Genomic DNA, 144,179 nt, shown 5'->3' with positions numbered 1-144,179 from the left:
TATACTCATGACAGATTATCATGACTCAGACAACTCAATTATATAACAACAGTTAACCACACATCCAAAATATGCTTTCTGCTATATGGACTTAATTAAAAAGTAAGGGTTGGATATCTTACCTACCACACACAAGCAGGGCGTATCTAGTGATTACTTGCATGTTAATATGAACTCATTAACTTTGTTCAGAATATGTATATGTAGCGGCGGGCCTATGTATAGAGAAGAGAGGTTATCCGTCCATGTTAATACTTTTTAATACTTTTTACTATATTCTTTTGTTGAAAAGAAAGAAAATATTTTTTCTATATCATAAAAAAAAATTGTTAAAATAAAAAAACTATTATTTTTTTTATATCATGAAAAGAAAATACCTATTTGTTTAAATGAAAAAAAAAGTACTCTATCTATAATATGAAAAGAAAATACTATTATTAATATTTCTATTTAGGGTGGGGGTGGGAGTCGGGGACGGGCTTGGGGTGGGTGGGTAGGTAGGGTAGGGTGGGGGTGGATTTGTGGGGGTGGGTGGGGATGGAAAAGTTAAAAAAGAGTTATGGAAAATATTTTCCCTTCTCTTGATAGGGAAAACATATTCCTCAAATTGGAGGAAAATGAGTTCATAAGGAAAATATTTTTCAAAACACTTAACCCAACTAAACATGGAAAAATTGGAAAATATTTTCTTTTCCTTCATACCAAACATACCCTATGAATCCAACTATTTTGCTACCAAAGTAAAAACTAGGGAAACTTATAGAAATGTCCCAAATAAGTCTCAACTTACCAACCTCTAGTCATTAGTCATAGACTTACCAAAACTAGTCAAACACATATAAAAATTGAAAAACCAAATAAATAAGGTTCTTTCTCTCAAAGAATCACACACAAAAATCTCCTTTCATATTTTTAAGCGTGATTAGCAACATTAGATGCAAGACGAAAAGGAAATTTTATGGATGAGGTAGCAAATAAGGTGATGAAATATAAAAAAAAAAATATACAATATTCCAAAATCTAAGCAAAAAGGGACATTTTTCAATGGGTATAGTTGAAATTCATTGAAAACATATAGATAAGTCAATATATAAAATTTGAGGAAGATTGAAGGTGATTTGGACTGGTTTAGTATCAAAATTCGTAATTAAATCGAGTTCAAAAAATCCTTATGCGAAGCATGTATCAATATCACGCATGTATCTCACACACATGTATACATGGATATACATATGATACGCAATTGATACAAATATGATACATATGTGATACACAATATGATACACATATTATTTTTTTCATGTTAATTTGTTACTTCGAATTTTCAATTCAAACTACCCCAAAACTCTACCAAATCATCTCAAAACTGAGATTCAAGCTTCTTAAGATGTACCCAATCTATTCTAATAATATCCAAAAAAGAGAGCAAAATTTGACCCTTTTTTGCTATAAATAGCTAATTGTCTAATATTAGTAATATTTTGCTAATATTAGTAATATTTTATAAATTGACCAATTTTGTAATGAGTTACTTATAAATAGACATAGCTGATAGTTTCCCTGAAAACTATAACGTGCAAGTAAAAACTTTCACAGTATATTATAAATTTCAAATACTTCATGAACCTTGATCTTTTCAGTGTGAATTTCATTGAAGTCACATGCAGAATGGTAGTTAAGTCAAGGTCAAGAAATGTTGGTATAAATCCTTTCATCTTAATACTACTATCTTGGTTGTGTGATTGGCATTAGTAGTTATAGAAATAGTGCTACTTTATTCCAAATATGGTTTGTATTATCCTGTATTTGGTTGGGAAAGGTCAAAAGTTGCATGTGAAGAGGTCTCTAAGATACATCCAAATCTCATCAATGTGAATAGAAAAGGCAATAATGAGACTTGTTGACTAAATATAACAGCCCACTTACCAAAAACATTCATGTGCCAGAGTAGGACAGAGCCAGAGAAAGTAAAATCCACAATAGAATATGTTGCTATATCTTTTCTCGTGACCATTTATTTCCACCCAAAACAACTACGCTCAAACTTCTCTTATTCCTGCATCAAAGTACTATTATAAAAAATATTTAAAAAAATATATATAATATGAGAAATTGGTTCCAAAAATAACTTAATCATTCTAGTATAGTATAGTTACAGAGAAATTTGACTATGCTATAACAGACTTATTAAAGCTTTCATTAAGGAGTCATTTGGTTCAAGAGATTAGGTGCGTTATTCCGGTATAAATTTTAAGATTAAAGTTATCTCGTATTTAATTGGAGATGTTTAACTAAATTAATATTATTTTTATACTAAAATCTTGATATAATGAATCCTATATAGAAGGCGTGATTTTTTTGTTCACATGATAAACCAACAGCATGATACTATGCCACTGTAGAAAACCCAGCTGTCTGAATTGGAGAACTTATCCTAAAAGATGAAAACTTGTCCAGAATTTGCAAGGTAATGGTTAGTAAATGGTACTATATATCAATTAACTATGCTTCATTTCTAAATTTGTTAGGATTGATTGTGTGAAATTTCTGTTATGATTTTGCTTTATTCAGGTCATTTCATTTCAATAATGAATCATCTGTTCTTTAATACAATTTAGGGGTTCTTAATATTAATCTTACGTTTGTCCTTACTTGTAAGTCTCTAGCTAGAGTAAGAAGAGTACTGTCAAATGATGGACATAATATAAATGTAATGAGAATAACAAAACCTTATTGTAATTAGTTAATGAAAGGTATTTGTCTCTGTTTCCTATTTTCTCTTCGGTATTTATTTGGACCGACGAGTGACATTTGTTCTGCTTACCCAAAAGTCACTTTTTTTTTTTTTTTTTTTTTTTACATAAAAGTCATTCAACTTTGTGTTCATTAACCAAAAGTCATTTTTTTTTTTTTTTGTTACACAAAAGTCATTTTACTTTGCTCTATCTATCACAAAAGTCATCTTGGTCAGATTTTATAATACTTTTATTTGAAAAATCTATTATGCCCTTAACATTATAAATTCTCCTATTTATGTAATACCTTTTATATTATATATTATATAATATATTTTTACCTAGATATTTTACTTATAATTAAAATAACTTTGTATTATTTTATTTATTATTTTTATGATATATCCGTATACTTGATTTTTTCATGGAACTCAAATTGTTTAATCATATTCAAACATATACATATTTTAAAATATAAAAATGATAAAAATATTAATTTGAAATAATAAATTATAGTTTTTATGGCCAGTAAAACTTCTACAAATTTTTTTAAAGATATTTGTGTTTAATATTAAGTTTTTTAAAGCCTTTTCTGTCAATATTATTTATTTGTAAGTGTTCATTTGACGTATCAGTGTGCTAAATATGGGTATTTTATTTATTGGAATAACATATATGGTTTGGATGATAAATCAATAAGCTTTGATTTTATAATTTTTATTAAAAATATTTTATTAGGCATGGTTAAGATCGTTGACTTGAGATTTGTTCACAGTAATGTTACTATAAATTTAATAATGCTACTGATATACCTTAAAAATTAATGTTAAAAAAATTAAATGTACGAATATATTATAAAAATAATAAATAAAATAATATTAAGTTATTTTAATATAAGTAAAATAATTGGGTAAAAGTATATTAAATAGCATATAATATAAAAGGTATTACATAAATGGGAGGATTTATAATTTTAAGGGCATAATAGACTTTTCAAAAGAAAGTTTTATAAAATCTGGTCAAAGTGATAATTGTGATAACTAGAGCATAGTAAAATAGTTTTTTTGTATAACAAAAGAGAGAAAAATGACTTTTGAGTAATGAACACAAAATTTAATGACTTTTACGTAACAAAAGAAAGAAAAGTGATTTTTGGATAATGAACACAAAGTTAAATGACCACATGTGAAAGTTACTCAGATTATCATAATCTATCTAACAAACATTGGAAGCATAGTTAGATAGGTTTTAGGACAAATCTCCAACTTTGGTAAGAAAATGATTGACATTCTTCCAAAGTAAAGTTCTAAATGAACTGGCAAAAATAAATTGAAATCTTGTTTTTGTATACGGTCAAAATCGAGTTTGCCCTTCGTGTGATTAATCGAGATTGGGGTATGATAGACTGAGGTTCGTCATTGTAATATCGAGCTATGATGTGAAGTCGGGCTACTAATTTCGATCCCTAAAAACTGACCAAGGTCAGGATCAGCCAAGATCGATATCGAGCCCAGATAGAGGTCGAGCAAATAGAAACCGACCAAGGTCGGGATCAACCAAGATCGATATCGAGCCCAAATAGAGGTCGAGTGAATAGAGACCGATCGAGACCGAAATCAGCCGAGACCGAGATCGAGCCCAGATAGAGGTCGAGCAAATAGAGAGCGATCGAGGCCGAAATCAGCCGAGACCGAGATTGAATCCAGATAGAGGTCGAGCGAATAGAGGCCGATCACAATCGAGAGCGGCCGAGTTCGGGCTCGAGCCAACGGACAAAAGAGCTGTTATAATCGCATTTGGGGAGAGAATCTCGGCGAAAATCAAGAAAAAGTCAATTAATTAATCTATCATGGGATCTCCACTATGTATTTTTAATTATATCAAAAGTAGAATTCCTCCACTATATTAAGAGTAGGTTATCATTGATTCAGGACTCAATTGATTCATTCACAGATCCATTCAGACATTCATACACTCTAACATTGAGGGATTATTGAGATTTACATACAAATAAGCATATATTATCCTTTTTTGGGCTATGGATATTGATTCATCTTGTTCATAAATCACATATTATTTACTTAAATTGGGTTTGTATTCATTCATTTTTTACAAGTCAATATTCGATATATTTCTATCTATTTTTTTAATTTGCGCCAAGCTATACCACGCATCCTTAGAACTATGTATAAATTCAACTCTATCCGTTTTTCGGCTAAACAGTTTGGCATCCACCATGGGGCTAAGGATAACCGTGGTTATTTGGTACGAATCTCTGCAAAACATACTATTTTATACTTGCTCTTGGAAATGTCTTTGATTTCAGGTTAAAAATGACAAACTCTCAATTAATGGCCCTACCTACCGGCAACGAAGCTGGCCTTCAAGATGAGAACAACAACCTGATGACCGGGGATGAAAGGCCACTCGTCGATCCTGTTGGAACTCATGCCGCAGATCCAATCAACATTAATTCACATGTGGCCATCGAGGCGAACCAACGTTCCGACCCCGAAAACAACATTCATCGTGGAACTCGACCTTCAACTCAAAATACCCAAAATATTGGAGAAGACGAGATCAGCCTGCGTATGATTTTCGAAATGTTGCAAGCTCAACAGGTAGCAATAGCTCAGTTGCAGAGCCAAACCCAAGCACCGAGCAGGGTCGAGCCCGATCTACCCCAAGAAATCACCCACAAAATGGGGCCAGCTGTAGTAAGATTAAATGAACAAGAATCGGGGACTCATCCCGAAATCATTAGGATGCTCTAGGAACTAACAAAACGAATTGAGTCATGAGAAAAGAGGATTGAAGCAAACGACAAAAAAGTAGAAACTTATAACTCCAGAGTTGTTCAGATCCCGGGGGAACCACTGGTATTGAAGGTCTTGGATTCCAAAAAATTTGTACAAAATCATTTCCCCCCGAGCGCGACTCCCAAACCGATCCCCAAGAAGTTTTGCATGCCCGAAATTCCTAAATATAATGGGACGACCGACCCCAAAGGGAACGATCTAGAAGACGATGAGATCTAATCCGTATTATTGAAGAAGTTCGGGGAAACCCTGTCAAAAAAGGCAATGGTATGGTATCATAATTTACCGCCTAACTCTATCGATTCTTTTGCTATGCTTGCAGATTCTTTCGTAAAAGCACATGCCGGAGCCATAAAGGCCGAGACCAGGAAGTCGGACCTTTTCAAGGTAAAGCAAAAAGATAACGAGATGCTAAGAGAGTTCGTATCTAGTTTCCAAATGGAGCGAATGGATCTACCACTGGTCACAGACGATTGGGTTGTTCAAGCTTTCACTCAAGGACTAAACGAACGAAGCTCGATGGCTTCACGGAAGTTGAAGCAGAACTTGATCGAGTACCCAGCTGTTACCTGGCCTGATGTACACAATCGATACTAATTGAAGATTAGAGTCGAAGACGACCAGTTGGGTTCTAGGTCCGTTATTAAAAGGGACATCGACCAAGAACCAAGGTCGAACAAGGACCGATATCGGCCGTATAACGGAGATCGTAGGGGTAGCGAATCTGCACGTAACTCCGTACGAGGCGAAATGAGAAGTATCGAGACCAGGGGTCTCGAGGGAGGATGAACAAGAATGGGTTCTACAGGCATACCGGACCTAAGGAAGCACCATAGTTATCATAATATAACTTCAACATCGATGCATCCGCCATCGTGTCGGTTATCAGACGCATTAAAGATACTAAGTGGCCTCGACCTCTGCAGTCCGATCCAGCCCAGAGAAATCCCAATCAAATGTGCAAGTATCATGGCAGCCATGGCCACAGAACTGAAGACTGCAGGCAGTTGAGAGAAGAGGTATCCCGATTATTCAATGAAGGGCACCTTCGAGAATTTTTAAGTGACCGGGCCAAAAATCATTTCAAAAATAGAGATTTCAATAGAAAAAACGAACAAGAAGAGCTACAACACATCATCCACATGATCATCGTAGGGATCGATGTCCCCCAGGGGCCGGTGCTTAAACGCACTAAGATGTCGATTGTAAGTGAGAAGCGATCTTGGACTCAGGATTACACACCTAAATGAACCCTGTCCTTTAGTGACGAAGACGCGAAAGAAATTATACAACCCCATAACGATGCACTGGTAATATCTGTACTTATGAATAAAACTCAAGTTAAGCGTGTGTTAATTGATCCAGGTAGTTTGGCCAACATTATTCGATCAAGGGTCGTAGAGCAACTCGTTCTGCAGGACCAGGTCGTGCCCGCAACCCTGGTATTGAATGGATTTAATATGGCATGTGAAACTACTAAGGGCGAGATAATCTTGCCAGTAAACGTGGTCCGGATCATCCAAGAAATGAAGTTTCACGTGATCGAGGGCGATATGAGATATAACGCCCTGTTCTGGAGGCCATGGATCCACAACATGAGAGCAATGCCCTCGACCCTTCACCAGGTTCTGAAATTCCCAAAATTGAAGGGAATCAAAACGGTCTACAAGGAGCAACCGGCCGCAAAAGAAATGTTTGCCGTCAATGATGTGATTTCGATATCTTCACTATTATCGACAAAGGGATTGGATTCGAAGGGGGAACGTGATACCAAATAGCAATCACAAACGTCAGCCTCGACCCAACTAGAGAATCAGAAGACTGACGAAGATAATGACTATGGGGTCCCTCGATCCTTCGTGGTCCCCGATAATTCCGACGCTACCCAATCAATGGTCGAAGAACTGGAGCAAATCATGCTAATCGATCATCTGGCCGAGCGAAAGTTATACCTGGGCACGAGGTTAGATCCCGAGCTCAGGAGAAAGATTATTCAATTTCTTATAGCTAACATAAATATTTCGCTTGTTCCCATCTTGGCATGACAGGATCCCACCGGAAATAACCACTCATAGACTAAGCTTGGATCCAAAATTCCATCCGGTAAAGCAAAAAAAAGGCCCCACTCCAAGGTCAAACATGCCTTCATCAAGGACGAGGTATCCAAACTTCTTAAAATAGGATCCATTCGAAAAGTAAAATACCCTGAATGGCTAGCAAATATAGTGGTAGTCCCTAAGAAGGGAAACAAACTTAGAATGTGTATAGATTATAAAGACCTGAATAAAGCATGCCCTAAGGATTCTTTTCCTTTGCCTAATATCGATCGTATGATCGATGCCATGGTTGGCCATGAGATTCTCAATTTTCTCGATGCCTACTCCGGGTACAACTAGATACATATGAACCTGGAGGATCAGGAAAAGACCTCATTTATCACTAAGTACGGTACCTACTGTTATAACGTAATGTCATTCGGTCTAAAAAATGCTGGTGCAACTTATCAACGCCTAGTAAACCGAATATTCGACAAATAAATAGGAAAATCAATGAAAGTTTATATTGATGACATGTTAGTTAAGTCCCTGTGAGCAGAGGACCATTTAAAGCATTTGCAGGAAACTTTCGACATACTGACGGAGTACAATATGAAGCTTAACCCCGAAAAATATGCATTCGGGGTTCGCTTGGGCAAGTTTCTTAGTTTTATGGTATCCAATTGGGGAATCGAGATCAACCCCGATAAAATCAAAGCTATCGAGGACATCACTGTAGTAGATAATGTAAAGGTCGTGCAAAGACTAACGGGACGGATAGCCGCCCTAGGACGAGTCATTTTGAGATCCTCAGATAGGAGCCACTGATATTTCTCACTACTTAAGAAGAAAAGCAACTTTGCATGGACTTCGGAATACCAGCAGGATTTGGAGGAACTGAAGTGGTATTTATCGAGCCCGCCTCTGCTTCATACCCCAAAAGTAGACGAACAACTTTACCTGTACTTAGCTGTCTCGGAGATAGCGGTAAGTGGAGTCCTGTTCGAGAAGAACGAGGTACACAATTCCCTATTTATTATGTCAGTCGGACTTTAGGCGAGGCCGAAACTAGGTATCCACACTTAGAAAAATTAGCATTTGCTTTAATAAGCGCCTCTAGGAAACTAAAACCATATTTCCAATGTCATCTGATACATGTTGTAACAACTTATCCTCTTCAAAGTATTTTGCACAAACCCGAGCTTTCGGGTTGATTGGCCAAATGGGCCATAGAAATCGGCAGGTATGATATTGAGTATCGACCTTGAACCGCTATCAAATCTCAAATCTTAGCAGACTTCGTGGCTAACTTTACGCCGGCCTTTATACCCGAGATTGAAAAAGAACTACTGATAAAATCGGGTACCTATCCGGGAGTCTGGACCCTCTTTACGCACGGAGCCTCGAACACAAAGGGGTCCGGACTAGGCATCGTACTAAAATCGCCCACAGGTAATATAGTTAGATAGTCTATCAGAATTACAAAATGGACTAACAATGAGGCCGAGTATGAGGCCATGATTGCAGGTCTTGAACTAGCTAGAAGATTGGGAGTGGAGGTCGTAAAGGCTAAGTGTGATTCACTCCTCGTGGTAAACCAAGTTAACGGGATTTTTGAAGTCCGAGAAGATCAAATGCAGAGGTACTTGGATAAATTACAGGTGACTCTACATCAATTTAAGGAATGGACTTTGCAACATGTCCCCCGAGAACAAAACAACTAGGCCGACGCCCTTGCAAACTTAGGTTCATCGGTCGAAGATGACAAACTCAACTCGGGGACTGTCGTACAACTCATAAGATAGGTGATCGAAGAAGGTCACCCCGAGATAAACTCCATGAGTCTAACCTGGGATTGGAGAAACATATATATATATATATATATATATATATATATATATATATATATATATATATATATATATATATATATATATATATATATATATATATATATATATATGAAGAACGGGAAGCTTCCATCAGGTCCAAAGGAATCGAGAGCTCTGTGCATAAAGTCAGCACGGTTCACCCTGTCCGAAGACGGAACACTGTTTAGAAGGACATTCGATGGACCATTGGTAATATGTTTGGGACTAGGAGATACCGATTACATCTTACGGGAAATTCATGAAGGCACTTGTGGAAACCATTCCGGTGCCGATTCGCTGGTCCACCAAGTAATCAGAGCAGGGTATTATTGGACCGATATGGGCAAGGATGCAAGGGAGTTCTTCTAAAATGCGACAAATGCCAAAGACATGCGCCCATGATTCATCAACCCGGGGAGCTACTTCACTTGGTCCTATCTCCATGGCCTTTTATGAAATGGGGAATGGACATAGTCACCCCCTGCCCATCGGCCCCAGGTAAAGCTCAGTTTACTTTGTTTATGACTGATTATTTCTCCAAATGGGTTAAAGCACATGCTTTCGAGAAAGTCAGAGAAAAAGAAGTGATAGACTTCATTTTGGACCACATCATATGTCGATTTGGGATGCCATCCGAGATTGTATGTGATAATGGAAAATAATTCATCGGCAGCAAAGTAACTAAATTTCTCGAGGATCACAAGATCAAAAGGATCCTATCAACACCGTATCATCCCAGCGAGAACGAAAAAGACGAATCGACCAACAAAACCATCATCCAAAACCTTAAGAATAGATTGACCGACGCCAAAGGAAAATGGAGAGAAATACTACCCGAGGTCCTATGGGCATACCACACAACATCGAAATCCAGTACCGGAGCAACGCCGTTCTCGTTGGTTTATGGAGACGAAGCTCTAATCCCGGTTGAGGTCGGAGAACCTAGCATCATGTTTCGATATGCAACAAATGAGTCAAATAACGAGACCAAGAATACGAGGCTAGAATTGTTGGATGAAAGATGAGAAGCCGCTCTCGTCTGATTGTCCGCCTAAAAATAGCGGATCGAAAGGTACTATTCGAAGAACCAATCTTCGATATTTTAAAATCGGGGACTTGGTGCTAAATAAAGTTACCCTCAACACCCGAAATCTGAATGAAGGGAAATTGGGTTCGAACTGGGAAGGACCGTATCATGTTCTCGAAATCGTCGGAAAAGGATCTTACAAGCTCGGTATGATAAATGGCAAACAATTACCGAGCAATTGGAATGTATCGCACCTAAAATGATACTACTGCTAAGGTACGACCCTCCTGTTTTCATTTGTATTTCGAAATTAACCCTTGCAGGTGTTCGACCAGAAACAAGGATGGATTCTTCAACTCGAAGCCTTTAGGTATGAAAGCATGCGTTGCACTCTTTTTCCCTTAGACCGGTTTTGTCCCAAATGGGTTTTTCGGTGAGGTTTTTAATGAGGCAACCATTGATCGTGCTAACTTAGAACAATTCAACAGTATTCGAGGCCTCTTTACAATCAACCTCGAACACTGGGGGGCATTTCCCTCAAATATTTCAAGTTCGATGCAAGTTACTTCATGGCAACAAGGACTCGATAGGAAATATTTGTAAGGGCCAAATGGTCAAACGAACCATGCCTGCGTAGTTTGCTCAAGCCCTGGCACAAAACATGAACACATGTATAATGACTTATAAAGAGAAATTTCTTCTTTACCGATATCTCATATCTCAGAAAGATTCTTCTACTTCATGTTCTCGATCTATTATGTAAACAGGCTTAAGGCCGACCCTGCCATCCGAAAAATCAACTAGATCAAGCTCTATAAAGCTTAAGAGCTACCTTAGATCGAGTTCGAGAAATCATCCTCACTCGACTACAAAGCCTAAGGGCTACCTGAACTCGAGTTCGAGCAAATCTTCACTCGACTACAAAGCCTAAGGGCTACCTTAATTCGAGTTCGAGAAATCATCCTCACTCGACTACAAAGCCTAAGGGCTACCTTAACTCGAGTTCGAGCAAACTCTCACTCGACTACAAAGCCTAAGGGCTACCTTAATTCGAGTTCGAGCAAACACTCACTCGACCACAAAGCCTAAGGGCTACTTCGATTTGAGTTCGAGAAATCATTCTCACTCAACCATAAAGCCTAAGGGCTATTTTTTACTTCAAGTTCGAGCAAACACTCACTCGACCATAAAGCCTAAGGGCTACTTTGCTTCGAGTTCGAGAAGTCATTCTCACTCGACCATAAAGCTCAAGGGCAATGTTTTTACTTTGAGTTCGAGCGAACACTCAGTCGACCATAAAGCCTAAGGGCTACGTTTCCTCGAGTTCGAGCAAACCCTCACTCACCTACAAATCCTAAGGGCTACCTTAATTCGAGTTCAAGAAATCATCCTCACTCGACTACAAAGTCTAAGGGCTACCTTAACTCGAGTTCGAGCAAACCCTCACTCGACTACAAAGCTTAAGGGCTACCTTAAATCGAGTTCAAGCAAACCCACACTCGACTACAAAGACTAAAGGCTACCTTCATTCGAGTTCGAGCAAATCCTCGCTCGACTACAAAGCCTAAGGGCTACCTTAATTCGAGTTCGAGCAAACCCTCAATCGACCTTAAAGCCTAAGGGCTATTTTTTACTTCGAGTTCGAGCAAACTCTCACTCGACCATAAAGCCTAAGGGCTATTTTTTACTTCGAGTTCGAGCAAACCCTCACTCGACCATAAAACCTAAGGGCTATTTTTTACTTCGAGTTCGAGCAAACACTCACTCGACCATAAAGCCTAAGGGCTTCACTTCGAGTTTGAGCAAACGCTCATTCGACCATAAAGACTAAGGGTTGTTTTTTACTTCGAGTTCGAGAAAACACTCACTCGACCATAAAGCCTAAGGGTTGTTTTTTACTTCGAGTTCGAGCAAACTCTCATTCGACCATAAAGCCTACGGGTTGTTTTTTACTCGAGTTTGAGCAAATACTCACTCGACAATAAAGCCTAAGGTCTGTCTTTTACTTCGAGTCCGAGCAAGCACTCACTCGACCATAAGAACTAAGGGATACACTAGTTCGGTTTTGATCAAATTATCTGAACCGGGGCCTTAGGATACAAACTTCACAATTCTATAAGGCAGAAAGGAAGAAAGTTTTTATATACATGTCAAAATCATTTACAAGGGCAACATACCCTGATCAAATTTCTTTACAAAAAACCAAAATGGTCTTATAAGAAACACAAAAATACTAAAAGACTTAGTCCTCTCCGGGAGCAGCGTCTTCGCCATCGAGGCCCCCTTCACTTTCAGATCCGCTCGCACTCCCAGTATCATCATCATCAGGAAAGGCCAACACTATGGCTTCGGCTTCGGCTTCAAGCTCCTTAGCTTTCTTGATCTCGGCTGTTAGATCGAAGCCACGAGCATGAATCTCTTCGAGAGTTTCCCTTTGAGACTGGCATTTAGCATGCTCGGCAACCCAGTTTTTCCGAGCTTGAGCAGCCTCAGCAACCTCCTTTGCTTGAACTTGAGAAGCTTCGTCATCATATCGATAAACGGCCACCATTACATCAACATTGGCCATGGTTTTCTAGACCTCCGATTTGGCCGCTGCAAGTTCCGTGGCCAATCTCTCTCGATCAGAATTTGCTGAGCTCAACTGAGACTGGAACTCCTCAATTTTCTTGGTTTGCACCAAGGCTTTCTCTTTCAAGCTTCGTAGTTGAGCCTCAGCCGAAGCCAGTTGAGTTCGGGCAGTTTCCTTTTCTGAGGTGAGGCGGTCCAAGTTCTTCTTCCATTCATCGGCCTCCGATTTCACTACGTCCACTTCAGCACGAAGCTGCCTAATCACATCACACTTTTTCTCAACCTGCGGGGTCGAATTATTAGCCATCACTCCCGAGTCAATATCATTTAATTCAAAGATTCTTTGTACCTGCTTGGCCAGTTTAGCCTGTTCTTTCCGAGATGCTTCCAACTCCGCTCGAAGTCCTTTTACTTCTCCTTCTCTCTGCTCACTGAGAAGCTTTAAGGCGTCTCTCTATTCAGTAAGCCTTCGAACTTTGGCCTCGTACCAGCTTAGCTCCCCTCGGGATTGGAAAAATGCCTCGTAATGAAGCACAGAAGCCTACAAAAATAAGAAGGGATTATACAAGGAAAGAAAACACAAGTATGAAAATTGCAAAGAAAGTATGAACTTACCCTATTCGAGGTATGTTGGGTTTCGTTAAATAGGCAAGGCGCTCCCACCTCGCTCGAGCTCTTCTTCGGAGCCTCCAAGTCACTCGGACCAGTGACATCTTCTGCCCCGATAAAATAACCACGGAAAAGATCCTCCCCTCCAGAGACTCCTTCCCCGTGACAAGTCTCCATAGCTTGAGAGTCACGTATCATCGATTGGGAAAAAAAGGGAAATAGGGGGAATCCCCGATCTCTATCGCCCCGAGTAGGTCTTTTTGAGCGCCGCCTCCGTCTTGGGGAGCCTCAAGCTCGGTTTGTGCTTCGGAATCCACCACTTTTTTGACGGTCTCTTTACCCCGAGGTAAAACGTCCTCGGTCTCCCTTGGCTCGGGAACTTGGGTCGAAGTCTCCTTCTCGACCTCATCAAGCATGGACGAAGCAGTATCATCTCCCACTGATACCAAAGTATTTTGAGTATCGGTGCTAGCTCATGCATGGGCCAACAGCCCGAAATCACTTTCTTCTTCTTCTCCTTCTTCTTCATCCCTTAAACTCAGGACCGACTCCATAGTCAAAGGGATTGTGTTCACCTTGGGTTTACGAGCCGCTCTCTTTTTGGGTTTTTGACCCTCGAAGTTCGAGGCCCTTTTTTCTCTTAATCACCTTCTCCGATTTTGAGATAGGCGGTAGAACTTCTTACCGCATCTTTTCCGAGATACAAAGAAAGAAAAGTAAGTAAAACTTATGCCTGAAAAAATACTTGAAAAATAAGCAACTCGATGAGCCAAGAAGAAGGTTTACCATGAGTATGAGCCTCCCACCGGCCCTTTGACAAATTGCGCCATGTGCGCTCGGCATTTGTCGACGTCGAAACCAGGCTCTTGACCTAGTTCTCGAGATGGGGAATGCACCCGGCATCCAAGCAACGACTCTGTCAAGAAAAACACTGATAAGAAAATATGAAGAAGTAAAAATAACAAAAACTGAAAACAGAATCACACTTACAGTTCATATTCCATTTCTCGAGAAATGGCATACTCTCAGCCGGGATTAGGTCCGAGGTCTTCACTCGAACAAACTGGCTTATCGAACCCTGATCTTTGTCTTCATCTATGCTCGAGGTGAATGCCTTGGTGGCCCGACGTTGAAGATTTATCATCCCACATAGGTAAATATGAGGGCTATATAATATTTTGAGGTGGTCGAGGGTGAAGGGAAGCCCGTCGATTTTGCTCACAAAAAAACGGAGTAGTATTACAATCCTCCAGAAAGAAGGATGTATTTGGCCAAGGGTCACTTGGTATTTCTTGTAGAAGCCGATGATAACCGGATCGAAGGGACCCAACGTGAATGGATAAGTGTAAACACTCAAGTACCCTTCCACATGGGTAGTGATCTCTTCCTCCTGTGCCGGTATCACAACCTCTTTATTTTTCCAACCATAATCTTTCCTCACCAAATCAAGAAGGCTTTGGGCATCGAGCATATATATCTCGATACCGGCTCACATCGACCAACAACCGATGAGGGTTTCTCGACCTTAAAGTCGGAATCGATAACACATCCCCTGGGAACAAGTTCATCAAGGCGTGGCTCCACCACCATTTTCTCACCGGCCTGCCGAGATGAGGAAGCAGCCTCTTTCTGAGGAACGGTTTAGATATCTTGGCTATCTAAATTTTCAAGAACAAAGAAGATGAGAAATTGAAATATTTTGGTGTTTGGTGAAGAACAAGCAAAAAAAATTTTAAACGTGGAAATAGAGAACTTTGGAGAATGCGAAGAACTGTGAAGGTTGGAATGAGAAGAGTTCAAGGTAAAGGTTTAAAATAATGAAGAAGGGAGGCTATTTATAGATTTCACAATGACGGTTCAAAATTGGCAGTGGCCGACCATCGACTGACGCGCATTTAATGCCTTGGTAACTGAACCGACGGGACATTTGTCACATACGTCACAATCAGGCTTGACGCAGACGTCAGTGTGTATCTAGTCAGAGGTTGAAAATTATATTGTTTCTCACCACATTCTTTCCGAAAAATGAGGGGACTATCTATATACGGTCAAAATCGAGTTTGCCCTTCTTGTGATTAATCGAGATTGGGGCATAATGGACCAAATTTCATCATTGTAATATTGAGCTATGATGTAAAGTCGGATTGCTGAGCTCGAGCCCTAGAAACCGACCATTGTCGGGATCAGCCAAGATCGTTATCGAGCCCAGATAGAGGTCGAGCAAATAGAAACTGACTAAGGTCGCGATCAGCCAAGATCAATATTGAGCCCAGATAGAGGTCAAGCGAATAGAGACCGATCGAGACCGAAATCAGCCGAGACCGAGATCGAGCCCTATCGCGCCGCATTTTTCTCGCGAGAGAGCAGGCCTCGACGTGTGATAACTCTTTTAAAAGAAGGTAATTAAAAGAGGAGAGTCGCCACCTAACGATTTTAAGGTGCGTTAGGGCACCTATTATGTAGATAACTCTATTTTAATTAGTCCGCGTCACCAAATATCGGGTAAGGGCTCAATATACCTCAAAGAGAAGGTGTTAGGCACTCCTCGAGGTCCACAACTGTGGGTCCCGGCCGAACTTAAGATTATGTGGATTACGATTAAGCTAGGTGATCAAATAAACAAAGGGAATTCAGAAGTCAAAGAACGTTATTACAACATCAGATCTTAGTGCGAGTATATGGATACAACTATTTAGATCTAATAACATAATAAAGAGGAGGAGGTCCTAAGTTTTTTAGCCTAAAGGATCACCCCGTGTAACATAAATAATACTTCATAACTCCCTCAAGATGGGGTGTTACTCATATTATTCAGCGAGCACAGACTATCATCTCCTGCTACCCGATTACGATGTTAAAGTTGTTACCTAAAGCGCACTAATTCAATTATAAGTCGTACCTTGCGTGCACTACTTATCCCATACCTATGGTCCAGGAGAGAATTGGACCTCTATTTAGGGTGGTTCTATACTTAAACTTAGGCTGCTCAAAATGATAAAACTAGGCGACATACAAAACATATTGGACTTCAAATATAGCAATAAAGGGGGCTCAAGTTTGCCACCGCACTTAAGCAGTAAATGCACGCAAACACATATGCCAATCGGGAATCTGCAGAATCCTCTAGACATGCTTTCTAGGCGATCAAAGTATGCAAGTTTTTGCGGATGCAGGATATAGCTTATAGACAAAATCATGCGGGTATCATAAGTTAATTGTTAAGAGTTTTAAGTTACCAATCCTATATGTGCGATGCCTAAGTGATCTACGCAATTGGGTACAACAGAATCTGCTAGGGAAAGAGTCCCAGAATTATTCGTACGACGTGCATGAAGCAGTCTTTGAATGGTCTAGCATTAACCAATTATAACGAGCAGTTATTTCCTATAGGCAGGATATCTAATGCATAGTGCTTCAGAGCTTGTTTTATTTATACTTAGTCCTATAAACAAGATTTCTAATGATCAATGCGGTACAATAACAAATGAAGTGCTCAAAATCCTATAGGCATGATTTCTAGTGAATAACTGAAGGGAATTGCAGGAAAATTCATTTGTTCCTATAGGCAGGTTTCTAATGCGGTTGAAGGCAGTCATGCAAATTGAAAGAGTGCTCACTTTCTATATGTGCTCCCCCTAATGTCATGATCTCTACAATGCTCATGTAATCGAACAACACATATAGCAAACATATTACCAAGTCATATAGGCATGTTATCTACCCATTTTGCATGTTAGTATTAGAATATACCTCATTTCCTTTTACTAACACCCCAATCGTTTATACAAAGATTATTATTACAGGCCCAAATTAATAATAAAGTAGTAATATTACATGGCAATAGACATGCCTATAGGAGGCCCAAATAGAATAACTAAATGCCCAGCCTTATTGGGCCTTCAAAACTTCTACCATAGCAGACTTAGGCCTTCAACAAAGAATCACACGATCACAATTCCATAGGGGATTTCAAACCCCTTTCAATGAGCCATAGCACCAAGTGTTGCACCAATTGGAAGAACCAATATAGATATACAGTACATGACAGGGAAATAGAGTATTAGGGATAGTTTTGGAAGTTGAGAGAATGACTAGGACCAAGCCCTAGTGTGTCAGAGTTCACAAGGGCCTCAATTAGACCCCGAGCAGTGCTCACACTAGAGAGGCCGACAATAGAACCTAGATAGCCTTGGCTTTCAGCCGGCTAAGAATGAGAATTCAGAATAGCATGAGTAGCAAATGAGGAGAGTGGATAGTGATAGAGGGACATAAATTAAGTACTATACCAAGTTAAGCATATAGAACAACTAAGCAGGCCAGTAGGTTCAGCAAGACAGCAAAGCACCATATAGATAGTCTCATATTGAAAGAAATTGGGGAAGCAACAAGTTTGCAAGATATACATAGATTATCATTCAACCAATTGAGACCTAAGAGGTTCGGATTAAGCTAAGCATACATCTTAGGGTCATACTAATCAGTATTTAGATAATGTGATAAACACCGGAAAAGACAAGATATCAAATGAAATAAATAGACTGAAAAACATATTAGCATGGAAGCAAGATCATAGTTAAGGCAAAATGGAATGTTTATCTTTAAATCCTAAGTGATGCTAGGGATCACGATAGAAAGGAAAACATGTTTAGAGTAAACCTCAAAGAAGTGTTACATATAGTTGTGGCTAGTACACAAAGAACAGTCAATCAGACACAAGACTCAACACTAAATGATTCATTCAAAGTAAATGGGGGTTTCTATAGAGTTGTAGTAGTATCCAAAGCAAGGTATGAAGAAATTCTATAACTAACAACATATAGTCACAACAGTCAGATTCAGATCAAAATAGGCATGCATTGAAACTCAAAACTGAAACATATTCAGATGCTAGAGTTACAAAATTGATTTGACTGATTCTAGAAGAAAATAAAGAACCAACATAGAAGTGCAGACCAGCCTAACACAAACTAAGGACAAAGCAGTAAACTATCTCATGCATTCAACTATCATAGGATGACAAAAGAGTATCGAGCATTATCATAACAGTACAATATCAGGGATTCACAACTAAATCATACTCATATAGTGCAAACATATAGGCACACAGAAGGAAAGAAAGAAAATTTGCATTGGAAGGATTAAAAGCACTATCCAGTAGCACAATTTTACGAGCAAAAGAATAGTAAAGAGCTTAGTAGCAAGAACCCCAGATCTCCGATGCTTCAGAGTTCACAAGAGCCTCGAGAAGGGCTCCGAGCAGTGCTTGCACCGGAGGAGGTCGTTTAATGGCCTTGGCTTTCAGCCGGCACAAAATTCAACAGTTTCACAAAATATTCGAATGTAACAGAGTGAATGAGTAAGTGAAAAAGGAGAATAATGAGAATAATAGCAGTGATTAGGTGATTTCCCCCGGTCTCCCCAAGGGGTTTTAGGGGAGGGTTTTATATAGTAGCATATTTAACACATAAAGTAGGGAAACACAGTAAATTAAACATAAAATAAGGAAAATATGGCATGCCAGAATCAATTAGAGTCAATTTAGGGCAAATAATACATAGAATAGGAAGTTAAGTAAATTAAACGGAGAATAAGGAAAAATAACATGCAAATAACACTTAAAATAAGGGAATACAATAGATTGAACAGAGAATAAGGAAAAAATCGGTCAAACACGAGAAAGGGAAGAGTATCAATCGAAAATCAGTAAAGAAAAAAAAAAGAAAGTTTCAAACCCTAGTTGGGACTGACGACTTGAATCGAACCAATAATGCAAGAATCGTTCAATATAACGTGCATATAGACGAAAGATTGTCGAGATCTTCACAGAATCAAAGTAAATCGATTTGTTCTTTAGAAGTAGTTCTTGCCAAAAATAGGGCAAGAACTAAGTAACACCATAAACATGCGTATAATGATAGAGTATCATAAAATAGGTAAGTAGATCATGGATTGATTCCATGTTTGAGTCGGAATCGGAGAAGATTAAGCGTTACAGCGACTAGGGTTTAATCAGAGAAGAAGAGAGATGAGAGAGACAGAGAGAATAGGGGTGGCGTCTCAAGGGAAAATGGGGTTAGGGTTTCTGGGTTGGGGTTAATTAAAAGTGGTTGGTTTATTAAGGGCCGTTGATCATGTGAGATCAACGGTCAAGATGAGAGAATGGGGTTGGGCAGGTTTTTTAAACAGGTATGGGTAGTGGGTTGCTGGGTATTTTAAAAGGGGTATCTTGGTTTTGGGCTTAGGGTAATTGGGCTAAGGTTTGCGTAGATTGGGCTAAGGTCTGGGTAGTATTGGGTCCGAAAAATAGGTAAGAAATTGGGCTATTAATTAAGTACCCCAAAATTTATCAAAATAATTTATGGAAAATGCTTAATAAATGAATACAAATATTATTTATGCACTGAAATGCTTAAAATAATAATTTTGTATTATAAAAATATAAATTTGCTCTTTTGACATAAATAATATAGAATAAAGAGCCTTTATGTATGAATATAGGCCATTATTGCAAAATTAGATAAATAGATTAAAAATACTAATGTAATTATATGAAATGAAATAAAATATTTGAAACATATATTATATGTGCAAAAATAATAATTTTAGGTAACCAAGTCATCACAAAATAATTTAAAGGGATAATTACTAAATATTTATATAATTTAAATGCAAGAAAATTAATTTAAAGCTCTAACAAATTATGAAAAATTATAAAAAATACTTGTATAGGTTTGTAAACAAAATATTGATGCAAATATGCTATTTTGAAAGTTTATTTGTATTTTAGAAAATACGAGGGAAAAATTGGGTATCAATAGCTGCACCTCTTTACCCGGGAATGATGAAAGAGTTGGGTAAAACAAATGATGACCGATTTTGACCGAATGAGGTGATTTAAAAAATGGAGGCTGAACCCTGGTTCCTGAGTTGCCTACATATCCCTGGTGTTACGGGAATCAGGCCGTGTGTAGTTCTGGATCCAATAGTGAACTGAACCGTGGGGGTCGTTGTAGGAATGGTCATATGTTTTGAAAGGTTCCTTTGGGTAGGATAGTATCAGATGAATTTATGCGAAGTCATGAATGCGAATTTGAAACATTATGGATGTATCACTGAGCAAATATCTGAACGGTCGTAGAGTAAAAGGCGGGTAATTTGATGGCGGTTGGTTACATTTGAAATAATTGCAGGATGTGAACGTTGAACGGAAATCGGAGTGAAGATTGCTCCCGTCAGGAGAACGGTTACTTACTGGATTACCTGCAAAACTTAAAACACGATGCGTGCAAGTATATATGGATTATTGCGAGAATTTAAACATGATGCAAATTCCCTTTGGACCATAAAAGTTGTCTTTGGACGGTGAGGATGATGTCCTTACACCATGACGTCCAAGGCCATGAATCATGTGATAAGGGATTCACAGGCCATGAAATGATGTCCTCGGGCCATGAAAATGGTGCCTCTGAACCATGACACCTTTGAATAATGATGTGCAATACTGAGAGATACTCAGGCCATGGAATGGTGTCTTCCGGCTATGAGGATGATGCCTTCGGACTATGACGCCTTTGGATAAAACGGCAATGTTTCAGCCCATGGAATGCAAAGACATGATGTTTGTTCATATGCGAAGATACGACAAGACAAAGCTTAATCTTGGGTAAGGTGAGGGCAGTGCTTAGCCCTGGGTGAGTAGAGGACAGTGCCAGGTTTTAGATGGCGTAATAAAGATAGCATGTTAGTCTTGAGGAAATGGCAGTGCTTAGCCTTATGCAAAAAGGGGAGGCAGGGCTTAGCCTCATGCAAATAGGAGACAATGCTTAGTTTTTTGCAAAGGAAGGCAGTGCTTAGCCTCATGCAAGGAAAGGCAGTGCTTAGCCTTATGCAATTAGGGAGGCAGGGCTTAGCCTCGTGCAAAATAGGAGACAATGCTTAGTCTCATACAGATAGGAGACAGTGCTTAGTCTTGATGCAAAGGAAGTCAATGATTAGCCTTATGCAATTAGGGAGGCGGGGCTTATCCTCATGCAAAATAGGAGACAATACTTAGTCTCATGCAAATAGGAGACAATGCTTAGTCTCGATGCAAAGAAAAGAGACAATGCTTAGTCTTTTGCAAAGGAAGGCAGTGCTTAGCCTCATGCAAGGAAAGGCAGTGCTTAGCCTTATGCAATTAGGGAGGCAGGGCTTAGCCTCATGCAAAATAGGAGACAATGCTTAGTCTTGATGTAAGGAAAGGCAGCGCTTAGCCTTGTGTAATTAGGAAGGCATGGCTTAGCCTCATGCAAAGAAAATGATGAGTGACAGTAGAGTGTTTCTTAGATGGAGATGTTTGGGATAGATAATCTGCTATCTTGAAGGTAGTGACTTGATGTGTCTGCATATATTATTGTCTTACTATGTCTGCATCTAAAGAAAAATTGTGAGTTTTGTAGGGGGAAGGTTGGTTCGCGCTTTTGTCTTCTGCTTTGCATGTGCTCCTGTCTTGAGATCCTGTTTGAGTCACCCTAGGTAACATCTAGTTGTTTACATGCGTGCATTTGATTAATGTAGTTATTTAAAATATAGTAGTATGCAATATCAACTAAGTTAGATGAACCAATGACCGTGACATATTTTAGAGACATTGCGACCTCCTTGCTTTAGAATTTTGAGGGTGCTCCTCAAAATTCTGCCCCAGTTTAAAAGCAATTCTTTGATTGTTTTGCGTATGACGGAATTGGATAGATTTGCTTTAGAATTTTGAGGGTTCTCCTCAAAATTCTGCCCCAGTTTCTAACCATGGAAAAAATGAAGATTTTATTGAGATATGATCAAACCCACAGGGTTGCCTATGTATCTCCTCTTAAACGGGAATCAAGTCAAGCGTAGTTTAGTTACATCAGATGAAGAAATGTAAACAATCTAAACATAGTATCTCTAGACTGCGTCTGAGTTGATAGGTTTTGGCCAAACTTCTCCGTCCATCTCTGCAAGTATGAGTGTTCCTCCTGTTAGTACTCTGTGATCCATGTAGGGCCCTTGCCAATTGGGTGAAAATTTCTCTTTGGCTTTATCTTGATGCATGAAGATCCGCTTCAGCACCAGCTGCCCTGGCGTGAATTGTCTAGGCCTGATCCTTTTGTTGAAAGCTTTGGACATTATGTTCTGGTAAAGTTGACCGTGACATATCGTATTCATTCTTTTTCCGTCAATGAGAGCCAGTTATTCATAGCGACTATGTATCCATTCTACATCACTGAGTTCAGCCTCTTGTATGATTCTCAAAGAAGGAATTTCTACTTTGGCGGGAATGACGGCTTCAGTGCCATAGACCAGCAAATAAGGAGTTGCCCCAGTTGATGTGCGAACCGTGGTACGATATCCAAGTATCGAAAATGGTAACTTCTCATGCCATTGTTTGTGATTATCTACCATCTTCCTTAATATCTTCTTGATGTTCTTATTGGCGGATTCCACAGCTTCATTTATTTGTGGCATGTATGCTGTGGAATTCTTATGCTTGATCTTGAAGGTTTCACACATGGATTTCATCAAATCACTGTTAAGTTTGGCGGCATTGTCGGTGATGATTGACTCTGGTACCCTGAATCGACAGACAATACAATCCCTAACGAAGTCCGCTACGACCTTCTTAGTTACAGCCATGTAAGATGTGGCTTCAACCCATTTTGTGAAATAATCTATGGCCACTAGAATGAACCGGTGCCCATTTGAAGCGGCGGGTTCGATTAGACCGATGACATCCATCCCCCAAGCGGAGAAAGGCCAAGGTGCACTTGTTGCATTGAGTTCATTGGGTGGAACTCGTATCATATCAGCATGTACTTAGCATTGATGACACTTTTGGACATACCTGATGCAGTCTGTTTCCATAGTCATCCAAAAATATCCTTCTCTTAATATCTTCTTAGCTAAGACGAAGTCATTCATGTGTGGTCCGCAAGTTCCGGCATGTATCTCTTCAAGCAATTTGGATGCTTCCTTGGCGTCGACACACCGTAATAACCCTAGATCTGGAGTCCTTCTGTAAAGAATTCCTCCGCTTTGGAAAAAGTGGTTAGATAATCTTCAGAGTGTGCATTTCTGAGTATGATTTGTGTGCTCCGGGTATTCTCCTTTTGCCAAGTATTCTTTGATGTCATGAAACCACGGATTCCTATCAGTTTCTTCTTCAACATGAGCACAATAAGCTGGCTGATTATGGATCCCTACTGGAATAGGATTGATGAAATTCTTGTCTGGGTGTTGTATCATGGAAGATAGAGTGGCCAACGCATCTGCGAACTCATTCTGGATTCTCGGAACATGTTTGAACTCTATCTTTGTGAATCTCTTCCTCAATTCTTATACATAGTGCAGATATGGCAACATTTTGGTATTGTTTGTAGCCCATTCTCCTAGAACCTGGTGTACCAAAAGGTCTGAGTCACCAATTACTAGTAATTCCTGAATGTTCATGTCAATGGCCAACTTGAGCCCCAAGATGCAAGCCTCGTATTCTGCCATATTATTGGTAAACGAAAATCTAAGTTTTGCGGATACCAGATAGTGTTGACCCATCTCTGATACCAAAACTGCTCCAATACCTACTCCCTTGAAGTTTGCAGCTCCATGAAGAACATTCTCCAACCGTCATAGGTTTCGGTGAAATCTTCTCCTACGAATGATACCTCTTCATCGGGAAAATACGTTTTCAGTGGTTCGTATTCTCCATCCACATGATTTTCTGCCAAATAATCCGCCAACGCTTGTCCCTTGACCTCTTTCTGAGTTACATAGATGATGTCGAACTCACTCAATAGTATCTGCCATTTTGCCAACTTTCCCGTAGGCATGGGTTTCTGGAAGATATATTTCAACGGGTCCATTCTTGATATGAGATATATGGTGTAGGCACAGAAGTAGTGCCTCAACCTTTGAGCTATCCATGTCAAAGCACAGCAGGTGCATTCCAACAAAGAATATCGTGCTTCGTAGGGTGTGAACTTCTTACTTAGATAGTATATGGCATGTTCTTTTCTTCACGTCTCATCGTGTTGTCCCAAGATACAGCCGAAAGCCCCATCCAGTACAGATAAATAGAGAAGCAGAGGTCTCCCAGGTTCTGGTGGGACCAGAACAGGTGGTTTGGATAAATATTCCTTGATCTTGTCAAAGGCTTTCTGGCATTCTTCAGTCCAACTTGTTGCAGCATCTTTCTTCAACATTTTGAAAATCGGTTCACAGATCACAGTTGATTGTGCTATGAAACGGCTGATGTAATTGAGACGCCCCAAGAAACTCATCACATCTTTCTTGTTCTTCGTAGGTGGCAAATCTTGGATAGCCTTGACCTTTGACGGGTCTAACTCAATTCCTCGGTGGTTGACGATGAACCCTAACAACTTTCCAGTAGGGACTCCGAAGGTACATTTTACGGGATTCAGTTTCAGGTTGTACCTTCGAAGTCGATCAAAGAATTTCCTCAAATCTGCTATATGATATGTGCTTCTCTTGGATTTGATGATGACATCATCCACGTACACCTCTATCTCCGTGTGTATCATGTCATGAAAAATGATTGTCATGGCCCTCATATAGGTGGCTCCAGCATTCTTTAGGCCGAATGACATCATCTTGTAACAATATACTCCCCATGGTGTAATAAAGGCTGTCTTTTTGGCATCCTCTTCATCCATCCAGATCTGATGATATCCTGCGAAGCAATCCATAAAGGATTGAAGTTCATGCTTGGCACATTTGTCAATCAGTATGTGTATATTTGACAGAGGAAAATTATCTTTAGGACTTGCTCTGTTTAAATCCTGATAGTCGACACGCACTCTGATCTTCCCATCATTCTTTGGAACCGGCACAATGTTAGCCAACCAGGTCGGATATTCAACTACTCTGAGAAACTTGGCTTTGATTTGCTGGTGACTTCCTCCTTTATTTTCAGAATCATATCTGGTTTGAACTTTCTGAGCTTATGCTTTACAGGCGGACACATAGGGTTGATAGGTAGTTTATGAGCCACTATGGACGTGCTCAATCCGGTCATATCATCATAGGACCATGCAAAAATATCCTTATACTCCTTCAAGAACTGGATCTACTCTTCCTTCTCTGACGGCGATAGGTGAATGCTTACACGAGTTTCCTCGACTGTTTTGGAGTCTCCCAAATTAACGGTTTCAGTCTCATCCAAATTGGACTTAGGCTTGTTTTCAAAGTTTTCCACTTCTCTGACAATTTCCTCGGGTATTATATCCTCTTCCAGATCCTCTGAATCATTATCCTTATGTTATGTTGTCTCATTACATGTCACAGTCGTAGGTTCATCGGGATAGGTAATAATAATGCCAGGAACTCGACGGGACCTTCTCCTTTGTCTGAATAATAAGGCCTTCCTCCTCCTCCCCCCCTCCTCAACTATCGCACTGCAATCCATGTCTTCATCATCCAGAAACAAATTCCTTATGCCAACCAAAACTTCATCTTCTTCGGACCCCCACATCATGATAGCTTGATGAAATGACTGGTGTAAATGTGGTATCGGTTGTTCTAAAGGGTAATAAGGACCACGTCGTAGTGGCGACCAATTATGATACTCGTGCCAGGTGTATTCATAACCAAGCCCAAAAGTTGTGCCGTGACACTTTAGCTGTATTGGTTTAGTGATCCCCTGGAAATTCTTACCGAGACCCTTGCCAGGTTCATATCATATTCATGCCAATATGCCTTCTATCTTATTCCTCCACCATTTGTCCTTTTCAATTGCATTGACACGCTCGATGCGATGGTATGTTTCTCCACCAACTTCCTTCTATTCTCGACGACTGGAACAATTTGATTGGTGTAAATAGGATTACTTCCGTCCCCATGGATGATCACTTCCTGATGGTTCCACTCAAACTTCACGGCCTGATGTAGTGTAGAAGCCACGCCCCCAGCGGCATGTATCCACGGTCATCCCAACAACAGATTGTATGTAGCAGATATATCCAATACTTGAAATTCAACATCGAACTAGGTCGGGCCCATCTGTAAGCTGAGGTTGGTCTCCCTAGTTGTGGCCCTTTGAGACCCATCAAATGCTTTCACATTCATACTCCCTGCTCGTATCTCGTGCAGACCTTTACCCAACCTTTTTAAATTAGTTAGTGGGCAGATGTTGACACTCGAACCCCCATCTATCAGGAACCTGGCAATGAATTTATCCTCAAACTGCACAGTGATATGTAGTTCCATGTTGTGACTTAGTCCTTCCGGTGGAAGCTCTTCTTCATGAAAAGTGATCTTGTGGCTTTCTAACACGTGCCCTACCATGTTGGCCATCTCTCCACTGGTGATGTTATTTGGTACATAAGCTTCATTCAACACCTTCATCAAGGCACTCCTATGTACCTCGAAGTTTTGCAGCAGTGATAAAATGGATATTTGAGCAGGGGTTTTGTTCAGATGATCGACCACAGAATATTCTCTTGCCTGCACCTTTCTCCAAAGGTCGTCTGGGCCAGTATCAATGATAGGTGATTTAGATACCGCTTCTTTGCTCGTTCCTCCCAAATGCTCAGGTGTATAAATCCTACCAGTTCTGGCCATGCCTTGCGCTGCGCCTGTTTCTTCCATTTTTGCCTTTCTTTTCCTTCTTGCTTCCGCAACATAATCCCATGGTATAGAAGTAGACTTATAAGATGGTGTGGGTTCTACCATCATAGTGAAGGGCATTGTTACTTCAACCTTAAACGAAGTTGGTGCAACTATCTAAACTTTAATTGGTGCCTGGGTTTGTACCATGATAGGTGTGAGTGTGACTGGAGATGTTTCAGGATTATCCCATTCTCAAATGAGTCCAATTGACCCTCTGAGTCCCATTATTCATCGGTCTCTATCACGTTTATCCCTCCACCCTTGTGATTTGGGAGAGGATTGTTACGGATATTGGGTGTAACCTCCTTTGTTTGTATGGCTCTGGTGTCAATTAATGTCTGAATCTTATCCTTCAAAGTATGACACTCATCAATAGTATGATGTTTCATGCCTGAGTGATAGGCACATGTCTTATTTGGGTTAATCCACTGGGAGGAGTTTTCCATAGCAACAACGGGAACGAGAGTGATATAAACGGTGGCTTTCAGTCTCTCGTACAGTTGGTCTATGGGTTCAGCAATTGGGGTGTATTGTCTGGGTGGTCTGCGGTCGAAATTTAGTCTAGGTTTTTGATTGTTTTGGCGGGCTGGTGGTGAGTGGTAGTATGCTGGTTGGGTGTTATAAGTATGGTAAGTGGCGGCATGTTATTGGTATCTGGGAGGTGAAGGCTCATATGTGTGTGAGGGTGTTTGGTATGTAAGAGGAGACTTTGGACCTTAGGCTACCATCACAGCACCACTTCTTTCTTCTTGGAGATACTTCCCGACTGTAAGGCTTTATTTGTGGCTGGAGTGCTCCCTTCTCCATTGTCTGAATAATAAGGCCTTCCTCCTCCTCCTCCTCCCCCTCCTCAACTATCGCACTGCAATCCATGTCTTCATCATCCAGAAATAAATTCCTTATGCCAACCAAAACTTTATCTTCTTCGGACCCCCACATCATGACAGCTTGATGAAATGACTGGTGTAAATGTGGTATCGGTTGTTCTAAAGGGTAATAAGGACCACGCCGTGGTGGCGACCAATACTGATACTTATGCCAGGTGTATTCATACCCAAGCCCAAAAGTTATGCCGTGATGCTTTAGCTGTATTGGTTTAGTGATCCCCTGGAGATTCTTACAGAGACCCTTGTCAGGTTCATACCTTGTCCATGCCAATATACCTTCTATCTTATTCCTCCACCATTTGTCCTTTTCAATTGCATTGACACGCTCGATGCGATGGTATGTTTCTCCACCAATTTCCTTCTATTCTTGACGACCGGAACAATTTGATTGGTGTAAATAGGATTACTTTTGTCCCCATGGATGATCACTTCCTGATGGTTCCACTCAAACTTCACAGCCCGATGTAGTGTAGAAGCCACGGCCCCAGCGGCATGTATCCACGATCATCCCAACAACAGATTGTATGTAGCAGATATATCCAATACATGAAACTCAAAATCAAACCAGGTCAGGTCCATCTGTAAGCTGAGGTTGGTCTCCCCAGTTGTGTCCCTTTGAGACCCATCAAATGCTTTCACATTCATACTCCCTGCTCGTATCTCGTGCAGAACTTTACCCAACCTTTTCAAATTAGTTAGTGGGCAGATGTTGAGACTCCAACCCCCATCTATCAGGAACCTGGCAATGAATTTGTCCTCAAGCTGCACAGAGATATGTAGTGCCATGTTATGACTTAGTCCTTACGGTGGCATCTCTTCTTCATGAAAAATGATCTTGTGGCTTTCTAACACTTGCCCTACCATATTGGTCATCTCTCCGTTGGTGACGTTATTTGGTACATAGGCTTTATTCAACACCTTCATCAAGGCACTCCTATGTGCCTCAGAGTTTTGCAGCAGTGATAAAATGGATATTTGAGCAGGGGTTTTGTTCAGATGATCGACCACAGAATATTCTCTTGCCTGCACCTTTCTCCAAAGGTCGTCTGGGCCAGTCTCAATGATAGGTTATTTAGATACCTCTTCTTTTCTCGTTCCTCCCAAATGCTCAGGTGTATAAATCCTACCAGTTCTGGCCATGCCTTGCGCTACTCCTGTTTCTTCCATTTTTGCCTTTCCTTTCCTTCTTGCTTCCGCAACATAATCCCATGGTATAGCATTAGACTTATAAGATGGTGTGGGTGCTACCATCACGGTGAAGGTCGTTGTTACTTCAACCTTAAACGAAGTTGGTGCAGCTATCTCAACTTCAATTGGTGCCTGAGTTTGTACCATGATAGGTGTGAGAGTGACTGGAGATGTTTCAGGATTATTCATCGGTCTCTATCACTTTTACCCCTCCACCCTTGTGATTTGGGAGAGGATTATTACAGACATTGGGTGCAGCCTCCTTTGCCTGTATGAGTTTGGTGTCAATTAATGTCTGAATCCTATCCTTCAAAGTACGACACTCACCAATAGTATGATGTTTCATGCCTGAGTGATAGGCACATGTCTTATTTGGGTTAATCCACTGGGAGGAGTTTTCCATAGCAACAGCGGGAATGAGAGTGATATAACCGGCAGCTTTCAGTCTCTCGTACAGTTGGTCTATGGGTTCAGCAATTGGGGTGTATTGTCTGGGTGGTCTGCGGTCGAAATTTGGTATATGTTTTCAATGGTTTTGGCGGGCTGGTGGTGTGTGGTAGTATGCTAGTTGGGTGTTATAAGTATGGTAAGTGGCGACAGGTTATTGTTATCTGGGAGGTGAAGGCTGATATGTGGGTGGGTGTGTTTGGTATGTAAGAGAAGACTTTGGACCTTGGGCTACCATCACCGCACCTACTTCTTTCTTCTTGGAGATACTTTCCGATAGTAAGGCTTTATTTGTGGCTTGGAGTGCTTCAAAATTTGTCACCATTCCGCTTTTGATCCCTTCTTCTATTCTTTCTCCCAATTTGATGATGTCAGAAAATTTATGGCTTTCAATAACCATCAGTATTTCGTAGTATTGCGGATCCTGAGCTCTGACGAAGAACTTATTCATCTGTTCTTCTTCCAGTGCTGGCCTTACTTTTGCATCTTCAGACCTCCACCGAGTAGCATACTCGCGAAAAGTTTCCGTTGGCTTCTTCTTGAGATTCTGAATGTAGAAAACGTCTGGTGCATTTTTTGTGTTAAACCTGAACCGATCCATGAAATCTGAAGCCATTCTCACCCAATTAACCCATTTCTTTTGGTTCTGACTGATGTACCAAGACAGAGCGTCTCCAGTGAGGCTCTTCATGAACAACTTCATGCAGATTCTTTCATCCTTGCCAACTCCTACAAGCTTGTCACAATACGTTCTCAAGTGTGCCTTTCGAACTTAGGAGATTTGTAACCTTCTGGCAGTTCTACATCTGGTTGAGTAAACAAATCTTCATAATTCAAACCCTCAATGCATTTTTCCCCTTCGACACTTTGAACTCTGCCAGTAAGTTTCTTGAGTTCTTCCGCCATATTCTTGATGAGCAGGTCTTTTTCGGCGAATTCGGGTATGTATAGCGTCTGTTTTGGGGTGTGGGGTAAAGTTTTCACATGTATGGAATTTCTTTGGTGGACTCCAGGAATCTAGGTGTAATGGTGGTCATTAGTTGAGTTTTGCGGGTCAGGAGTAAGCTGTTGTGCATTCTGAGGGATGTGGTATATGGTTGTTTATGAGTATTGAGTTAGGTGGTGATGGTGTTGTTTAGGAGTAGGTACCGGTATAGGGTTGTGGTTCTGAGGAGGTATGGCATATTGATGTGGTGCGGGAGGATTCGGTTGTGGGTTTTGATTCTGCGTATTTTGGGGAAATATCGGGTTTTGGGCGTTTGTGTTTTGTTGGTTGATGTCAGGGACGTTTAGGGTGAGGGAAAGGTTTGCCAAGTTCCGGACCTGCTCAAGTTCCCCTTGTAGCTCCAGCATTTTCTGTTCTAGGCGTAGGACCAATTCATTCTGTGCTGGAGTACTCCAACCTTCCGAAGTTTCAACGTTCACTGCGTTGTCCTTTCTGATACCGCTTAAATCGTCCATTTTTTCTTTCCCTTTACCTTTGCCTTTAGGATCACTTGGTGGGGGAGGAGGGGGAGGACCTATGGATCTAGTATGATATGCGGATGATGCTAGTATGCACGAACCAACCTTGGGGAAGGGGAATAATCAAAAGAAAGAAAAACAAAAGGTAACCAAGTCAGTAAGGGATATTGAAAGAATGCTTGCAATATTGAACATGCTCTGCAAAATCGTGTAACAGAATCACGTCCTAATTTGGGGGACCTCATTGTGCCCGAGGTAGGCCTAAGCGACACATAGACTTGGAGAAAATTGATGCCAATAATTGTGTCATTTCATTAATGCGAAAATAAATCAAATCCTTACAAAAACGACAATAATAAGGAGGTTACTAATAGCATTTGCCTTATTACATTCAAAATCTAAAACTAAGCTAAAAAGCAGTAAAGAACATCATTTCCTAATCTACTTGGTCCCAGAAGGACCTTCCCCCAGCTTGGCTCTCTTGACTCCATCAATTAGATTCCCCAGGTTGCGCATATCCAACAAGAGGTAAGCCTTTTCTAGATGCCCCCCTTCGTTGCCATCCGTGTTCTTACAATCTGAAAGCCTCTTTCTCATCTTTCCCTCAAGCTCCATCAACCCTTGCTCCAAATATTCTAATCTTTCTGTTGATTTAGTGGCGGTTTCCCTACATTCGTTGATTGCTTCCATATCCACTTTGTGTTGTTCCAAATGCCTAGCTTCAGACTCGAAAACCCTCTGGCACAGCATCCTATACTTGACTTGTGCTTCAGCAGCATCATCTATAACCCTATTTTTTAGATTAATTCCTGGCTTGACATCCCCCGCTATATCATCTACCAACCATGATGGGTAGAAATACACATGGCCGGCATGATACCTGTCTGGCTCGATGGTATCTTTCTCCACAATGACCTTTTGATTCCACATATGCTATGCCTCGAACTTGAACGGAATGATGTTCCCTTTAAAATCTGCTTTGTATTGGGCCATGTTGGAAACCCGAGGTATAACCTATTTTCTTCCCGCTTGCCTCATTACCTTTATAGGAGCATAATGATAGATCCCTCTTAACCCGATCAACACTAGATGAGTAGTTTCTCTTGATCTTATGATGAACTCACTTCTAGGGAACCATTCAAACATCCAATATACCTTTTCGTCAGTCAGATTGCTGAAGAAACACACCCAGCTCACAGCACTTCCAGGTTGCGCAAACCTATCTAGGATAAATGTCATTCTTGTTGGATGATGGTAGGCTATGTAGTCATTCAATGGTCATCGCAGAAGTTCCTGACGATATTCACTTCTCTGGAAATATTCTAATAACCAAACCTGTAGTAACAGATTATAACCCTCGAAATGTCTGTACCCCTACTTGCATCGATCTAGAGCTCGGTACATTTCGGCCAAGATCATGGGAATGATAGTGTAAGTTTGCCCTTCAATTCCTTCCATTAGAGTCCTAGTGACCATGGCTAAGCGAGTGTGTATCCTCCCCCCTTTCATTGGAAATATCAGCAACCCCAAGAAACAGACAATGAACACAAAGACTCAGCGTTGTGTCCAACCCAAAAAAGTAATGGCAAGTTCATCATGGTGAAGGCGATATGATTTGCTATGCCCATAACGTTCATAAAGGAATTCAAATGGTATGTAGGACTCCTTCAGACAGAGTAATTCATCATTTTTCTTGAAACCCATCATTTTCAGAAAACCGCGGGGTGTGCGATTTTCTGGTACTAATAAACCTGGACTATCCCATGGCAGCCTAGCGAAGCCTCCTATTTCCTCTAAGAGGGGGGTAATTTCTATATCACCAAAGCGGAAGACATCTCTTTTCTCATCCCAAAACATAGTGGCGTCCTCAATCAATGCGTTATTTAGCCGAATATCCAATAAGGAAGGTAAATTTTCGAGGACCCTTTACACATGATTCTTCTCACTAGGTGAGAGGTTGTTCCACCAATCAAGCAGCAAAGGTGGGATGTTTTGAACCATGCCGAACCTGGGAACTTCGTGCCTCATTTTATGCAAAACAAATAGAGTTGGCCCTTTCCCCCTCCGGGTCTAATTATTTACACACATTAATGATCAACATATCGGCGTGTTTTCTCCAAGTAATGCACATAACGTGATGGTGTCCATTGAGATTATGGAAATCCCGTAGGACTTTGGACAAGGCTTATCTTAGTGGATTATCACGTGGACAATGTTCTAACCCATACTAGGTTTGACATGATGCATGCACAGTTGATATTGGAGTGAGGTTTCTAGAAGGATCTAGACCGGTACCCTCAAGTGGACAACTTGAGAGGGAAAGGCACTGAATCGTCGACTGCACCGCTGATCGACTAGTTTTACCGCAAATAAGCCTTTCTAAATTAAAAGGGTAATTTTTGGAAGAGCGCGGACACTCATCAAGTGTTGCTATGGTATTAGTTGGGCACGAGTGAAATATGATATGGAGCATGCCTTATGCAAAGATAATAACACATTGCCAAGTATTTGCATGATAAATATGTAAAAAGCAGTAAATACAATATTAAGGTAAAACATAAAAGAGAGACAAAGGAAGAAGTTAGTCTGTGGAATATATGTGAGAATTTAATAAATCAAACAATATAGTAGTCTTTAAACAAATGAAGAGCAGTTAGAGCACATAAGGGCGAATAGGGAAAAGGATATGCATGTTGTAACAAATTTTAAAAAATAAAGGTGGAGAAGGGAAGGGACGTACATGTTATAACGGTTTGAAACAAGTAAAGGTGAACGGGAAAGGGATGTACGTGTTATAGCAAATCTAAGAAATAAAGATGGAAAAGGAATGTGCATTTTATAATAAAGAAAACTAATCCACATAAGCCAAGTTCATTATGGTAAGAGCCTAAGAGTAAATCCCCAGCAGAGTCGCCATGTTGTCGCAACTTGTTTTTCTCACGAGAGAGCGGGCCTCGACGTGTGACAACTTTTTAAAAGAAAGGTAATTAAAAGAGGAGAGTCGACACCTAACGATTTTTAAGGTGCGTAGGGCACCTATTATGCAGATAACTCTGTTTTAACTAGTCTGCATCACCAAAGATCGGGTAAAGGCTCAAGTTACCTTAAAGAGAAGGTGTTAGGCACTCCTCGAGGTCCATAATTGCGGGTCCCGATCGAACTTAAGATTATGTGGATTACGATTAAGCTAGGTGATCAAATAAACAAAGGGAATTCAGAAGTCAAAGAACTTTATTACAACATCAGATCTTAGTGCGAGTATAGGGATACAACTATTTAGATCTAATAGCAACATATAAAGAGGAGGGGGGTCCTAAGTTTTTTAGCCTAAAGGATCACCCCGTGCAACATAAATAATACTTCGTAACTCCCTCAAGATGGGGTGTTACTCATATTATTCAGCGGGCACAGACTATCATCTCCTACTACCCGATTACTATGTTGAAGTTGTTACCTAAAGCGCACTAATTCAATTATACGTTGTACCTTATGCGTGCACTACCTGTCACATACCTATGGTCCAGGAGGGAATTGGACCTCTATTTAGGGTGGTTCTAGACTTAAACTTAGGCTGCTCAAAATGATAAAACTAGGCGACATACAAAATACATTGGACTTCAAATATGGCAATAAAGGGGGCTCAAGTTTGCCTCCGCACTTAAGCAGTAAATGCACGCAAACACATATGCCAATCAGGAATCTGCAGAATCCTATAGACATGCTTTCTAGGCGATCAAAGTATGCAAGTAATTGTGGATGTAGGATATAGCTTATAGAAAGAATCATGCGGGTATCATAAGTTAATTGTTGAGAGATTTAAGTTACCAATCCTATATGTGCGATGCCTAAGTGATCTACGCAATTGGATACAACAGAATCTGCTAGGGAACGAGTCCCAGGATTATTCATATGACGTGCATGAAGCAACGTTTGAATGGTCTAGCATTAACTAATTATAACGAGCAGTTATTTCCTATAGGCAGAATCTCTAATGCATAGTACTTCAGATCTTGTTTTATTTATACTTAGTCCTATAAATAAGATTTCTAATGATCAATGTGGTACAATAGCAAATGAAGTGGTCAAAATCCTATAGGCAAGATTTCTAGTGAATAACTGAAGGGAATTGCAGGAAAATTCATTTGTTCCTATAGGCAGGTTTTTAATGCGGTTGAAGGCAGTCATGCAAATTGAAAGAGTGCTCACTTCCTATAGGCATGTTGTCTATAAACACGTAGCAGTATACATAGCATTTGAACTCATGTTTAATAGTAAACAAGTAATATGTGTGTGTGCTCCCCCTAATGTCATGATCTCTACAGTGCTCATGTAATCGAATAACACATATATCAAACATTTTACCAAGTTTTATAGGCATGTTAACTACCCATTTTGCATGTTAGTATTAGAATCTACCACATTCCCTTTTACTAACACCCCAATCGTTTATACAAAGATTATTATTACATGCCCAAATTAATAATAAAGTAGTAATATTACATGGCAATAGACATGCCTATAGCATGCCCAAATAGATTAACTAAATGCCCAGCCTTACTGGGCCTTCAAAACTTCTGACATAGCAGACTTAGGCCTTCAACAAAGAACCACACGATCACAGGTCCATAGGGGAGTTCAGACCCATTTCAATGAGCCATAGCACCAAGTGTTGCACCACTTGGAACAACCAATATAGATATACAGTACATGACATGAAAATAGAGTATTAGGGAAAGTTTTGGAAGTTAAGAGAATGACTAGGACCAAGCCCTAGTGTGTCAGAGTTCACAAGGGCCTCAATTGGACCCCGAACAGTGCTCACACTAGGGAGGTCGACAATAGAACCTCTATAGCCTTGGCTTTCAGCCGGCTAAGAATGAGAATTCAGAATAGCATGAGTAGCAAATAAGGAGAATGGATAGTAATAGAGGGACAGAAATTAAGTACTACACCAAGTTAAGCATACAGAGCAACTAAGCACGCCAGTAGGTTCAGCAAGACAACAAAGCACCACATAGATAGTCTCATATTGAAAGAAATTGGGGAAGCAACAGGTTTGCAAGATATACATAGATTATCATTCAACCAATTGAGACCTAAGAGGTTCGGATTAAGCTAAGCATGCATCTTAGGGACATGTTAATCAGTATTTAGATATTGTGATAAGCACTGGAAGAGGAAAGATATGAAATGAAATAAACAGACTGGAAAACATATTAGCATGGAAGCAAGATCATAGTTGAGGCAAAATGGAATGTTTATCTTTAAATCCTAAGTGATGCTAGGGATCAGGATAGAAAGGAAAACATATTTAGAGCAAACCTCAAAGCAGTGTTCCATATAGTTGTGGCTAGTACACAAAGAACAGTCAATCAGACACAAGACTCAGCACTAAATAATTCATTCAAAGTAAAGGGGGGTTTCCATAGAGTTGTAGTAGTATCCAAAGCAAGGTATGAAGAAATTCTATAACTAACAACATATAGTCACAACAGTCAGATTCAGATCAAAATAAACATGCATTGAAACTCAAAACTGAAACATATTCAGATGCTAGAGGTACAGAACTGATTTCACAAGAAAACAAAGAACCAATATAGAAGTGCAGACCATAGTGAAGAACATGTACCAGCCTAACACAAACTAAGGACAAAGCAGTGAACTATCTCATGTATTCAACTATCATAGGATGACAAAAGAGTATGGAGCATTATTATAACAGTGCAATATCAGGGATTTACAACTAAATCATACTGATATAGTGCAAACACATATAGGCACGCAGAAGGAAAGAAAGAAAATTAACATTGCAAGGGTTAAAAGCACTAACCAGTAGCAAAATTATACGAGCAAAAGAATAGTAAAGAGCTTAATAGCAAGAACCCCAAATCTCTGATGCTTCAGAGTTCACAAGAGCCTCGAGAAGGGCTCCGAGCAGTGCTTGCACCGGAGGAGGTCGTTTAATGGCCTTGGCATTCAGCCGGCCCAGAATTCAACATGTTCACAAAATATTTGAGTGTAACAGAGTGAGTAAGTAAGTGAAAGAGGAGAATAATGAGAATAATAGCAGTGATTAAGTGATTCCCCCTGGTCTCCCCAAGGGGTTTTAGGGGAGGGGTTTATATAGTAGCATATTTAACACATAAAATAGGAAAACACGGTAAATTAAACACAGAATAAGGAAAATATGGCATGCGAGAATCAATTAGAGTCAATTTAGGGCAAATAATACATAGAATAGGAAGTTAAGTAAATTAAACGGAGATAAAGTAAAAATAACATGCAAATAACACTTAAAATAAGGGAATACAATAGATTGAATAGAGAATAAGAAAAATATCGGTCAAACACGAGAAAGGGAAGAGTATCAATCGAAAATCAATAAAGGAAAAAAAAAAGAAAGTTTCAAACCCTAGTTGGGACTGACTACTTGAATCGAACCAATAATGCAATAATCGTTAAATATAACATGTATATAAACGAAAGATCGTCCAGATCTTCACAGAATCAAAGTAAATCGGTCCGTTCTTGATAATTAGTTCTTGCTAAAAAAAGGGCAAGAACTAAGTAACACAATAAACACACGTATAGTGATAGAGTATCATAAAATAGGTAATTAGATCATGGAATGATTCCATGTTTGAGTCAGAATCGGAGAGGATTAAGGATTACGACGGCTAGGGTTTAATCAGAGAAGAAGAGAGATGAGAGAGGCAGAGAGAATATGGGCGACGTCTCAGGGGAAAATGGGGTTAGGGTTTCTGGGTTGGGGTTAATTAAAAGGGGTTGGTTTATTAGGGGTTGTTTATCATGTGAGATCAACGGCCAAGATAAGAGAATGGGGTTGGGCGGGTTGTTTAAATGGGTATGGGTAGTGGGTTGCTGGGTATTTTAAAAGGGGTATTTTAATTTTGGACTTAGGGTAATTGGGCTAAGGTTTGGGTAGATTGGGCTAAGATTTGGGTAGTATTGGGTCCGAAAAATAGGTAAGAAATTGGGCTATTAATTAAATACCCCAAAATTTATCAAAATAATTGATGGAAAATGCTTAATAAATGAATGCAAATATTATTTATGCACTGAAATACTTAAAATAATAACTTTGTATTATAAAAATATAAATTTGCTATTTTGACATAAATAATATAGAATAAAGAGCCTTTATGTATGAATATAAGTCAGTATTGCAAAATTAGATAAATAGCTTAAAATGCTAATGTAATTATATGAAATAAAATAAAATATTTGAAACATATATTATATGTGCAAAAATAATAATTTTAGGTAACTAAGTCATCACAAAATAATTTAAAGGGATAATTACTAAATATTTATATAATTTAAATGCAAGAAAATTAATTTAAAGCTCTAAAAAATTATAAAAAATTATAGAAAATGCGTGTATAGGTTTGTAAACTAAATATTGATGCAAATATGCTATTTTAAAAGTGTATATGTATTTTGAAAAATATAAGGGCAAAATTGGATATCAACAAGCCCAGATAGAGATCGAGCAAATAGAGACTGATCGAGACAGAAATCAGCCGAGATCGAAATCAGCCGAGACCGAGATCGAGCCCAGATAGAGGTCGAGCGAATAGAGACCGATCACGATCGAGAGCGGCCGAGTTCGGGCTCGAGCCAAGGGACAAAAGAGCCGTTATAATCGCATTTGGGGAGAGAATCTCGGCGGAAATCAAGGAAAAGCCAATTAATTAATCTATCATGAGATCCCCACTATGTATTTTTAATTATATCCAAAGTAGGATTCATCCACTATATTAAGAGTAGGTTATCATTGATTTAGGACTCAATTGATTCATTCACATATCCATTCAGAAATTCATACACTCTGACATTAAGGGATTATTGAGATTTACATACAAATAATCATATATTATCCTTTTGGGTGTTTTGGATATTGATTTATCTTGTTCATTTATCACATATTCTTTATTTAAATTGGGTTTGTATTCATTCCTTTTTTACAAGTCAATATTCGATATATTTCTATCTATTTTTTCAATTTATGTCAAGTTATAACACGTATCCTTAGAACTACGTATAAATTCAACTCTATCCGTTTTTCGGGTAAACAGTTTTGCAATTCTCTGGAATTTTGAAGCACTAGATATAGTGATGATCATCAAAATTTTCAGTCACAATGCTAAAAAATTCTGGTGATATGTGAGGATTTGTGGCAAAAACAACATGCTTTAAAAAGTTGTTCAATATGCTTTAAAATTCTGGCAGTGGACTATTTCTTTAAAATCTTAGTTACCGGGTCAAAAAATCAATAATGTCACATAAATATTTTATATGTGCAAATCGGCTCTGTTCACCAACTGTGACGACAACTTTCACTTAAAGAAGTCTGTTTCCTCTAGAAATGTAACTACTGCGTGTACTAGTATTAGCTAAGCCCAAAATCTGCAAAAGTCCATATAGCAGCAGCAACACTTTTGATTGTATAACGGACTCGAACAATTTTTGCTTATAGTGTATGTCTGCATCTCCATTCGTATGAGAAATGGCTGTCGCAGATTGTAGGAGCGCATCTTTAAATTTCAATAACGTTTTGTTGTGATTAGTCATTTAAATCTCCAGAAATTTGATTCTTGCAAAAACTCTAACAAGTACACAATTGTGATAAGCAAATAATACTCTTGTAAGAATCACAGGGAACATAATGCTAATTATGATATTGAATTTGAGATTTTGTTTAAGTAATTGCGATTTGCGACAAACCATAAGTCCATAACATAGGGAATTTCAATAGCATTCGAGTTTTACCATTTAAAAACAATGCTAAGATGGATAAGGTTTGTTCTCTAATTACAATACGCAGATAGAATCACAAACCCCAAAATTGGAGCTGAGAGTTTCTTTAAGTAATGGGAGCGAAAATAGCATTAAGATCCAATTCACCAAAACTCGGAATCTTATTGTTTATCTCTTTTTTTTAAGTAAAATACAAGGTTTATCGTCTAATTAGAGACAGATAAAAGGAATTACATTTTCAAAGAATAAAAAGAGCAAAAGAAAGAGAGTTATATAATTTGATTTTGTTAGAAAAAAAACGCAAGGAATTCACTGCAGAAAGTGGTGGAGCAAGCTGGTTCATTTAGCCCATAAGAAGGAATTTGGGATTTGGTTAAGGCCCGTGTCATTAAAAGGCTTTCGAATGTTCTTTTACGAGGAAATTTCGGAAACAACTATTGTTTAGTGGCTATTAACTTCATATAGCTATCATATGCATAATTACTTCCTATAGCTACTATTCAGTTGTTAAGGCAGTGTATTCACTGTATTCACGCTGCTGTATTCATGAATACAGCAGCAAAAAACGTCTAAAAATTAGAGTAGTCCAACTGTACGTGCATGTATTCACATGTATTCGCGTCATGTATTCATGAATACAACAGCAAAAAGGCCCTAAAATCAGGGTTGTCCAGTTGTACGCGCATGAATTCACATGTATTCGCGCCATGTATTCATGAATACAACAACAAAATTCCCTTAAAATCAGGGCAGTCCAGCTGTACGCGCATGTATTCACATGTAGCGCAGTAAAAAGCACCTAAAATCAGGGCAGTCCAGCTATACGCACATGTATTCACATATATTCGCGTCATGTATTCATGAATACAGTAACGACAATCACCTTAAAAATAGATATGTCCAGCTGTCTAAGAGAGGAAAAACATAAATAGCCTATTTCATGTCTCAATGGTAGTATATACCATAAATACTTATTTTGCTATAAAATATAAAAGGTAGCTATGAAAAATAATATTTTAAAATAATTTTGATTTATAATAAATAAGGTGTATACCTTTACTATATGAGGTAAAATTTCCTTCTTTTATTCATGAAATGTTTGTCATGCAACATATCTATACATATTATAACTTTGTATATGGTCAAATTCGAGTTTGCGCTACATGTAATTAGTCGAGATTGGAACATGATGAACCGAGGGTCGCCATTATAACATCGAGATAAGAAGCAAAGTCAGGTTATCGAGCTCAAGATTCAGGGACCAATCAATATCGAGCTCGAGTCAATATTGAGCTGTGATATAAAGTAGTGTTATAGAGTTCAAGAGCCAGAGACCGATCAATACCGAGCCCGAGTCAGTATCGGTCTCGAGTCAATATCGAACTCAAGATCCGGAGATCGACCAATACTAAGTGTGAGCACCTAATTTTTTACCGTGTTTGAATTTTTTTTCCACTCATCTTACCAATAACTCACTTCTCACTCTATTTTTCTCATTCCCATCTTCCCACGCATGTCCCCACTCCACTTTTCCTTGCCCCCAACTCTTTGTCCCCCTACACTTTGTCCCCACTCTATTTTTCTTATCCCCCATGCTTGTCTAAACTTAGGACCCCTCTCCCCCTCCCCCCTCCACACACACACACATGTCCCTCCCCTAAAAAAAGGGAGAAAAAGGAAAAAACTGAGGGGCCTCCTTCTTCTTCACCATTTTTATCATACAAAAATACTTCATCTTTCTCACTTAGCTTCACCATAAAATCACTGTTCGCTCTTAAACTCAGCCATGAAAAGCAGCTGAATCACCAGCAAAATACAACCCAACATACCACACAAAACAATTCAATTTTCACCATCAAAAACAACCATCCATTCCAGCAAAAACCAGTCGAGCAACCAAATTCCGTGGAAGATCCGGCGAGGCTTCTATGTCGAGGTTTCGGTTCGCAACTTCAGTGTTCTAGTCCGACAGTCGTTGCTCTGTTTGTTCTGATTAAGTTGTAAATTTTTAGCTTTGTTTATCAATATAAAGGTCAATCTCTAACCTTTCTTTTAATTAATATTGGTTATTATCCTTTTTGAGCTTGAATAAAGGTTAGGCACGCATGGATGTTATTTAATCTTTGAGTTAGCTTTGTATTGATATTGGCGGTGTCTGCTTGTGGATAATTTTTTTTTTTGGAATCTTGCAAATAATTATATCTTTTCCTTCAAATTTTTCGTTATTTGGCAGGAGAACTTTTCCGATTTGTTAGATTTCGTTGTGGAATATGATTCTGTCTTTTATATTAATGTTATAATAATTGTGAATGTTGCAACCGTAGATTGCATTTGCTTTCCATATTTGTTGGATATTTAACCTTTTGTGGAAAAAGAAATCTCGTGAATAGTAAAAAATAAAAATATTAATTTTAAATTTGGGAAAGTATACAAGGTCTTTATGAAAGGTGTTTTAATTTAGTTTGAAGTAGATTATATTGCTCATTCTTGGCCTCACAATAATTTCAAACTTAGGAAAAAGAAAAAAATCATGAATGCGTTAGAATACTTTAGGCGCGCTCCTAATTAATCAAATCATCGTGATTATGTATATGTTCGCGTGGCATAATGTGTACACGTACGCGTGACATGATTTTGGCACAATAAAAAATGAATTCATACACGTGATTCGTTTCAAAGATAATTTTATATTTTAATAATTAAAAGCGGATAGATAAAATATGTAAACCAATAAATCACAGTTTATCCAAAATTAATAAGCCAAATGTAGTCAATAAAGCGACTATGCTAGAACCACGGGACTCGGAGAATGCCTTACACCTTCTCCCCGTTCAATAGAATTTCTTATCCAGACTTCATTTTTGCAGACCAATAATAATAGAGTCACACCTTCCTTTGACTATGGATTCAAATAAAAGGTGACTTGGAACACCCAAAACTCAATTCCAAGTGGCGACTATGTAAATAAAATAATCCCTACTCAAGTTTGTCACTTTAATTGGAAAAACTATTTAACCCCCACATTTCATAACACATAATCTTTTGTGGGGGGATAAAAAGGGGTGTGACAGCTCTGGCGACTCCGCTGAAAAATTCAAGAATTCGAGCTTGTTCATTGACTTTATTTGGCTTTATTAATTTTTGTATATATTGTGATTTTTTTGGGCCTAATGTGCTACTTGTCCAGTTTTTACCGCTTTGATATTGTTAAATTGTATATATAAATTGTCTTCTCATGCACCCCCTCTGAGTCTTCTCAATATAACCCTGGGAATCGCGGATACGCGCCCCATTCTTCTTTGAGATAAAGCTGGTGGGACTAGGCTCCCGGTGAAGGATTATTAGTCACCCATGTTTAAGAACGGGGAGGTTCCAGTAGTTAAGCTTGAGAAGTATTGCTCCCGGTACGCTACCCCTTCCCAACTCGAGTTGTCTGCTCGTTTAATGGCCAGTCTAGATACACCTCAACCCTTAGGATTTCTAAAACCTAGAAGAACAAGCCACATGCTTGGTTATTCCTAGTAGGATCGCTTTGTTGCATCATATGCATTTGACTTGGCGAAACTCGGCATAGGGACCGGGTCCGTATAAGACAGGTATTCTTTTTGCGACAATCATGTTCACTTATGTGCTACTTGCTGCATTATTTGGAAGATTTGCTTGCATTGTTGACTAGCTTTAGAAAATTAGTTGAGCGGAGTTGAAAAAAAATAATTTGTCCCCCAGTTTTGTACAAATAAACTATTTTTTACAATAAAAAAAATGAAAAAAAAAAGGAAAAATAAAAAATGGTCAAAATCTATCAAGTCTTGAATCGAACTACGCGGGTCTGATTCTCACCGGATGTGAGATACGTAGGCAAATCTCATCGGTTCCGACCCCAATTTTCAAAAACAAACATTCAAAAATATTTTCCCTTTCCTTGATTCCCTCTTTAGAACTCTTTCTTTAGAAAATTCAAAAAAAAAATTAAATCCAAAAATATTTTCCTTCTTTTCCGAAGTCTTTCATTCGTAAAAAAAAAAGAACAAAAACAAAATTTCAAATCGAAATCCAAAATATTTTCTTCCTTCTTTAGAATTCCTTCTTTTTAAAAATAAAATAATAATAAAAATTGAAATTACATAAAAAGAAAAAAAAACTCAAAAATATATATTTAAAAGTCTTTATATAAAAAAAAGAAAAAAATGGTCATTTTATTCCCGATCTCCCTGAACTACGTAATGATCTAATTCATGTGGCGACATGATACGTAGGCAACCCACAAAAGGTTCGATCAAAATATTTTTCAACGATTCTAATATGAGGGATCAAAATGAGGCGTGAGTGAAAAGAAAAAAAATGGTAATAATGTTAGGAGCGTGACATATTACGTGTAATTCATATCTATAAAATGCCTAACCCTAACACGTTTGATGTCTCTTATATAGTAAGCTTAAGGTGGTTGGTTTGTGGTGAAACTGGCAACACATTATTACTTCTCCAGATCAAAGGGGGAACGGTAGTAATGGATAACAACGATGAAATCGAGTTAGTCAGTGACAATCCCCAAGGTCCGTCAGTTGAGCAAGAGTCGGAGGAAATAAGAAAATTGAGATAACAACTGTCTAATGTATATCAAGCTTGGGTTTCCGGAGCCTCCACCCCAGAGTCCCTCAGAGGGAACTTCCACCGTACCCCGGGCTACTCAACCACCGCTCCATATAGTGAGCGATAACATACTGCCACCAGGGTATGTGCCAAACTACAGCCTTCATGCTTCCCCTGGTACCTCTAATATGCGACATCCAGTCGCACCGATCAGGAACACCCCTCTCGTCGTGTCTGGCGCGTTGGTATATACAATCCCGCCACCACCTCCTCTGACGAGGCCAAACAACAAGCCACCATCGCATGCTTATGATGGCCAATACTATTCTCCAAATATGGCTTTTAGGGTCTCGGCTCCATACAATCAGACTCCTCAGTACGAGTCACCAGTGGAAAATGAAAAACCTGCCAAGACGGTTGAGCCGGATGAGATGGCCAGGAAAATGAAAAGTCTTAAACAGAACATAAAGAACATACATGGACTAGGTGGCCACAAAAGTGTTTCACTCAGTGATCTATGTATGTTCCCTCATTTCCATTTTCCATCAGGGTTCAAGACCCCAAAATTTGAGAAATATGATAGACACGGCGACCCTATCGCCCACTTGAAAAGGTACTGCAACCAGCTGAGGGGTGTAGGTGGAAAAGAAGAATTATTGATGGCTTATTTTGGAGAAAGTCTTGTGGGGGTAGACTCTGAATGGTTCATTGACCAAGATATCTCTCACTGGTATGTCTGGGACGACATGGCCAAACCTTCGTCAAATAATTTTAATACAACATTGATATTGCGCCGGATCGCAATTCCCTGTCCAATATGAAGAAAAAGCCGACGGAAAGCTTTGGGGAGTATGCCATCAAGTAGAAGGAGCAAGCGGCTAGTTTTAAGCCACCCATGGATAATCATGAGTTGATCACTGTTTTTCTAGAGGCTCAAGAGCCTGATTATTTCCAGAACATGATGTCTGCTATGGGTAGACCATTCGCTGAGGCTATCATAATTGGGGAGATGGTCGAAAATAGTTTGAAAACGGGCCGAATCTTGAGTCGAGCTACTTTTAAGGCTGCATCACAGGCCGTTCAGAATAGTTTGGGGGGTTTGATGAATAGAAACATGAGAGAAGAGAGAGCCATGATGGCTTCCAGACTGAGGGGGGCCCGCAGGGCATTCAACCAATCATATATGCTTCTTGAGGTCCCATAACACTATTATTCCCATCAAGATGCTCTTTCTGTAGTGGCATCGCCTCCCTATACGGTGATGAACGCGCAATCTTACACGCGGCCACAACATCATACACAAAATCGAGTTCCATCTCTTATAAATGCCCGTCCCTACCAAGCTCCATATAATCGCCAACCAAATGTTTCCCAATATAATCCTCGCCCAAGAGAGGCCCTCAGAAGGTTCACCACCTATTGGTGAATCATACTCTAGCTTGTTCCAAAAGCTAGTCATGCTAGGTCTACTGCAACCATTGGCCCCGAACCAGTCAAACCCCAAGTCCCCCTCGCACCGAACTGATGCTAGATGTGAATACCACTCCGGAGTAGTGGGACATGATACTGCAGATTGTTGGACTCTCAAAAGAGCAGTGGAAAACCTCATCGAAGTCAAGGCAATAGTTCTTCAGGACGAGGAGGCTCATGATGTGACAAACAATCCCTTGCTTGCTCACAACAATGGGCCAGTAGTTGGAATGATTTGTGAAGATGAGGAATTTGATCCAGCACTGAAGGCTATTGTAGCCATTGTCGAGACAGAAGAAAAGCCAAATAAACGGTCGCCAAACCTGAAAGTTCCCTATCAGACGAGAGTCTCGGTAGCCGGTCTTGCTATCCTTTTAGCTTTCGGATTATTTCACGGTGTGATCCGGATGTTTAACTTTGTTGTTTTCTTTCCGATGTAAACCCTTCTATCTTTAATTTTTTTAAAAAAATCAAATGAAATTAATATTTCATTATCTAGGAATATCTCTTTTCTTAATCTTGTCACTTTTCTTATTCTCTTTTGAGTTCTGTTAAATGCATATTTTGATGATATAACATGCCTGCGGACTTTAGACCCAGATCCTAAAACGCTGTCAGACTTTGAAATAATGAATCAAAAATCAGAATGCAATGAAGATAATTTTAAATAAAATAAAGAATCAAAAATGTCAAAAGGTCCATACATTGTGACGAAAGTACTGCCAAAAGAGAGTATTGTACTTGGGAAACATCAAAGGAAATATCCCTGAAACAACTGTCAAAGCAGATGTAGTCAAAAGGTATTATGTTTGATCATCTATATAACATTAATGTTCTCCAGTTGGGATGAAAAAGGCTTTCTTTCTCACTATCCAAGTACTATCAATCTTTTGCAAACCCTTTGAGCTGGTTCCCTTTTCTTTGATTGCCCTCTTTGGAACTTGGAAGTTACTATTGAAAAACTAAAATGAATGAAAATCTAAAAAAAAAAAAAAGGAAAAACAAAGAGAAAACAAAATAAAACAAAAACAAAAACAAAAACAAAAACAAAACAAAAGTAGTTATATTGAACTACGTTTGACTTGATTCCGAAAGGATACGTAGGCAGCCTCTCTCTGGGGTTCAGTCACACTAAAATAAAAATTCAAATTCCCCCAAAAGTAAAACTGGGGCAGGTGCTATAATGGTTCGGCGATGGTTTCGCCTGAAAGGTTCCAAAGTTGTAATTCAATCCAAATTCTTTTTACCCCAAATCTTGTTCAAGTCCTTCTGATCAATCGGCAAAGAGGTTCAAAATGGGAGATATAGTTACTTGGATCTGATGCAATCAAATGAGAGAAATAAAATGAGAGAGTCTTATTGGTGAAAACCCTCACGGGCACCGTAAAGCGATGGTAAGCAGAGAAATTAAAATGAAAGAGTCTAGTTAGTGAAAATTCGCAAAGAGCACTATAAGACGATTGTGAGAAGAGAAACAAGAGAGGTCAGTTGGTGAAAACCCGCAAAAGGCGCCACTAATCGAAAAAGAGGATTCCCACAGTTACTGGCATCGACACAGCTTGGGAAATTTTTTCCAATTTCGAGGCAAAGATTTGATGAATGTTTGAGAGTCGGACGGTTTACACAGATCGGGAATCTAGTCCAAAAGGCATGTCATGTTTATTGTAGTCCGCATGTACCCCAGATAAGTCCTTCTTTCCTTTCCCCAAAAAGGATACTTTTTTTCTAAATTCATTTGTTCATTCCATTGCTTGTTTTTCTTTAATCCATTTTAGTTTAACTATGTTTCGAAACTAAGACAAAGAAGGGACGGTAAGACTGATTTACAAGGTTCTCATTTGATACAAGCTAATATACAAAAGGCACCCAGCCTCGACAGGGTCATCAAGTTGACTCCGACTTGCAATGATGGTCGATGCCTCGAAGTCAAAGACTCTTGAAATAAGAAAAGCAAAGTTAAATGCCCACAAAGACAAAATAAAGTTGAAAAGGTTAAGTCCCATGTAGCTAACCATTTTGGCAAAGTTTGAAAAGCCAAAGGTTCCCCAACGCTCTGAAGTTTAATTTAGAGGAAAGAAGTGAAAAGCCTACAAAGGCAAAATGAAGCTGAAAAAGGTTAAGTCCCACGCGACCAACCGTCATAGTAAAGTTTTAGAAAATCCAAGGTTTCTCCGGGGCCAGAAATGAAGTCTGTGTTCAGGGAACAACCAGTTGCAGTTGAAAGTACCATCAAAGAAGACGGGCCGAGATCAAGTGACTAAAGCACTCAAGGTCGCAAACCAACCATTGTTTCAAACTGACAAATTGTTCTTTGTTTGAACCACAAGAAATAGGTGTAATCCAAAGCAACCTTGCAAGAAGCAGGTGCGGCTAAAAAGAAAATCATGCGGAGACTGAAATAGCTCTGCAACAACAACCACTCCAAAAAAAGGTAAGTCTTCTCCAAATTCTTTCCCCGCATTTTACTCATTCTCTTTTAAATAAAAACAATATGATGAAAAGAGAGAAAAGAAAGAAGATTCAAAATCATGGTAGTATAGGGTCTCTACTCCCTAAGATATTTTTCCAACATAGGGTCTCCACTCCCTAGTTGATATTTTTAGACATAGGGTCTTCACTCTCTAGTCTGCTTTTCCAACATAGGGTCTCCACTCCCTGGTTGGTGATTATTTTAGACATTGGGTTTCCACTCCCTAGTCTGCTTTTCCAACATAGGGTCTTCACTCCCTAGTTGATGATTATTTTAGATATAGGGTCTCCACTCCCTAGTCTACTTTTCCAACATAGGGTCTCCACTCCCTAGTTGATATTTTTAGACATAAGGTCTCCACTCCCTAGTCTGTTTTTCCAACATAGGGTCTCCGCTCCCTAGTTGATGTTTTTAGACATAGGGTCTCCACTCCCTAATCTGCTTTTCCAACATATGGTCTCCATTTCCTAGTTGATGTTTTTAGACATAGGGTCTTCACTCCTTAGTCTGCTTTTCCAATATTGGATCTCCACTCCCTAGTTGATGATTATTTTAGACATTGGGTCTCCACTCTCTAGTCTGCTTTTCCAACATAGGGTCTCCACTCCCTAGTTGATGTTTTAGACATAGGGTCTCCACTCCCTAGTTGATATTTTTAGACATGGGGTCTCCACTCCCTAGTCTGCTTTTCCAACATAGGGTCTCCACTCCCTAGTTTATCTTTTTAGACATGGGGTCTCCACTCCCTAGTCTGCTTTTCCAACATAGGGTCTCCACTCCCTAGTTTATGTTTTTAGACATGGGGTCTCCACTCCCTAGTCTGCTTTTCCAACATAGGGTCTCCACTCCCTAGTTGATATTTTTAGACATAGGGTCTCCACTCCTTAGTCTGTTTTTCCAACATAGGGTCTCCACTCCCTAGTTGATGTTTTTAGACATAGGGTCTCCACTTCCTAGTCTGCTTTTCCAACATAAGGTCTCCACTCCCTAGTTGATGTTGTTAGACATAGGGTCTCCAGTCCCTAGTCTGCTTTTCCAACATAGGTTCTCCACTCCCTAGTTGATGTTATTAGACATAGGGTCCCCACTCCCTAGTTGATGTTTTTAGACATAGGGTCTCCACTCCCTAGTCTGTTTTTCCAACATAGGGTCTCCACTCCCTAATTGATATTTTTAGACATAAGGTTTCCACTCCGTAGTTTGCTTTTCCAATATATGGTCTTCACTCCCTAGTTGATGATTATTTTAGACATAGAGTCTCCACTCACTAGTCTGCTTTTCCAACATAGGGTCTCCACTCCCTAATTTATTTTTATTTTTAAAATATAGGGTCTTCACTCCCTAGTTTCCTTTTCAGTAATATAGGGGGCCAACCCCTGGTTACATTTCCTTTTTAGTAATACAGGGCGCCAACCCCTGGTTACATTTCCTTTTCGATAATACAGGGCGCCAACCCCTGGTTACATCTCCTTTTCACTAATACACAGCGCCAACCCCTAGTTATATTTCCTTTTCAGTAATACAGGGTGCCAACCCTAGTTACATTTCCTTTACAGTAATACATATTGCCAACCCCTAGTTACATTTCCCTTTTCAGTAATACAAGGCACCAACCCCTGGTTACATTCCCTTTTCAGTAATATAGGGCACCAACCCCTGGTTACATTTTCATTTTAAGTAATACAGGGCGCCAACCCCTGGTTACATTTCCTTTTTCAGTAATATAGTTACATTTTCTTTTTCAGTAATAAAGGGTGCCAACTCCTGGTTACATTTTCTTTTCAGTAATACAGGGCGCCAACCCCTGGTTACATTTCCTTTTTCAATAATACAGGGCGCCAACCCCTAGTTACATTTCCTTTTCAGTAATATAGGGCGCCAACCCCTGGTTACATTTCCTTTTTCAATAATACAGGGCGCCAACCCCTGGTTACATTTCCTTTTTCAGTAATACAAGGCGTCAACCCCTAGTTACATTTCCTTTTCAGTAATACATGGCGCCAACCCCTAGTTACATTTTCTTTTCAGTAATACAGGGCGCCAACCCCTGATTATATTTTCTTTCAGTAATACAGGGTGCCAATCCCTGGTTATATTTCTTTTTAGTAACATAGGGTACACCACTCCCTAGTTGATTTGAGCTTAAATGCATGATACACTACTCCGTGATATCTTTATTAATATAGGGTACACCATTCCCAAAAAAAAATCATCTTCATATTTTCCCAGGGTACACCATTCCCGACACTTTAGTTGCTTTCAATAAAGAAGTACTTTAGAATTTTATTACAATAACGCGCGTGATTTTCCTAGTGAAAACTGGGGAAGAAAAATTTCGTTTGTTTGTTTGTTTTGATGTCTGAGCAGGTTTTTGTTTTATCTCGAGGTAGAGGGTTCGAAATGAGCAAAAGAAAAATCTCAATTTAGAATAAAGAAAAGAAAAGAAAAATAAGTGAATTCAAATGCAGAAGCAAATGGAAAGGATATGGAAAAGCTCAAGACATGACTAAAGTAACGAGCTTTACATTTCCCGTTTTGATCAGAAGAAGTCGTAGAAGAATGAACTAGCACCTGCACCTAGCAAGCATTAAGGTTTAGATCAGAGTCTGCGTGAAGACTCAAGATCAAGTTTTAGAAGATTTATAAATAGGAATCTTATAACTCATAGTTGATAGGCTTGTTTAGTTTCTTTTGATTTTGATGTAATAACTGGACTACAGATCGGAGCCTCGACGGAACCTAACTCGACTCTCCAACTCAGCATTCCATCCTTTTCCTTGAACTACACGCGGCATAATTTTTTTATAACCTGGGATATGTGGGTTATCCATAATCAAGACTCGGTCGCACTATTTTCTCTTATCTCTTCCTTTTTTAATAACGGTATGGCCAAAAATTAGTCATATCGCTCATCTTTTCTTTGCCTGAAAACTCTTCATGTTTTCAAGTAAAGAGGGGCATGTTGTGAGCACCTAATTTTTTTACTGTGCTTGAACTTTTCCCACTCATCTCACCAATACCTCACTTCTCACTCCATCTTTCCCGATCCCATCTTCCCACGCATGTCCCCGCTCCACTTTTCCTTGCCCCCACTCTTTGTCCCCCCGCACTTTGTCCCCACTTCACTTTTCCTTATCCCCCATGCTTGTCCCCACCCACAACCTCCCACATATCCCTCCTTCAAAAGAATACACGGATCCCTCCCTAAGAAAAGGGAGAAAAAGGAAAAAACCGAGGGACCTCTTTCTTCTTCACCATTTTTTATCATTCAAAAATACTTCATCTTCCTCACTTAGCTTCACCATAAAACCACTATTTGCTCTTAAAATTCAGTCATGAAAAGCAGCTGAATCACCAGCAAAATATAGCCCAACATACCACACAAAACTGTTCTATTTTCACCATAAAAAACAACCATCCATTCCGGCGAAAATCAGTCGAGCAACCAAACTCCGTCGAAGATCCGTCGAGGCTTCTATGTTAAGGTTCCGGTTCGCAACTTCAGCGTTCTAGTCCGACGGTCGTTGCTCTGTTTGTTCTGATTAAGTTGTAAATTTTCAACTTTATTTATCAATATAAAGGTCAATCTCTAACCTTTCTTTTAATTAATATTGGTTATTATCCTTTTTGAGCTTGAATAAAGGTTAGGCACGTATGGATGCTATTTAATCTTTGAGTTAGCTTTGTATTGATATTGGTGGCGTCCTCTTGTGGATAATTATTTTTTTTTGAAATCTTGCAAATAATTGTATCTTTTCCTTCAAATTTTTCGTTATTTGGCAGGAGAACTTTTCCGATTCGTTTGATTTTGTTGTGGAAGATGCTTCTGTCTTTTATATTAATGTTATAATAATTGTGAATGTTGCAATAGTAGATTGCATTTGCTTTCCATGTTTGCTCGATATTTAACCTTTTGTGAAAAAAGGAATCTCGTGAATAGTAAAAAATAAAAATGTTAATTTTAAATTTGGGAAAGCATACAAGGTCTTTATTAAAGGTGTTTTAATTTAGTTTGAAGTAGATTATATTGTTCATTCTTGGCCTCACAATAATTTCAAACTTAGAAAAAAGAAACAAATTATGAATGCGTTAGAATACTTTAGGTGCGCTCCTAATTAATCAAATCATCGTGATTATGTATACGTTTGCGTGGTATAATGGTGATTTCTAAAATTAAAACTGAAGTATGTGTTCGCGAAACTCTGGTCAAAACAATCTTAATATGATAAAATGCTATTTAACGTGTACACCTACGCGTGACATGATTTTGGCATAATAAAAAACGGATTCATACACGTGATTCGTTTCAAAGATAATTCCTTATTTTAATAATTAAAAGTGGATAGATAAAACATAAAAACCAATAAATCATAGTTTATCCAAAATTAATAAGCCAAATGTAGTCAATAAAGCGACTGTGCTAGAACCATGGGACTCGGGGAATGCCTTATACCTTCTCCCCGTTTAACATAATTCCTTACCCGGACTTTTTTTCGCAGACCAATAATAATAGAGTCAAACCTTCCTTTGACTAGGGATTAAAATAAAAGGTGACTTGGAACGCCCAAAACTCAATTCCAAGTGGCAATTCTGTAAATAAAATAATCCCTACTCAAATTTGTCACTTTAATTGGAAAAACTCTTTAACCCCCACATTTCATAACACATATATTTTGTGGGGTAAAAAGGGGTGTGACACCAAGACTGACCAAGATCGATCTAAAAGACAGAGAGCTGTTGTAGCCGCAATTAGGGAGAGAATCTCGGCAAAAATTAAGGAAAAGCTAATTAACTAATCTATCATGGGATCTCCACTATATATTTTTTATTATATCTAAAGTAGGATTTTTTCACTATATTAAGAAAGGGTATCATTTCTGTAAGGGGCACATTGAACATCCAAAGAAGCAAACATTGATACACTCATATTTCAAAGATTATTACACTGATATATAGCAGAGATTATCCTTTTTGAGCTTTAACATTGATTCATCTTGCTTGTTTATAAATCATTCTCTACTCAATTTGATTTGTATTTTATTCATTTTTTTACAGTCAATATTCGATATATATTTCTACTTACTTTTTCGATTTGTACCAAGTTATACCACGTATCCTTAGAACTACGTATAAATTTAACTCTATCCATTTTTCGGGTAAATAAATTTATAAAAGATGATCTAAGGTGAGAAACTTTATCATATGTCAAACATGAAACTTTCATTATAGTTTTTTATTCATAAAGTATCATACCAAATTACCAAGGCATATTTCTGCTCTAAACAAAGGTTGTTTGTGATGTGCACAAGTCCAACAAAAAAGCGGACAAAAAGCTGACAATTATACATCGATTAGCTTACGTAACTCAAACTATAAATCGAAACTCCACTTGGCTAGAGTTAGATGTCACAACCAAGTTCAAGAACAAACCAATAGAAAGCAATTATCACATTTTAAAGTTTTTTTCAATTCAAAAACCCTAGCGGCATCTGCTTTATATCTATTCTCTTATTCATTTGAAATATCCCTAGCAAATTTTCAATATTCAACACTTCGTGATATCTCTTTGGTTAAAGAATTAGTTTTCCATGAAACAACTAGGTCATTACACATTTGTCATTGCCTAGCTAAATGAGAGCCATCAGGGGCAACTAAGATAGTTTTTCACCGTTATCATAACATGTCCCATCAAACAGTTCAGAGATCAAAGAAGCTCCTAACATGTGATAACAAGGATGGGTGTAATTATCCTCATGAAGGGTAGTACTAGAAGGTGCAGGAGAATTTGTAAAGGAGGAAAGATTATCATTTGTATCAGACGTCGACAACATGAACACATGCAATACAGAAGTAACTTAAGTTACCATATTTCTTCACTACCGGAAGAACAACGACCTTGCAATAAAAGAGAAAATCGCGGAGTTTGAACAGAAATCTTTGCAGTAGTAAAAAGTAAAAATCCCAGATTAATAAAACTCTACTTTTCGATTAAATCGTAAAAAAAATAAAATCGTGCCTCAAATGCATTGATAGGAGATGAAATAATACTCCAAACAAAGCAATGCGATAAAAAAAGCCCAAAGAAAATATTGAAAACCTCAAATATGCTGGAAAGTCAAGGAACGATTGAACAAAACAACAGACTAAGAAAAAGTTGATAAAAGTCGACAAGAGTAAGACTGGAAGGGAGAGAATCACTAGATCAAGTAAGATCTGAGCTCTGATATCGTGATAATAATAAAAATTGAGAGGTAAAATCAATACGAAATAAAAAATAAAATAAGGGTTTCTTCAAGTCAGTGAGAGAGTATTGGGAAATTGTTATTGACTGAAAAGATATAAAAAATGAACCCTTATTTATACAAATTCAAAACTATACAAACTAAAACCCGCTAAATTAAGTTGAACCGGAAACTCACAATTAAATATGTATGGGCTAAGCCCAATACAAAAAATGAAAAATATAGTGTAAAGCAAAATAAGCCCAACGACATAAATTTGCAATCAACTACTGTGAAAAAAATATCGCTTTATACAGAGGTGGGTTAAGTGGTTATAATACGATTGATCCATAAATCACAATGCAAGTTATATTATTTTCCATCTTTTTAAATTAAGAAATCTTCGAGCGCAAGTAGCGCAAAGTTTAAAACTCGATATATAATGGACACACTCCTCTATCCTTTTTTCACTTAAATACCATACTTTTTCCTTTGGAAAAAATTTAAAACTGTGACTAGCACCTAATCCGTGCAGGATGCGATTGCGACCTTACACTAGACCAAATTCATATGCAATTTTTTTTTTGGTGTCATTTGACTGTTTCGAAGTGGAATAACTACCCCCTTCCCACTAGATTACTAGATATTTCTTGCGTATTTCACCACTTATTTGTTTCCACTATTTTCCCTTCTTCTTTTTCCTTATTTCCTCCACCATTCACCACCCCAACCACCACTCTCTCGTTGCCTGAGAAGCGGTCACGGCCTTTACTTATCACTTATCAGTAACACCCACAGCTTATAAGCCCAGATGACCTGCACATTCATTTGCAATGAATTTGAAAACTTTTAGGTGTAAGTAGCCAGTTTAAACATTTAAATTAAGTGTAAGTAGTCAAATAATTTTAACAACAATAAAAAGAGTATAACTTTCACATATAGACGTGTTAAAAACATCATTAAGTACATTTTAACAACATTATCACACAATTCAAACTATATCATTGGTGGTTTGCCTTCAAGAAGACAAGAGTAAATGCAAAAATATTCTCTTCTAATAATTCATCACATGGCTTTCCCTTAGTTTTTTAGTTTTCTTTTGGTATCCAAAATATGCATGTGCTAACACAGCTCACACTCCACATCCAGTAGGGTCTCTCTGCTGAATCAAATGTCTAAAATTAAAGCTAAAAGGATTGCTATGATTGACTTAGCATGAAGGGAAGGGAATCTACACAACCCTTTCAATTGTAGTCTGGCTTTTATGATGACTTTTTTAGAGTTTTGAGGGTACAGAAAGTCCATTACAATTTATGGGGTTCTCATGTTTCTTTATTTCTTAGATAAGCCAAAACAGTCATGAACTGCACACTGATCACATCCACCAATGTTATAAAAGTGTGTCAACAAGTTTTTGTTCTTTCTTGCACAAAAATAATTGGTGCTAAAATGTAGTAGTTCTTTAAAGTTTATAACCTTTCTCTAACATCAACTAGTGTTATACGATGATGGATTCCTCTAAACTTAACCAGGGCACTTGATTTCGAGTTCTTAGAATGAAAAAACTTTTAGCGCGAAGAATGCTTTGTCAGTTTATCCCCATTGGTAAGTTAGTGTTTGGACATAAATTTGGCTTAAATTTGAAAAAAAAGAATTTTAAAAGTTGTGATTAAAAATAGTTCTTGGAAGTAAATACTGTGTTACATGCATTTTAGTTGAAAAAAGTTTAGAAGTTTTGGACATTACTGCCGATTCATATTAGTTGGGCCTAATGAACTTCAGAAAATCACAAAAAGCAAAAAGGAAGTCTTTTCTCTTATTTTGTAGTAACTGTCTGAACATACTCAAGTTCAGCACAAAAATTCACAAACGATGTCAAAAATTTAAAAGATTACATAGCTGAGATGGTAAACAGGTTTATACAAAACTCCTGCACAACAAGTTGAAGTTGTTCCTTTTTCTTTCTTTTCAGAATTGCTTAAGAAAAAAATAACAATTTCTCCTTCAAGACATTTATTTTTTAAAGTTGGTCAATTCAATTATCCATGAATAATTATCTATTACTTAATAAGTAGGGAATCTCAATATTTTGGAGTAAGCAAAGTAGTAATATGATTATTAATATGATCAGAGTAATTATGTATCACATAGCCTCGGACCTTGATGGGTTCATGATTGTGATTTGACAATAAAAGTGTTATTATATGGTCCAGCAATCTGAAATTGAAATGAGTAGGAGGCCACATCACTGTTTTAGGTTATTGTGTTTGTGGGGTTATAATTTAGTATTAGATAGTTTTAAATTGACACGCATGTGGGTCCTCTCTTGTTTATGCTTAGAAGCAACCTTGTCCATCATATTCAATAGTGATTGGATACTTACTTATTTTTAGAAACTATATAAGGAAGTGATGGAAAAAGAAATACTATAATAAATGGAGGAAAAAGATTTGATGGGTCTTAAAAGAAACTTTATTTCTCTCTTTTTCTTTTAAGGAGAGAAATCGGATATTATTCTAACTTTTTTTCTCTTAACTAATAGCATGTTTCGCCAATTTTTTTTTTTTTGGCTAAAAGTATTTTTTTTAGTCAAAAGTATTTTTTTTGCCAAAATTAAGGTGTTTGGCCAAGCTTTTAGAAAGTAAAAAGTGTTTTTGATTAAAAACAGAAGAAGTTTTGGAGAATCTTCCCCCCAAAAGCATTTTTTTGAAAAACACTTTTGAGAAAAAATACACTTAGAAACACTTTTTAAAAGTTTGTCAAAACACTAATTGTTGCTTAAAAGTACTTTTCAAATTAATTAGCCAAACACAAATTACTTCATCAAAAGTACTTTTAAAAAAAAAAATTCTCAAAATAAACTGATTTTTTCAGCTTGGTCAAACATGCTATAAGTGTAGTAAGATTGAATGGATCCAACTCCACCTCTAATCAGATATTTTAAATTCGAGTTCTGAATTAAATTTTTTTTGATAGAGCGCAGCCTCCCCTTTTAATGAGCTACACGATATATTAAAGGATGAAAGGTTCTTTTTCATTTTTTTTCTTTCTTTTTTAAGTTATATGAGCCCCATATATTTTTCGAGTTTATTTCCTCTACCATTGGATAAGTACTTGAGAGATTGTCTTAGCTCTTAGATTGCTATTGGATTAGTTGACTATTGACGTGCGCGCACTACATTTGATTTTATGTTGCACTATGCTATTGAATTTATTTAACTAACCTACCTAATTTTTCTAAACTTTTTTCTTATATTGCTCAGCTCTTAAAATTAATTAATAGCAATAACAATTTTGATCCTTAAACCAGAAGAAGACGTGTCTGGTCAGGGGCTAAAAACAAATTATACTTTATCTAGACTAATATAACAACCCATTAAATAAATAATACTCCATCCGTTTCAATTTATGTGAACATATTTCCTTTTTAGTCCATGCCAAAATGAATGACTTCTTTTCTTATTTGGAAACAATTTACTTTTATGCAATGATTTATAGCGACACAAAATATATGTGTCTCATTTTATACCATAAGTTCAAAAGTCTTTTCTCTTTTCTTAAACTCCGTGCTCAGTCAAATAGGTTCACGTAAATTGAAATATGGGAGTAAAAAGTTGTGGAACAAATATATAATATTATACTTTAGAAGGTTCCTTAACTTCTTAGCGAATGCATGAAAGAGACTTCCACTACGATCTCTACTATTCTCAATATTACTTAGCTAAATAACTACCTGGTTTGTTTAAATACGTAACGTATTCAGATAAATGTCGATCCATTACCTAATCCAGTTGTTAATCGTATATTTGTTTGGCCCCATATATAATTAGTTGTGGTTGATCGATAATCCAATACCCGAATAATGACGACGTCTAATTTCAGCTCATTGGCCTTCGAATTGAGTCTATTAGACGTAATTTTAAAGGATAATGCATATCCAAAATAGTTCAATGACTTCTTCCAATAATTCATCCTTATATTTTCCACTTGAATCATTCAATTTTGGAATTATAAGGTAGCAGGATGGAAGATTGGCTTAGACTTTTTCTTTGTTTCCCTTTTATATACTCCATCCGTTCATATTTACGTGTGCACTATACTAAAAATATATTTTTAATTTTACTCATTAACTATACTAAATTAAGAGAAAAACAGTTTTTCCTTGTTTTACCCTTATCATTAACTACTCATTCCCCAAATTATTTTCCATTACTTTTGGAAATGCTATCATTATTATGGATAAAATTATAAAATATATACTTCATTAATTTTTTTTTAAAGAGAATGTAAAATTAAAAGTGGACAACTAAAAATGAACGAACGGAGTATATGGAGATATGGATTGCGTTTTTGTTCGACACAACAGTTAAGGAAAATGTACGTTGAGAACACGTTTCTCAGTTTTCATGTGTTTTAACTTTCAAGCACAAAAGATTTGTTATAATTTGATTGAACGATAGATAAGGAAGTAGCTTTTCATCTTTAATGTTCTGCTTCTATGGCTTTAGGTCATGTATTTATTCTTGATACCACTAACACTTTCCACTTTAATCAGGCTGAATTACTCTTTATTAATTGCCGAAAGTTGTTATATGGTGTGAAACACAGGGGCGGCTCTAAGGCTTTGGCAGTGAGGCAGGCCCCCAATTTTTTTATTTTAAATTTTTATTATTATTGTTACTATTATATATTATATAATTTATATAAATAATTAAAATAAAAAAAATATTACAGTATATTTTTTGTTACTTGATTGAGGTTATTTTATACAATAAATTTATAAATTATGATAATTTTTTTTCCTCATTAATTAGTATATTTGACAAGAGTGAGTTGCTCTAGTGGTGAGCACCCTCCACTTCCAACTAAGAGGTTGTGAGTTCGAGTCACCCCAAGAGCAAGGTGGGGAGTTCTTGGAGGGAGGGAGCCGAGGGTCTATCGGAAACATCCTCTCTACTCCATGGTAGGGGTACGTTCTGCGTACAAACTACTCTCCCAAGACCACTAGTAGAATTATACTGGGATTAAGGGCCTCCAAATATGATTTCGCCTTAGGCCCCGAAATATGTTGAGCCGCCCGATGAAACTGTGAATTAATTGATGTTGCGTAGAACATTCTCGTTCTCGTGCTAAGGAGATAAAAGGAAGCAAAAAAGAAAGGGGATGAAAAGGAAAAAAAAGAAAAGAAAAGATACGAACATTTTCTTTAGCATCACCACTAAGTCGTTAACTTATTGGCACTCAAAAGTTTTAAGAATATTTATCTTTCCTAATGACTAATTTAATAGAGTGGTAACGCTCTAACAATAATAATACGAGCTTTCTTAAGGGAAAGTTTATTTGGATGGGAAACACTAATAATTTGAAAGGTGACCGCCGGTAAAAATATTAGGTAATTTTTTTTTATTTATTTAAATGTTGCTGGACAAAATTGTTTAATTTAGTAGAAAGTATCATATACTCTTAAAATTAATCGGGACACATGCAAGTTGGGTTGGACACTGTAATTATAAAAAAATGATGTGAAAGGCATTAAAATGCTGAGACTGTTTTTAAAAAAAAAACAAATTATATAAAAGGAATACGAATAAGAATAATCCTTCTTTATTCTCCTCTTAGGAAAGAAGGTTAACTTAAGTCCATTTTAAAGAAAAGTTTTTTTTCAACATAAAATTTTCAATTTTCTGTTGAGATGGAGTAAATTAGACTTTCTGGTGACGAACTTTTTGTCTTCAATTGATGAAGTTTAAAAGGTGAGTACAAAAGTATTTTAGAATGTTGTTATCCTAAACTAAAAGCAAAAAGCTTCAGGGGCCGATTAGTTAAATATTAGGTGATAAATATACTGTTTAATATGATAGAGATATATGTGATAGCGATGTTACAAACAAAATAACAATAAACTCATGTCTTGTCTAATATATTTATTTACTTATCTAGCGAACATGAATAAAATAACCAATACAAAAAATGAAAAAGGTACATATTATATTAGTGAGAGTTACCGATGTCTCACTAGGTGTCAGCTACTCGCTTCGGCACGACTAATTTAAAATTAGTCCGCATGATATCCATTAAAGCGGAAGCGCTCTTTATAATAAATGATTGAAAATTTTTATCTGATTAATGATTAAAATCTTTTATCTATTCCACCACAATCTTAAGTAATGGATATATTCATAATTATATAGTCATTTTTGATTGGTACATTAAAAGGACTTGTGATGGTTTATTATCGAGAATTTATGGATTAATGGTCTTGGATTCATTGATTCTACAAGATTACGAATTTGTAGCAATTCTCATTTGTTGGCCTAATTTGTATCAGTTTGTCAGATCAGGAAAGCATGAAAAATGAGATAAATTTGATATGTACAACTTGTAATTCAGTAAGAAATCTTTAATTTTAAATGCATATTAATTTATGTATAATTTTAATTTCAAAAATATCGTTTAAAGTTATCTTTTTAACAACTAATAACAGGGCATGCGGACAAGTAAAGGAATTTTTTCTCCTATGTTTGGACAACCTAAAAGACAACAACAAATACTAAAATCAAATACAGTGACGATGTTTATTCGCCAATCATCATGTGCCCTGTCTCTGGGTATGGAATTATATCAACTTTTTAAGTACAACACTTGAAAAAAAAAAAAAAAACAAACAAAATTGAACTGGCTGGTCTCTCAAAGTCACTTTTCAGATACACTCTTTCTCAAACTTTTTTGTTAGATTTTATCGTTTTCTAGTTTCCTACTTTACCCTCACTCCCTCTCCGTTTTTCTTTTTAAATAGTAAAAAATATTCTCAAGTCAACCTAATTCAAATTGGAAGAAAAGCAAGTTCCTCATTAAAGCTATAAACACCAACAATACTTGATCAAATTGGAGGTGGATTCTAGATTTGAATTTTATCTTAACGATATTAAGTTAATGTTCAATGATAACGAGACAAATAGGCTAGATTCATAGCTAAATATTATTACACATTTAGCGATTTTACTAATACAAACACAAATTTTGAACAAAATTTGTAAACTCACGTGAACTAATACCCAATAACTGCAAGTAAGTGTCTCAAACCTAACCACATAAATATGTCAATATGAGGTGAAGTGAATAGTATTAATATTTAACCTTCAAAAATAACAAAGATATCAAATGTACTCGTTTGTTTCCACGTTGAGATTGAGAAAATATTTCAAAACCTCATATGCTTATTTTATTTTATTTTTGTAAAAAGTAAACAAAAAAAGGGCAGCCGTTACACAAAGTCGCGTTCACGCAGTCTAGAACTAATGTCTTGAATCCGCTGAAGAAAATACAATAAATATAGAGTTAAGAATTTTCCAAGGCCCTCAAATTCAAACTTTGAATAAAAATTACACGTTTACATAATATTTCACACTTTATGTGAAATCTGTAGAAACAAGTTGATAATTTTGACTAAACTAGAGAGTTTCAAGGACTAAATCAATTTTCAAAATATCACACTTTGTATAGATCTGGATCTCACTGTCCAAGATTTTAATACTAGGATCTTACTATATCTGTCAAGAATTTAGTAGTATTAATTCCAACTATGTGAAGTGGCTAATAAATGAGATCATAAATAACTCTTTTATCAAATACACTTATCAACTAAACATGAGTGTTTTGACCTTCCAACTTGTAAATTACACTTCCACACGACATTATAGTTGAAATTATTCAAAGGTTGATTCATTCAATATTTTCTTAACATCGAGAGTTGTGACTTAAATAAATATAATTATTTTATTTTTATTTAAAGATTTCGAATTCGAGCTTTAAATATGAAATTGATCCCCGACAAGAAACTAACTCTTTATCCTTTAATAAGTTTTAATTTAAATGTCGACTATTTCATAGGCGGGGACTCGAGGAATCCTTCGTCAGTGATTATGTGTGATATATAACACGACTTCAGATTAGTCGGAGGTATGATACGAAAACTAATAGAAAAAAAAATATTTCAAGGTTATTTTGGTATTTAAACTTATAACATATTAAAAGCCAACTTCGAAACCGAGAGCCATGCCGCTATTCATTCTGCTCCATCACAATGTGACCCTTTCTCTCTCTTCTCACTTTCTCTCTCTGCCATCTCTGCAACTTCATGACCTCCATTATTATTATTTTCCTTGGGAAACAGAAACTGAACCAAACCCCAATACTAAATTATTTTTATGTGTCAATTCTTTTTCTGTGGCATATTCGTTCATTTCTTTATTCTTCAAGTTAAAACGAACTTTTAACAAACCATCCCCTGTTTCTTCATCTCTACTTCAATACCAAAAACGACAGCCCCATTTCACCAGCTACACACCATAGCCCTTTTCTCTTTTCCAGGGGTTTAAGAAGGGAGAAAAAAATTACAAATGTTGGAACCAAAAAGAACAAACAATAGAAACAGAGGTTTCTATGTAAGAATGAGGCTATTACATAATAATAGCAGAAACGTTAGAACATCAGAGAAGAGTTTTTGTTACAGATATTTCAAATGGGTGCTTTGGTTTTCACTTTCTTTTTACTTCTTTGCTTCTTTCCTCTTTAATCACAAACCTAATACTACTTCCTTCATTTCTAAAACTACCGTTTCTCAATCTAAAGCTTCACGTGCCCTCATTGAATCAATCAACTCTTCAGCTGTTCTTCAATACCCTAAACATCCTCAAGGTAATTAATTACTTCACATTATTAATCTTCTACTTTTTGCTAACATTAATGTTAATCTTTACTCATTGTCTTTTTTTTTTTTTGGTTTCAGATTCGTTGAATGGTTTAAAGATTTACGTTTACGAGTTACCAACAAAATACAACAGTGATTGGTTATCGAATGAAAGATGTCGCAACCATTTGTTTGCATCTGAGGTGGCAATACATAGAGCTTTGTTAAATAGCGATGTCCGAACATTTGACCCGTGGGAAGCTGATTTTTTCTTCGTACCCGTTTATGTTTCTTGCAATTTTAGCACAGTTAATGGATTCCCAGCTATTGGTCACGCTCGTTCTCTTATTGGTTCAGCTGTTGAGCTTATTTCTTCACAATTTCCATTTTGGAATCGTAGTTTAGGTTCTGACCATGTCTTTGTTGCTTCTCATGATTTTGGAGCTTGTTTTCACACGTTGGTAAGTCCAAAAACTGAAACTTTCATTGACTGTTCTGTTATTCTTTCAATAAAGAAGAAATCTTTTTGTTTTTCCTAGAAAAATAAGATAAAGTTTTGATCTTTGTGGTCTTTTAGGGTGAAAGTTTTGATATTTATGTGTTTTTATTAACAGGAGGATGTGGCTATGGCAGATGGGATACCTGAAATTTTGAGAAATTCGATCATATTACAAACGTTTGGTGTAAAATATGATCACCCATGTCAAAGAGCAGAACATGTTGTTATTCCGCCGTATGTGTCGCCGGAAAGTGTACGGAAAACGCTGGCCACGTCGGACGTTACTGGTAAACGTGATATTTTCGCGTTCTTTAGGGGTAAAATGGAAGTCCACCCTAAAAATGTCAGCGGGCGTTATTACAGCAAGTAATTTTTTATGCCCGTGAACGATTATTTTGTTAGTGTTTTAATGTTAAATGTCGAAAATGACCCCTGACCTTTCTTGTCTTGTCCTTTCGTTTTCAGGAAAGTTCGTACAGTTATATTACAAAAATATGGGAATGATCGGAGATTTTACCTGAAAAGGCATAGGTTTGCCGGTTACCAATTGGAGATATTACGGTCAACGTTTTGTTTATGTCCATTAGGGTGGGCCCCCTGGAGTCCAAGACTGGTGGAATCGGTCGTTTTAGGCTGTGTTCCGGTGATCATCGCCGACGGCATAGAGCTGCCATTTTCCTCCGCCGTACCGTGGGCGGATATCTCCTTAACGGTGGCGGAGAAAGACGTCGGAAAGCTGGGTACAATTCTCGAACACGTGACTGCCACCAACTTAAGCATCATACAACAGAAGTTGTGGGACCCTAGAATTACACGGTCCCTCTTGTTCCATGATCGGACGGTGGAGGGAGACGCCACGTGGCAGGTTCTACATGCTTTGACAGAGAATTTGAATAGGTCTCATCGCAGGTCAAGAGTTGTAAACGAATAGAATTTTGACACGTGTGAAGCTCATTATGGGGATAGAATCTATTGCCAGCTAAGAAAGGCTCTTTAATCGACGTGGAAATGTGTAAATGTGGGAGACAGCTATGGATGTATTGGACTGTTCTTTATTTTTAGCAGAAGAAGAAGAAGAGAGAGAGAGAGAGAGAGACAGGACAACTATGTATATGTTTCGCTTTTAATGTATATAGAGTTAGGAGGAATTCAGAAAATTGGTAAGTGGGGTCCAAGATTAGAGAGATTGTACTGTAAGCTGAGTTGGCAAGATGTGGTTGGTTGTAGATGCGGCTTGGGTGGACATTAGCTTATGTTGTGTACATGTGAGGAGAGGGAATATTATTTTTTTGGTATGGTATGGGGGAAATAAGAAGAGACAGAAGATGGTTGAGAAAATAAGCATGGTCTGCAGTGTGGATGCTTCTGCTTTGCTGTACAATTCCTTTGTTTTTCTTGTGTATCATTGTAGAAATTTTACTCAATTATACGAAAGGAAGAAAGTTAGAAAGAAATTGATAATACTATATTCATGTCACTATTGTCAAAGGCTGCGCTTAAGTTTTGAAAGAAATTGATAATACTATATTCATGTCACTATTGTCAAAGGCTGCGCTTAAGTTTTGAAGCTCTGAAAAGCGCAAGAACGCTTCGTCCCTCTTAAGCTACGATTCAATGCCAGCCAAGGCTTTAAGACGTGTGCCTCAATGTCCATGAGTTGAGTTCTATCTTGAACACGACAGTACTAAACAACAAGTATTATCAACAAAACATTAGGAGTGGATTATTTTTTTTTTTTTTGAATTTCATATATATTTTAATTTGCTTTTTTTAGTTGCATTTTCTTTGCGCTTAAAGTTTCAAGCTTTTCGCTTTTGGCAACGCTGGTTCATGTTCAATCTCAATGATGTTGAATTTTTGTATGTTCTTACTGACATTTGTGGGAAAAATAATTGTAGAGTCTGATTCAATGAATGAGGAGATCTAGTAATTAAAGAACATGGGAGAGGAGAGGGGATACAGTAATTACCCTTAATCGTAAAGTGGGAGAGAGAATATGGAAAGGACCAGCTTGGAGACAGCGAGGATATGTCAGAAACTTTAATGTTGTATTTTAATGGGGTGAAACGTTACTACGTTATTAGATAGATAGAGAAGAGAGTAGTAGTAATTCAATAATTCAGTGGTCACGGGTTGCAGAGTAAAATAAGACCAAAAATTGGCCAAATGACATATTTTGTGCCCCCTAGGTTCTCTGTTTTTAAGGCGATGTTTTGGACTTTTGGGTCTGTATATTTGTCTTCTACGCCACATTTCTTTTTCTTTCCCACAAGATTTTTACCGTTAGCTGTTTATGATAATGTATGTGATCCTTACCCTTGTGTATAACATTTTGGTCAGTCATTGTTATGTTGTATATCATTTAGCTCTTAGGACAATGATTTGATTAGATTGCGAGCTCTTGTGCAGCTCAAAGTGAAATTGGATATGCTGAATATGGCTGCTCGCCCAAAGTCTTATATGATCTGATTACAGTTATAGTCTGTTTGGCCAAGCTTTTCCAAACCTGGAAGCACTTTTTTTTTTCCAACGTTGATGTGTTTGGCCAAGTTTTTGGAAGAAAAAAAAAATGAAGCAAAAGCAGTTTTGGAGAAGTAAAAAGAAAGTAGCTTCTCTCCAAAAATAATTTTGAGAAAAAAACACTTAGAAGCAGTTTTTAAAAGCTTGATCAAACACTAATTGCTGTTCAAAAATGCTTTTCAAATTAACAGTCAAACACAAACTGTTTCTCACCAAAAGTACTTTTGAGAAAAAACATACTTTTTAAATTAAGCCGATTTTTGCATCTCGACAAAACAGGCTATTAAAGTTAGAAGCCAGCTAGGTTTATCAATTATCCGCAGTAAACTATTTAGCAACTCAAAACATGAATAAATATTAAGCAAAATGTGGTCAAAGAAGAAACTATTTCTCTCCAAATAGTAAAAATATCAAGTAATGGTATTATTGCAATGGTGAGATTCACAGTATGTTCCGACCTTAGCTCAGTTGGTAGAGCGGAGGACTGTAGTTGGTTAATTACCAAGCAGTATAATCCTTAGGTCACTGGTTCGAATCCGGTAGGTCGGAAATATTTTCGTTTTTAAATTTCAATTTTTTAATTAATGCTCTCATTTTTTCCTCCTATGCTTTTCCAACTTACTTTTTTTTAATAGGTTTGTACAGATTCAAAGATCACGCTCTCATAGAAGAGTAAGGGCAGAATAGTTCGTGACCCCTAAGAACTTAGGCAATTTCATAGCCTTGACTCTTCTGGACGCTGATAATCCATGAGATTGTGACACACGTGCTGTCACGTAAAAAATTTTCATCCATGTGGTATTTTTTACAATATTTTTTTTTTTTAAATCTTTCTAAGTCATCCAACTATTTAAATTATTTTTTTGTGCCAAAATCTGTTTTTAAAAAAACTTGAAAAAACGTTATTTTTATTATAATTTTTTATTTGGCTTAAGATAATGATATTTTAATCAAGTTATTTCTACATATTTGGTCAGAAAAAGAAGGAATGTACAGTTAGAACATATTATCATTGCATTTAAAAAATAAAAATAAAAATAAAAAATATGTTGGAACTCCATATATTGGCTAAGTAAATATTTAGGCAAAAAATAGTAAAATTTCGGTCAAATATTTGCGATTTTGACTTGAAAAAAATGCATAGTTTAAATAAATAGTTGCATGAATATAAAAAAATACACAGTAGTTATTTCTTTTTGTAAAAAATACACAATTTGAACTTCATTACTTTGGCTAAATCTTCTTTTTATTTGGCTAAAATAAATAGAGTTTCAACTAACTTTATAGATTTGGACCGGAAAAAAAGATAACAAATACATAGTTGAAATATATATTCATTATATTTAAAAAATACAATATGGAAAAAATATGCACTGTGTATCAAGAAGAAACAACGAGAAATACAATTGGAATAAATAAATTATTATTATATTTGATTATGTGGCAATTAATATTTGAAAAATACCTCACTTGGAAGCTGATTTTTTCTTCACTCCCACGCACCTAAAAAAAGTGTATTCATGTTCTTTTTCCACATCAACATCTAGGAGACTATCGAATTTCAAAGTTCAAGGGGGTATTAAAGACCACGTAAAATTTAAGAAAAAATTAAATAAAAGTTGTCAAGTTAAGGCGGGTGCTCGACATTTCTATCTAGAGTAGGAATCATATCCACCCAGGGGCGGAGCTATATTTGTGGGTGCGGGCGAATCCAGTTACTTTTTCCGAGACCCTATATTTGTATTGAAAGATTTATTACATTATATATATATATATATATATATATATATATATATATATATAGAGAGAGAGAGAGAGAGAGAGAGAGAGAGAGAGAGAGAGAGAGAGAGAGAGATGGTCTTGGTTCAATGGTAAGGGGGAGAGCAATAAAAATGGTCTTGGTTCAATGGTAAGGGGGTCTGGGTTCATTGTGAGACACCAGAGTTCGAATCCCTCTATGAGCAGTGTGTTATCATTATTTTTATAATATTTTTTAAAAGCACAAACTAAATGAGTAAACGACGACGTTTTCCCAAACAACTCCAACAATTCCTCTGACTTTCCTTTAAACTAACATTTTTAATAGCTTTTTTCTTTCTAATAAACAAAAGACAAAACTCTAAATCCCAAATCAAAAAAAAAAACTAGGGTTCCTTCGCCTCTGTCTGTGACCGTGTGACTCTGTTTCTATTGACCGATTTTTGCTGCTAGTTGCCACCACTTTCTCCCTTACAAGCTAGACCCTTTTTCCTTCTTCAATTCTTCTTTTATGATTTTTTGCTTCATGTTTTTCTCTTATATTTTATATTTGATAATTTATTCAAAATCTGATTTTTAATCTTTGATTGTAGGGTTGCCCACATTTTGACCTCTATTCTCTTTGTCAATTTATGCTTTTGTGCTTTCCAAAAGTTCAAACTTGGAATCCCAAATCCCCGACAAGTTGACCGACAATCTTAGTGATCCACTGGTCCTAATTTCTTGTTTTTAGTTTTTTAGTGAGACCAACTTGCATTTACATGGGTACTACTTAGAGATAAAATTATCATTATATTTTATATAATAAGCAAGATTTGCAAACAAATGAAAGCTGAATCACTATTCGGATCATGATTTGAAAATAAATAAAAAGTGGAATAACTATTCGAATCATTAGTCAAATATGTAATATGTTGCTCTAGTATTATTTTCACATAGGCTAATACTAAATTATTTATAAAAATATACTCAAGCACAAAGCAGCCAAGACTTGAAGCATTGTGAAACATACAACTTGAAGTGTAATTTGTGTTTTGTGATTTTTAGGGTCTACTAGCAAAAGTCGATATGATCACGAGTTTTTACAAAGTTCAAGCTTCTGCAGTTTCTTCTAGCTCTCTTTTGACAAGTTCTCCATGTCTAGTTATTAATAACAATATTAATACTTCCCAAGCATCGGATAAAGTATTGGATTATGAGCCCAATCCCGCTGAGAGAAAACCAATTTTAGAATATTCTCCTAATTTACGTGACCGAGTAAGGAGAAATTATATACAAAATGGACCTTGTCAACCTCGTGATTTTGTCTTTCCAAAAAGAAAATTTGGAAGAATAATGCGTCACTTTAATCCTGAATGGTTTAGAACTTCATGTTCTCAATGGTTAGAATATAGCATTAAACAAGATGCATCATTTTATTTTTGTTGTTACTTGTTTAAAAATGAGGTTGGAGGATATGGAAAAAAAGTAGGTGATACTTTCACAACGGATGGATTTAGAGGTTGGAATAAAGATTTAGAAAGGCTTAAATCATACGTGGGTGACGTGAATAGTGTTCATAACCGATGTTTCAAGATGATGCTAGATTTAATGAACCAAGCACAATCCATTTTAACTTCGTTGGACAAGCAATCTGGAAAAATTAAAAGTGAACATCGAGTTTGCTTGAATGCTTCAATTGATATGATAAGATATCTTTTGAAAGAAGGAATGCCTTTTCGGGGCCATGATGAGAGTATAATTTCTACAAGAAGAGGCCATTTTTTAGATCTCTTAAAATGGTATGCAAATAGGAAGGAAGATGTGAAAAATGTGGTATTAGAAAAAGCTCTAAAAAATAACACCATGACTTCTCCTAATATTCAAAAAGATGTTGTGAATTCTTGTGCAAAAGAAACGGTGAAAGCAATTATTGAAGACTTGAATGGGGATTTTTTTAGAATATTAGTTGATGAGTCTAAGGATGTCTCTCATAAGGAACAAATGGCTCTTGTTATGCGCTATGTCAACAAGGAAGGTGAACTTATTAAGCGATTCCTTGGTCTTGTTTATGTTAAAGCTACTACTGCATATGCATTATAAAAAGCAATATATTTTTTACTTTTACAACATTCATTGAGTTCATCTCTAATACGGGGAACAGGGTATGATGGAGCTAGTAACATGCAAGGATAAATTAATGGTCTTAAAGCTTTCATTCTGAAATATAATCCTTCGACATATTGCATACATTGCTTTACTCATCAATTGCAACTGACTCTTGTAGCGGTTGCAAAGAAACACCAAGATGTAAATAATTTTTTTGACATTCTTGCTAATATTTTGAATGTTGTTGGAGGTTCTTATAAGCGTAGGGAGATGATTAGAGATGATCAAGCTGAAAAATTAGATGAGTTATTAGTGCTTGGTGAAATACATACATGAAGTGGATTAAATCAAGAACTTAGGCTTCAAAGACGAAGTGATACCCGTTGGGGATCACACTTTAAGACAATGCATAACTTTATTTCTTTATTCTCATCAATTGCTCATGTACTTGGAGTTCTTGCAAATTAGGGTTCAAATTATCATGAGAAAGCACCGGCAAAAAGTTTAGTGGAAGATATAAGATCTTATAAGTTTGTGTGTATATTACATTTGATGTTAAAAAAATTAGCAATTACATATGATTTGAATATGGCTCTGCAAAGAAAAGATCAAGATATTATTAGTGCTATGAAACTTGTTGATTTCTCAAAGAGGCAATTGCGAACAATGAGGGAATTTAAATGGAATTCTTTGATGGAAGATGTCTCTTTGTTTTGTGATAAAAATTGTATTGTGATCCCAAAAATGGATGAGAAGTATGGTATTGGAAAGTCTAAGCGTAAAAGCTCAACTGTTACATATTTTCATCATTTGCATGTAGATGTTTTTTGTGCTGCTATTGATTTGTAACTTTCGGAGCTTAACAGTCGTTTTAGTGAAGTGAATACTGATCTTTTTCTTGGTATGGCTAGTTTGAGTACCGATGATTCTTTTGCAAGTTATGATAAAAACAAGATTATGAAACTTGCTACATATTATCCAAATGAGTTCACTGATTCTAAGCTTGAAGATCTTAGTCGTGAGCTTGACAAGTATATTAACTATGTGCAAGAAATAGATAATGCATTCTCTAACTTGAAAGAGCTTGGCGATCTCTCGAATATAATGGTCAAAACAAATATTCACAAGACATGGGGACTTATTTATTTGCCTGTGAAGTTGAGTTTGATATTACCTGTGGCTACTGCAACGGTCGAAAGGGCTTTTTCTTCAATGGAGTTTATTAAAAATTACTTGCTAAGCAGAATTGGTGATGACTTTTTGAATGATTGTTTAGTTTGTTATATAGAGGATGAAGTATTTGAAAGTGTACCTAATGATGCGATCATTGATCGTTTTCAAAACATGACAAGTCGTCGAGTGCAATTGAAATGATAGTGTTTATATTCATATATTGTGTTTGTCTGGTTCGTTACTTTTTAAATATATATATATATATATATATATATATATATATATATTAAATATCGATATTCATTGTTTAGTCAACTAGTTATTGTATATTAGTTTTAGGTCATCGTCTTATCTTAAAATTTAGAACTCATACACTTCAAATCCTAGCTCCGCCTCTGATTGGAAGAACTTAACATGGTGCACACATATTAGGTAATTACTGCTACTAATTACTAAAGTTGGTTTGATAAAAATCAATTTTTATGTAGTATCAAATTATTAATTTAAAATTCAAAAAAAATCTTAGGCCTTTTTTGAATTATCCATTGTCCTGTCCCTTTCTTTCTCATTATCAATTTTAGAAGGATACGTATGGAGAAAATAGGTCTCAACTATTATAAGATATTGTCAGTGACAAGATATTGTCAGTGACAAACCCAAAATTTTGTACAAGCGGGTTCAACCAAAAATTACGGTAATCGATTGTATAAGTGCAACGGTAAACAAAATTTATGCACTGCTCTTTTTTGTTCATCATATCACTTCAAAATGAAGTCATTTTTTTTAAGGTAGGGGGAAGTTTAAAAAAAAAATAACAAAGAAAATTCCGTCCATTAATTTTTTCAAACATTTATCTATATAAATTAACAAATTCTATTTTAGAAAATTTAGCAATTTTAACCAAAAAGTATTTAACCTACTTTAAATTGTACTATAGATTTAAGAAATTTAACATAGAAATTATTACAAACAAAAGACATGAAAAAAGAGAGTAATAAACTAAATTAATTTATACAAATTATTTAAAGAAAAGATTTTTTACACCAAACTAAAGCTTTGAATATAACACAAATTAACAACTCCAATACAAACTAAACTAAACTAAATTAAAAAATTACAAGTAATTTCGATAACGTACTAGAATAAAAATTCATTTTGTAGAAAGGATTAAATTTTTCTGAAGTAAAATGGAGGAGTTTAATAAAAATAGCTTTTATTGGATTTAAATTTTAAAAAGAATCATAAAGCGATGTAATAAAACAAAGACAAAATAAGTTGTTCGTTGCATTAGCAGCGGTTCGACCTTGGGACATTGGCCTTGTTTTGAACCCACTTAGCCACAGCTCTAAAACTTTTGTTAGTGTTTAGTGGGTTCAGGTATTATAATATGTATCCGTTTCATAATTTTTTGATGAAATTCCAAGGTAAAAATAATTAATTTTTCCAACGAATAGGGTTCAACTGAACCCCCTTCCTACAAGGTGGGTCCGCCCCTGGGTATTGTCCGAAGAAAAAGGGCAGCCTAATGTACTGACTTTCAATTAACCTTCTTCCACATTCAACAAAAAGTTAATTAGCACTCACTTTGTCTAATTTTATTTGATATTGTTTGACTTGACATAAAGTTTAACAAAGAAAAAATTTTAAAAATTGTGATTTGGAACAAGTCATATATATTTGTGTCGTTATACATCATCTTTTGAAGTTAAAAAAATGAGAAATGTAAATTTAAATTATTTCTAAACATAAAAAATATAAAAAAAATTTGGAATAGATTAAAAAGGAAAATGCATCTCACAAATTAAAATAGAGGAAGGATAATAGTTTATGTTATATGCACTGACTAAAAAACTTTACAAGTATTCTTTAACTGATTATAGTAAGTTTTTTACTTTACTTTCTAAGAGCCTATTTGGATTAGCTGATTGTAAATAGTTAATAAGCTTAAAGTGCTGAAAAATATTCTTAAGTTGTGAAACTGATTTTTAAAATAAGTATTTACGTGTTTGGATAGACGTGTTGAAACTGATAATAAGCAGTTTATGTGTTTGGTAGATAAGTGATGATAAGTTGTTCTTTTATTAAAATAACTAAAATTTCCTTAAAAACTTTACAAAAGATTATAAATTAAAAAAATTCTTTTGTAAAGAAAAAGATGAACAATGAATATGGAATGAAAAGAAAGTTACAAAATTTATTTTGGGAAAAAATATTTTGTGAATTAGAAAATATTATTAAGGATAAACTAGTAAAAGCATTGGTCAAACTAAAAGTACTTATAAGCTAAAAAGCTATAAGGGTGACCAACTTATGACTGATTTTAACTTATAAACACTTGGCTTATAAGCACTTTAAGTGTTTACCAAATTCTTAGATAAGCTAAAAGGTGCTTATAAGCCACTTTGACCAGTTTATAAGCTTAGCTAAACACTCTGTAAGTTACATATTAGACTTAACAATTACCTTTTATCTATCTATACTATATTAATATTAAAATTTTAAAAACACGAAGGCCCTTTGCTAAATGTCGTTCATCACTTTTACCCTTTAAATATAGAGTTCACACTTGATAAAATTATAATTATAATATAATTATATTCCTAATATTTAAGACTTTAAAAGTAACTAAATTTTATTTATTACATGCTTCCTTATTTAAACTAGGTAAAAACTACTAGTACTTAGGAATCTAAAATTGAAAAAGATTTTACTTATAAATTTTTCCTTATTAAAATTGTGTAACTATTTTTCTTAAGTCTCACTTTCATTAAATTTCATAAAGTTAGTGTTGTTATCAGCTTCTTCTCTTGAATATCCACCGAGATTGGAGTTAAATCGTAGCACTACATGTAAAAGGAAAGGATAGAGTTTTTGAGACGTTAGGAATTATTATGTAATGAAAACTATTTTCCAAGTTTTTGTCTTCATTTTAATTTTGTAGAATTAAACATCTAAGACCATTAAGAATGTTTTCAAATTCTAATTTTTTGTATTTATTTTTGGACCATGTGAGTATTACAAATTCTAATTTTTCACGTATGTATAAAAAGCGTAAGGTTGCCAATTTATTTGCTATTTTAATATTGTATATGGTCGAAATAGATTTCAGGCTTGGCATGTCCGGTATAGTTCGAAGGGTGGTGTATCGAAGTAATATCCCGAAGGGAGCACGAGCTAACCTCGAACCCGGGGAGGCCGGTCCGTGTTGAGACCGATATCATAAACAAACTCGAACAAGAATCGAACCATGACGCGGGTAGATCTATCGTGGTGATAATCCAAAAACCAACCTACATTGACCTGGAATCAATTCGAAGGCTCGAACCAGGATCGGGCTCGAACCAAGATCACAAGTTCGAGCCGAAATCAAGCTCGAACCAAAATCGAGGATTCTAAGCAAGATCGAGCGCGCAGACAAAAGCCGTTGCAATCCCACTAGAGGCAATCTTGGCAGAAATTATGGAAAAACTGATTTATCATGGGTCTCCCACTGAATGTTTATTTTATTATGCTTGGAGTCGAATCCCTCCACTATAAAAGGGCTTGGTTATTATTTCTGTAAGGGACATATATTTTTTCTGAGATTTACATTATAATGAAAGTATTATATTCCTCTACAAGAAATAGTGGCTATTCCAGTTTCTTAGATTGATTTTATTTGTTAAATCCCAAGGTTCACTGTTCTTGATTGCCTTGTCTAGATTACATTCTCTCCAATCTATATTCACATTTTATTTATCCTTGCATTTTGTATTAAGTTGCACCACATATCTTCGGAACTGCGTATAAATTCAACTCCATCCATTTTTCGGGTAAACAGTTTGGCGCCCACCGTGGGGCCGAGGATAATGGTGGTCACTTATTTCCGAAAACATCTTCAATTCAGGGTCAGCTACGAATAGCCACTGATCGAATGGCTTCACCGACCGATTACGAAGACGGCCTTCAAGATGAAACCAACAACTTGGCACCACCCGATGCTCGAATCGAAGTACCTGAGATTCGAGCCGAAGGACCACTGGATGTCAATTCACAAATTGCTTTGGAAGCGAACCAGCGTTCCGAACTGGAAAGAAGCATTCAGGGTAGGGGTGTTCAAAATCGAACCGAAATCGAAAATCGAACCGAAATCGAACCTTAATGGCTTATTGATATCGGGTTAACGGTTTAACGGACGGGGAATGGATTGGAATTTTTTTATTAGCGGCTTATCGGTTTGGGAGAAGATTATTCAATTTTCTTAACGGATTATTCAAAAACCCTTCCACTTCTTCCACTTCTTCCAGCTATTAGCTTAGCTTATTCTCCTACCCTATAACAAGATTGTTTAAGCTGCTATCTATGGTTCACCTCTGCTTTTATTTTTTTAAACTAATACATGTTGTCTATATTTAATAGAAGAGCAGTAGTATTGTGCCACAACTTTTATCCCACAATATTGGCGATAGTACTGTCTTGAATTATGTTCTGGGGAAAGAGCGCATTTGCGTTTCCTGTAAATTATTTACTACTTATAATCCATCCCTATTTCTATACATAACTGCTTTTTGCTCGGTGCTGTTTGTTGGTTAATGATATAGCGTGAAATGCCTGGTTGAGAGTTTAAGTAAGAAATTTGAAGCTGTTGTTTGAACTTTGAAGCTGTAGAAATTCAAGCATTGTTAGGCGTTAGCTGCAGGTCAAATATTTCTGTGTAGACTGCTCACTTATGGATTAATCATTTTGAAATATGTATTCTGGACTCACTTTGAATATAGACTGAAATTTCCTATTCTGAATTAATATGCTAGGCGTTAACAGACATATGTATGTCTGGACTCATGTAATGTAGTCTGCTTTGGGATTTAATGGTAGGCTTTAACAGACATGTATGTCTGGACTCATATGTAGTCTGCTTTGGGATGTAATGTAGCCTACAATGTGTTCTGCTTTTTTCACTCTACAACACATGACACACTACATCATTCTTATATAGGCGTTAACAGACATGTATGTCTGGACTCAATGTGTAATTTTCTATTCTGAATTTGTATGCTAGGTGGTCAGCAAACAATTAATGCACGCAATATAGATTGCATTAGGCCGATAAACTGCCCGATAAGAGCTAAACCGATAACAATTCGCCCGATATCTTATCGGGTGGCTAGCGGATTAATACATTTAAAAGCCGATAATCGTTAAGCCAAATCGTTAAGAGTAATTAACCACCCAATCTGCCCGATAAGCAGCCCTAATTCAGGGCGGTGCTCGATCCGTAGCCCAAGACACCCAAAGCCCAGGGGAAATCGGGGCAAGCTTACGCATGATCTTCGAGATGTTGCAAGCCCAGCAAGTAGCGATAGCTCAGCTACAGAGCCAAACTCGTGCACAAAGCAGGACGGTTTCCAATCCACTTCGAGATATCACCCCCAGAACAGAGCCTGCCATAGTGAAATCTAACGAGCAAGAATCGGGGACTACTCCCGGAATTACTAAATTGCTCGAAAAACTCACAAAACGAGTCGAAGCCAACGACAAGAGGGTGGAAACGTATAATGCCAGGTTCGATCAAATCCCGGGGGCTCCACCAATGATAAAAGGGCTTGATTCAAAAAAATTCATACAAAAGCCTTTTCCGTCGAGTGCGGCACCGAAGCCAATCCCCAAAAAATTTCGTATGCCCGAAATTCCCAAATATAATGGTACGACCGATCCTAACGAACATGTCACCTCTTACACATGTGCCATAAAAGGCAACGATTTGGAAGACGATGAGATCGAATCCGTGCTATTGAAAAAGTTCGGGGAGACCCCCTCGAAAGGAGCTATGATCTGGTACCACAATTTACCGCCGAATTCCATCGATTCTTTTGCCATGTTAGCAGATTCGTTCGTAAAAGCACATGCTGGTGCCATAAAGGTTGCAACAAGAAAATCAGACCTCTTCAAAGTAAAGCAAATGCAGGGAGAAATGCTGAGGGAATTCGTATCCCGATTTCAAATGGAAAGCATGGAATTACCCCCGGTCACAGGCGACTGGGCCGTACAAGCTTTCACCCAAGGGTTGAACGAGCTATGTTCGACAGCATCATATCGGCTGAAACAAAATTTGATCGAGTATCCAGCGGTAACTTGGGCAGATGTGCACAACCGATATCAATCGAAAATTAGGGTCGAGGATGATCAGTCGGGGGCCCCGTACGGACCTGTTCATCAGAACAAGACAGTTATTAATCAAAAGCAGATCGATAGAGAACAAAGGTCGAATAGAGACCGATATCGACCGTACGTCGCAGATCGAGTGAACAACGGTTCAACACGCAACGTAGTTCGGAACAATCAAAGAATTGATCGGGGACAAAATTCTCAGGGGCTTATGAGTAAGAGCGGCTTCGATAAATATGCCGAGCCTATAGAAGCACCTCGATTATCAGAATATAACTTCAGCATTGGTGCATCCGCTCTCGTGTCGGCCATCGGACTCATCGAAGACACTAAATGGCCTCGACCTATGCAGACTGATCCTGCCCGAAGAAATCCCAATCAAACGTGCGAATATCATGGTACCCATGGCCACAGAACGGAAGATTGCAAGCAACTAAGAGAGGAAATAGCTCACCTATTTAACAAAAGGCATTTTCGGGAGTTTCTGAGTGATAGGGCAAAGAGCCATTTTAGAAATAGGGATTTCAGTAAGCAAAACGAGCAAGAAGAACCATGGCACGTTATATAGATGATCATCGTCGACATCGATACCCTCCGAGGACCAATGCTTAAACGCACTAAAACATCGATGGTGAGGGAAAAGCGATCTCGGACTCAAGATTACGCACCCATGGGGACTCTGTCCTTTGGTGATGAAGATGCAGAGGGGGTCATCCAACCTCACAACGACGCGCTGGTAATATCCGTACTCATAAATAAAATTAAAATTAAGCGTGTGTTAATCGATCCAGGTAGCTCGGCCAACATCATCCGATTGAAGGTAGTGGAGCAGCTCGACCTGCAGGATCAGATCGTACCTACAACTCTGGTCCTAAACGGGTTCAATATGGCACGCGAAACCACCAAAGGGGAGATAGTCTTACCAATAAACGTGGCCGGAACTATCCAGGAAATAAAGTTTCACGTGATCGAAGGCGATATGAGGTATAACGCCCTTTTCGGAAGGCCATGGATCCACAACATGAGAGCTGTGCCTTCGACCCTATACCAGGTCCTCAAATTTCCGACGTCGGGAGGTGTCAAAACGGTGTACGGAGAACAACCAGCCGCGAAAGAAATATTCGCCGTCGACGAAGCTAAACTAGTGCCCTCACTTTCGCCGATAAAAGGATCGGGCTCGAAAGGAGAACGGGACACCAAATAGCAATCACATACATCGGCTTCAACCCAGCCAGACAACTAGAAAATCGAAGAGGATGGAGACCAAAGGGTCCCTCGATCTTTCGTGATCCCCGATGACTCCGGCGCCACAAAATCAACGATCGAGGAGCTAGAGCAAGTCATATTAATCGAGCTCCGGCCCGAGTGAAAGGTATACCTAGGAACGGGGTTGAGCCCTGAACTCAGGAAGAAACTCGTTCAATTTCTTATCAATAACATCGATTGTTTTGCCTGGTCCCATTTAGATATAACAGGGATCCCGCCGGACAAAACGACGCATCAGCTAAGTTTGGACCCCAGGTTCAGACCGGTGAAGCAAAAAAGAAGACCCCAGTCTGATAGAAAGAACGCGTTCATAAAGGACGAGGTAACCAAACGTCTCAAAGTAGGGTCCATTCGGGAGGTAAAATATCCCGAATGGTTAGCCAACGTAGTTGTAGTCCCTAAAAAAGGGGACAAACTTAGAATGTGCGTGGACTATAAGGATTTGAACAAAGCATGCCCAAAAGATTCCTTTCCATTGCCCAATATCGATTGCATGATCAATGCCACGGCCAGCCACAGGATCCTCACTTTTCTCGATGCCTATTCCGGGTATAATCAAATACAGATGAACCCGGAGGACCAGGAAAAAACCTCATTTGTCACCAAATATGGAACGTATTGTTATAATGTGATGCCCTTCGGGCTAAAAAATGTAGGGGCCACTTACCAACGCCTAGTGAATAAAATGTTCAAAGAACAAATAGGAAAATCAATGGAAGTTTATATTGATGACATGTTAGTCAAATCCCTGCGCGAAGAGGACCATTTAATTCATTTGCAGGAAACGTTCGAGATTATGAGGAAATACAAAATGAAGCTCAACCCCCGAAAAATGTGCCTTCGGGGTCGGTTCGGGCAAGTTCCTCGACTTCATGGTATCACATAGGGGAATAGAGATTAACCCCGATAAAATCAAGGCCGTTGAAGACATCATCGTCGTAGACAGCATGAAGGCCGTACAAAGACTGACGGGTCGGATCGCCGCGTTAAGCCGGTTCATCTCGAGATCATCTGATCGAAGTCATAAAATTTTCTCTCTACTCAAAAAGAAGAACGATTTTTCTTGGACCCCGGAGTGCCAACAAGCATTAGAAGAACTAAAGCGATATCTATCAAGCGCACCACTGCTTCACACTCCAAAAACGGATGAGAAACTTTGTTTGTACTTGGCAGTATCGAAAGTCGCCGTAAGCGGTGTCCTAGTTCGAGAGGAGCAAGGTACGCAATTCTCCGTTTATTATATGAGTCGAACCTTAGGAGAGGCGGAAACTAGATATCCGCTCCTAGAAAGGTTGGCACTTGCACTGATAAGCGCCTCGATGAAGTTAAGTCCATACTTCCAATGTCATCCCTTATGTGTATTGTCCACTTACCCGCTTTGTAATATTTTGCACAAACCCGAGTTATCAGGCCGACTGGCCAAATGGGCCGTCGAACTCAGTGGGTACGATATCGAATATCAACCCCGCACGGCCATCAAGTCTCAAGTTTTAGCAGACTTCGTGGCCGATTTCACACCAGCCCTCGTACCCGAAGTCGAAAAAGAACTGTTGAAATCAGGTACATCATCGTGGGTATGGATCCTTTTTACGGACGGGGCTTCGAACGTAAAGGGGTCCGGGCTGGGCATAGTTTTGAAACCACCCACGGGTGGCATTATTAGGCAATCTATTAAAACTATCAGGTTGACTAACAACGAGGCCGAGTATGAAGCCATGATTCCAGGTCTCGAGCTAGCTAGAAATTTGGGAGCAGAAATCATTGAAGCCAACTGCGACTCCTTGCTGGTGGTGAGTCAAGTAAACAAAAGCTTCGAAGTTCGAGAAGGTAGAATGCAGAGGTATTTAAATAAACTGCTTATCACTTTGCACCATTTCAAACAATGGACTTTACGACATGTACCACGGGAATAAAATAATGAGGCCGACGCGCTGGCGAATTTGGGGTCGTCGGTCGAGATAGATGATACGGGCTCGGGGAATGTTGTTCAACTTTCGAGATCGGTAATCAAAGAAGGTCACGCCGAAATAAATTCTACAAGCTTAACCTGGGATTGGAGAAATAAGTATATCGAATATTTGAAAAACGGAAAACTCCCATTGGACCCTAAAGATTCCAGAACCCTACGGACCAAAGCTGCTCGATTCACTCTGGCTTCAGACGGAACACTGTACCGAAGAACGTTCGATGGACCGTTGGCGGTATGCTTGGGTCCGGGGGATGTCGATTACGTCCTACGGGAAGTGCATGAGGGTACTTACGGGAATCACTCTGGAGCCGACACATTAGTCCAAAAAATAATCAGAGCAGGGTATTATTGGATCGATATGGGCAAAGATACGAAGGAATTTATTCGTAAATGTGATAAATGTCAAAGGTTCGCACCGATGATCCACCAGCCCAGAGAATAACTCCACTCGGTCCTATCCCCGTGGCCATTCATAAAATGGGGAATGGATATCGTCGGCCCTCTGCCATCGACCCCAGGTAAAGCCAAATTTATTTTGTTTATGACTGACTATTTTTCTAAATGGGTTGAAGCGCAGGCATTCGGGAAAATAAGAGAGAAAGAAGTTATAGACTTTATTTGGGATCATATCATATGCCGGTTCGGGATACTCGCCAAAATAGTATGTGACAATGGAAAATAATTCGTTGGCGGCAAAGTAACAAGATTCCTCGAAGACCACAAGATAAGAAGGATACTGTCGATGCCATACCACCCCTGTGGGAATGGGCATGCCGAATCAACAAATAAAATTGTCATTCAAAACTTAAAGAAAAGGTTGAACGATGCTAAAGGGAGATGGAGAGAAATCCTACCCGAAGTCCTTTGGGCATATCGGACAACGTCAAAATCCAGTACGGGGGCGACCCCGTTCTCCTTAGTATATGGATCCGAAGCATTGATACCAGTCGAGGTTGGTGAACCCAGTGCAAGATTTTGATTCTCGATGGAAGAATCAAATAACGAGGCTATGAATACAAGCCTCGAACTATCGGACGAAAGGCGAGAAGCTACCCTCGTCCGAATGGCCGCCCAAAAGCAGCGAATCGAAAGGTATTATAATCGAAGAACCAAGCTCCGCCATTTCAAGCCTGGGACTTAGTGTTGAGAAAAATTACCATCAATACCCGAAATCCGAATAAAGGGAAGCTAGGACCGAATTGGGAAGGACCATATCAGGTACTCGAGGACATCGGAAAGGGGTCGTACAAGATCGGCGTTATAAACGACAAACAGTTAACAAGCAACTGGAATATATCATATCTAAAACGGTACTACTATTAAGGTACAACCTTTCCATATTCGTTTATATCTCGAAACTGACCCCTGCAGAAGTCCGAACAAGGGACGGATCTCTCGCCAGAAAGCACGCGTTGCACTCTTTTTACCTTAGACCGGTTTTATCCCAAATGGGTTTTTCGGCAAGGTTTTTAATGAGGCAACCATTGGTCGTGAAACATTTATAACAATATCCGAGGTCCCGCAAGAGAGTTATTTTACAGCAACAGGGTCCCAATAGGAAAACTGTAAAGAGCCAAATGGTCGAAGCGAGCCATGCTCATATAGATTGGCCCGAACCCAGGCGTGTAATAACGTGCGAAGAATTAAGATATAATTCGACCATTAAGCCTACGGGCTACATTAATTCGAGTTCGAATTATTTACTCGACCATCAAGCCTACGGACTATTTTTTATTTCGAGTTCGAGCAAACACTCACTCGACCATTAAGCCTACGGGCTACATTAATTCGAGTTCGAATCATTCACTCGACCAAGCCTACGGGCTATTTTTTATTTCGAGTTCGAGCAAATACTTACTTGACCATTAAGCCTACGGGCTACATTAATTCGAGTTCGAATCATTCACTCGACCAAGCCTACGGGGCTATTTTTTATTTCGAGTTCGAGCAAACACTCACTCGACCATTAAGCCTATGGGCTATATTAATTCGAGTTCGAATCATTCACTCGACCAAGCCTACGAGCTATTTTTTATTTCGAGTTCGAGCAAACACTCACTCGACCATTAAGCCTACGGGCTACATTAATTCGAGTTCGAATCATTCACTCGACCAAGCCCACGAGCTATTTTTTATTTTGAGTTCGAGCAAACATTCACTCGACCATTAAGCCTATGAGCTACATTAATTCGAGTTTGAAACATTCACTCGACCATTAAGCCTACGAGCTACATTAATTCAAGTTTGAATCATTCACTCGACCAAGCCTACGGGCTATTTTTTATTTTTGAATTAGAGCAAACACTCACTCGACCATCACGCCCACGGGCTATATTTTCTTCGAGATCGAATCGTTGACAACTAATAAGCCTAAAGGGCTACATTTCCCCAAGTTTGAATAAACGCTCGCTCGGTTGCAGAGACTACGAGGTCCAAATTTGATTAAGTGGTTTAAAATATTATGGAAACATTCATAAGGAAAATAAAGTCCTCGCAACAAAGGAAACAAAAACAAAAGTGAGTCGGCGAAAGGGGAGATATGCCTATACACAAATTTATCTGCATGGGTGATTACAACGTAAAAACTAAGAACTAAATTTTTCGACCGGGAACGATCTCTTCTTTATCAGGTTCCCCCCCATTTTCGGATCCGCTCTTATTCCCATCGTCGTCGTCATCATCATCGAAAACCAGAGCTTCAGCATCAGCTTCGAGTTCTTTTGCCCTTTTTATCTCTTCCGTGAGATCGAAGCCGCGAGCATGAATCTCCTCGAGAGTTTCCCTTCTGGATCGGTACTTAGCAAGTTTGGCGACCCAATGCGCTCGACCATCGGCGGATTCGGCTGCCTCTCTTGCCTGGACTTGGGCAGCTTCAGCATCGGCCCGATAGATGGCCACGAGCGCATCCACATAGGCCTTTGCCTTTTCAGCATCGGATTCGGCCTTGGCGAGTACAAAGGTCAACCGAGCCTCAAGCTCCTCAATTCTTCTTGCTTGAACCTAGCCTTTTTCCTTCATTTTCTGAAGTTGGGTTTCAGACGACGATAACTGGGCTCGAGCAGTCTTTTTTTCTGTAGCAAAGCGGTCCATACCTTCTTTCCACAGCAAGGATTCCATCCTTATCACGTCGACCTCCTCACGAAGATTCCCTATCATCTCAATTTTTTGCTGCAGTTGTGAGACCGAAATGTTAGCTATCGTTCCGATATCGAACCCATAGGTTTTCAAAAGCATCATTACCTTCTCAAACAAATCATTCTGATCTCGATAAGCCTTGGCCAGCTCAACTCGGAGGTCTTTTATTTCCTCCTCTCTCTGCCCTAAGAAAAGTCTAAGAAAGTTCTTCTCGTCAGTAGCGCGGTTTAGGTCAGCCGCATATCGATGCAGCTCATTTTGGGAACGAGAACATTGTTCTCGATGGACTGCCGCAGCCTACAAAGAAACAAGAAGCGAAGTTAATGAAAAACGAACAGAAAGGCAGTACCAACAAAAAGATTTTTAAAGGCTCACCTGATTCAAAGCCTGCCACAAACCGTGAAAAAGATCCGATTCATCACCGGCACCGTCAACGTCCTCGATACCGGTAAACAGGTCACGAAACGAATCTTCTTTATCGTGAGGCCTGTCTAGATCGAGGGCTCCCAGAGCTTGAGCTTCCCGAATCACCCCTGCAGAAAAAGCGGGAAAGGTAGGCAAATCCTCGATCGCTGCTGCCCCAAGTGACTCGCTCGGAGCGTTCCCCTCGGCTTGGAGGGGTTCAAGGGGCTCTTAGATTGTAACCCCTGCCGGTTGACTCAGATGAGAGGCATCTTCGATATCCGATAGTTCGGGGACTCTACCTGAATCTCTCTCCGGTATATCTTCAGTTCGAGGCGGAGCCCCATAGAGCATCATCGATCCAGCCGGCGATGAAGCATCGGTGGCTCTCTTCGTTCGGACCGCCAGCGTGGACTCATTGTCCTCTTCTTTTTCTTCTTCATCTTCATCCCTTAGATGCAAAACGGATTCTACGGTCAAAGGAATGACAATCTTGTTCGGCTTACGAGCCGTCCTCTTCTTCGGTTTTGGATATTCGGGCAACGAGGCTCTCTTCATTTTATTTTCCTTCACCGGCTTTGGAACAGAGGTCGAAACATCCTCCTAATTGGACAGAGGCCTCAAGATCGCGTCTTTACCCAAACCTGCATATGGGAAACCTTATAAAAAATATTTTGAGAAATGCCTCGTTCGGATCGTCAGAGTCCGAGAAATGAGATCGGGAACCGCTCTGGGCATCTAGGGAACCGCTACATCACAAAAAGAGGAGTGTCGATAAGAGAATAAATGAAAGAACCAAATAGAAGCAACAACAAGATCACACTTACGTTTCATATTCCACTCCTCGGGAAAGGGCATCTTTTCAGTCGGGATCAGGTCCGAAGTTCTTATTCGAACGAACCTGCTCATCCAGCCCCGGTCCCTGTCCTCGTCAATACTCGAGAACAGAGCCTTGGTAGCCCGACGCTGGAGTTTTATCAACCCTCCCCGAAAATGTCGGGGATGGTACAACCGGATAAGATGATCGAGGGTGAACGACATCCCCTCGATTTTGCTCACGAAATATCGGATCAGGATAACGATCCGCTACAAAGAAGGATGGACCTGGCCTAAGGTTACCTGGTATTATCGACAGAAGTCAATAACGACGGGATCGAGGGGACCCAAAGTGAAAGGGTAAGTATATACGTTCAAAAACCCTTTCACGTAAGAAGTGATATCTTCGTCAGGGGTAGGTATTATTACTTCCTTTTCACCCCAATTGCAATCCTTCTTTAACAGATCGAGGTGCTTCTCGATTATCGAACACATGTACCTCGATACCGGCTCACACCGGCCAGGGACCGATGAACCTTTATCAACCTTAAAATCTGAAGTAAGGACGCACGCCCCGGGGACACACTCCTCAGGCCGTGGTTCTGCCGGTGTCTCATCGGCGACACACTGTGAAGATGAAGCCTTCTGTTTCTGAGGAATGGTTTGCGATATTTTCGCCATTTTTGAATTCAAAAGTAAGGAGTAGAAGAAAGTGATAAAGATTTAGTAGAATTGAAGAGGGGTTCTTTCGGAAAGAAATCACAGCTTTTTTGATAAGTTGGAGTGTATAAAGAAGAATTTGGGGAATTTTAGAAGATAGAAGATGTAAAAATGGTAAAAGATAAAGGTAAGGGTTATTTATAGGTTCAAACGATGGCGGTTCAGTATAAGCAGTGGCCGACTACCGCCTGACATGCATTAAATGCCTTGAAAGACTAAACCCACGGGACAGCTACCATATGCATCATGGTCAAACCCGATGGATTCTTTAACTGATTAAAAAACTTTACAAGTATTCTTTAACTGATTATAGTAAGTTTTTTACTTTACTTTCTAAGAGCCTATTTGGATTAGCTGATTGTAAATAGTTGATAAGCTTAAAGTGCTGAAAAATATTCTTAAGTTGTGAAACTGATTTTTAAAATAAGTATTTACGTGTTTGGATAGACGTGTTGAAACTGATAATAAGCAGTTTATGTGTTTGGTAGATAAGTGATGATAAGTTGTTCTTTTATTAAAATAACTAAAATTTCCTTAAAAACTTTACAAAAGATTATAAATTAAAAAAATTCTTTTGTAAAGAAAAAGATGAACAATGAATATGGAATGAAAAGAAAGTTACAAAATTTATTTTGGGAAAAAATATTTTGTGAATTAGAAAATATTATTAAGGATAAACTAGTAAAAGCATTGGTCAAACTAAAAGTACTTATAAGCTAAAAAGCTATAAGGGTGACCAACTTATGACTGATTTTAACTTATAAACACTTGGCTTATAAGCACTTTAAGTGTTTACCAAATTCTTAGATAAGCTAAAAGGTGCTTATAAGCCACTTTGACCAGTTTATAAGCTTAGCTAAACACTCTGTAAGTTACATATTAGACTTAACAATTACCTTTTATCTATCTATACTATATTAATATTAAAATTTTAAAAACACGAAGGCCCTTTGCTAAATGTCGTTCATCACTTTTACCCTTTAAATATAGAGTTCACACTTGATAAAATTATAATTATAATATAATTATATTCCTAATATTTAAGACTTTAAAAGTAACTAAATTTTATTTATTACATGCTTCCTTATTTAAACTAGGTAAAAACTCCTAGTACTTAGGAATCTAAAATTGGATAAGATTTTACTTATAAATTTTTCCTTACTAAAATTGTGTAACTATTTTTCTTAAGTCTCACTTTCATTAAATTCCATAAAGTTAGTGTTGTTATCAGCTTCTTCTCTTGAATATCCACCGAGATTGGAGTTAAATCGTAGCACTACATGTAAAAGGAAAGGATAGAGTTTTTGAGACGTTAGGAATTATTATGTAATGAAAACTATTTTCCAAGTTTTTGTCTTCATTTTAATTTTGTAGAATTAAACATCTAAGACCATTAAGAATGTTTTCAAATTCTAATTTTTTGTATTTATTTTTGGACCATGTGAGTATTACAAATTCTAATTTTTCACGTATGTATAAAAAGCGTAAGGTTGCCAATTTATTTGCTATTTTAATATTGTATACGGTCGAAATAGATTTCAGCCTTGGCATGTCCGGTATGGTTCGAAGGGTGGTGTATCGAAGTAAGATCCCGAAGGGGGCACGAGCTAACCTCGAACCCGGGGAGGCCGGTCCGTGTTGAGACCGATATCATAAACAAACTCGAACAAGAATCGAACCATGACGCGGGTAGATCTATCGTGGTGATAATCCAAAAATCAACCTACATTGACCTGGAATCAATTCGAAGGCTCGAACCAGGATCGGGCTCGAACCAAGATCACAAGTTCGAGCCGAAATCAAGCTCGAACCAAAATCGAGGATTCTAAGCAAGATCGAGCTCGCAGACAAAAGCCGTTGCAATCCCACTAGAGGGAATCTTGGCAGAAATTATGGAAAAGCTGATTTATCATGGGTCTCCCACTGAATGTTTATTTTATTATGCTTGGAGCCGAATCCCTCCACTATAAAAGGGCTTGGTTATCATTTCTGTAAGGGACATATATTTTTTCTGAGATTTACATTATAATGAAAGTATTATATTCCTTTACAAGAAAGAGTGGCTATTCCAGTTTCTTAGATTGATTCTATTTGTTAAATTCTAAGGTTCACTATTTTTGATTGCCTTGTCTAGATTACATTCTCTCCAATCTATATTCACATTTTATTTATCCTTGCATTTTGTATTAAGTTGCACCACATATCTTCGGAACTGCGTATAAATTCAACTCCATCCGTTTTTCAGGTAAACAAATATAAAATATTTAATCATTAATGATGGATAACACAAATCATCATTAAATAATTTTTAATATTTTAAAGACTTTAAAATTAACTAAATGTATTTTATTAATATTTTCTTATTTGAGCTATTTGTAGGAACTCCTACAAAGAATAAGTAAGAACTAATTGATACTAAAATTGATAATATTAGTCGACGCTCCTTTTATATTCAAGGATATTTGAGGTTCTCAAACTCTATTTTTCTTTGTAGATATATATGTTGCTTAAATCTCATTTTAGATAATACTTTCATGGTACTAGCAATTTAAAATTCACTGTAATATTATTTAATAACCAAAAACACAAAAGAGAAACTGCTTTTTTTAAAAGAAAAAGAAGAACACTTTTTCTGAAATTATTTCATGAAGGGATACTTGAGGAAAAAATTAATTGTTTCAGAAAAAATGCTATATAGAAAGATAAGTTTGTTCAAATGCCAGATATTTGAATATGAAAATTCGTTTATTCTTTAAAATTTGGTTCAGGCAACAAACTCAAAAACAAACTAAAGTCAGAACCTTTTTTGTAAATGACGATAATATTTCATTGATCATAACTAATAAAATGGTGTATTTAAAAAACCCGATATAATTATTAGACAAGAAAAATAACTAAGACAGTCTTATTTTATTGTACTAATATTAAGTTTTAGCTTATATCTTTGAATTCAATTAGGGTTGTGTCCACTTAAGATTTTGATAAATTAGTGATGGATTATATTTCTTGAGATTCAAATTGATAAACTTGGCATTCTTGTAAGACGATGAAGAAGCTAGATCAAAGTACGGGTAAAATATGTGTTATTTGAATTTATTTTTATATTAATATTTTATTATAAGTGTTCGCATTATATGTGTGAGGATTATATGGCACAATTTCTTCCTCTATTGACGTATCTAAATATAATCAACATTAATTATTTTCAAGAACTCACACTATTTAATTTTTTTTTTGTAACTACAATATACTCCTATTATTTAATAATATTCCTTTAATTGAATACTCATTGATATACATATATGCACAAAGTGTATTGCTAAATGCCGTTCGCCTTTTTGAATCGAAAAAAAAGTTAAATTAATTTTTTATATAATTTAAAAAATTTATAGTTATCGAGATAGAATACACACGCAATGCGCGTATTCTAAGACTAGTTATGTCAAATTTAAGTGCATATAAAGTACACACAGAATATAAGAAATTAAAGAATATCTAAATTAAAAACTCGGTCTAATACATTTCCCGCTAGCAAAAGTGGGTGGGCCGAGGCCCAAAACTCGTGCAGATTCTAAGGCCCAATTTCTTCTCGATAAACCCGTCGCAGTTTACCACTTTGCTACACACTCTGTCTCCTCAGGCATCGGTGACCCTCTCAATCGCCGGTGGGTTTCGAGTTTCCGGTAATCCTTGAGATATTCCTCTTTCGTTAAATTTCAATTCCGTTTTAATTTCCCTCTTTCTGTCTGTAATTTTTTTGTAATCTAATGGAAAAAGTTTCGTTCTTTCTTAGGGTAAGATTAAATTCGAGTGAAGAATTTTGAAAAGAAGATGGATAAGGAGAAAGTGGAACAATTGAAAATTCAAATGCAGCAATGGTTACATGAAGCTGAAGAATTCATCCATCAAACACCTCCTGTTCAACTTTATACTGCACTTGGAGTTGTATTATTCACCCTCTTTTTCTTGTTTATCAGTAAGATTTTCAAATTTCCCTTCAATTTTTCTCCTTATTTCTTTGTTGAATTTTCGCATTGGCGTGTCAGTGTGTCAAATGTTAGTTTCCTTTGAATTTCCCCTTTTTGAGTTTGACTTAGGAAATCAAAGGTATCTTCATTTAGCATTGGAACTTGTTTTAGGTTTTCCTTTCTTTGTTTGCTCTGAAGTTGTTGAAAGAAAATCGGGTGATTGCAAAATTTTGACTACATAACTGAGTTAGTATATCTTAGTCAAACTACAAAAACAAAGTTGTCTTCTTTTAGTCAGTGGCACCTCAATCCCAAATTAGTTGGGATCAGTTTATGAATCTTCTGTATACATTGAGGAATTATCATAATTTGCTTATCTTTTGCTAGCCATCAACCTACGGCACTCTCTCTTCTTTTATTAATCAACTGTTGTTTTGATAGCTGATTTAGGACTTGGTTTTAAACTACCTGTATATAAATCAGATTAATTGTTGAACTTTTGGAAATGGTTATAAGTCAATTGAATCTTTAAGAGTATTTTGTAGAATATTCTTACTGATTATGTTATTGGTGGAATGGAAATTATCATTAAGAATAGTTTATCAAGAATGCAACAACAATAACTATGCTTCAATCCCAAGCAAGTTAGCATCGGCCTTAGAATTCTTAGTGTTCATGTTGATACTTTTAACCTCATTTCAATGCAATATTATGTAAGATAAAACTAAAATAAAACAAAAAACACTAGAAGTTGTCTATATTTTCTACTGGCATATACAACTCTAGCATGACTTAAAGACTCCTAGAAAGCAATGGATCTAAAGTAAACATACTAACACTATTAAAATTTTATTCCAACTAATAGGTGTCGCCTATATTAATCTTTTTCTTTTATCGTCCCCTATTTTTCACTAAGCCTGGATGGATTTCAAACGATTGTAGGTCCTTCGAGACAATGTCCTGCCATATGATTTTGGTCTACCTCGTCCCTTTTTAACCCCTTAAGTCACAATGGTTTCACACCTATAGTTTGAAGCATTTGGAGGCCAAGTTAGGACATGACCGAACCATCTAAAGTGACCTTCTCGTTTTATCCTTTATGTGTACTACTTACACCTTCTTTTGAATAAATCATTTTAATCTTGTTTGATCGCACATCCATATTAGGATTTGCATCTTTGCAACATTTATCTTGTCAATATGTCGAACTTTAGAGGCCTACCATTCACTCCCATATAACATTGATGGTCTCACAACCGTTCTATAGAACTTTACTTTAACTTTGGTAGGTCCTTATCACATAACACCGGTAGCAGTTCTCTATTTTAACCATCCTATATTGATTGTATGCGTTACATTTTCATCTTTCGTACATTTCTCCTAGAACATCCAAGAAAATTATAAAAAAGGAGTGCAAGGACTGACTGTGTTAGGTTCTTCTTTTCTTCTATTTGATGCCACATTTTCGTAAAATTCTATTTCACCCTTATGCCACTATGATGATCCTCAGTGAATGGTTTCATATAATATTAGTTTTAGATTTTTGCTCATCCATTTTAACTTTCGTTGAAGGCTTAAATATGAAGAATTTCCTTTTGTTTACTATTCTATTTGCAGTTCGCTTGTTCAAGCGTACAGCATCTAACACCATTGTACTCACTGGGCTTAGTGGGAGCGGCAAAACTTATCTTTTTTACCAGGTAACTCTTTGACCTGAGACCTGGGATAATCATTTTGGAGTTTATCTTACTGTTTAGATGTGGCATATACCAGCTTAGAGATGGTTCAGCCCATCAGGGTACGGTGACGTCAATGGAGCCAAACGAAGCCAGTTTTATTCTCCACTCCGAAAAAGACAAGGTAATGAACAATGTCTTCTCTTGTTTCACCTTTTTCAGCCCTACTCTTTCCCCAGCATTCTTGTCATCTCCACCATCAGAAGGGAAAGATGGATTTGTTTAATTGCCACTGGTCTACCTTTTATTGTCTTGTCATGTGTTTTGTAATTGATTTACTGAATTCCTTCATCTGTGCATTTCACATCTCATACTTGGACCTGTTTTACTTTATGCTGCAGAAAGGGAAAGTGAAGCCTGTTCACGTTGTTGATGTCCCAGGGCACTCTCGTCTTCGGCCAAAACTAGATGAGTTCTTGCCTCAAGCAGCTGGCATTGTGTTTGTAGTGGATTCTGTGGAATTTTTACCAAACTGCCGTGCTGCTTCAGAGTACTGATATTTTGCTGCTTGTATTATTTCACATTAGCAGTTGTGCATTTGCATTTGGATATTTGGTAACTGAATTTTACATCTTATGATTCCTCTTGTATACAGGTACTTATATGAGATCTTAACAAAGGCAAGCGTAGTCAAGAAAAAAATTCCAGTACTCCTTCTTTGCAACAAGGTTGACAAAGTAACTGCCCATACAACGGAGTTCATCAGAAAACAGCTGGAGAAAGAAATGTAAGACTACACTATCCATGGCATTTGTTCTTAGAACAAACACCAATTTGCCCGTTCATACATGAGGAAGACTATCTCCTGGAAAAGCATACATATACTATGTTTGCTTAAAGCGTAACTCTGATCCGTATGCATAAAAGATTAGCATAAAATCCTTCTGGAGAGTTGAAATTAACCTTTCCACCGTGAAATATTGTTGCATGCTTTATTCTTCTTCTTTTAGTAATGAACTACGAGACCCTTTATAAATTGTTAATATCACAGCAGCAAGCTTGTACATAAAGAACCTGCCTACCCCGAAATTTTGTTGCATCTTTTATTTACTAATTCACTCTGGTACCCATTAGGTCTCTGTATTATAACCACGGCAGAACTTTTAGTTAAAGTGCAATTTCTGGTGTTCTGTTTTATAACTTGTTGATTTTCTTATTGATCCAGCGACAAGCTTCGTACATCAAGGACTGCAGTATCTGATGCAGATATCTCTAATGAATTTACGCTTGGTGTACCTGGAGAAGCATTTGCTTTTTCGCAGTGCCATAACAGAGTAATTGTTGCTGAAGCTTCTGGTTTAACCGGAGAAATTTCTCAGTTGGAGAAGTTCATCAGAGAGAATGTGAAACCTTGATTTACTTCTCAAGCAAATAGGTGTTGGGTTTTCTTTCATTTTCTTTTGTTTTTTTTTTGTTTTTTTGGGGGTTGTCCGGAAAGCTCATAATATTATCAGAAAGATGTAAAAAGACATCAACTTGGAAAACATATTCAAAGTAGGGGCAGAGTTTGGAGATCTCTCTTTATCTTACATATTTAGTCCACCTAAATGTTACGTTTGTTGTGCCTAAATATCTTTGCTATTGTTAGATTCTTTTTTGAAAATGTAGCAATTGCTGTCGAGTTATTTGGCTTGTTTAATTTGGAAGTATTTCACTTTCTTTTGATTAATCACGATTACTATTGACTTTTGTAAACTTTCTCTTTTGTTCACAATATTTTACGATCATTGGTTAAGAAAACATAACTTTAGAGCTAACTGTCCAAGACACTCTTATATTTCTCTAATCATTCTGTTTCCACACGCTTGAAAATGTAAGTCCATTATGGAGTCAGAAACAAAATAAAGCCACCACATCAAAGAATAAAGTAGAAAACGAAAAAATAATGATATTTATAATCTTTACTAGAAATTCCGTTGGTTTTTACTGTAAATAGTTTACTCCAGAGACAAGTGATCATTGCAAGAATTAGTTCCCAATTGTAAATAGATAATTCAAGAGGCAACTGGTGATCATGGTAGGAGGATAGAATAGGTATAAATTATTCAGATGTATAATTCGGAGAGAAGATATATACAGAGGTCGAAACAATGCTAAATAAAACATAAGGGAATTAGGGTTAAATTAGTGTTAAATCCAAAGGGAAAAAAAAGGACAAACTGGTCTTGTTACATTCTTTTGTAATCTGATGATTGTCAACTTTCTGTAAATGATCGCATATAATGTCCACATTCCAAGTCAAACCAGCCCCAAAAGTTGCTTCCAGCATTTGATATTTCAACATTTTCCAGCATTTGCAAACAGGAAAAGCATTTTGCCTAGGATAATAATTGATGGGAAAATTCCCGTGTTCTTTCTAGTCTCGTTTTGTTTCGAGGATATAAATGAAAAAAATTATATACATGACGAGAACCCGGGGATGTGGTAAAAATTATACTGTATATAATAGCTTGTGCTACTCATTTATTTGAGTAGCACTAAGAATAAAAAAAGATAATTTGATTTAAGAATACTAGTGTATAATAATTCTTTGACTTGTTGATTGGTGTTTGAACTCATTTAGTGTCTCCAGATATCTTTCGACTCACCCACCGGAATAATCTTGCTAACCAATACTTCAATGCTATTACCAAAGCAAACAGACCATAGCAAGGGAGATGAAACACCCCAACCATCAAATGCCTGCAATTGCACATTTGGCGCAGAGCATAAGCACTTCATAAGCTTATGAACAACTCTGGCTATTATTTAATTATATTGCTCGGACTCTCCAAAATGCTGCCCCACCTGTGTCGGATCCTCCAAAAAATGCACTTCTTCTGGAGGATCCGACGCGCACCGATGAAGAGTCCGAGTAACATACACCAAGGGGAAATAGCTCATTTCTGTGTATCATCAATGGCTATATCTGCAATAACTAAAAGCATAATAATCTGGACATCTAACTATTCGATAGAAGATATTTCAATAGATGTAAAGTTTGTATATACGCGAAAGATTGCACACATACACTAAGGGAGCGTATTTGAATGAAATATCCAGGAAGGGATAAGGCCACCTGTTGCAAAAAGAGTCAACTCTATTAGTAACAGCATAAGCCTAGATGGCTCTTTTTTCCTGAAAAAAATGATGACGAATAGCGTGCTGAAAACAAACGTACCACTTTGAGACACACATATGGACGAGCCACTGGAACGCGACAAATGTGCATGTCCAAAGCACAAAATATGCAAATCTGAAGAAAGGGAACCGCTGGAAGGAAGCAAGAGATCATGTTAGTCACGGTTTGTGCATAGGATACGTTTATAGCTTAAGCCAATCGTGAAAGCAGACTTACTAGAGAATTCAAAATCACGTCGCCAAGCAGGGTAATAGCATTGACAGAATGCATCCCAACAACCAGCTGCATAGACCAGTAGAACATCAACTTATGTATATGGCAACTGATAATGGGAAAGAAGCACACATTCTGGACTTAGCACTACAGTGCATGGCCAGGCTTTATTGAATAATAAAACACAGAAGCCACAAATTGAACCAAAATATAACAGGGAATAGGATCAAGCCTGTAGAATATAAAGAAAGAAGACTCAACTAAAGAAACAAGAGTTCTTAGAACTTACAAATTGTAACCTGTAATCATTGGGTGTGAGGAACGGGTAGATAAGAAGCCAATAAACGCAATCTGTAAGCACCACGGCACCAGCACAGATCTACAAATTTTTGAACAAAATCAAAACAGCAGAACAAAAAGAAAACTAGCCAAAGTTAATGGATTATGCAGCAAGAGTTAACACTATTAGTAACAGCATAAAATGCGAGGTGAATATATCTTGAGAGGACATGCCTGAAAAATTATTTGAAAGGCATAGCCCAAATGACCTGCAGCTTCTCTATCATCAGTTTCCTCATTGGAACTCAAGTCCTTCGATACGCCAGGTAAACTTGCATTCTTCTCAAGAGTTGGAGCGTCGTTTTCCTCTTCATCGATACAACCTACTTTTGCACCAGCAATACCCTTGCGCCGATGTTGGATACATCCATAGATGGAGAGTGAAGACCCTAACTACACCATTTCGTTGAGAACATAACCAAGTTAAAGAAACTAGGGAAATTTGAAACAAAATGAGCAACGAGAAGAGATAATAATGTTGTAATTAAATGAAATAATATTCCCCGAGCTATTTAGCGAGGGAGAAGTAATAGTTAGTATGCCTTTGGAGGAGGAAAGAAACACTTTCGTTTTATATATGTATCATAAGACATTCACATCCCCAGATCATATCCAGAAATGAAAGGTAACGATCGTTCAACTGCTGAGTAACATACCCCAAAATAGAGAGTGACCAAAGAGAATGTCCACCTGTTCAGCAAAAAAAGAATAATCAAAAGCAAAAGATAAGACTAAGTGGGCAATGGACATGTAAAAGTGTTCATTAGACATTGTTATCTTAGCAAGAGAGTGAACCAAAAAAGAATCAAGCCAATAATAAGGAGATGACGCTTACTGAGTATAAAAAAAGAATATATCTGTACTATTTTTTACAACATCCATGAAAAGCATTGAGAGAAGAAAAGTGAAAGCAATTAGCCTGTAAGAAAGCAGCCAAACAGGACTGATTGCTTTATGACATGTACTCCAAGCTTCGTCTTTGTACAAGAACCCAACCGGCCTTTTCTTCTTCTTATTATCTCTTTCCTGGTATCTCCATTTTGGCGAACCTTCAAACTTCCATATTAAGAGTGCTGAAATACCTAGAGCTACAAGGAGCCCCGATCCCAAGACTAAGAACCTCCACGTCAACCAATAACTTGGAGTGGCTGTATGTCGTATCATAACTGGCCGCCAAGTATGTTATATGAAGATCCTGTTAAGAACCTCATCATAACTATTAATCATTCAAAGCTTGACTTTATATTTCTTTAGTAAGAAATGTGGAACAACCAATAACTATAGCTAGAATTCAAGAAATTCAGACACTATACGTCTTATCTCAAATTGAAGATAACTTTTTGGCGGAATACATGGCCTGCAGCACGAGAAGCAAGTATTGATCACCAACCAATTTAAAGAACTTTCTTTACGAAACAAGGAGCCAAAAGAGTGTGGTTTAGTAAAGGTCAAAATTTACCAAAAGTTTGTCTCAACTTAGGAATGACGTTGGTAATAGCTCACTATGATATCCATCAACGGTGGAGCCAAAAATACTAATAAGGGGATTCAAGAAAATGCAAGAACGCCAAACATAGGATTTGAAGGTGCGACCTAAAGCAAATTTTAAATTATCTTTGCCTATTTTGCACAGTATAATTTTCTGACTAAAGGGTTCAATTGAACCTCCTTCATTACATGTAACTGCGCCGCTTATATCCATAATTTGATAATGTACTGAGCTAAAAAGAAAACAGGACTACTTCAGAAACACTCAACAAAGCAAGGATGAAAGTTCCTTAACATTGATTGTAGGCCAGTATTGCTATATTATCATAAAAAAGGACGTTAACACTGTTGTCGTTTGGTATGAGGTATAAGAAGGTATAGTGCTGGTATAAAAATTTAATACCACCTTAATACTTTGTTTGGTTAGCAAACCTGGTATAAGTTATCCCCGGATTAAAATTAGTACCGGGATAACTTATACCTTGTAGAGGGTGGGGTAATTAGTGCCGGGATAACTTATACCTTCTTCTTAGAAATTATGCAATTGTCATTTTTAATACAACATACCAAACAGTGGATAAAAAATAATACCAGGATAACTAATCCCGGGATCGGCATAAGCCGTATTAAAACCAAACGACCCTTAAAAAACAAGAAAATAATATCAAGATCCGGAAAAAGATAAGCATGGCACAGTACACCGTCCGCCCTTATCCCTATAGCAGTCTTTACATTTTGGAACGCTCCGAAATATTTGACACTGTTCTATTTTATACAACTTTCCAAGAAGAAAAAAATTCAAATTTCATGAAACTATTTTCAACCTTTAAGCTCTAATACGGTGTTACTATATAAAATTAACTTTTCAATCAATGCTTAAACAATCTCTTCTATATCACTAAAATAAATATTTTAAATGTTGTGTCAAAATCTGAGAATATGTTCTTAGCTCTTAAAAACACATTTTCCTGTCTGTAGGTAATACGTATGCACAAAAACACAGACAACACATACAATTTACACATTATCCAAAGAAAATAGAACATACCCAGAAAAAGTTCTTGAAGAATCAACAAAAAGGTCTCGTTTTTCTTTCAAATATTGGTCAGCAAAGAAGATTGATAGTATTAGTTTCAATAGCAAATTATTAGAAAATGGGAAAGAGTAAATACAAGAATTAAACTGGATATTTATAAACTGAGACTAATTTAGATAATTGATATAAGAGTACCTTATGGGCCTGAAGATGGGGAAAAATGATATTGAATAAATGATAGGGACTTTTCTCCATCTTGCTTCTCTCTTTGTTACACGACCAAACCATTCTAAGTTGTTTTCTGTGTTGTTCTACACAAGTGAAGGACCTTGTTTTTCTCTCAACCATTCAACTATAATTCTAGTAAGTCTTATGTGTTTGACGTATTTGACTTGGCACTAGATAACAAAGAAATGAAACTTTTGATAAATGTGCATATATTATCAAACGCACTCCTATTACTACTCTACTAATTTTGTAGCAAATGAAATAATATTGTAATAGACCAATGTTGACAGGTTTAAGCACACATTTAATACCACAATATACGTACATCTTATACTATAAATATTGTCGTAATTTAATTTCAACATGCCATATAAAAACAAACTATTCTAGATCTGAAATAAAACAATAAGGAAAAGAGATAGGTAATTTTTATTGATTTTGGGATGATTTACAATGGGGTAAAGTTCTTCTGTCTATAGGAGAAAAAATGACTTAGCCACAAAGTAACAAACTCTCTAAAAGATAGACATTCTCTATTTATAGGGAAAAAAATGACTTAGCCACAAAGTAACAAACTCTCTAAAAGATAGACATTCACTCTAAGTACAATTCTATTCATAACACTCCACCTTGAATGTCTAATCAATAGGTAATGTGCCTCGTTAAAACCTTAACTAAAATAAAATTCAGTGAAAAAAAAATTCTAGTAAAGGAAAAAAAAGTACACATGTTTAATAATACGCCTTTTGGTTGCCTTGCTAAAAACATTGCAAGGAAAACCCAGTGGGACAAAACTGTTATTCCCGGTCAATATTGCTGTATTTGTAAATATTAATTCTGCAAAATATAAGTTAACGTAATGAAACAATAATAATAAATTCGAGCCCACTGAATTCACAGTGTTTCCTTAAGGAATTTAATCCCCTCCTAGTACCCAAGGTAATGGATTATTTCCTCCCAGGATAGAACGAATAACACACTGGTGTAGCGGTACTTCAAACCCCAGTGTTTCGGCGAACACAAAGTTCGGTAGCAAATCACACTTACAGTTGCTTTGTTTGAAGTTAAAAACAATGCAGAACGAAGGAGTATATACTCAGAAAAACGTATGGAAGTTCTGAGAGGAAGGAATGCAATGTATAGCCAATTTGTTGAGCGAATTGTATGTTGAGTTTAGTATCTTTCTTCAACATTTGCTGCTCATATATATAGCAGCCAAGAAGGAGTGCAAGACCAAACGTCCACCCTTCATGGTGGAGCAAGCATTACATGTTTGTGGAGCAAGCACTTCATGGTGGGAAGACCATTATCCGGCTGCCAAATTATCAATACACGGATTGGAAAATATCCGTTACAAATACGGATAATCTTACGTTAATATTTACTATTAACAAATAAATTTGGTCCAAAAAATTAATCAATCAATCGATCATTTGACCAAATCCAAATCCAAATCCAAATCCAAATCCGAAGCCGAAGCCGAAGCCGAAGCCGAGCCGAGCGAGCGAGCGACGACGACGGCGCGAGGCTTGCTTTCTTCTTAACTCTTTAAGAGCTACAAGAAGAGCAATTATATATATACCCACCAAAAATGTCTTCCACTTCCAATATGGGACAATGTCTCATTGTTAAGAGGGGAAAACTTAAAATTTTACTCAAAATTTTATTTTCCCTCCATTTCCCATTCATCCTCATTTTAAGAATATTACATCTTAAAAATAAAACCTCAACAATCCCCCACATGAATGGGGAATGGCTATATCACGGAAGTATGCATGAAAAACTGTGTGATTTACAAGCAAGGATTAATTGCATCTGGATAAGTAGGTTTCCCTTTGAACTTTCCGTAGTAAACTTATGTCGGATATACTCGGTCAATCGGTAGATTTGATATTTTTGAACCGTCGATCTTTGGTGTATACCTAGACAACCATAAGTCACACAATCAACCCTTAACCGTCTTTGGTTCTCATTGTTGTGTTCGTTTCAGCCATGAACACCGCCTGGTTTCATAAGTGCGTAGAGAACTGGCCTTACAAAGTTCTCCTTGAAGCGGCTCACACTTCACACTTAAATAGGTGATTCCTAAACGTGTCATCCTGTAGATACACTATTTGATATACCCCGTATCAAATTTAGAAATCATTAAAAAGCCTTAATGCTTTATCCTTGGTACTGAACATTGTCTCATCACGAGAATGGACTAAAATTTTATTTGACAATGTTGAACCGTCATTAATGACTTTGTTTGATCTCTTTGAACCTAGATCTTGGGATCTCCAGTCTTCTAGGTAGAGTTACCGCCACAATGACTTGTTCTCGGCCATAGCCCCATTCCCCTTGATGATTTCTCAACTACCTCTCTAGTTAGGCCTTTTGTAAGTGGATCCGACACATTATCACTTGACTTTACATAGTCAATTGTGATAATTCCTCTAGAGAGTAATTGCCTAACGGTTTTATGTCTTCGTCGTATATGACGAGATTTACCGTTATACATGACGCTCCCAGCCCTTCCAATTGCCGCTTGACTATCACAATGTATGCATATTGGTGCCAACGGTTTGGGCCAAAATGGAATGTCTTCCAAGAAATTCCGGAGCCATTCAGCTTCTTCACCGGCTTTATCTAAGGCTATGAATTCAGCCTCCATTGTAGAGCGGGCAATACATGTTTGTTTGGACGACTTCCAAGATACCGCTCCTCCACCAATAGTGAATACATATCCACTCGTGGACTTAGAATCAGTTGAACCGGTGATCCAATTTGCATCACAGTATCCCTCAATCACCGCAGGGAAATTACTGTAGTGCAATTCAAAGTTCTGGGTATGTTCTAAATATCCCAAAACTCGTTTCATTGCCATCCAATGAGATTGGCCTGGATTGCTCGTATATCGACTCAGTTTACTTATAGCACAAGCTATGTCTGGTCGTGTACAATTCATGATATACATTAAGCATCCCAATACACGAGCATAATCCAATTGTGATATGCTTTGGCCTTTGTTCTTTGCTAATGCAAGATTCACGTCAATTGGAGTCTTTGCAACTTTAAAGCCCAAGTGCTTGAATTTTTCAAGTACTGTCTTAATATAATGAGATTGCGACAATGCCAGACCTTGAGGAGTCTTATTGATCTTAATTCCCAGAATTAAATCAGCAACTCCCAAGTCTTTCATATCAAACTTGCTATTGAGCATACGCTTAGTAGCATTTATGTTGGCAATGTCATTACTCATTATCAACATATCATCCACATATAGGCAAACAATGACTATGTGATTTGGAACATTTTTAATGTACACGCATTTATCACATTCATTTATCTTAAAACCATTTGACAACATTGTTTGGTCAAATTTCGCATGCCATTGTTTGGGTGCTTGTTTTAGTCCGTAAAGAGACTTAACAAGTCTACATACATTCTTTTCTTTACCTGGAACCACAAACCCTTCAGGTTGTTCCATGTAAATTTCTTCCTCCAACTCTCCATTTAAGAAGGCCGTCTTAACATCCATTTGATGAATTTCAAGACCATACACTGCAGCTAATGCTACTAACATCCGTATGGACGTAATTCTTGTAACTGGAGAGTATGTATCAAAGTAGTCTAGACCTTCTCGTTGTCTATACCCTTTGACTACGAGCCTTGCCTTGAATTTATCAATAGTGCCATCATCTTTGATTTTTCTCTTAAAAATCCATTTAGAACCCAAAGGTTTATTTCCAGGAGGAAGATCAACCAATTCCCATGTATGGTTGTTCAATATGGATTCTATTTCACTATTGACTGCCTCTTTCCAAAACAATGATTCCGAAGAAGTCATAGCTTCTTTAAATGTTTGAGGCTCATTCTCCAATAAGAAAGTCACAAAATCTGGTCCAAATGAAGTAGACGTTCTTTGACGTTTACTACGTCTTGGATTCTCCTGATTACATGTACTTTCTTTTGTTTCTTCCCGAGGTCGTTTAGATCCTTCACCAAACGACTCACATTCCTTTTTATATGGATATATATTTTTAAAAAACTCAGCATTATCTGATTCTATAACCGTATTATTATGAATGTCGGAATTTTCTGATTTATGAACCAGAAATCGATATGCTTTACTATTTGTCGCATATCCTATGAAAACACAATCAACGGTTTTCGGTCCTATCTTTACCCTTTTGGGTTTAGGAACTTGCACTTTTGCCAAACACCCCCACACTTTAAAATAATTCAAGTTGGGCTTCCTTCCTTTTCATTGTTCATAAGGAATGGATTGTGTTTTGCTATGGGGCACTCGATTTAATATTCGATTAGCCGTAAGAATGGCTTCCCCCACAAGTTCTGTGGCAAACCAGAACTTATCAACAACGCATTCATCATCTCCTTTAATGTGCGATTCTTTCTTTCCGCAATCCCATTAGATTGGGGCGTGTAAGGGGCTGTTGTTTGATGAATAATTCCATATTCTAAACATATTTCTTCAAAAGGAGATTCATATTCACCACCCCTATCACTTCTTATCATTTTTACTTTCTTGTTAAGTTGCGTTTCAACTTCATTTTTGTATTGCCTGAATGCGTCTATTGCTTCATCTTTACTATTCAGTAAGTAAACATAGCAATATCGAGTACCATCGTCAATAAAAGTTATGAAATACTTCTTTCCACCGCGAGATGGTATTGACTTCATGTCACAAATATCTGTATGAATTAAGTCTAAAGGATTTGAATTCCTTTCAACTGACTTATAAGGATGTTTAACATACTTAGATTCCACACATATTTGACATTTTGATTTTTCGCATTCAAACTTGGGCAGTACTTCCAAGTTAATCATTTTCCGCAAGGTTTTATAATTGACATGACCCAAACGTACATGCCATAAATCATTTGACTCAAGTAAGTAAGAAGAAGCTGAAATATTATTATTATTTTCAACAACCATTACATTTAGATTGAAAAGGCCCTCGGTGAGGTAACCTTTTCCCACAAATATTCCATTCTTACTAATTACAACCTTGTTGGATACAAAAACGCACTTAAAACCGTGCTTAACAAGAAGTCCAGTAGAGACTAAATTCTTTCTCATTTCGGGAACATGAAGGACATTGTTCAAAGTCATGACCTTGCCAGAAGTCATTTTTAGAAATACCTTCCCATATCCTTCAACTTTTGCTGTTGAAGCATTTCCCATATAAACTGTCTCTCCGGGTTCAACAAGAGCATAGGTAGCAAAAGCCTCTCTAACTGCACAAACATGGCGAGTGGCTCCTGAATCAAACCACCACAGTTTAGGATTTCCCACCAAATTACATTCAGAGAGCATGGCACACAAGTTATCAACATCATCATGGTTTACTACCATGTTTGCTTGACCCCTTTTCTTGTCTTTCTTCGGAGCACGACACTCCGTAGATTTGTGTCCGGTTTTCCCACAGTTGTAGCAGTTTCCACTGAACCGCTTCTTGCTTGGGTTGTATTTCGGACCAGAAGCCTTCTTCCTCTTTTTGTTAGCTTCAACAATATTTGCTCCCATTATTGTTGAATTTCCACGGCCTCTCCTTTCAGCAGCTTTATTGTCCTCTTCGATTCTCAACCGAACAATGAGATCTTCAAGGGACATTTCCTTTCGTTTGTGTTTCAAATAATTTTTGAAGTCCTTCCACAACGGAGGCAACTTCTCAATCATTGCTGCTACTTGGAATGCTTCGTTGATTACAAGACCTTCAGCAAGTAGATCATGAATAATCACTTGCAATTCCTGGACTTGAGTAATAACAGACTTGCTATCTATCATTTTGTAGTCCAGAAATTTTGCGGCAACGAATTTCTTCATCCCGGCATCTTCAGTCTTATATTTCTTTTCAAGCGCATTCCACAATTCTTTGGATGTCTCCATGCTACTGTATACATTATACAGATTATCATCCAGTCCGCTAAGAATATAATTCTTGCATAAAAAATCAGAATGCTTCCACGCTTCAATCACGAGAAAGCGTTCATTATCTGGAGTTTTATCCAGCAGATCAGGAACATCTTCCTTGATGAACTTCTGTAGACATAACGTAGTTAAGTAGAAGAACATCTTCTGCTGCCAGCGTTTGAAATCAATCCCGGAAAATTTTCCGGGTTTTTCTGCCGGTGCCAACACCGGTGTTCGGCTTGTCGTTGCGTTGGCAGTCGCCATCGGAACAGCTTGGTTTTCGTTTTCAGTCATCATCTTTTTCAGAAAAGAATGACACAAACAAACGTTTAATACACGTTTTCAAACTGGAGTAAAAATCACGTAGATTTTAATATCCAACAAAACGCCACGAAGGCTTAACTCTCCAAAACGGGAGTACACAAACCACAAAGGTTTTAGTTTGCAGAATAATAAGAATAACACAAGTACAGAAATAAATATTAAATTCCTTAAGATTGTTATTCCCGGTCAATATTGCTGTATTTGTAAATATTAATTCTGCAAAATATAAGTTAACGTAATGAAACAATAATAATAAATTCGAGCCCACTGAATTCACAGTGTTTCCTTAAGGAATTTAATCCCCTCCTAGTACCCAAGGTAATGGATTATTTCCTCCCAGGATAGAACGAATAACACACTGGTGTAGCGGTACTTCAAACCCCAGTGTTTCGGCGAACACAAAGTTCGGTAGCAAATCACACTTACAGTTGCTTTGTTTGAAGTTAAAAACAATGCAGAACGAAGGAGTATATACTCAGAAAAACGTATGGAAGTTCTGAGAGGAAGGAATGCAATGTATAGCCAATTTGTTGAGCGAATTGTATGTTGAGTTTAGTATCTTTCTTCAACATTTGCTGCTCATATATATAGCAGCCAAGAAGGAGTGCAAGACCAAACGTCCACCCTTCATGGTGGAGCAAGCATTACATGTTTGTGGAGCAAGCACTTCATGGTGGGAAGACCATTATCCGGCTGCCAAATTATCAATACACGGATTGGAAAATATCCGTTACAAATACGGATAATCTTACGTTAATATTTACTATTAACAAATAAATTTGGTCCAAAAAATTAATCAATCAATCGATCATTTGACCAAATCCAAATCCAAATCCAAATCCAAATCCGAAGCCGAAGCCGAAGCCGAAGCCGTAGCCGAAGCCGAACCGAGCGAGCGAGCGACGACGACGGCGCGAGGCTTGCTTTCTTCTTAACTCTTTAAGAGCTACAAGAAGAGCAATTATATATATACCCACCAAAAATGTCTTTCACTTCCAATATGGGACAATGTCTCATTGTTAAGAGGGGAAAACTTAAAATTTTACTCAAAATTTCATTTTCCCTCCATTTTCCATTCATCCTCATTTTAAGAATATTACATCTTAAAAATAAAACCTCAACAAAAATCTTGTAAGGAAAAAAGAGTGCAACGCGTATTAACTCCCCCCGATGAGAGCATCAATTCACATCCTTGAGCCTTTGCATCCCAATCTTGTACACCAGTTTCTTGAAGGTTGACATCGGTAGAGATTTGGTGAACAAATCAACCATATTATCACTTGAATGAATCTGTTGCACATTGATATCACCATTCTTTAAAAGCTTATGTGTGAAAAATAACTTCGATGAAATGTGCTTTGTCCTATCTCCTTTTATGAATCCTCCCTTCAATTGAGCTATGCATGCTGCATTGTCTTCATACAAAATTGTGGGTAGTTTGTCATACTTCAAACCACATTTGTCTCGAATAAGATGTATTATAGACCTCAACCACACACATCCTCGACTTGCTTCATGAATAGCAATTATCTCAGAATGATTAGATGAAGTTTTCACGATTGATTGCTTAGTCTATCGCCAAGATATGACAGTGCCTCCACATGTAAACACATAGCCTGTTTGAGATTGAGCCTTGTGTGGGTCAGATAAATACCGAGCATCGGCATAACCAACAAGATCGGGACTGCAATTATTGCCATAAAATAAGCCCATATCAGTAGTCCCATTTAGATACCGCAATATGTGTTTGATTCCGTTTCCAATGTCTCCTTGAAGGAGTAGAGCTATATCTTGCTAAGGCATTAACTGAAAAAGTTATGCCAAGTCTTGTAGTATTAGCAAGATACATTAGTGCACCAATTGCACTAAGATATGGTACTTGAGGACCAAGTAGCTCTTCATTCTTTTCTTGATGTCGGAACAGATCCTTATTCACATCAATTGATCGAACTACCATTGGAGTACTTAATGGATGTGCTCCATACATGTAAAACCGTTTTAATACCTTTTCTGTGTAGGCAGATTGATGAACAAAAATTTCATTTGCCAAATGTTCAATTTACAAACCGAGATATAATTTTATCTTTCCGAGATCTTTCATCTCGAATTCCTTCTTTAAATAATCAATTGCTTTTTGGAGTTCTATAGGAGTTTCAATAAGATTTATGTCATCAACATATACGGCAAGTACAATAAATTCCGATATTGTTTTCTTTACAAAAACACATGGACAAATGGCATTATTTATATAACCTTTCTTTTATAAATACTCACTAAGGCGGTTATACTATATTCTTCCTGATTGCTTTAGACCATACAAAGATCTTTACAATTTGATTTAAAATATTTTTCGGGACTTTGAATTATGTGCGTCATGCTTTTTAAATCCCTCGGGAATTTTCATGTATATCTCATTATCAAGTGACCGTAAAGGTAGGCTACAACCACATCCATTAAATGTATGTTAAGTTTTTCATGGATAGTAAAACTAATGAGATAACGGAACGTTATAACATCCATAACAGGAGAATACGTCTCTTCATAATCGACACCAAGTCTTTGTAAAAATCCTTGTGCAACAAGGTGTGCCTTATATCTTTATATATCATTTTTCTCATTCCTTTTACGTACAAACCCATTTATAGCCAATAGGCTTAACACCATTAGGTGTTTGGACTACAGGCGCAAAAACTTCACGTTTCGCAAGTGAATCCAACTCAGATTGGATTGCTTCTTGCCTTTTTGGCCAATCACGTCTTTGTCGACATTCTCCAACATATTGAAGTTCAAGATCCTTACTATCTTGCATAATTCTAGATGCAACATTATATGCAAAGACATAATCCACCACTATATCCAATGGATTCAAATTCGTCTCAATATCGATTGGGTTTATTGATAGTTCTTTATTTTCTTGAGTCTCAGGCTTAGTGATTTCCTCATAAATCTCAGGATTGGTCAAATCGTGGATTTCTTTAGAAGACTCTTTCGTAATATCATCTCGATCATTTGTTTTCCTTTTTTTAGGATTTCGATCCTTAGAACCCAATGGTCTGCCACTCTTTAGGCGTGTTTTTGATTCATTAGATATGACACTAGAAGATTGTCCAGCAGGGACATCAATATGGATTGGAGCATTCTCTGCAGGGATATATAATTTTGTTATCCTTTTCAGATCCGTAAATGCGTCTGGCATTTGATTTGCTATTTTCTGCAAATGAATAATCTTTTGCACCTCTTTTTCGCAAATAGAGACACGTGGACCAAGATGATATAATGATGAATTTTTTCACAAAATTTTCCGTTTGGTTTCATCATTTTCTCCCCCTAATTTTGGGAAAAGTGTCTCATCGAATCGACAATCTACAAATCGAGCAGTGAACAAATCCCATGTTAATGTTTCGAGGTAGCGAATAATGGAGGGCGATTCAAACCCAACATATATTCCTAACCTTCTTTGGGAACCCATTTTGGTGCGATATGATGATGCTATAAGCACATATACTGCGCATCCAAAAATTCTTAAATGCGATATATTAGGTTCATGACTCAAAACTAATTGCAACGCGGAATATTTATGATAATTTATCGGTATGAGACGAACTAGCATTGTTGTATGCAAAATGGCATGACCCCAAACACAAGTGGGCAACCTCATTTTCATGAGTAACGGTCTTGCTTCCAATTGTAGACATTTTATTAAAGAGTCTGCAAGGCCATTTTGAGTGTGAACATGAGCTACTGGATATTCCACTTTTATCCCAATTGATAAGAAATAATCATTAAATATTTAGGATAAAAACTCTGCAGCATTATCAAGTCTAATAGACTTAATTGGATTATCGAGAAATTGTGCCCGTAATCGAATTATTTGTGCCATTAATTTTGCAAATGCTAGGTTGCGAGATGACAATAGGCACACATGAGACCATCTAGAAGATGCATGCATTAAGACCATAAAATATCTAAACGACCAATTAGGTGAGTGAATAGGTCTACAAATGTCCCCTTGTATACATTCCAAAAATACAGGGGACTCAAACCCAATCTTTATTGGTGATGGTCTAATAAATAACTTGTCTTGATAACAAGAAGTGCAAGAAAATTCATTATTTTAAAAAATCTTTAAATTATTTAATGGATGCCCATTTGAGTTTTCTATAAACCGTCTCATCATAATTGATCCAGGATGTCCCAATCGATCATGCCAAAGTACAAAAGTATCGGAAGAAGTGACCTTTTCGTTTACGATAGAATGTGCCTCAATTACACTAATTCTTGTCCAATACATGCCACAAGATAAAGATGGGAACTTCTCAATAACCCTCTTCTGGTCAGAGACATTTTTGGTAACGATGAAATATTCAAGATAAATCCCATCTATTGTCTCAATATGAAATTCATTTCGGCGAAAATCTTTAAAACTCAACAAGTTCTTCTTGGACTTGGAGGAGAACATTGCATTCTCTATGATAAGTATTGTTCACTTAGGCAGAGTTATAGTAGCTCTTCTAGAGCCTTCAATTAGATTACTACTATCAGAAATTGTAGTAACATCTGCCTTACACATACTTAAATGAGAGAAATATTTCTTCTCTTTGAATATTGTATGTGTCGTACATGAATCAATTAAAGAAATATTTTTGTAATTGAACTTTGATCCAAGTTTGCTTTGAGAGATATCCATATTTGCTTCTCATGGTTTGACATACAAAATAAATATACGAATAAACATTAGTATATTCTTGTCTATTAAAGATATTCGTGAATTTATTCTAGCATTTTAACAAGGAATTTTTTTTTGAATGAATGGATATGCTAATAATGAGAAAGATAAGGACATTTAGTATAATTAAATACCTTACACCTAAATGACATGGTGTGAAATTGTCATTATTGAATACAACTACAATTACACTGTAAAAGACATATACTTATTTGCAAGAGTTGGGAGTTTAAATAGGCTGCAGCTCTATAGTTTCTTATGGAATCACACTAGGTATAAGAAACTAGAATTGGATAGACTTCTAATGGACATATCCAGTTATAACTAAGTTAGCAGATAAGACATTTAAATATTCCCATTGTACGAATCTAGTTCCAAGAAGCTGATGCACCAAGTTTCTAAATTACAATTGTGGAATAGATTGTATACCAGCAACTATTCTTCTCAGAGTTGGCTTAGAAATATGTTTTACCATCTGCATTTCATTTGAAGAATGGCAGACAACGATTATTACTTTAATAAAGAATATGACAATCCTTAAACTAAGCAAACTAAAAATATTGTTTAAAACAAATACTAGAATTATATTTAATCAAAACGAACTAACACTGTTTCATAAAATAAATAATATCAATTAATACTAATGACTACTACTCATGTAAAGAACTATGATTACATGATGTTCATTCACTAACTACTACGAATAGGTAAAAATAAAAATCAAACTACTCAATCATTTTTAACCACGGATCCATCACCGATCAAGTGGTCTATTTTTCCATTAGGGTGCTCAAAAAAGTCTGCCACATCTAAGTGGGTGATGTCAAATGCATTGTCATAGACAAAATTAGCTTCAGGGCCTTAATTCTTTAGAGATGCTTGATAAAGCTCAACCAAATGTCTTGGTGTACGATAAATATTTGTCTAATGCCCTTTTTCACCGCAACGATAGTATTCAGTTTCTGAACCATTTGCCTTTGGCTTCTCATCTTTCCCTTTTCACTTTTGGTGATTATTTTTCTTTGGGGGATGATTAACACCAGAAAAATTTCTTCTTTGTCCATGGCCACGACCACGAATAGAGCCACGACATTTTTCACGCTTAGTATAATGGGAATACGCCTCATCCACTTCAGGCAATGGTGTAGACCTAGTGGGTCGATTATCATGATTTCTCATGAGCAAGTCATTGTTTCATTCAGCCACAAGGAGAAGAGAAATTAACTCATAATACTTCTTGAAACCTTTCTCTCGGTACTGTTGTTGCAGGACCATATTGGAGGCATGAAACACTGTGAATGCTTTTTCAAGCATATCATAGTCAGTGATACTATCTCCACAGAGTTTCAATTTAGAAGTAATTCTGAATATCGCCGAATTGTATTAAAAAACAGACTTAAAGTTTTGGAGCCTCAGATGAGCCCAATCATATCGTGTTTGTGGAAGTGTGACCAACTTTAAGTTGTCACATCTTTTCTTTAAGCAATTCCACAGAACAAGTGGATCTTTGACTATGAGATATTCTATTTTCAACCCTTCATCAAGGTGATGGCGCAAGAAAATCAAGGCCTTAACATAGTCTTGGGTAGGTGCTTATTTTTATCTTTAATGGCGTCTCCACAACACATTGCATCTAAATGAATTTTAGCATCCAACACCCATATCATATAGTTCTTGCCCGAAATTTTAAGGGCAACGAACTTTCTTTTCATAATATCAGTCATAATTAAAAGAGGAGAAAAATTATACCTTAATCTTCTCAAAGAGCTTCTTGAGACAGTAGAGTCTCGTGCTGATAACGTGAAATAAAATAATAAGGAAAAGAATAATATTGCAAGGAAAAGAGAGAGGTAATTCTTATTGATTTTGGGATGATTTATAATGGGGCAAAGTCCCTCTATTTATAGGGAAAAAATAACTTAGCCACAAAGTAACAAACTCTCTAAAAGATAGACATTCACTCTAAGTACAATTCTATTCATAACAAGATCAATGTTTTTTTCGATATTTATAATTGTTTAATGTAAAAATTAAGAAACTATACTTTGTTAATTCTTCTTTCATGGAGTAAGAAATCCAGCCATTTTAAGGTGGTATTTCACGAATTGATTGGTAAACTATATATTTTTACAAGTAATTTACATTTTTGGGTAGGCTCGCTTATCATACTTTGGGCAAGTGTTAGGAATTAGGATATCTTATATATTAACTTATCCCAAAGTAGCTCACTATTATTTGTTCTAATAACAACGTATATGTTTCAGTTTGTGCGCATCTCGATTATTTCACCAAGTACATATTACCTCTTACCTCTCACTAAGACCGATAGAAAAAAAATCATCTAATATTTATGGCAGAATAGCCTAAATGACACATATACTTGTGCCACTTTGTCATGCCGGTCCCCAGACTTATTATTTTACCAAGTGAACACTTACACTCGTTCAAACCATGTATAATAAATGCTTATGACATGAGGCCGATCCTATATGTCATATTTGACTTTAGCGCGTGATCCACATGCCTGTAAGGAGCGTGATGGCAGTTGAACAAGCCCTAACGGTAATATTGTGGCCTATTTAACAACCATCTTCTTTATTCTACCTCATTCTCTATTGTTGAACATGATAGAAGCTGCTTTCTATCCAAATCTGATGCCTTCTTCTTTCTCGTGTTAACTTCAACAGTCAAAAATAAAATTTCTTTGCTGAGATTCTTCATTGCCCATCAATTTCTGCCATCTCATTTTCTTTTCAAAGTCTATTTTTTTCTTCTTCTCTGGTAAGAAATAAGCTACTGTCGCGTCTTCTTCTTCAGCAATGAAGAAGGAACCTTTGTGTTATTGTGGAGTTATTGCAGATCTTAAAATGTCACGAATACCCACCAATTCCGGAAGAAGGTTCCTAGGATGCCGAAGATATGAGATTGGTGAAGGTTATGGCTTTTTCCGATAGGTTGATCCTGTGATTGAGGAAGAAAACTACAAGTCTCTTCTTGCGGGTCTTATTAAAAAGAGTGATCGGTGCCATTGTCAGAGAAGACAGGGAAGGTCGAAGTTCAGAGTTGCTGCTATTATAATTGCGGTTGTAGTTGTTCTAATGTTAGATCTTATATTATGTGTTTAGGATTGATAACGTACTTTGTTATTTCTTGGGTTTAGGCTACATATTTTGTGTTAATGTAAAATTTTGTTCATGGAATATATTGACAAAGGGAACATTCAAGTCGAAAAATTGTAATTTCATTACAGCAACGGTACTTCCACTACTAATATCATTATCTATTATAGGTAGTTAATAAAACATCCAAAATAATGAAGTTGCTTTACAAAATATTGTCTACGATAAGCATTTAATAAAAACATCCATAATGAAGTAGCTTTACAAAATATTGTCTAACATATGCAGCTAACAAAAATATCCATCATTAAGTCTTCAAAATATCAGTTGATCATTTCAATTAATGCCTGTTGTGGCTTGGTGTGGATTGTGTCTTTGGTGTGGCTTTAGTGGTTGTAGCAGAGTTTGCCCTTCTGTAACTCTGTTCTTGCAGCTGTCGTTGTGTAACTGCAACTTGACCCTTCCACTTTAGTCCAGGGGGTTTGAACCTAAGTTTAATGTTAGTAGGGGCAGAACTTATGAGTGTAGAAGTATTGTGTACCACTCTGTCAGTAGTTCCAGACTGCACAAAGATAAAAGGTTGTGAGTGAGAGATTATCTAGCAAACCATATATGTTAACTGTGTGATTAAGCGGAAATATTTACCCTCTGTATCGCAGTGCTACTTGAACCAAATGGCAAACCATATCCTGCTACCTTTGGTCTCTTAAACCTTGCATTTGCACCACCTCTTCTAGGCTAATTGGTCTTCCTTTTTGGACCTTCACCAATATTAGTTGATTGTTGTGTGCTTGAATCAGTGTTTGGTTGAGTGAAGGTGCCACTTTCCACAGTTCCAGCTGTTGTTGTTGTTGCTGCACTTCCAGCTACTGTTGATGTATTCTCATTAGTTCTAGCCCTTCCATCTGTTGCTATTGATGATACATTTTCAGCAGTTTCACCTCCTACTAAACTAGTTACAGCCCTTCCACCCTGGGTTCTCTGATACACATTAAAAAACAAATATTAGTAATTGAATTCATCTGATAATGAGCACATAAGAATATTCGCTTTAATACTTACAACAATTGGACATCCTTTCTTGTTATGTCCAAGAGTCTTACATAAAGAACGTCTCATTTGTCTCCCTATCCTTGTACCCTTCCCAAACTTCTTCTTTGGTTCATCAGCATCTTTTCTCCTTTTTTTCTTTGGCCTTCCTGGCATTGCATTTATAATAGGTGGCTCAATAGCTTGCAGTGGGTTTTTTGGCCACAAATTCATACTAGTTAAAGGTTGAATGAATATGTTGTATGCCTTAAGGTAGGTGTCCTTCCTATACCAATGGTCAACATATGGATCAACCTCATAGTTCTTATGATGCATTGTTGTAATTGCATGTACACATGGAATTCCTTTGAGTTGCCATGACCTACAAGTACAGGAACACCTCCTAAAGTCAACAACATGTTTATATAGCCCATCCTGGATCTCATACCCTGTTTCACCATTAAATTTGACTTCACATTTGGCTACCCTTTGAGCATTCTCTCTAAGTATTTCCATAGCCATGGGTGATATATCACCTACCCAGTTTTCAGAAAACTCTCATATGCTATTCAACCTCTCCATACACTTGATTCTAATTTCCTCTAACATAGTAATGATAGATTTGTACCTAGATGCCAAAATCCAACTATTGAATGTCTCACACATGTTGTTCTCCACTACATCACACTTACTATGTTCTTTGAAGTATGCCCTACACCATGTCTACTTGTTGTATTTCAGTATGTCTTGAACAATATCTCCCCCTCAGCTGGTCCATTTCATCCAACTTCTTGCTAAAGTAAACTTCAAATGTAGCTCTTGCACACTGCCAGAATTTTTTCCTTCTTTCCTCACCAGGCCAAGTTTGCTTCCAATTAGCCTAGATATGTCTAGCACACCACCTCATCTCAGCATTTGGCAATAACTGAGTTATTGCTAGATGAAGACCCTACAATCAACAACATTATATTGTTATAACTTAAACATAAATGAAAACAATTACACTTTAAAGATAAAGTGTTAGAAACCATACCTTCTGCATATTTGACATTACTATTAGCCCTTCTCCTTCAGTTTCTTTCAATTTTAGATCATGTTTGAGACAACTGATAAACCAAGACCATGTATCCTTGGATTCCTTTTCAACTACTGCCCAAGCCACATGGTACATTTGATTATTTTCATCCTTCGAAATGCAGGAAAGCCGTTCATCTTTACATATTTAGGAATGCACCATCAAAGCCAATTATGTTTATGCACCCTTCTAACCATCCAATTTTTAATGCTTCAAGACAGATATAAATGCACATAAACACCTCCTTTCCAGGTTCTGCATTCTTGGATGTCATTATCACTACAGTAGTGCCATGATTAGTAGACTTTAGTATTTCAGCAAAATCATGAAGCCTAACAAATTCTTTCTTGTTATCACCCATTTTCTCCTTCATAACTATCATTTTTGCCCTTCAACAGGAAGTTTTACTCACATACAGACCATATGCTTTTCTAATTAAGGCTTGAATTTTATGAAGCTTAATTTGAGGCTCACTGATTATTCTGTCTTTGAAGGTTTTTGCAATCCATGGTGGATTACACATGTTGTTTCTTGTCTTCTTGTAGCATTTGTAGACATGGTAGTATATAATCACCCTAAAATTCCTGGTGCTACCTTTTATGCTGTCAAGAATATGCCATGGACAACCTTTCTTTGTGCACTTTGCCCTAACCATTTCCCTCTCATTAGGTTTCAACTTAAGGTTCACACCTTTTTTAATAAAATAGGTTTGCAATGCCTCCCTAAACTGTACATTATTCTCAAATATCATATACAGTTCAAATAATTTTTTTTACAACTTGTGTCAAAGTAGACCTTCTTACTTCGATTCCTAGCTGGTGTATCCCTTATTTTATCAGGGCCAACAAGTTCTCTTTCATCATCACTACATTCACTACCTGGATTTGAGCTGTCAAAATACTGGTCATCCCCTCCTAGTTTCCCTTCATATTTTTCTCTTTTGTTCTTATGCATATTTTCAAAACCAGAATCTATACCAACAGGACTAGATGGTATCTCATCTACATTTACTTGAGATTTTTTTTTGTATGTGTTGATTTTAGACTGTCTAATTTCAGCTAAGTCATCTTCCAGATCACTACAATCTTCAATGTTCTCATCTATATCAAACAGTGAATCATATTCTTCAGAATCTTCAAAGTCATCATCAAAATCAGATTCTGATGTTTGAAGGTGATAGGATGAGAAGTTATTACCTTCACCTTCATCTGATTCTTCTATCTCTCCATTTATATTCTTCTATCTCTCCATTTATATCTTCCCCCTTACCCTTATCTTTGTCATTTTCAGTCCTATTTATATCATTGGTGGGAGGTGACACATCAGCCCTAGCATTTAACCCATTGTCATGCCCATGTGTTTGTGGAGTGGGGTCCGGTTCAGTCATGTCCTCGGCAAGAATAAGATTACTAATTATATGGACAATACAAACATCAACAAAGTCACCATCTTTCAATGTATTAAGAAACTTTAACACATCAGCATCTGTTTTTAAAATGTACTAGCCACCCCTTTTGTTAACTTTGCATCCAAGTAAATTAACTTTTAAAAACACTAAGTCCCTAGCAAACTTGTGAAACAATATAATATGCAGCTCATCAACATCAACCGTAGCTAATTGAGGACAAGTTAGTCCATTTGCATACCTTAGCTCAGGATCCGATACAAAATTACCATTGTGGTGGATTTGTAGGTTAACTAGGCTTGAAGCCATTTTCTTATCATACCTGCAAAGTAACAAAAAACAGTGTTATTAATAAATATTAGTTGTCAAAAGTTGCACATTTACATAACTCCATAAACAAACCAACAAAAAAGACAGATTTTTAAAGTAAAAAAACTTTCAAGATTCCTTTTTCGTCCCCACAATACCCTATAATATTCAGAAATACACTGGTGGACCACTAACAAGAACGAGATCTAACAAACTTTACAAAAAAAAATGCATAAATCTAAGATAAAATTCTAATTTGACAAAAAAAATCCAATAATTAAACGGAATAACCAAATATGCCATTACATGCATGACACTCATTAAAAAGGGTTTCACTCTAACATGTAACAAAACACAACAAAATCCCCATATATTAAGGAATATTAAACAACAATTACGACCTAATATAGTCTTCCCCTAAAAATCCTAAATCAACGAGGAAAATGAAGATCAATAAAGACAAACGATGAAGAACAGATGAAGAAACTTAGTTAACAAAATCGATGATGAAAAATCCCGGCAACGATGATGGAGAAGAGAGGGAGACAGAAGAGGTTCGCTACTTTTTAAGCCCTAAACTAATCGGGTAAGTATAAAATGAGGGAAAATTTTGGGTTTGGGGGTTAAGTATAATTCTACCGGTACTAATAAATGACCTGGAGCCTACGTGGATTAAGTATATTGACGTGGCGTCCTACACGTGGGAGATTGTATAACACGCACTGGCAACCTCCTGTCATAAGCGTTTATTATATATGATTTGAACGAGTGTAAGTGTTCACTTGGCAAAATGATAAGTTTGGGAACTGGCATGACAAAGTGGCACAAGTAAAGGTGCCACTTAGGCAATTCTGCCAATTTTTGTTTATTTCTACTGGGATTTTTAATCCAAATCTCCCATAGCTTTATCCATTTCATTGACAATTAAGCTATACCCTCAAGTGGACAAGGTCACTATTTTACATGAATGCTATTGCAAAAAATTTCAACTTGTCAAGTTCACAAAATTATACATGATACAACTGTACAGACAAATATATAATATAAAAAACAAAAAAAATGACTGCCCTTTATTTTGGGCACATTATTTCATACTTTCACATTTGGGGCATCCACCATTTTTTCAGGTTTGCAGAGGAAAGACCAATTTCAGAACAATTGACCAAGAAAAGAGCAGAAAGTCCTCCAAATCCTTTTGCTCCATTCTTCATTTTCTTCCATAAATCCAGCTGCTTGTGGCTCTATACCTACCATTCAAGTTGCTATATTTTCTTTCAACTTATTTACTCCTCATCACTAAACTCCTTTACTATAAAATCAACTGGTAAAAATCCTTTAGGAACTGTTGACTCTAGTGCTTCAAATGAGTTGTTAATGTAATATTTATCCTCATAATCCTCATCACTCATCTCATCGTCGCTGTCATTGTCATCATCATCACTACCTTTCCACATCACTCCTGACTGTTCAGGTATATGTTTCTTGGACAATACCAAAGCAGGATATGTGTGCTCTGTGGCCTGGGAAATGTTATCGAATTCCTCCACCTTGTTCAATAGATCATCAGGTTTGAGATCAATCTCTTCTAGTAATAGTGCCTTGCCTGAACCGACTGCATTCTTCCAGAGGGACATCATTTTAGGGCTTGAGCTCACTGTTTTCGCGTCTGCTTTAGAACGATCTGTGGCCGTGCCTGCATTGGTGGAGTATAACAAACATATAAATACTATAGCTAGCAAAAACAGTTTAGAGTCTGCAAAAAAGAGGAGGTCTAAAGTTCGAAGGAGGTGAGGGTAATAAGCAAGTATAGTATTTCAATCGAAGCGTGGAGTTGCACAAAGAGAAACTTAAATGGCAGGCCACTTTAAGCAATGTAAACAGTGACGAACATAGACCCGTGGCCAAAACCTGGCAGTATTTCAAAAGGTTTCTCCGCAACTCCGATGGGAGAACAAAAATGCGCTAAAGAAGTATAATCACCGTGTATTGTATGCATACAGTGTCTGTTCAGAAAACCAGCTACATGTATAAGCCAATTCAAGGTAAGTGAATGTGTTAGTATTCCATGCGTACCTGTACGTTCTGAAGAATTCATTTCATCTGTGACACCATCTATTCTGGAGGACACAACAGCAGGGGCATTACCGTACATAGGTTTCCACTCTTTCCCTCTCCACATCAATATCTGTTCATCATCAAATGACAATAGCACACACGGGACTAATTCCTGTCATTGGAAGTAGAAATTAGTGAAGACCATGTCTAATTTAAAGAACAGAAGTATCCGAAACCAGAAGAGCTGTTCAAGTATGCCCAAGATTGATAGATACTTTTCCCTCTTCAAGAATGTGGATATCAAATTCTGATTTCAGTCAGTAATGTTTGCCACTGGAACAAAAAATTCATATGCTTTGCGAACAAACAAACAGTAAATTTCTAATTCACAAGAAAAATCTTAATCTTAACCAGAGTATCTCAGAGGCTACAAGGTCTTGATTGATTAGCCACACATTTCATAAACTGTAGATACGCCCAAACACAGTGCAAGCTCCTATTTTGCTAAATCTTACTACTTGTCTTGGCAATATGATTGCATAACTCTGAAGGATAGTAAAGTAGTGCAACAAAATGTAAGAGAGATCTTAAGAAATATTTTATAGTGCTGCACTGCTCTAATTCCACAAAAGCCAAAGTCATGCATGGATTTATACAGCAATATAAATTAAATATCAAGCGACTGTTTAATGAAAGAATAAGGAGAGGAATAAGCTTAAACCTTTAACTTAGCTCCTATCTTCTTATAATCACTTGCATGCATCCCCCGACAATCAATCTTCACTAGTGGACAAGCTTCAAATGCACTTCTCACGTCTCTAACTAACGTAAGGTAGACTCCATTTTTAGCTGCGAAGGCAGATACCCAAGTTCTTCAAAATGAGTCAGAATGCAAACATAGGTGATAAAAAGTCCAATGTACACACATAACAAATGTGAAAACTTTGCCTAGTTGGAAAGCACAGGAAACTGATCATAACCACAGGAAAAGCATATCAAGCTAGTTTTTATACAAAGAAAATAAAGAAACTGCACATCAAAATTTCTAAATAAACAGACCAGTCAAAGATGAAGTTGGAGGACCTTGTCTTTTACTTTGTTTATATTGCAAAATGCGTCTTATGTAGATTTAGAAAACTAACCCACAGAGCCTTTAAACTTTTTAGGTTCAAGGATTGGAAAATAAGAGATATATTGGCATACATTCAGTTGCTTCAAGAAAAATAAAAGCTTTAGAATACTCTCTCCTTCAATAACAATTAGTTAGACTTAGTGGTCAGGAACTGAGAAGCAAAAGATGGTGAATAAAGATGCTTTTATTTTCAACATGGTCATAAATATTGGCTATCAAAAAGACTGGAAAGACTGAAGGTGGTGCATAGCATCCTATGAACAGCGTTATGTAGGAGATTCATCACTTAACAGTAACATGATCAGATGTTCTGCTATCAGTTGCAAGTGACCCGATAATATTACATGTTTGCTGTTGCCAATTACCTCAATAGCAGAATGAAAGCCAGAGCTCAAAGGGTAAAATCAGATACAAGCACATGTCGGAGTGGTTAGGTAGAAGACGTACCCAATTTACAGATAGGGGGTAGCTTTTTTCCCTTGATTCGTAATTCATCAGCTTCTTCTTTGGTCAATCCTTCTGGAGCGTCCTGTATAAGCTTTGGGTAAACTGGTGTAGCTGGTTTCCATAACATCAGTGGGTACTTTGGACGAGTACGATGGTCATAGTTCCTGCCCCGAAAGAGATAAACTACACCACCCATTCTATGTATGATCTTTCCACCGGTCTTCTCCTAATAGTGTTAAAAATGTAGATGGCAAGACGGAAACCCTTTAGAGTGCATATAGAAAACTTAATAAAAAGACATGACCGAAAATTCAAAATATTTGACAATACTTTAATCGATGGATAACCTCGAGACATTTGCATAGGTTGTTCATATCAACAGTGGGAACACCTAAACATCGAACTTTACAAACCGGATCCCTTCTCCAGTGGGTATGTATTAACTCTAACATGTTATGTACCAATCCATCCCGACCTATCAAATTCAAAGCTTCAATAAGAAAATTCCAAAAGCACAAATTGTTGCCATGCTCAAATTTTGAGAGAGGAAAAAGTACAAAATGAATGGGAGAATGATGAAAAGTCGTTCTGAACTAATAAGCAGAGCATGCGCAAAATCGAGCAATGGATTCAGAATAATCCAACTTAAATAAAATCCTTCACAAGTCCTCAGATAAAACTAGATGCTATCAACAATTAGCAATCAAGTTGACCAGAAGCTCCTCCCCCTCCTCTCCCCGCCCCAACCCCCAAAAGAAATAAAAAAAGACTTTGCCTATTTTTTTTTAATTTTAAAAATTGGCTCAACATTCAAAAATATACATGAGCAAAATTGAGCTTTGGCAGCAAAACGAAAGCAGCATCACAAAAATAAAAATTAACCATTCAACAACAACAATCAATAAACTATCTACTATGTCTCAATCACAAATCAGTTTTGGGTCGGTTTGCAAAAACCACTAATCTGGCTTTATGTACTCTTATAAGTTCTAGTAAGGTAGAGGAATGAAGGGACATGCAGGACGCTAAAAAGCAAAAGTGAGCTAGCACTGGCGACTTAGCATAATAACTTAGCAGTAGTTTGATTGACCACATAAACACAAACAACCATAGCATAAATCTTGCGTAAATAAAACAAAATATTGGTTGGCCACATAAGATAAAATTATCTCTGGATCACTAACGAAGCTTCAGTTGGGAGTAGTAATCACTTCATAACTAATGCATCGTTGAAAGTATTAAACTTTGCATTGCTAATACCGGCATAAATGCAGAAATGTATGTAATACTTTATGCATCATAGACTGCGGAGTAAGAATATGTGTATTAGCAATAAATAGATAAGAATATTTAAAGACAAAAATGTTCACCAAGTAGGCAACATCACAATTCCTACACTATTATTCATTGCATTTCACATAATCACTCACCCCATAAGCAATTCCTACATTATAATATCTGCATAATTAGTCCGTCAACTAAGACTCATACGCGTCTTGTTTCATTGCAAACACATTTCCTTACCTAAAATTCCAAGTAAACTTACCAATATTAACCTGTCGATTACTAGCTATACAAGGTTTCAATAGCTCACGAATTTCCTCCTTAGTCAATGGGGCCCCCAACACATTTTCCTTTGGCCTCCCTTCAAACTTTCCCATCAGCTCATAAGCCCTCAACATTTCATAACGCTTAATCCCTTCATTATTTTCTACTGGAGGATTCAACGGCTCAAAAAGCTTAATATTTCTCTTTGATTTCTTCATTGGTGCTTTCCCGGTCCAGGGTCTAGGCATAGTAGGAGGAGCAAAAGGCAAAAAACCCGGTTCACGAATAGCCACCGGTTTAGCTTTTGGAGTTTCGGAGTAACTGAACTGAAAATCAAATGGAGCACCTGGGAGACGGTAGGACACGCCGTTATCTTTAACGACGACGGACCGGTCGCCGTCGGATGTGATGACTTGACCCGGTTTAACGGGTTTGTGGTAGTTGGAATTGTGGTGGTGAGTCTTAAAAGCTGGAGCGGCTTTTTTGGGCGGTTTTTGAGAATTGTGGGGTTTCTTTAAGGGTGGTGGATATTTGGGTATGGGGATGGGTGGTGGGGGTAGTGGGGTTGAGTTGGGATTGTGGGTAGGGGGTAGAACAGTGGGAAGATTAGAGAAAAGGTTGGGTTTTGGTAGTGACATGGCTAGAATTGGCATTGTATGAGCAAATAAAAGCTCAAAGAAGAAGAAGAAGAAGATGAGAAGTGTGTTTCTGGTTTTTGTGTTAGCAGATGAGAGGGAAGGAAGTTGATCAAATCTTCGTTGGAGGAGATTTTTTGTCTATGCCGATACTTAACGACGCCGTACTGCAAAGCCAAACTAAAATGCTTTATTGAATTGATTTTTGGCTTTTTTTGGTTTATTGATTTTTTCATATATAAGGAAGGAATTAACCTATTCTTTCCAAAATTATCCTTAGAGTAGTTTGTTATATTTCACAAAAGAAGCAAATTAAGGTTAATACGGTCAATTTTATTATTAATTAATGCAAAAAAGTGAATTTCTTAATATTTATCTATATATCTATATCTATCTATCTATATCTATATTATTATAAAAGCACGAATAATTTATGCTAATTGTTGAACGACTAAAATAATCTTGAAATATTGATCGACTTTTATGACCTTAATTATTCGTATAATTTAAGGATATAATTATAAATTATCTAAGGCTGATTTTTCTTTCCATTTAAACTACGCATACATTAATGCTACATAGCTGACTTTGGGTCAAATTCTTTTTGTTTGCGGCATACTTCTTCTATCCTACTTTTTGTTGGACAATATATGGCCTACTTTTTATTGGATATATGGCCTACTTTTTTGTTGGATATATGGCCGATTTGGTTTCTACTTGGCTCAACTTTTTTTTTGTTGCCTTTTCTTTTTTTTTTTGCAATAATATTTTTCCTTATTTAATATTCTCCCATAGAATTCAGCTTACTCACCGCCAACTTTTTTTGGGTAGCTTTTTCCTTTTTTGACAACAATATTTTTCCTTATTTAATCTTCTCCCATAGAATTCAGCTTAATTGCACGAATCCATGTAGGAAAAGAATAAGCGAGTTATTCCTATAAAAAATGATATTGTTCCACATTGTTCATTGTTTCTCTAAAGGTTTTGGTGTAGAACGAAGCAATTTTCTCCAAAGATATTATTAGTTCTCTCTATTATTTACGTTTTTCGTAATTGAGTAAGTTCCCGTTTTTCGTAATTGAGTAATGTTTTAGGGTCATGTGTATGAATTAGAGAGAAAAACAATGACATCTTAAATTTTATTGTAATTATTTTTGTGTCATACTTCTTTATTTTTCGGCGTAGTTTTTAGTTTTAGATATCAAAGTCTTTTACATTGAGGTAGTATTATGTTTAAATTGTATATCTTTAGAGATTAATGATTTGTGTTATTTCAACTAATGTTAGTGTAAGAATATTAATTTTTAGCTATTACATAATATTTTGCAGCTTTTACTTATATATTACAGGTATTTCGCGCAGTGTAATGGAATCGAATTTGGACACACATACCGAAAGTAATAAACAAATTAATTCAAGTCAATACACAAGAAACTGTAACGATCCGACTTATTGTTTTAAAAATTAACGTCTCATTCAGTGACTTAAGGTCCCGAGAAGTTTCGTAATATGTATTATGACCGGCGTGTATGGTCGAGTTTGATTTTTAAAAGATTCAGAATTAAACTAAGAGAACAATTCTTATTTTTGAAGCTTAAATGAAAAGAGTTGATCGGAGTTTGACTTTTGAGCAAACGATACCGGAATGGAATTTCGATGATTCTAATAGTTTCGTATGATGATTTTGGACTTAGAAATGTATCCGAAAAATTATTTGGAAGTTCGTAGTTAAATTAGGCTTGAAATGGCAAAAATATAAAGTTTAAGTTGGAAGTTTGACCGGGGAGTTGACTTTTTGATATCGGGGTCGGAATACAGTTCTGAAAATTTTCATAGGTCTGTTATGGCATTTATGACTTGTGTGCAAAATTTGAGGTCAATCGGACTTGATTTGATATGTTTCGGCACAAGATATAGAGTTTGAAAGTTCAAAGTTCATAAATTTTGATTTGAGGTGCGATTCGTCATTTTGATGTTATTTGATGTGATTTGAGGCCTCGAGTAAGTACGTAATATGTTTGAGACTTGTTGGTATATTTGGTTGAGGTCCCGAGGGGCTCGGGTGAGTTTCGGGGTGATTTCAGACCATTTCTAGGCTATTTTAAATTGCTGATTTTTATCCACGGAGGTGTGCATCGCGAACGCGAACATTAGGTCACGTTCGCGAAGAGTAAATAGCAGTTTAGGGCTTTGTGAATCGCAATCGCGGAAGCTATTTCGCGATCGCGTAGAACAAACCTCTGTTGCACTAACCCGATTTTGAAAGCTTATATCTCGCAATCTATAAGGAATTTGGAGATAATATAAAAATAAAAGTTATATTTCTTTGTGTCTAGTTTTCATAAAGGTAAACCATTTGTCATTTGGAGTTGTGTAAAAAAAGTTATGGTAGATACACTACAGGCTATCTGGGAATAGTTTGAAAATCTCTGTTGCATAGGGCTGATTTTGGAAGCTTATATCTTGAAATCTATAAGGAATTGGGAGATGAACAACAAATAAAAGTTATAGAGCTTGGAGTTTAGTTTTCAGAAAGTTAAACCATTTATCATTTGGAGTTTCGTACAAAAAGTTATAACCATTATACTAGAGGTTGTCTGGAAGAGCTAGGGACTTGTTCTTCGCGATCGCGAAAGGCAAATTTTGGGCTGAGAAAAATTGTGCTTCGCGATCGCGAAGAGTAAATACCTGGGCAGTAGTTATATTTCAAGGTTTCGGCCATTTTTAACATATTTAAAGCTATGGAGCTCGGATTGAAGCGATTGTTGAGGCGATTTTCACCATATGGATTGGGGTAAGTGTTCTATATCCTAAATGTTTATATTTCATGAATCTATAATTATATTCATCATTTAATTCGGATTTTAATTGAAGAAATCAAGATTTTTGGCAAAATCTTCCAAAAACAAAAATTTAAGATTTGGAGGTCGAGTTGTTATCAGAATTTGATAAAATCGGTATGGTTGAACTCGTATCGGAATGGCTGTTCGGATTTCATGAAAATTATGTCGGGTTCTGAGAGACGAACCTCGTGTTGACTTTTGTTGACTTTTTGGAATAAATTTTTTAAGTCGACGTATTATTATCCGAAATTATTTTCGATAAATTTTAATGAGGTTGTACAATTAATTTGGATAGATTTGAGCTGTCTGGAGGTCAATTCAAGCAAGAAGGCGGTTTTGGAATATCGGCCTAACTTCAAAAGGGTAAGTATCTTGCCTAACCTTAAGTAGGGGAATTACCCCTTAGGCATTGAGTCTTATGTGAAAATTGTATAATTAAAAACCATATACGCGAGGTGATGGGTAAGTACTTGGTTTATATGTGCATATTATATCGGTTGAAATTCGTAGACGCCCTTAAGTATTAAATTGAAAAATTGTTGTAACTTATTAAATCCCTTATTAGTCATGCCTCATTCCTTGTTTGCCGAGGTTATTTTTATATGATAATTTGGTGTGATTGCCACTTGACTTTTATGTGAACTCTGTGTTTGTTTGAGTTGCCATTTTTATGGAAAACACTTTCATTATTGATTTTACCTTCATATAATTTAAATAAAAAATTTAGTCAATAAGATGAATAGATCTATTTATTTCTTGAAGTTGTGATTTAAAAGAGGTATTGTTCCTTGATGAATTACTTTTCAGTTCACGTTGTTGAAAATTTGGTATTGAGTTATAAATGTCGTAAATCATACTAAGGCAAAGTGTTAAATTTTGTGAAATATTATTTTATTGAGTTGTTCACTCTCGAATATTTTGTTAAGATTTTGTGCACATTATGGTCGAGTCATGGGCTCCTTATTATGGAAAATAATGTATTGTTGATCCCTCTGGCAAGTTGTTGTGATGACCCAAAAGGTCATCTTATGTTTTAGAACTCGAATCTATGCTCTTAAGCCTTAAAATCTCATTTTACCCTCCTCGATTTACGTGCGCAGTCCGGGTAGGTTTCCAGAAAGCTTTTATGTTGAAAACTAATGAAAATAAGAATTCTTACCTTAAAAGTTAATTTTAGTTGACTTCGGTCAATATTTTTGATAAACGGGCCCGGATCCGTGCTTTGACGGTCTCAGTAGATCCGTATCAAATTATGGGACCTGGGCGTATGCCTGGAATCGAATTCGGAGGTCCCTAACTTGAGTTATGAATTTTTGAAGAAAATTAAAAGTTTGAAAATTATTTGTTTTTAAGAATTGATTGATATTTGGCATTGTTAGTATCGGGTCCGTATTTTGGTTCTGGAGCTCGGTACAGGTTCATTATGATATTTAAGACCTGTCTGTGAAATTTGGTGAGAAGCGGAGTTGATTTGACGTGATTCAAACATTCAGTTGAGAAAATAAAAATTTTAAAGTGTTCTTGAGAATTTCATTTAATTTGGTACTAAATTCGTAGTTCTAGGTGTTATTTTGGCGATTCGATCGCGCGAGCAAGTCCGTATGATGTTTTTAGACTTGTGTGCATGTTTGGTTTGAAGCCCCGATGGCTCAAGTGAGTTTCGGATATGCCACGGGATGTTTTGGACTTTAAAAATCTGGTATTTTGTTGCAGCAGGTGTTCTAGCATGTTCTTCTTCGCGTTCGCGAAGGTCCTCTCACGAACGCGAAGAGTAAACTGATGAGGAAGGGATTTCTTCTTCGTGAACGCGAAGGCTTGGTCGCGAACACGAAGCGATGGGGGTGTTACCTTTCGCGAACGCGTAGTGTTAGGCATTGGGGAGGGGGAGTCAGTCGTTCCTTCATCGCGAACGCGAGCAATACCTCGCGAACGCGAAGGCTAGGGGGAGTAACCATCGCGAACACGAGCTGGGTCTCGCAAATGCGAAGGCTTCGCGAACGCGACAGTGCTCTCGCGAACGCGATGAACACTGTCGCCCAACACTTAACAGAATCCAAAAACGAGATTTTAGCCAAAAATTTATTTTTCTCAAAAACCAAACGGTGAGGGGTGATTTTTCAAGAGCCATTTCTTTCCCAAATTGTTGGTAAATGATTCTAAATCATTTTCTTTCAAAATACCCATTACATTTCTTGAATTTTCAATCTAAAAGCTAGAGTTTTCATGGTAGAATTAGGGGTTAGGGTAGAAACTAGGGATTTCGAGAATTTAGAGATTTAGAACTCAATTTGAGGTCAGATTCCAAAACCAATTATATATTCAGGCTTGGGGATGAATAGTTAAATGAATTTTGGTCCGAACCTCAGGTTTTGACCAAGCGGGCCCGGGATCGATTTTTCGACTTTTTGGAGGAAAATTTGAGAAATTTAATTTATGCAATATATTTTATTCCTTTAGAAATATTTGAAATTATTGAGTCACTTTTGAATAGATACGAGTGGTTTGGAGGTGAATTCCAAAGGAAAAGCTATGATTGAGAATTAAGTGCCCTTCGGAGCGAAGTAAGTGTTGTGTCTAACCCTGACTTGAGGGAATTAGGAACTTTAGATTTCTTGCTAAGTGAAATTCATGTGAGCGGAGTATATGTGAGGTGACGAGTACTTATGCGCCGCCAATTTACCTGTTTTTCATGTTTCTCTATTTTTCTTATATTGTCTCATTCCTATGCCTAATTGCTATGTGTTATACTAGTGTTGTTCAATTTATCGTTTTTATCATGTTTACGGATTTTCTGGTGATAATTGAGTTTTTATTTCAAAGTTGAGATTGATATTATAGAACCAAATGTTGAAGTAAGGTTTGTACTTGTTATTCTATCTCCCTGTTGTTATTTATGCATTGTGTTATGGTAAGGGAGAGTGTTAATGGATGAAGGGTGATGGCGTGCCATATTGTGAGTGTTAATGCACGAAGGGTGATGCCGTGCCATATTGTGAGTGTTAATGCACGAAGGGTGATGCCGTGCCATATTGTGAGTGTTAATGCACGAAGGGTGATCCCGTGCCATGATATGAGAGTTTATGCACGAAGGGTGATGTCGTGTCGTTTTTATTAATTTTATGGTGAGATTGAGAGTAAAAGCACGAAGGGTGATGCCGTGCATTTTTCCTTACTATATTCACTATTCTTGTTGATTCATGGTATATTGACTGCTTCAGTGATCATTGTGTTGTAGTTCTTTATCTTGTATTCCTCTCAGTATGTTCCTCTCCCGACATTTTCTGTTTAGTTCTTCATTTTTGTTATGTGTATATACACTGTTAAATTGTACAGGTTGATATGTAGGTGCCTTGCCTTAGCCTCGTCACTACTTCGTGGAGGTTAGGCTCGACACTTACCAGTATATGGGGTCGGTTATACTGATACTGCACTCTGTACTTTCTGTGCAGATTTTGATACCGGCTCGGGTTGATCGAGATTTTGCTATTGGTCCGATGTCCGGAGACTCAAGGTAGATCTGTCGGCGTTCACAGACCTTGAAGTCCCCGTCTATCTTTTCTGTTCTACTGTTTCTTTCATTCAGACAGTTGTATTTCTTTAAGACTATTACTTGTAGCAAATTCTAGAATGCTCGTGAATTGTGACTTCAGATCCGGGTGGTAGTAATTAATACAGTTTTATGATATTTCACACTTATTATATTTTATCTTAGTTAATTATTGTTATTTACTGAATGGAAATAAGAAATTGGTTTAATGAATTCTCTAACGTTGGCTTGCCTGGCAAGTGAAATGTTAGGCGCCATCACGCTCCCGTTGGTGGAAAATTTCTAGTCGTGACAGTTGTAATATTTGAGCACTTGATGTGCAATTTTTGATATGTTGTAATATTTGAGCACTTGATGTGCAATTTTTGATATATTGTAATATTTGATCACTTGAGGTGCAATTTGTGATATGTTTTGATGTTTGAGCACTTGATGTGCAATTTATAATATGCTGTGATATTTGAGTACTTGAGGTGCGAATTGTGATATATTGTGATATTGATATGCATGCGGTGGTATAAGGTCTGGGTGTTGAAACGCATGCGGTGAGATAAGGGGGGATTGAAATGCGTGGCTAGTAGGGGAACTACTAGAAGTCATGCGGTGTGATAAGGGCAGCTAAAATGCGGGATGCTATTTCGAAAAAAATAATTTCTTTAAAAATTAAATGTGAAGGCTCATGCGGTGATATAAGGAAATGAGATATTGTAAATTTATTTATAATTTTGGGACTACGAAGCGGTACCTCGGGAGTGCCCTGTTGATATTTCTTTATTTATGTTCTTGGGTGATTTTGTTTCATTTAATATGTAAATTCTTTTCTTCTTCCGTGATGTACTAGTTGATTTTATTATTATGTGTTTTGTGCTCCTAGTTGTATTGTGTTGGTTTTGGCTTTTTAGCACGAGACTCTGAAAAAGTATATTTCTGGTTTTTCTTACTGATTTTCGATGATTGAGTTAATTTAAATAAAAAAATTAGTATTATGTTTTAAATTAAATAGTTTTACATCCAAATCAGTGGTCTATCCGTTGCTTTAATTTAAGTACAATGTTATTTTCTTTACCCAAATAATTTCTAATATAAATTCATTTCTTTGTTGATTGCTTACTTGACTTAAAAAATTGTAAACTCACTTTAATGGAAATGAATTGATCGTGTGGATCTTATATACATTGATATTATTGGCACGTGAGTTATCCGTGCAGTTGTGATAGAAATATGGGCACGAGGTGCCGTGAAAATATGGAAGTGGGTGGAGACCCGTATGTTTATGATTTTGAAATGAGGTGTCACAAAGTGACTTTTATTTGAAAGAATTATATTCAAAATATTATTTCAAAGAATTATATTCAGAAGGTATTTATTCGAAAGAATTATATGTGAAAGATTTATATTTGAAAGACATGTTTAATTGGTTGTACTTCTGTTCCTTATTCGTTCGAGTAATAATTATGGTGTTCTTGTTGCCTTGTTGTTATATCATTAGTTGATTTTGTTGTTATCATTGCTAGTTAATTTTCAGTACTATTGTATACTGCTATATTGCACCGATTATTAGACTAGTGGGTGTCTTGAGTGTACCTCGTCACTACTCTACCGAGGTTAGTCTTGATACTTACTGGGTACCGACCTTGGTGTACTCATACTACACTTCTGTATATTTTTGTGCAGAGCCAGGTATTGGAGTTATCGGACTTGAGCAGAGTTAAAGCGGGATCGTAAGGGTTCAAGGTAGAGCTGCTTGGTTGTCGCAGTCCCTTGAAATCTTTCCATTTTCTTGTACTGTTAATTATTATTCAAACAATATTGAGTATTCGATCCTTGAGATCATTTCATGTATTCGATCCTTGGGAGTTTTTCATAATTATTTCCGCTGTTGGTTTAAAAAAATAATTTGAATTGTTATTATAATCGGCTTACCTAGTCTTAGAGACTAAGTGCCATCACGACATCTGTGGCGGGATTTTGGGTCGTGACAGAAACACACAAGAAAAAAATCTAAGAAACGCGCAACATAAGTTTCACATATTGACTATATGAGACCAAATATTTCTCCTCCTTCGTACAGTAAAAAGACACAAAACGAAGAAAATTTTCATGATTCAATCTATTAAGTCTTCTCATGTGTATGAAAGCCTTCCTTGTCCATTTTCTTCATTTAATTAAGAAAAGTATAGTGATAAGAAAATGAATTAGTTAATAGTAGCAATCTTTTGTATCATAAGGTGCATGGCATTAATACTTTCCTAGTAATTAGTATATTCACAAATTTTATGTTAGTTATTACGCACGCCTATTGTTACACTTTTTTAAATGAGTAAAAGTTTTTTAAAAATTATATAAATATTTTGTTTAAAATTATGTTTGAGTTATAAAAGTAAATTACGAGTTCTGAAAATGAAGAATATTGATTCTATATAACCAACTCAATAAGGCGGAAAATAACCACATAAAAGTCCCTCAATCATGGTCAATATATTGAAAAAAATAATTCATTCAATATACAAAGAATAAACTATACTAATTTATTATGATTAAATGATAAACTAAAGTAAATTGTGTATTAATTAACTATAATCCAGTAATAGTAAAAAATAAAGACATATGTCACAATATTATAAAGCATATAATTTTTATGCTTAATTACCAGATTTATATAGATAGCTACGAAAATGAAGTTCTTGTGTACATATAAATGAAACCATTTGCGTATTACATTTCTGTTTATATATTCTATTTATATTATATAAAGTTATTTTTATTGTAAAAGGGCCTGGTGTATTATTGTCACGATCCAATTTTTCCGATGTTGGGTATCGTGATGGCACCTAGTCTTAGAGACTAGGTAAGCCTAACAATAATTAAAACAACAACATTATTTAATTAGAATCTCTTAAAATTTTCAAAACCGGTAGTACAAGTCATAAGCTCTACAGAGTGTTTGCTAGAAAACTTTTAAATACAACTGTCCAGAAATAAGTATAACCAGTGCAAAACAAAAACTGGAAGGTGACTCCGAAGCCTGCGAACGCAGCAGCAGATTTACCTTGAGTCTCCACAGCAACATTCCACACAGCTAGCTAATGAACAAGTACCTGGATCTGCACAAAAATGTGCAAAAGAATAGCATGAGCACACCACAGCGGTTCCCAGTAAGTATCAAGACTAACCTCGGTAGAGTAGTGATGAGGAACAGTCAAGACACCCACTGGTCTAATAAACCGAACAGATATAAGTACATGAATAACAAAAGTATGATGTCTACATAAACACTATGCAATATGACTCACAATACACTGATGGCATTAAAGCAAAAAATAACAAGTATCAGCGGAATATCATGAAAATGATGCAGACAAAGTGAATAAAACACAACCTAAATCCGGAATCACGAATACAGCAAGGACAATAATAACTCAGTAATTACAACCGCTTTTACATCAGGTTTTAGTCAACAACTCCACGAGGTACCGAACCTCGGACAATTTACAATCTCACGGGTCTCAATACCTGAACCTTAACACTTGGCAACCTGTGCCCTCATAACACCTCATAACCACACTAACGACTCACTTGCCAATAGAGCCATTCTCACATAGAAGGCAAGTAAACAAGGGTTAGCATCTATGCTCAACAATATCAAGAACACCTCTTATTCGATAAGAGTGCTTAACTACGTGTATGCTTGTGCAAGTGTCCTAACATAGTCCATACCAGCAAAATAGCATAAGGAAGAAGAAGAACGGACAACACGTAGAATATTTTCTCACAGCTTTCACAAGATCAAGCTCACACAGGTACGTATACCACTACACAAATATCAACAACAAGAATGCCCCCAGGCCATAAATCATCACAAATCAATCCCTGACATAGCCCACCTTATCTCGCCACGTGTGCAATAGTAACATAATTGCCCACACACACACACACACACACACACACACACACACACACACACACACACACACACACACACACACACACACACACACACACATATATATATATATATATATATATATATATATATATATATATATATATATATATATATATATATATATATATAAGGCCATAAATCATCACAAATCAATCCCTAACACAGCCCACCTTGTCTCGCCACGTGTGCAATAGTAACATAATTGCCCGCCTTGCCACACGTGCATAATAATATTCCCACCTTCACACACACACACACACACACACACATATATATATATATATATATATATATATATATATATATATATATATATATATATATATATATATATATATATATCCCACTTTGTCACGCCGCATGTGCAAAATCAATAGTAACAATAGCACGACAGAAACCTCGTGCAACCCCATAACAACAACCGCACGGCAGAAACCTCGTGCATCACAATAATAACAGCCGCACGGCAAAAACCTCGTGCATCACCACAACAAATACAACAACAACAATGGCAATAATATAAAGTACGACAAGTAAATCAACTCAAGAACTTTTAAAATCACAGGAAAATGTGGGACCAAATCACGAAAAATAACCACAGTAAATAATGCTAGGCGTAAAGAGAACAATTCAACAAAGGGAAACTAATGTGTATCAACGATCCCACAATATACATTTCAACAACAGGGAAACTAACACGAGTCAAGTAATTCCAAATAAAACAAGTCGACTAAGATATATGATATCTAAAACTTCTTTTAAGGTTGAGAAATTACTAAGGATTTTCAACAATTTAATTAAGGATAAGCAGCAGAAAGATAACCATAACCTCAATTAAGACTAAATAAATTATAAGATTATATAGTAATAATTTCAAATAAAGATAAGCAGTTATAAAAAGATAGCATGACAATAGAGGAGGTAAAAAATACTTCAGTTAAGTCAAATAAGAGTCCAATAGGCAATAAGAGTGAATCCTGAAAGCAATTAATTCTAATTAAAGCATGTAGAGGTGAAACTAGTAAATAGGAACTTAATCATATCAAGAACAACTTCATACTCAGTGAATATCCAACTTCATACTCAGTGAATATAAGCACCTAAGAATCCTAAAAGGCCAACTTTTCACAAATAAGTCCGAGCACGCACTCGTCACCTCGCGTGCATGGACTACAAATCAACATAGACTCAAATCCTAAGAGAAAAATCCCCCACACAAGGTTAGGCCAGATACTTACCTCGAACCAAGCTCACACAATCCGTAAGAATGTTCTTTCCTCAATTATCCGACTCCAAATGGCCCAAATCTAGCCAAACACAATTGCATAACATGAATACAACAATAATAAACTTATCTAGTCAATTAATTCACTATTTAATAAAAATTCCAAAATTCGCCCTAAAAAGTCGACCCAGGCCCACGTCTCAAAATCGGGTAAAAGTCACAAAATACGAACACCCATTCACTCGCGAGTTCACTCGTACCAAAATTATCCAAATCCGATGTCTAAATCCCAATCAAAACTCAAAACTCTTAGTTGAAGAACTTCTTCCCATTTTTCCTAAATTTTCAATCCAAACCCGAAATTAAATGGAGAAAATAACTATGGATTAATGGAAAACAACCAAAAACGAGTTAGGAATCATTACCCCAAAGTTTCCTCTAAAAAACCCTCGAAAAATCGCTAAATTCCGAGCTCTCAAATCCAAAAACGAAGAATGAAACCAAACCCTCAGATTTCTCTTTTCTGCCCAGGCGTGACCACACCTGCGCATAAATAGCCGCATCTGCGCGACCAAAAATCTGCTTCTGCGGAGCCGCTGATGTGCACAATTTCTCCGCACCTACGGAGACTGTCAAGTCCAGCTCTTCTCGCACCTGCGCCTCAATCTTTGCTGCCCGCAGATGCGGAATTTTCCTTACACCTGCGACCCCTGGCACTCCTTCATTTTTCCGCTTCTGCGCTTGCCTCTCCGCACGTGCGCTCTCGCACCTGCGGTCTCTTCTTCGCAAGTGCGAAAATACCAGAAGCCTGAAGACTTAGTAGTAACACAAATCAAACTTTTAATCCGTTAAGCACACGAAACTCACCCGAGGCCCCCGGGACCTCAACCAAACATACCAACCAATCCTAATACACCATACAAACTTAGTCGAGCCTTAAAGCCATATCAAACAACGTCGAAACCACGAATCGCACCATGAATCGAACTTATAAATTTCAAATCTTTCAACTTCTAAAACTCGTGCCGAAACCTATCAAATCAACCCGGAATGACGTCAAATTTTACAGGCAAGTCCCAAATAACATAACGGAGTTGTTCCAACTCTCGAAATCGCATTTCGACCCTGATATCAAAAAGTCCACTTCCGGTCCAAATCTCCAAAAATTTGACTTTCGCCATTTCAAGCCTAAATCAGCTACAGACCTCAGATTTACAGTCCGGACACGCTCCTAAGTCCAAAATCACCCAACAGAGCTAATGGAATTGACGGAACTCCATTCCGGAGTCATCTTCACATAGTTCCGACTACGGTCAAAATCCTAAGACTTAAGCTTTCGTTTTAGGGACTAAGTGTCCCAAATTACTCTGAATCATCCGGTAACTGAATTCAACCATGCACGCAAGACAATACACATAATATGAAGCTGCTCAGGGCCTTATGCCGCCGGACGAGGCTTAAATTCTCAAAACGACCGGCCGGGTCGTTACATCCTTCCCCTCTTAAACAAATGTTCGTCCTCGAACGTACTAAGAATCGCCTCGAAGTCTTCAAATCACTGAAGGTATATATCCAACACACACCCGCGGGCGACTCCACATCACCCCAATCCACATAAGCCTGACGACACCATCCCAACTGTAATTCATCCTTTCAGCCAATACCGATAAGCCTTAGAGTCAAAATTCTCACCTTCCATTTGTCTTCAAAAGACCCGATTCTAAATCCATAACCGATAACAGTCTCAACCAGCTGGAACAACTCATGTCTATACCCACAAGGTACGACCACACAACAAAACGCCACACATAGGCCCATAATAACATTTCTGATCACAATAGCTTCCCGAAATCAAAACCAACACCGGCAATTAGACCCATATCTGTTAGCAACCCGTTTCAAACCTCCACAACACTGATAATGATGCAAGAAACACGAAGACCTCATAACTATACACCCAATTCAACAAATCACAACTAACACCAACGGGCACACACCCCGTAAGCCAAAACTCAAGAAGCACATAACGAAATGGACTAAGTATGTAAAGGGAAACACATAAGATAAATATCAAACAAGCCCGACAAGCACAACTTTCTAACAATACCCTATTACAAATCAATTCAAAAGGAAAAATCAAAGTACATGAACAAATCATAAGGATCTCATCCTGGTATCACCCTCCACCGCGGCACGTAGCCCGGCTCAAACATAACAAATCACATGGAGTCGCGAGGGTCTCGCCCTCAACTCTGAATCACAAGTCGAATACATATCATACCAATGGAAATCTTCCACCAACTCAATTCTGCCAATAAAATCTCAACACTTGCTAAATTCTCACCCCGGTAGAGTATCAAATCACAAATTATAACCAAATTTACTCATGAATCACATCAAACCTACCATAATGGACAACGTGAATGCACTTATAGTCAACTTTCAATAGTTAATAGAAATAAATGATAGACACGGCTATCACTCATATAAACTCCCAACGAAGTAAACATCTAAACATAATACTAAGTCATGAACTCACCCATAGGTGGGACAACAAGTAGGGGAACTCACCCCGATAAGCAGAACCGAATCAAAATACGAATGGTGCACCTCTGTAACAAATCAAAAGCATACCTGTATGACATCATCTGGCACAGTGACCTCGAGCCTACTATATGAAACACATCAATTGGTCGGCCCTTCCCCTCTTGGGCGCCCTCTACTCGCCTGAATACTCCGATGTGACATATCTGTCCGAAGTCTAGGACAATCTCTCACCCCGTGGCTGGAATCTCCACACTCGAAGCAACCTCTCTGCTGATGTGGTTGTGGGAATTATGCGGTACGGGTACTCTGAGACCCATGAGCACCCGAAATATTGTGCGAAGCGTGAAGTGCAAACTGAACTGGCTGACCCACAAAACCTCTACCATGTCGTACCCTGCCTCCAAATTTTTCTTGCACCTGCGACCCCTGACACTCCTCCATTTTTCCGCTTCTGCGCTTGTCTCTCCGCACGTGCGCTCTCGCACCTGCGGTCTCTTCTTTGCAGGTGCGAAAATACCAGAAGCCTGAAGACTTAGTAGTAACACAAATCAAACTTTTAATCCGTTAAGTACACGAAACTCACCCGAGGCCCCCGGGACCTCAACCAAACATACCAACCAATCCTAATACACCATACAAACTTAGTCGAGTCTTAAAGTCATATCAAACAACGTTGAAATCACGAATCGCACCATGAATCGAACTTATAAATTTTAAATCTTTCAACTTCTAAAACTCGTGCCGAAACCTATCAAATCAACCCGGAATGACGTCAAATTTTGTAGGCAAGTCCCAAATAACATAACGGATTTGTTTTAACTCTCGGAATCACATTCCGATCCCGATATCAAAAAGTCCACTTCCGGTCCAAATCTCCAAAAATTCGACTTTCGCCATTTCAAGCCTAAATCAGCTACAGACCTCAGATTTACAGTCCGGACATACTCCTAAGTCCAAAATCACCCAACGGAGCTAATGGAACTGACGGAACTCCATTCCGGAGTCGTCTTCATATAGTTCCGACTATTATCAAAATCCTAAGAGTTAAGCTTCCGTTTTAGGAACTAAGTGTCCTAAATCACTCTGAATCATCCGGTAACTGAATTCAACCATGCACGCAAGTCAATACACATAATATGAAGCTGCTCAGGGTCTTATGCTGTCGAACGAGGCTTAAATTCTCAAAACGACCGGCTGGGTCGTTACAATTATTTCTTTTAGAGTTCTAAAATAATATGAAATAGTATTAGTTTAAAACAAAAGGGATCCTTTCCTATTTGAGGTAAAAAATCTCAATTGGATTTAAACTTCTAATTATTAGGAATTAATTTAATAAGGAAAGATTTAATAACCAAAATTTAGTATATTTTAAAGTTCTAAATATTAGAAAAATAACTTAAATTATAATTTTATTCAATGTGAAATATGTTTTAAAGGGTGAAAAGACAAATGATATTTCGCTTAAAGTGTTTGTGCTTTTAATATAGTATATAGATATCTAGCTAAATTATGATTTTGTCTAATGTGAAGTCTAAGAGTAAAATACAAATGACAAAATGCACATTGCGCGTGTATGTAGATAGGGAGATCTTTTGATATGCACATTGCGCGTGTATGTTAGCGAGTACAATATTTTTTAGAAAATTAATAAATATTATTAACAAATGTATTTGAATTATAAACTAATAAAGAAATAATTCAAGTTCCCAAAAAAATGATAAAGATATGATTTAATAGCTATTTAAAAATAGTTAAATAAAATTTTAACCAATTGTACATACTAAAGAAGTCATTAGATATTTGTTAAATAAAAATTGTTCGATGCACAATTTGTGGAATTACCTTATTGTGATCTTTGTGATTCTTTTGTGGTAACACCCATTAAACTTGATCATAAATTATACTTCACGTCATTTCATTAGAATCTCAAAATTGGTATCTAACGCTCGCACCAAATCTATATTATTATAAAAGCACGAATAATTTATGTTAAATGTTAAAGGACTAAAATATCCTCGAAACTTTGATAGACTTTTATGCCATTAAAATTTTGAGTTAAAGATGGATTTAATTGTAATATTACAAATATTACCCCAAGAATGAAATTCTTTCCGGATTAAAACTCCACATCCGACAGCAAATTCCTACTCTACCAATATCTAGAACTTCTAATACAACTACAAATTGGTAACGTTGGAAACAATTATGAATTGGATAAACTTCTAATATATTTATATTATACTTGTCATTTGATAAACAACGTGCATAAATTATTGTTGCATTCTTTATTCAATGTATAAATTTATTCGTATCATTGTGTAATTTTAAAATATTTAGTTCCATTTTGTGATGATTATCACAACGTTATTATGATTTGGTTTGCATTACAAATATATAACTTTTATTTTAAGCAACTCATTATCTAACTCTAACATTTATTTATGGTACGCGTTTGTAATATTTGACATAAAATATTTTTGTAACGCACGAGCATAGAGATTATTATTAACTATCTATCTATTGTTGTTACTCAATAAATGTTAGGCTTACCTAGTCTCTAAGATTAGGTGCCAACACGATACCCAACGGAGGAAAAATTGGATCGTGATAACAAATTATTGATTGCTCCCAGAAATAAGCCTCTGAAGTGTTGGTCTTGACTTTATGGGTAATGGTAGTGATTGCCTTCTTCGGCGATATGGATAAAGTTAATTAAGTGATGTACTTGTAATGTAATTCGAAGTGTTATCATAATCAATTTCGATCGGACTAATTTTGAATTTAAGTTGATACAATTTTAGTTGAATTCAAGGTAGTCTAAATATTACAATTTTATCCCGTGGTGAATTAATTTTTTAAGGAAATAGTTTATTTTTAAGGGTATAAAAGACGATCAATATTTCAAAGATATTTTCGTCGCTCAACATTTAGCGTGAAACATTTGTGATTATATATATATATATAATCACAAATGTTTCACGCTAAATGTTGAGCGACGAAAATATCTTTGAAATATTGATCGTCTTTTATACCCTTAAAAATAAACTATTTCCTTAAAAAATTAATTCACCACGGGATAAAATTGTAATATTTAGACTACCTTGAATTCAACTAAAATTGTATCAACTTAAATTCAAAATTAGTCCGATCGAAATTGATTATGATAACACTTCGAATTACATTACAAGTACATCACTTAATTAACTTTATCCATATCGCCGAAGAAGGCAATCACTACCATTACCCATAAAGTCAAGACCAACACTTCAGAGGCTTATTTCTGGGAGCAATCAATAATTTGTTATCACGATCCAATTTTTCCTCCGTTGGGTATCGTGTTGGCACCTAATCTTAGAGACTAGGTAAGCCTAACATTTATTGAGTAACAACAATAACAAAGAAAATCTAACAGTCTCGATATAGAAATCTTTACAAAATTTACAATTTCCGAAAACCGGTAGTACAAGGCATAAGCTCTACAAAATTTACTACAACTTCTAAATACAACTGTACGGAAGTAAGTAAAAATAGTATAAATACAAAATAGGAAGGGGACTCCGAAGCCTGCGAACGCAGCGGCAGGTTTACCTTGAGTCTCCTCAGCAAGGATCCGCACAGCTACTAACGATCGATACCTGGATCTGTACAAAATGTGTAGAAGTGTAGTATGAGCACATCACAGCGGTGTCCAGTAAGTATCAAGACTAACCTCGGTGAAGTAGTGACGAGGACTAGTCAAGACACCCACTGGTCTAATAAACTGAACAAGCATAAGTATAGGGATGAGAGAACATAATATCTATCTAAGGACCTCGCGATATGGCTAATGACATAGCAACTGCAATAAGAAAGGAAAAACAGCAAGTAACAACGGAACACCAGAATAAGACACATGAGAATGAACGGAAACACAACCCAAATTCGAAAATCACAATACAGTAAAGGCAAGTAGTAACTCAGCAACTGCAATAGTTTTCACATCAGGTATCAGCCAACAAACCCCAATAAATTAGTCAAATCCTTCAGGTGTAAACTTTCACCCGTAAGTTTTTTTAAATTGAGGTCTTTAGAATATAATCCTTTCCAATAAGAAATTATTTATGAAATATACTTCCTTCAAATAAATATCTTTCAAACATAGTTCTTTCAAGATAAAAACCTTTCAAATATAAACTTTTCAAATAATTAGCCTTCAAACATAGTTCTTTCAAGATAAATATTTTTCAAGTATAACCCTTTCAAATAAATATCCTTCAAACATAATTCCTTCGAGATAAATACTTTTCAAATATAAACTTTTCAAGTAATATCCTTCGAGTATAAGTCACCATGTGACACCTAAGCATGGAATATTGGCAGCTCTGAACACAGATATAATCACAGGGGAATCTATCGGGATATCGTCCCGTAGTCCCGAATTAATTATGCAGTATAGGGGGGGATCTCCCGGAATACGTCCGTAGTCCCAAAATAAATATGCAGTGTTGGGGGATCTCCCGGAATACGTTCGTAGTCCCAAAATAAATATGCAAGACATGAGATCTCCCGGAATACGTCCGTCGTCCCAATTTAAATATGCAGCGCAAAGAACAGAGATAACAATTATAACACGACAGAAACCTCGTACATCACCACAACAAGTACAAAAGCAATAATGACAGAGATGCAAAGTACGGCGAGCAAATCAACTCAAGAACTTAAATCACAAGAATGGTAGAACTCATTCACAAGGAATAACCACAATAAAGAATGCTAGGCACAAGGAGAACAACTTAAAAAGGGAAAATAAAATAAAATATTGCAGCGATTCCACAATATTCAAGTCAACAATAAGAAGCCAACACGAGTCAAATAGTTCCAAATAATGGCAAGTCAACTAAGATATTGGTTATCTAAACTCCTTTTGAGGTTGGGCAATTACGAGGAATATTCGACAATTTAAGTAAGGATAAGCAGCGAAAGATAATCATAACTCCAAATAAGATTAAACAATTATAGGATGAGAAAATAATGATTTCAATTAAAGATAACATCATACACGGGGAATATAGCATGTAGAGGTGAAACTAGCAAATAGAAATTCAACTGTATCAAGAACAACATCATACACGGGGAATATAAGGACATAAGAACCCTAAAAGGCTAACTTTCTACAAATAAGTCTGAGCACGCACTCGTCATCTCGCGTACACAGACTATAATCAACATAGATGCCTCAAATCCTGAGGGGTAATTCTCCCACATAAGGTTAGGCAAGATACTTACCTCGAATCGCTCGACTCAATCCGAAACCACGCTCTTGCCACGAGTATCCAACTCTGAATGGCCTAAATCTAATCAGATCAATTGCATAATGTAAATAATACTACAAGTAACTACTTTAGCTAATGAATTCGAAGCTAAGGCAAGAAATAGGGAAAAGGCCCAAAAAGTCTCTCCGGGCCCATGACTTGGAATCGGGTAAAAGTTATCAATTTAGAACACCCATTCACTCACGAGACAACTCGTACAAAAACCATCTAAATTCGATGCCTAGAACTCGATCAAAACTCAGAATTTCGATTGGGGAACTTTTTCCCCCATTTCTTACATTTCTCACCCAATTACCTTGATTAAATGAGGAAAACTACAATAGATTAATGCAATAAAAACCAAATTCGAGTAAGAAATCGTTATCCACAAGATTCCTCTGAAAATCCCTCAAAGAATCGCCTTATCCCGAGCTCAAAATAAAAATGGACTGAAAATAAACTAACCCTCGATTCCAACCCCTTTTATGCCCATAGATCCTCGCACATGCGACCATTTCTCGCATTTGCGCCTATCACACCTGCGCTCTAACCAGTCGCACCTGTGGAAGTCACAAACTCCCACAGTCTCCGCACCTGCGAGCCTTCTGTGCATCTGCGGGCATCGCAGATGCGGAACCTCCTCGCACCTATGACCCCAGGACAACTCTCAATTCTCACATCTGCGCTTCTATCTCCGCACGTGCGAGTCCGCACCTGCGATTCCCACTCAGCAGGTGCGAAACACCAGATACCAGAAAAACTACAGCAATGGCCTAAGTCCAAAAATTCATCCGTTAAGCATCCGAAATACACCCGAGGCCCCCGGGACCTCAACTAAACATACCAACTAATCCTATAACACCATACGATCTTAGTCGAGCCTTCAAACCACATTGAACAACATTCCGGACGAAGCTGCACATCATCCATAACTCATTCCGGAGTCGTTTATACAAAAAGTCAAATTTCGGTCAAATTCTCACCGCTTAAGCTTCCAAAACTAGAATCCTTCTTCCAATTCGACTCTGAATCATCCGGCAACTGAATCCAACCATGCACGCAGGTCGATATACATAATGTGAAGCTGCTCAAGGCCTTATGCCGCCGAAGGGAGCTTAAATTATCAAAACGACCGATCGGGTCGTTACATTCTCCCCCTCTTAAAACAAACGTCGGTTCTCGAACGTGCCAAGATTTGCATCTAACTCATCAAATCACTAAAAGCACACTTCCAACATACACCCATGGGTGGTCCCACATCACCCCAATCTACATAAGCCTAACGACACCATATCAACTACAATTTAACCTTTCTACCAACACCGATAAGCCTCATACCCCCAAATTCTCACCTTCTATTCATTTACAAAAGACCCGATTCTAAATCCATATCCGGTATCAGTCTCAACCAGCTGCACCAACTCATGCCTACACCCACAAGGTACGACCACATAACATAACACACCATACATAGGCCCTTAATAATACTTCTGATCCCAATAGCTGTCCGAAATCAACCCAGCACCGGCAATTAGCCTCATATCCGATAGAAATCTATTTCAAACCTCCAAAACACTGATAATAATGCAAGAAACACGAAGACCTCATAATTTGACACCAGAATCACCAAGCCACAACTAACACTATCGGGCACACACCCCGCAAGCTAAAACTCAAGAAGCACAGAACGAAATTGACTGAATATGAAAAGAGAAACACATAAGGAAACTACCAAACAAGCCCGACAGACACAACTCTCTATCAATACTAACCTATAAAACAATATAACAAGGAAATAATTAAAGCATATGAACAATCACAAGGGTCCCATCCTGATATAACTTACATCGCGGTACTCAGCCCGGTTCAAACATATCGAATCATAAGAGATCACGAGGGTCTCGCCCTCAACTCTAAATCACATATCGAATATATATCATACCAATTGAAATCTTTCACTAACTCCGCTCTGCCAATAAATCACAACATTCATTGAACTCTCACCCCGGTAGAGTATCAAATCACAGCTCGTAACCAAAATACTCAGGAAAAATCACATCAAGCTTACCATGATGAACAACAAGGACTCACTTCTAGACTCACCACTCTCAATGATGAATAAAAACAATGATAGACATGGGCTACCACTCATAGAATCTCCCAACAGGAGCAAACATGAAAATAGAGTGCAAAGCATGAAACTCACTCATAAATGAATTAACAAATAAGGGATTCGTCCCGACCAACAGAACTAATGAAATACAAACGGTGCCCCTATGTAACAGATCAAAACATACTTGTATGATAATATCTGGCACAGCGGCCTCCAGCCTACTATATGAAACACATTAACAGGTCGGGCCTCCCCCTCTTGGGCACCCTCTACTCACCTGAATAACTCACTGTGACAGACCTGCCCGAAGCCTAGGATAATGTGGCTGATATCTCCATACTCATAGCAACCTCTCTGTTGAGGTGGATGTGGAAACTGAGCAGTACGAGTATTTTGAGACCCATGAGCACCTGAAATACTGCGCGAAGCCGGAAGTGCAACTGAACTGGCTGACCCACCAAACTCCTACCATGTCGTACCCTGCCTCCAAAATAAGGACCGGTAGATCTCTCCGGTCTACGAGGCATCCTCGCCTCCCTGTACTCCCTCTCCTGATCTCGTTTGTTCTCTTGCCCCGGTCCCATATGCCCTCTAACCAGCGAGCGATCCCTACCACCTACTGAAATGAAACATATGACTCTAACTCTTGAGCCATGCTGAACTGAAGCGACCAAGGCAGGTGCATGCCTGGCCAAATCACTGAATCTGATGGCATACCCTAATACTGACATAGTGCCCAGACGCAACTGCTCAAACTCCGCGCGACATGCTTCCCGAAGGGACTGAGGTACAAACTTTCTCAAAAACATCTCTGA

At 37.2% G+C, this 144,179-nt stretch overlaps 7 protein-coding genes and 3 non-coding genes across 13 annotated transcripts in view; 7 read left to right on the top strand and 3 right to left on the bottom strand.

Moving 5' to 3' along the window:
• Window positions 1-174, bottom strand: part of LOC107765163 (protein NUCLEAR FUSION DEFECTIVE 4-like) — a 3,140-nt gene extending 2,966 nt beyond the window's left edge. The window contains exon 1 of the mRNA XM_075221999.1: window positions 123-174. Within this exon, the coding sequence (XP_075078100.1) occupies window positions 123-163 (41 nt within the window). The 5' untranslated portion in view covers window positions 164-174. The remainder of the gene's footprint in view (window positions 1-122) is intronic.
• Window positions 175-62,872: 62,698 nt separating this feature from the next.
• LOC107793608 (putative glucuronoxylan glucuronosyltransferase IRX7) lies at window positions 62,873-65,466 on the top strand. Its single transcript, XM_016615996.2, has 4 exons — window positions 62,873-63,521; window positions 63,613-63,974; window positions 64,128-64,378; window positions 64,478-65,466. Exons 1-4 carry the CDS (start codon window positions 63,224-63,226, stop codon window positions 64,941-64,943), a joined length of 1,377 nt encoding a protein of 458 aa, XP_016471482.1. The 5' UTR covers window positions 62,873-63,223; the 3' UTR covers window positions 64,944-65,466.
• A 1,519-nt stretch (window positions 65,467-66,985) lies between these two features.
• Window positions 66,986-67,081, top strand: TRNAY-GUA (transfer RNA tyrosine (anticodon GUA)). Its single transcript has 2 exons — window positions 66,986-67,022; window positions 67,046-67,081. It is a non-coding gene; the product is annotated as a tRNA-Tyr (tRNA).
• A 2,544-nt stretch (window positions 67,082-69,625) lies between these two features.
• On the top strand, window positions 69,626-70,372 carry LOC107793607 (uncharacterized). The gene has a single exon (XM_016615995.2). The coding sequence runs from the start codon at window positions 69,626-69,628 to the stop codon at window positions 70,370-70,372; it is 747 nt and encodes a 248-aa protein (XP_016471481.2).
• A 594-nt stretch (window positions 70,373-70,966) lies between these two features.
• Window positions 70,967-71,752, top strand: LOC142164077 (uncharacterized). Its single transcript, XM_075221248.1, has 2 exons — window positions 70,967-71,223; window positions 71,290-71,752. Exons 1-2 carry the CDS (start codon window positions 70,967-70,969, stop codon window positions 71,750-71,752), a joined length of 720 nt encoding a protein of 239 aa, XP_075077349.1.
• Window positions 71,753-74,294: 2,542 nt separating this feature from the next.
• Window positions 74,295-74,402, top strand: LOC142164496 (small nucleolar RNA snoR97). Its single transcript, XR_012695262.1, has one exon. It is a non-coding gene; the product is annotated as a small nucleolar RNA snoR97 (small nucleolar RNA).
• Window positions 74,403-87,179: 12,777 nt separating this feature from the next.
• LOC142164497 (small nucleolar RNA snoR97) lies at window positions 87,180-87,287 on the top strand. Its single transcript, XR_012695263.1, has one exon. It is a non-coding gene; the product is annotated as a small nucleolar RNA snoR97 (small nucleolar RNA).
• Window positions 87,288-89,548: 2,261 nt separating this feature from the next.
• Window positions 89,549-93,223, top strand: LOC107821326 (uncharacterized). The gene is made up of 7 exons (XM_016647762.2): window positions 89,549-89,686; window positions 89,797-89,979; window positions 91,589-91,671; window positions 91,745-91,831; window positions 92,049-92,197; window positions 92,303-92,434; window positions 92,873-93,223. The coding sequence occupies exons 2-7, from the start codon at window positions 89,835-89,837 to the stop codon at window positions 93,060-93,062; spliced, it is 786 nt and encodes a 261-aa protein (XP_016503248.1). The 5' UTR covers window positions 89,549-89,686; window positions 89,797-89,834; the 3' UTR covers window positions 93,063-93,223.
• Window positions 93,224-94,129: 906 nt separating this feature from the next.
• On the bottom strand, window positions 94,130-98,287 carry LOC107821303 (uncharacterized). Of its 4 annotated transcripts, XM_016647749.2 has the most exons (10): window positions 98,100-98,287; window positions 97,917-97,959; window positions 96,216-96,575; window positions 96,037-96,070; window positions 95,555-95,773; window positions 95,331-95,420; window positions 95,045-95,110; window positions 94,868-94,959; window positions 94,718-94,765; window positions 94,130-94,389 (listed from the first exon to the last, which is right to left on the bottom strand). In XM_016647749.2, exons 3-10 carry the CDS (start codon window positions 96,542-96,544, stop codon window positions 94,263-94,265), a joined length of 1,005 nt encoding a protein of 334 aa, XP_016503235.1. In that variant the 5' UTR covers window positions 96,545-96,575; window positions 97,917-97,959; window positions 98,100-98,287; the 3' UTR covers window positions 94,130-94,262. The 4 variants fall into 4 exon arrangements, with proteins under 4 accessions (XP_016503235.1, XP_075078099.1, XP_016503226.1 ...); XM_075221998.1 differs by lacking the exon at window positions 97,917-97,959 and having other exon boundaries at window positions 94,130-94,615; XM_016647740.2 differs by lacking the exon at window positions 97,917-97,959 and having other exon boundaries at window positions 98,100-98,286.
• An 18,705-nt stretch (window positions 98,288-116,992) lies between these two features.
• On the bottom strand, window positions 116,993-122,002 carry LOC107821292 (CRS2-associated factor 2, chloroplastic). Its single transcript, XM_016647731.2, has 6 exons — window positions 121,216-122,002; window positions 120,017-120,144; window positions 119,670-119,895; window positions 118,812-118,939; window positions 118,109-118,262; window positions 116,993-117,728 (listed from the first exon to the last, which is right to left on the bottom strand). The coding sequence occupies exons 1-6, from the start codon at window positions 121,868-121,870 to the stop codon at window positions 117,319-117,321; spliced, it is 1,701 nt and encodes a 566-aa protein (XP_016503217.1). The 5' UTR covers window positions 121,871-122,002; the 3' UTR covers window positions 116,993-117,318.
• Window positions 122,003-144,179: the final 22,177 nt, after the last annotated feature.

Source organism: Nicotiana tabacum, chromosome 9 (assembly GCF_000715075.1).
Source record: "Nicotiana tabacum cultivar K326 chromosome 9, ASM71507v2, whole genome shotgun sequence".
Lineage (NCBI taxonomy): Eukaryota > Viridiplantae > Streptophyta > Magnoliopsida > Solanales > Solanaceae > Nicotiana > Nicotiana tabacum.
The sequence above is the reverse complement of the archived record's forward strand: the minus strand, read 5'-3'. Positions and strand labels throughout refer to the sequence as shown.

Excerpts from the sequence above, each read along its gene's own strand:
- LOC107793608 (XM_016615996.2), top strand. The coding sequence starts at position 63,224 with ATGTTGGAACCAAAAAGAACAAACAATAGAAACAGAGGTTTCTATGTA. Across the intron at positions 63,522-63,612 it reads ATACCCTAAACATCCTCAAG|ATTCGTTGAATGGTTTAAAG; the intron begins GTAATTAATTAC and ends TTTTGGTTTCAG. Across the intron at positions 64,379-64,477 it reads AGCGGGCGTTATTACAGCAA|GAAAGTTCGTACAGTTATAT; the intron begins GTAATTTTTTAT and ends TTTCGTTTTCAG.
- LOC107793607 (XM_016615995.2), top strand. The coding sequence starts at position 69,626 with ATGCGTCACTTTAATCCTGAATGGTTTAGAACTTCATGTTCTCAATGG.
- LOC142164077 (XM_075221248.1), top strand. The coding sequence starts at position 70,967 with ATGGCTCTGCAAAGAAAAGATCAAGATATTATTAGTGCTATGAAACTT. Across the intron at positions 71,224-71,289 it reads TTTTGTGCTGCTATTGATTT|TTTGAGTACCGATGATTCTT; the intron begins GTAACTTTCGGA and ends TGGTATGGCTAG.
- LOC107821326 (XM_016647762.2), top strand. The coding sequence starts at position 89,835 with ATGGATAAGGAGAAAGTGGAACAATTGAAAATTCAAATGCAGCAATGG. Across the intron at positions 89,980-91,588 it reads CCTCTTTTTCTTGTTTATCA|TTCGCTTGTTCAAGCGTACA; the intron begins GTAAGATTTTCA and ends TTCTATTTGCAG. Across the intron at positions 91,832-92,048 it reads TCCACTCCGAAAAAGACAAG|AAAGGGAAAGTGAAGCCTGT; the intron begins GTAATGAACAAT and ends TTTATGCTGCAG.
- LOC107821303 (XM_016647749.2), bottom strand. The coding sequence starts at position 96,544 with ATGATACGACATACAGCCACTCCAAGTTATTGGTTGACGTGGAGGTTC. Across the intron at positions 96,071-96,215 it reads ATATTCTTTTTTTATACTCA|GTGGACATTCTCTTTGGTCA; the intron begins GTAAGCGTCATC and ends TTTGCTGAACAG. Across the intron at positions 94,390-94,717 it reads TTCAAATACGCTCCCTTAGT|GCATTTGATGGTTGGGGTGT; the intron begins GTATGTGTGCAA and ends GTGCAATTGCAG.
- LOC107821292 (XM_016647731.2), bottom strand. The coding sequence starts at position 121,870 with ATGCCAATTCTAGCCATGTCACTACCAAAACCCAACCTTTTCTCTAAT. Across the intron at positions 120,145-121,215 it reads TAATCGACAGGTTAATATTG|GTCGGGATGGATTGGTACAT; the intron begins GTAAGTTTACTT and ends TGAATTTGATAG. Across the intron at positions 118,263-118,811 it reads AGATAGGAGCTAAGTTAAAG|GAATTAGTCCCGTGTGTGCT; the intron begins GTTTAAGCTTAT and ends TTCCAATGACAG.